The following is a 144,179-nucleotide window of genomic DNA, read 5'->3' as shown; positions in this document are numbered from 1 at the left end:
GGGCCATTATACTGTATCTAGGCCCATTATACCGCATGGAAGGCTGTGTGGAGGTCACAGTTGGGGGATCATACTGTGTTGGAGTCACCATACTTTGCCATGGGAGTTGAGGGAGGGTACAATATGGTCATGATATTGTGCATGTGGACGGTACTAAGGAGAACTTCACTGTGGGGTTATCATACTGTGTTTGGGGGAACTTTTATTGGCATCAAACCATATGGGTGCAATGAAAGGGGAAGCTAGGACTTCAGTAGGAGGAAAATTACTTAAAACTTAAGCTGTGGAGCCTCATCATTTCTGTGTACGACCCTGGTAATAAACCATCTCTATCTTTGTTATGGGGAGTCTGGCTGTGTCTGGCTGTACGATGTCTTGCAACACTGCTCTACTATGCAATGATATTTTAGAACATCATTGAAAAGTAGGACTCAGACGTCTATAGTCTGCGCGTGATACGGAAGTAGTTAACATTGCTATTTAAAAGGTGCTGATTTGTAGCCACAAAAGATACCTGCAATCACTATAATATTGTTTTAGAAACATTCTTTAGAATCTAATAGAGCCTATTTTTTTTTATTAATGCTGCAATTTTTATCACATTTATTATAGTCTTTCTGTGCATGACAGTTATAACTAGAAATCAATAAGAAGGTTCAAGTTACACATTATGTCTTATAGTTTAAAAAGTCATAAGTTACTAGGTGACCGGTCACATTAATTGCACCGTTCAACACTTACAGTGGGTACGGAAAGTATTCAGACCCCTTTAAATTTTTGACTCTTTTTGTTTCATTGCATTGTTTCATTGCAGCCATTTGGTAAATTCAAAAAACTTCTTTTTTTTTTCTCATTAATGTGAACTCTGCACCCCATCTTGACTGAAAAAAAACCCTGAAATCTAGAAATATTTGCAAATTTATGAAAAAGAAAAACTGAAATATCACATTGTCATAAGTATTCAGACCCTTGGCTCAGACACTGATATTTAAGTCGCATGCTGTCCATTTCCCTGTGATCCTCCTTGAGATGGTTCTACTCCTTTATTGAAGTCCAGCTGTGTTAAATTAAACTGATAGGACTTGATTTGGAAAGGCACACACCTGTCTATATAAGACCTCACAGCTCACAGTACATGTCAGACCAAATGAGGATCATTCTGTCTCTGAGCTCCTTGGCCAGTTCCTTTGGCCTCAAAGGAACTGGCCAAGGAGCTCAGAGACAGAATTGTGGCAAGGCACACATCTGGCCAAGGTCAGGCCAAAGCACATACATTCACTATTCCTCCCAATATTTCATACATACACCATTGGTTCTTTCATAAATAGTGACACTAAATACGTTGTATATTGTATTGCTTGCTTGACATGTAAAGTTCATTATGTAGGACAAATCATCGGGAAACTGAAACAGAGGATTACAGAGCACATAGCTAACATTAGCAGCAAAAACAGTGCTTATTCTGGGGCATGCAAACATTTTGTCCCTGCTCACAACAGTGATTTGTCCCATTTTGCTTTTTTTGGGGTGGAAAGGGTGTCAAGTCCCAAACGTGGCGGTAATTGGAAGAGAGAACTTGCTCTCGGAAAAGCATATTGGATCTTACGTTTGAATACTAAGTTTCTGCTGGTTGTCTGTCACTGCCATCCGTATGTTCTAGTCTCACCTGTGTGCATTTGTAATTATTACCTGGGTTTCCAGGATTGGTTAATGTTTTCTATCAGTGGCGTAACTACAAAGTTATGGGCCCCGATGCACACTTTCAAATGAGGCCCCCCCCCCCCCCACCATGTCAAAATATTTTCCACCCAAATTCACATTTTCCCTATTCATTTTGCACACTATAGCTTTATTGCAAAGTTATATAGTGTGACCTCAGTTGCATAACTATCCAGTGCGTCATCCTGGCATATATTTGTCCCCGTACTGCCATTGTTATGTAATGTATAAAAGAAAATAAACCATTATACTCATCAGGGGCTAACATAGAAGTCATGGGGATCCATATAAGAAGCATAATGCACCCCCATAGTCCTCCTTATAGTATAATACACTCCCCATAGTCCTCCATATAGTATTGTACACTCCTCAGTCCTCCATATAGTATAATACACTCCTCATAGTCCTCCATATATTAAAATACACTCCTCATAGTGCTCCACATAGCATAATACACTCCTCATAGTGCTCCATATAGTATAATACACTGCTCAGTCCTCCATATAGTATAATACACTCCTCAGTCCTCCATATAGTATAATACACTCCTCAGTCCTCCATATAGTATAATACACTGCTCATAGTGCTCCATATAGTATAATGCACCCCTCATAGTCCTCCGTATAGTATAATACACTCCTCAGTCCTCCATTTAGTATTATACACTCCACATAGTCCTCAATATATTAACCCCTTCATGACCGTGGGATTTTTTTTCCATGTTCGTTTTTCACTCCCCTCCTTCCCAGAGCCATAACTTTTTTATTTTTCCGTCAATTTGGCCATGTGAGGGCTTATTTTTTGCAGGACGAGTTGTACTTTTGAACGACATCATTGGTTTTACCATGTCGTGTACTAGAAAATGGGAAAAAAGTTCCAAGTGCGGTGAAATTGCAAAAAAAGTGCAATCCCACACTTGTTTTCTGCTTGGCTTTTTTGCTAGGTTCACTAAATGCTAAAACTCACCTGCGATTATGATTCTCCAGGTCATTACGAGTTCATAGACACCTAACATGACTAGGTTATTTTTTACCTAAGTGGTGAAAAAAAATTCCAAACTTTTGCTAAAAAAAAAAAAAATTGCGCCATTTTCCGATACTCGTAGCGTCTCCATTTTTCATGATCTGGGGTCGGTTGAGGGCTTATTTTTTGCATGCCGAGCTGGCGTTTTTAATGATTCCAATTCGGTGCAGATACGTGCTTTTGATCGCCCGTTATTGCATTTTAATGCAATGTCGCGGCGAACAAAAAACCGTAATTCTGGCGTTTCGATTTTTTTCTCATTACGCCGTTTAGCGATCAGGTTAATGCTTTTTTTTATTGATAGATCGGGCGATTCTGAACGTGGCGATACCAAATATGTGTAGATTTGTGTTTTTTTTTATTGATTTATTTTGATTGGGGCGAAAGGGGGGTGATTTAAACTTTTATATTTTTTTTATTTTTTTCACATTTTTTTTAAGTTTTTTTTTTACTTTTGCCATGCTTCAATAGCCTCCATGGGAGGCTAGAAGCAGGCACAACTCGATCGCCTCTGCTACATAGCAGCGATCTGCTGATCGCTGCTATGTAGCAGAAATGGAGGTGTGCTGTGAGCGCCAACCACAGGGTGGCGCTCACAGCCACCGGTGATCAGTAACCATAGAGGTCTCTAGGACCTCTATGGTTACAATGGAGACGCATCGCCAACCCCCGATCATGTGACGGGGGTCAGCGATGACGTCATTTCCGGCCGCCCGGCCGGATGCGGTAGTTAAATGCCGCTGTCTGCGTTTGACAGCGGCATTTAACTAGTTAATAGCGGTGGGTGAATCGCGATTTCACCCGTCGCTATTGCGGGCACATGTCAGCTGTTCAAAACAGCTGACATGTCCCGGCTTTGATGCGGGCTCACCGCGGAGCCCTGCATCAAAGCAGGGGAGCTGACATCGGACATACTATACCGTCCGATGTCAGTAAGGGGTTAAAATACACTGCTCAGTCCTCCATATAGTATCATACACTCCTCATAGTGCTCCATATAGTATAATGCACCGCCATCGTCATCCATGTCGTACAATTCACTTCCCATAGTATAATGCACCCTAGTTCTTCATATAGTATAATGTATTCCCCATGGTCCTCGATTCAGTATAATGCAGCCCACATATAGTATAATGCAGCCACCCCACAGAGTATACTGCAGCCCTGCGATACAATACAATGTAAACCCCATAGATAATGCAGCCCCCCTTATAGTATAATGCAGCCCCTCCATACAGGGGCAGTGAGAAAGACATGAGCAAATGGTGACTAGGGGGCAGGGGAGAAGGACACAAGGGGGCTAGGGGAGACAGGCACAAGGGTAATATAGGGGGGCTCGGGAGCAAGGAAGACAGGCACAAGGGGACACATGGGGGCTAGGAGGCAGGGGAGGTTACAAGGGGACTAGTGGGCAAGGGAGACTGACACAAGGGGACAAGGGAGACTGACACAAGGGGACAAGGGAGACTGACATAAGGGGACACACGGGGACTAGCTGGCCAGGGAGACTGACAAGGGGACACACGGGGACTAGTGGGCAAGGGAGACTGACAAGGGGACACACAGGGACTAATGGGCAAGGGAGACTGGCACACGGGGACAAGGGACACAAGCATAAGGGGACAAGGGAGACAGGCACAAGGGGACACACAGGGATTAGTGAGCAAGGGAGACTGACACAAAGGAGACTAATGTTATTAAATATTACTGGGCGGCTTACTTACGTAGGATTCCCTCGTGCGCTTCATTATGGGCTTATAATAAATGGACAAAAATAGAAAAACTAGGGTTGGCCCCAATCCAACCGAATTTGTTATTGTGGACAAATAAGCCCATTAAAATTCCAATATCTTTGTTTGGCCCTATGCAGTTTACGAGGGAGGTCTGGCTTTCATGTATGAAGAGGTTTAGTCTGGCTTCCCCTGTCACCAATGATTTCCTTAATATATCAACCCAGACACCAAATTGTATGGATTCTGCAGTGGTTCACCAGTGGAAATCTTCAGGATTATTCAGATTTGCAGACCTAGTAGATGTGGACACGTTGGAGCTTTTTCCGCTTGATGATATCAAATCCAAATTTGCCATTTCTAACAAAGAGTTCTTCCAGTATCTGCAGATTAGGTATTTTGCTTTTTCGCTCTATGTTATACCGAACGTGTCTTTGCCGACTGAATTTAAGAGGATTTGCAAAAGGGGTCTGTCGATCCAAAGAATTAATTTCGGAAATACAGTGCCTTGCGAAAGTGTTCGGCCCCCTTGAACTTTTCAACCTTTTCCCACATATCATGCTTCAAACATAAAGATACCAAATGTAAATTTTTGGTGAAGAATCAACAACAAGTGGAACACAATTGTGAAGTTGAACGAAATTTATTGCTTATTTTAAATTTTTGTGGAAATTCAAAAACAAAAGTGGGGAGTGCAATATTATTCGGCCCCTTTAACTTAATACTTTGATGCGCCACCTTTTGCTGCGAGTCCAGCTGCAAGTCGCTTGGGGTATGTCTATCAGTTTTGTGCATCGAGAGACTGAAATTCTTTTCCATTCTTCCTTGGAAAACAGCTCGAGCTCAGTGAGGTTTAATGGAGATTGTTTGTGAACAGCAGTTTTCAGCTCTTTCCACAGATTCTCGATTGGATTGAGGTCTGGACTTTGACTTGGCCATTCTAACACCTGGATATGTTTATTTGTGAACCATTCCATTGCAGATTTTGCTTTATGTTTGGGATCATTGTCTTGTTGGAAGACAAATCTCCGCCCCAGTCTCAGGTATTTTGCAGACTCCAACAGGTTTTCTTCAAGAACGGTTCTGTATTTGGCTCCATCCATCTTCCCCTCAATTTTAACCATCTTCCCTGTCCCTGCTGAAGAAAAGCAAGCCCAAACCACGATGCTGCCACCACCATTTTTGACAGTGGGGATAGTGTGTTCAGGGTGATGAGCTGTGTTGCCTTTACGCCAAACACATTGTTTGGCATTGTTGTCAAAAAGTTCGATTTTGGTTTCATCTGACCAGAGGACCTTCTTCCACATGTTTGGTGTGTCTCCCAGGTGGCTTGATCCAAACTTTAAACAACACTGTTTATGGATATCTTTGAGAAATGGCTTTCTTCTTCCCACTCTTCCATGAAGGCCAGATTTGTGTAGTGTACAACTGATTGTTGTCCTATGGACAGACTGTCCCACCTCAGCTGTAGATCTCTACAGTCTATCCAGAGTGATCATGGGCCTCTTGGCTGCATCTCTGATCAGTCTTCTCCTTGTTTGAGATGAAAGTTTAGAGGGACGGCCAGGTCTTGGTAGATTTGCAGTGGTATGATACTCCCTCCATTTCTATATGAACACTTGCACTGTGCTCCAGGGATGTTTAAAGTTTTGGAAATAATTTTGTATCCAAATCTGGCTTTAAACTTCTCCACAATATTATCACACACCTGCCTGTTGTGTTCCTTGGTCTTCATGATGCTCTCTGTTGTGAATTCTGTGGCAGAGCTCCCTCCTGTGGTCACAAGTGGTACTTCGGCTGATTCTCTCTGTGAGCTTCCGTTGGTGGAGGAAAGTGGTACTGCGGCTTCTGAGTTTCCTTCCTCAGGTAATGTGGTGAAGTCGTTAGGTGCTGCTCTATTTAACTCCACCTAGTGCTTTGATCCTGGCCTCCAGTAAATGTTCTAGTATTGGACCTGTTTCCTCCTGGATCGTTCCTGTGGCCTGCTGCTCTGCATAGCTAAGTTCTGCTTTGCTATTTTGTTTGCTGTTTTTTCTGTCCAGCTTGTCTATTTGTTTTTTCTTGCTTGCTGGAAGCTCTGGGACGCAGAGGGTGTACCTCCGTGCCGTTAGTTCGGTACGGAGGGTCTTTTTGCCCCCTTTGCGTGGTTTTTGTAGGGTTTTGTGTTGACCGCAAAGTTACCTTTCCTATCCACGCTCTGTTCAGAAAGTCGGGCCTCACTTTGCTAAATCTATTTCATCTCTACGTTTGTCTTTTCATCTTAACTCACAGTCATTATATGTGGGGGCTGCCTTTTCCTTTGGGGTATTTCTCTGAGGCAAGGTAGGCTTATTTTCTATCTTCAGGTTAGCTAGTTTCTCAGGCTGTGCCGAGTTGCATAGGGAGCGTTAGGCGCAATCCACGGCTGCCTCTAGTGTGTTTGGAGAGGATTAGGGATTGCGGTCAGCAGAGTTCCCACGTCTCAGAGCTCTTCTATGTTTTTGGGTTATTGTCAGGTCACTGTATGTGTTCTGACCTCTATGTCCATTGTGGTACTGAATTACCTTTCACAACAGTACTGGACGCCAAAAGTACTAATGATTCTCAATAGAGGGAAAAAAGATGTTCTGAGACCATTTTTTTTTCTCTGCACTGTGTTTTGCCTTTTTTTTCCCCTAGACATTTGGCTGGTTCAGGTCACAGGTGTAGCGATGGACATTAAAGGTCTGTCTTCATGTGTGGATCAGCTCACGGCAAGAGTACAAAATATTCAAGACTTTGTGGTTCAGAATTCTATGTTAGAACCGAGAATTCCTATTCCTGATTTGTTTTTTTGGAGATAGAACTAAATTTCTGAGTTTCAAAAATAATTGTAAACTATTTCTGGCTTTGAAACCTCGCTCCTCTGGTGACCCAGTGCAACAGGTTAGGATCGTCATTTCTTTTTTGCGTGGCGACCCTCAGGACTGGGCATTTTCTCTTGCGTCAGGAGATCCTGCATTAAGTAATATCGATGCGTTTTTCCTGGCGCTCGGATTGCTGTACGATGAACCTAATTCAGTGGATCAGGCAGAGAAAAATTTGCTGGCTCTGTGTCAGGGTCAGGATGAGATAGAGGTATATTGTCAGAAATTTAGGAAGTGGTCCGTACTCACTCAATGGAATGAAGGTGCGCTCGCAGCTATTTTCAGAAAAGGTCTCTCTGAAGCCCTTAAGGATGTCATGGTGGGATTTCCTATGCCTGCTGGTCTGAATGAGTCTATGCCTTTAGCCATTCAGATCGGTCGACGCTTGCGTGAGCGTAAATCTGTGCACCATTTGGCGGTATTACCTGAGCTTAAACCTGAGCCTATGCAGTGCGATAGGACTTTAACCAGAGTTGAACGGCAAGAACACAGATGTCTGAATGGGCTGTGTTTCTACTGTGGTGATTCCACTCATGCTATCTCTGATTGTCCTAAGCGGTTCGCTAGGTCTGCCACCATTGGTACGGTACAGTCAAAATTTCTTCTGTCCGTTACCTTGATCTGCTCTTTGTCATCGTATTCTGTCATGGCATTTGTGGATTCAGGCGCTGCCCTGAATTTGATGGACTTGGAGTATGCTAGGCGTTGTGGGTTTTTCTTGGAGCCCTTGCAGTGTCCTATTCCATTGAGAGGAATTGATGCTACGCCTTTGGCCAAGAATAAGCCTCAGTACTGGACCCAGCTGACCATGCGCATGGCTCCTGCACATCAGGAGGTTATTCGCTTTCTGGTGTTGCATAATCTGCATGATGTGGTCGTGTTGGGGTTGCCATGGCTACAAGTCCATAATCCAGTATTAGATTGGAAATCCATGTCTGTGTTCACCTGGGGTTGTCAGGGAGTACATGGTGATGTCCCATTTCTGACTATTTCGTCATCCAGCCCTTCTGAGGTCCCAGAGTTCTTGTCTGATTACCGGGATGTATTTGATGAGCCCAAGTCCGATACCCTACCTCCGCATAGGGATTGTGATTGTGCTATCGATTTGATTCCTGGTAGTAAATTCCCAAAAGGTCGACTGTTTAATTTATCTGTGCCTGAGCACGCCGCTATGCGGAGTTATGTGAAGGAGTCCTTGGAGAAGGGGCATATTCGCCCGTCATCGTCGCCATTAGGAGCAGGGTTCTTTTTTGTAGCCAAGAAGGATGGTTCACTGAGACCTTGTATAGATTACCGCCTTCTAAATAAGATCACGGTTAAATTTCAGTACCCCTTGCCGTTGTTATCTCATTTGTTTGCTCGGATTAAGGGGGCTAGTTGGTTCACCAAGATAGATCTTCGTGGTGAGTATAATCTTGTGCGTTTTAAGCAAGGCGATGAGTGGAAAACTGCATTTAATACGCCCGAGGGCCATTTTGAGTATCTAGTAAAGCCATTCGGACTTGCCAATGCTCCATCAGTGTTTCAGTCCTTTATGCATGACATCTTCCGAGAGTACCTGGATAAATTCCTGATTGTGTACTTGGATGACATTTTGATCTTCTCGGATGATTGGGAGTCTCATGTGAAGCAGGTCAGAACGGTGCTTCAGGTCCTGCGTGCTAATTCTTTGTTTGTGAAGGGATCAAAGTGTCTCTTTGGTGTTCAGAAGGTTTCATTTTTGGGGTTCATCTTTTCCCCTTCTACTATCGAGATGGACCCTGTTAAGGTCCAAGCCATCCATGATTGGACTCAGCCGACATCTCTGAAAAGTCTGCAAAAGTTCCTGGGCTTTGCTAATTTTTATCGTCGCTTCATCTGCAATTTTTCTAGCATTGCTAAACCATTGACCGATTTGACCAAGAAGGGTGCTGATGTGGTCAATTGGTCTTCTGCTGCTGTGGAAGCTTTTCAAGAGTTGAAGCGTTGTTTTTCTTCTGCCCCTGTGTTGTGTCAACCAGATGTTTCACTTCCGTTCCAGGTCGAGGTTGATGCTTCTGAGATTGGAGCAGGGGCTGTTTTGTCGCAGAGAAGTTCTGATTGCTCAGTGATGAAACCATGCGCCTTCTTTTCCAGGAAGTTTTCGCCTGCTGAGCGAAATTATGATGTGGGCAATCGAGAGTTGCTGGCCATGAAGTGGGCATTCGAGGAGTGGCGTCATTGGCTTGAAGGAGCTAAGCATCGCGTGGTGGTCTTGACTGATCATAAGAACTTGACTTATCTCGAGTCTGCCAAGCGGTTGAATCCTAGACAGGCTCGTTGGTCGCTGTTTTTTGCCCGTTTTGACTTTGTGATTTCGTACCTTCCGGGCTCTAAAAATGTGAAGGCGGATGCTCTGTCTAGGAGTTTTGTGCCCGACTCTCCGGGTTTATCTGAGCCGGCGGGTATCCTCAAAGAGGGAGTAATTGTGTCTGCCATCTCCCCTGATTTGCGGCGGGTGCTGCAAAAATTTCAGGCTAATAAACCTGATCGTTGCCCAGCGGAGAAACTGTTTGTCCCTGATAGGTGGACGAATAAAGTTATCTCTGAGGTTCATTGTTCGGTGTTGGCTGGTCATCCTGGAATCTTTGGTACCAGAGAGTTAGTGGCTAGATCCTTTTGGTGGCCATCTCTGTCGCGGGATGTGCGTACTTTTGTGCAGTCCTGTGGGATTTGTGCTCGGGCTAAGCCCTGCTGTTCTCGTGCCAGTGGGTTGCTTTTGCCCTTGCCGGTCCCGAAGAGGCCTTGGACACATATCTCTATGGATTTTATTTCAGATCTTCCCGTCTCTCAAAAGATGTCAGTCATTTGGGTGGTCTGTGATCGCTTCTCTAAGATGGTCCATTTGGTACCCTTGTCTAAATTACCTTCCTCCTCTGATTTGGTGCCATTGTTCTTCCAGCATGTGGTTCGTTTACATGGCATTCCAGAGAATATCGTTTCTGACAGAGGTTCCCAGTTTGTTTCGAGGTTTTGGCGAGCCTTTTGTGGTAGGATGGGCATTGACTTGTCTTTTTCCTCGGCTTTCCATCCTCAGACTAATGGCCAGACCGAACGAACCAATCAGACCTTGGAAACATATCTGAGATGCTTTGTTTCTGCTGATCAGGATGACTGGGTGTCCTTTTTGCCTTTGGCTGAGTTCGCCCTTAATAATCGGGCCAGCTCGGCTACCTTGGTTTCGCCGTTTTTCTGCAACTCTGGGTTCCATCCTCGTTTCTCTTCAGGGCAGGTTGAGTCTTCGGACTGTCCTGGTGTGGATACTGTGGTGGACAGGTTGCAGCAGATTTGGACTCATGTAGTGGACAATTTGACCTTGTCCCAGGAGAAGGCTCAACGTTTCGCTAATCGCAGACACTGTGTGGGTCCCCGACTTCGTGTTGGGGATTTGGTTTGGTTTTCTTCTCGTCATATTCCTATGAAGGTTTCCTCTCCTAAGTTTAAACCTCGTTTCATTGGTCCGTATAGGATTTCTGAGGTTCTTAATCCTGTGTCTTTTCGTCTGACCCTTCCAGATTCTTTTTCCATACATAACGTATTCCATAGGTCATTGTTGCGGAGATACGTGGCACCTATGGTTCCATCTGTTGATCCTCCTGCCCCGGTTTTGGTGGAGGGGGAGTTGGAGTATATTGTGGAGAAGATTTTGGATTCTCGTATTTCAAGACGGAAACTCCAGTATTTGGTTAAGTGGAAGGGATATGCTCAGGAAGATAATTCCTGGGTCTTTGCCTCTGATGTCCATGCTCCCGATCTTGTTCGTGCCTTTCATACGGCTCATCCTGGTCGTCCTGGGGGCTCTGGTGAGGGTTCGGTGACCCCTCCTCAAGGGGGGGGTACTGTTGTGAATTCTGTGGCAGAGCTCCCTCCTGTGGTCACAAGTGGTACTTCGGCTGATTCTCTCTGTGAGCTTCCGTTGGTGGAGGAAAGTGGTGCTGCGGCTTCTGAGTTTCCTTCCTCAGGTGATGTGGTGAAGTCGTTAGGTGCTGCTCTATTTAACTCCACCTAGTGTTTTGATCCTGGCCTCCAGTCAATGTTCTAGTATTGGACCTGTTTCTTCCTGGATCGTTCCTGTGGCCTGCTGCTCTGCATAGCTAAGTTCTGCTTTGCTATTTTGTTTGCTGTTTTTTCTGTCCAGCTTGTCTATTTGTTTTTTCCTGCTTGCTGGAAGCTCTGGGACGCAGAGGGTGTACCTCCGTGCCGTTAGTTCGGTACGGAGGGTCTTTTTGCCCCCTTTGCGTGGTTTTTGTAGGGTTTTGTGTTGACCGCAAAGTTACCTTTCCTATCCTCGCTCTGTTCAGAAAGTCGGGCCTCACTTTGCTAAATCTATTTCATCTCTACGTTTGTCTTTTCATCTTAACTCACAGTCATTATATGTGGGGGCTGCCTTTTCCTTTGGGGTATTTCTCTGAGGCAAGGTAGGCTTATTTTCTATCTTCAGGTTAGCTAGTTTCTCAGGCTGTGCCGAGTTGCATAGGGAGCGTTAGGCGCAATCCACGGCTGCCTCTAGTGTGTTTGGAGAGGATTAGGGATTGCGGTCAGCAGAGTTCCCACGTCTCAGAGCTCGTTCTATGTTTTTGGGTTATTGTCAGGTCACTGTATGTGTTCTGACCTCTATGTCCATTGTGGTACTGAATTACCTTTCACAACAGCTCTCTGTGCTTCAAACAGAACCCTGAGACTATGACAGAGCAGGTGCATTTATACGGAGACTTGATTATGGAGCGCCCCCAAGGGCAGTGGGGTACTCGGTACCGGGTCCTTCGGTTCTCAAGGGGGATGTCACGGTGGCTGACCCAGTCCGTGGCCCTCTGGACGTCCGTGTAAAAGGGGGAAAGGTTTTTAAAGGGAAAATGTTCGTGATGCCACCTGTGGTATTCGGTCAGGGTGACCGACGCTGCTTTAAGGGGTCCTGTTGTGAATTCCGCTCTTGGGCTCCCTCCGGTGGTTGTAAGTGGCACTTTTGTGAGTTCTGCTCTTGGGCTCCCTCTTGTGGTTTCAAGTGGTATGGCTGCTCCTTGGAGTTAGCTGTCATCAGCTGCCTCCACTTCTCTTCTGCTCGGCGATTTAGGTCTGGCTGTTCCTTCAGCCAGTGCCACTTGTAAATGGTTTCTGGTTGGATTCACATCTCTTTGGATTTCCCTGTTTTCCTGACCAGTTCAGCAAAGCTAAGTTCTTACTTGCTCTGTTCTGTTCACAGATTGTGGACTTATCCGTTCAGTGCTTTCTATGTTTGTCCAGCTTATCAGTATGAATTAATTCTGTCTTGCTGGAAGCTCTGGGAAGCAGATTTACCCTCCACACCTTTAGTCAGGTGTGGAGATTTTTTGTAAACTCTGCGTGGATTTTTGTAGTGTTTTATACTGACTGCACAGTATTCCATCCTGTCCTATCTATCAAGCTAGACTGGCCTCCTGTGCTCATCCTGGTTTCATTCTGTGTATGTCTTTTCCCTCTCCACTCACAGTCATTATTTGTGGGGGGCTAATCTATCCTTTGGGGATTTTCTCTGAGGCAAGATAGTTTTCCTGCTTCTGTCTTTAGGGGTAGTTAGCTCTTAGGCTGTGACGAGATGCATAGGGAGAGTTAGGAGCATTCCACGGCTGCTTCTAGTGTTGTGTTGAGCTTAGGGACTGTGGTCAGTACAGTTACCACTTCCTTCAGAGCTCGTTCCATGTTGCTCCTAAACCACCGCGTCATAACAGGGTCCGCTGGGATGATGTTATGGCAGCTAGATGGTACGCGCAGCTCCATGTCCTTCTGTCTCAGCCTCTGACAGGATCCCACCCCTGTCAGGGACCAACTGGCTGCCGACGGACGTCTGGTGAGGCTCCCGATGAAGGTCTTCTTCCACCCAGCCACAGTGCTCAGCTGCGTCCGCAGGAGTTGGTCAGTGAGTTCTTCCACCTCGGCTTTCAGGAACTCCAGGACCTCTGGGGTCGGCTCGCTGTGGCTTCCATCCCGGTAGCTGGGGAAGTCCTTAGCTTCCACCCCACACTCCGGGTCCTGGCTGCTCGCCATCTTGTTCTCCATGTTCCTTCTTGCTGGGTCCTCATCCCTTTCCCGCTCTCTCCTTTGGGGGCGGAGTTTCTTCTTTCTCTTTTTTCCGCTACTCAGGATCAGGAGGCGGATCTCTGTTGCTGATGGACAAGTCCGCATGGTACAGTAGTACTTGGAGTGGGCGGCCATTATTTTTCAATTAGTTCATGCCCACGATGGCACACCCCTTCTTCTTCTCCTGCGCTCCTTGTGGCGCTGTAATGGCGGCGGTTTTGGCAGGAATTTTGGCGATCTTTTGCAATACACAGTCCATTAATCTCAGTCTTTCAGCATAAATCACGGTTCGAGCACAATTCTGGCACAGTCTCTAGGCACACATGACCCAATTTTCAGGCTTAAGTAGATCCCGTTCGTGACACCAAAAGGTTGGAGCGTCCCCAAGGGCAAGGGGTACTCGGTTCCGGGTCCTTCGGTTCTCAAGGGGAATGTCACAGTGGCTGACCCGGTCTGTGGCCGTCGGGACATCCGTATTAAAGGGAAAGGTCTTTAAAGGGGAAATGTTCGTGACGCCACCTGTGGTATTCGGTCAGGGTGACCGACGCTGCTTAGGGGTCCGCTGGGGTGATGTTATGGCAGCTAGATGGTATACCTTCCCACAGGGGAAGTATGTCCGCAGAGCTTCCCAGTGTGTAGATGGTGGATGGTGAGAGGCACAATAAAGAATGAGGACACAAGGTTGCAGTCTCTTTACCTTTTACTGAAGGTTCAGCATCCGCAGTCCGGAGAACCAGATCACAGGGCAGGCAGACTCCGGCTGGTTTGGAGGCAAATCCAGAGTCCCCTTATCCAGGTAGAAATCAGTAGCCTTCCTCTAGCGTCTGGGTGTTGTAGTACTTACTGCTAAGCGTCTCATAAGGTCCTCACAACTGTTGAAGATGTTATGTCTCTCTCTGTCCCTCAGAAGGATAGGACAAACTCATATGACCGGTGGCTTGAGGCGTTTTACAGGAACTCTATCATGCCCCAGCCTCTAAGCGGTACCACCTTGCCTCCTGGGTATAGGGCGGGCAGGTAACGTGAAATTAGCTGTCCTGCCGGTCTCCAGAGCAAGGCATAAAGGACTGTTGCTCCCTCAGTGTTCCGGCTACCGGGATCTTGCGCCTCAGAAGGAGGCAACCTGTGCAGGGCAGAACTCCTTCTGGTTTCCACTCCTTTGCTATGACTTCTTCACCCTCTCTACAATACAGTTCACTTTCCGTGTCTCTTTCTGGGAAGCTGCCGCACTTAGGGCAGGTGCAGCTCCATGTCCTTCTGTCTCAGCCTCTGACAGGATCCCACCCCTGTCAGGGACCAACTAACTGAGCGAAGCTCAGCCAGCAACTGCCTAACTTCCTCCCCAGGCCACCAGTTTTACCTAAGTTTGAAGAGTGCCCTAATAAATAGGAGCATAACTCACCCTGGTGGCCTGGAGTGCGAAATGTGTTTTATGTTTGTGTTACCTGGATTCGGTTGTCCTTCTTTGCCTCCAAACGTAACATCACTCCCCCCTAGAGGAGAATGATATTACTGCAATGACCAGGTCCCTAGGGCGCTGCAATTACACACAGGTGGATTATATTTATCATCATTAGGTATTTAGGACAACATTGGATTATTCAGAGATCCACAATGAACTTCTGGAGTGAGTTTGCTGCACTGAAGGTAAAGGGGCCGAATAATATAATGCATGCCGCACGTCTCAGTTTTTGAATTTCCACAAACATTTAAAATAACCAATAAATTTTGTTCAACTTCACAATTGTGTTCCACTTGTTGTTGATTCTTCACCAAAAATTTACATTTGGTATCTTTATGTTTGAAGAATGATATGTAGGAAAATGTTGAAAAGTTCCAGGGGGCAGATTACTTTCGCAAGGCACTGTATATAGGATTCTGAGTTTCCCCCACGGAGGCTAACAACTAAAACATCCCTATATGAGCAGATGGGAGTCTATACTAGGGAGGGGGTTGTCACCCCAGTGTTGGCAGACTATCTGGGAAAAAGAGGCCAAGTCCTCCATTTGCACTCTATACAAGGAAAATCAGTATAAAATATTGATGTTTTGGTACCATACCCCTGATCTCCTCCACAGGTTGAACCCTCAACTTTCAAACTTGTGCTGGCGCTGTGGCTCTGAGGTGGGCACTCAATACCATATCTTTTGGTCTCTTGTTCTGGGATCATGGGATTTTAGCATGAGAGTGTTAATTAGCAGGAGGAGTTGTTGTTGTTACATATCCTTACAGCGGCAATGTGGCTGGTAGCTCTCCACTGGAAGCAGACCTTTCTTCCTTCTCATCAGCACTTACTGAATAGAATAGCTGGCATTCATAGGGTGGAGTATATGATAGCTTTGTTGGGGGTTAGGGTGGATAGATTTAAGCCTGTTTGGGCCCCCTGTGATTATTACTGGTCTCGGAGAAACAGTTAGGGTACCGTCACACTATAACATTTCGATCGCTACGACGGTACGATTCGTGACGTTCCAGCGATATCGTTACGATATCGCTGTGTCTGACACGCAGCAGCGATCAGGGATCCTGCTGAGAATCGTACGTCGTAGCAGATCGTTTAGAACTTTCTTTCATCGCTGGATCTCCCGCTGTCATCGCTAGATCGGTGTGTGTGACACCGATCTAGCGATGCGATCCAGCGATGCGTTCGCTTGTAACCAGGGTAAACATCGGGTAACTAAGCGCAGGACCGCGCTTAGTTACCCGATGTTTACCCTGGTTACAAGCGTTAAACTAAAAAAAAACAAACAGCACATACTTACATCTGGTGTCCGTCAGGTCCCTTGCAGTCTCTGCTTCCCGCACTGTGACTGCCGGCCGTAAAGTGAAAGCAGAGCACAGCGGCTGTGCTTTCACTTTCACTTTACGGCCGGCAGTCACTGAGTGCGGGAAGCAGAGACTGCAAGGGACCTGACGGACACCAGAATGTAAGTATGTGCTGTTTGTTTTTTTTTAGTTTAACACTTGTAACCAGGGTAAACATCGGGTAACTAAGCGCGGTCCTGCGCTTAGTTACCCGATGTTTACCCTGGTTACCCAGGGACCTCGGCATCGTTGGTCGCTGGAGAGCTGTCTGTGTGACAGCTCCCCAGCGACCACACTACGATTTACCTACGATCACGGCTAGGTCATATCGCTGGTCGTGATCGTAGGTAAATCGTATAGTGTGACGGTACCCTTAGGCTTATCTTATCTCCTCCTGCCTACTTTGAAACCTGTATCTTCCACTCCCCAACCCTTTATGTGTGAGTCTTGATTATTTGTATTTATATGCAAGGTACATTCTTATTAAATCAAATATAATTTTCTTCTGTTACATATATGGAATAAGAGAGCTAGCTAATAGTGATGCTAAAAGTAATGGTTCTTATGTATACTGAAAACTAGTAGTTACAGTTTCATTCTACAATTTGGTATTCCACCACTAGAGGGAGTATTTTCCTATATTTCACCACATTTTATCTTGTCCTTGAAACTTCTTTATTCCTTTTTGTATCGCTTTCTGTGTGATGCTACTAAATGTAATTGTTTGTTTGGATTTGTGTCCAATTGTTAAAATATACCATTTCAATACAGATTTACATTTAAAACACAGCTATCGAGGTGCCTGAACTATCAACAACATTTACGGCCCCTCTGTGGTGACCACCTCTTAGTCTCCAGGGTGGATACACAAAGTACTGCAGCTTTCAGTGTGAGTGGGTCACTCTTGCAATAGAATATCACTACAATAGGAGAGACTGACCTCTCCGACATTTACTTCAGCCAGAGAGTAAAAATGTCCTGCATCCAACACTTGTTGAGCCGCATAAGATTTTGTTACCATCATTGAATATCAAGTCGGGCCTAATGAAGAACTTTGTAAAGGCAATGGATAAAAATGCAAATGCATTCAAGTATCTCATTGATACATTTCCCAGGTTCAGAGAAGCAAAGATAAAGGAAGGAGTCTGTATTAGACCTCAGATTAACAAGCTACTTCAAGATGAGGAGTTTCTCCATTTGGTGCATGGCAAGGAAAAGGCTGCATAGGTAGCATTCTAATTAGTGGTAACTACCATACTTTTCAGGTTATAAGATGCACCGGACCATAAGACGCAGTAGTCCAGTAATCCCGCTCAAAAGCCGCCGCCCCCTAGACTCCTTGTAAGCTACATTTGGATTATAAGATGCACCCGCATTTTCCTCCCAAATTTGATGGGAATAAAGTACTCATTACAATCTGAAAAATACAGTAATTTTGGGGGCAGTCAAGAGCAGATAACTATGAAGAGTTGATGAAAAATCTCCTCAAAACATATAAGGATCTTGGCTGTAACACGTCTTTAAAGATTCATTTCTTACATTGACATCTAGACTTTTTTCCACCAAACTGGTGGAGCGAAGAGCACAATGGGAGATTTCACCAAGACATTGCAGCTGTGCAGAAAAAAAATCAAGGAAAATGGAATCCATGGATGCTTGCAGGTTCCTGTAGGACAATTGTAAGAGATGATCCGATGTAGGAGTACAAGAGACAAGCAAAAAAGATTTGTCACTGAATGAGGACCAAATTTTGAAGTACAATTTCTGTAACTTTTAATAATACGCATAGTGTTTAGTTATATGAATTCCTGCAGTTTCCTCTATATAAATATAAGTTAAACTGACATAACAAAAATTTTTGCATCTTTATATTTGCAAAAATAATAATGTTTCAAAGTACTGAAACTTTTATTCATTAATTATATGTAGCAGTAAAAGGAAAACTCTTTGATATCATCGAAACACATTTAATTGTCACATTTGAATTCAGGGGGTCAAAATCGTTAAGAAATGGCTCTGAATCTGACAACTTTTGAAAATATGTAGAACAATTTAATATAAATAACTGTCAAAAATATACCGTATTTTGCGGATTATAAGACGCTTCGGATTAGAAGACGCACCCTAAATTTTCAGAAGAAAATAATAAAAAAAACTTTTTGTTAATAAAATGGTGGTGCTTCTTATAATCCATGCGTCTTATTGCTTACCGGGGGTGGTGGCTGCAGTGAAGCATGGTCTCGGGGTGGCTGCTGAAGGAGGCAAAAGTGGAGCATTGCTGCAGGCTGGGTTGAGGGGGTGTTCGGATGTGTGGCCCACCGCTGCAGGTGTCTGGTACTGATGTGGGTGTCCAGTGCTGCTGCGGGTGTCTCTGGTGCTATTGCAGGTGTCTCTGATGCTGCGGGGGCCCTGCCGACATTTTGTGAAAAGCCAGAGCGCCCGCAGTTCCATGGTTTCCTGTGAAGTGGACTCCGGGTAAGTGGCGCCAGGGGGCGGCGCATGCAGATTGAAATCTCGGTGCCAAGATCTCGGGAGATGAGATCTCAGTGCTGATGTCGGCAGAGCCCCCGCAGCAATGGAGACACCAGCAGCAGCACTGGAGACACACGAAACAGCACCAGAGACACCTGAAGCAGCACCGGACACACCCGCAGCAGCATCGGAGACGCACACAACAGCACCAGAGACACCTGAAGCAGCATCGGAGACACCCGCAGCAGCACCGGAGACGCACGCAACAGCACCAGAGACACCTGAAGCAGCATCGGAGACGCACGCAACAGCACCAGAGACACCTGAAGCAGCACCGGAGACACCCGCAACAGCACCAGAGATACCCGCAGCAGCACTGTAGACACCTGAAGCAGCACCAGAGACGCATATAACAGCACCGGAGATGCACACAACAGCACCAGAGATAGCCGCAGCAGCACTGTAGACACCCGCAGCAGCACTGTAGACACCCGCAGTGGCGCGCCGCACATCCAAACACCCCCTCATCCCAACCTGCGGCCTGCAGCAACGCTCCACTCTTTCATCCTCCAGCTGCGACCCTGGGACCCTGCTCCACCGCGGCCAGTAAGGTATATCCACATAATAAGACTTCCCCCCAAAATTTGGGGGGGAAAAAGTGTGCCTTATAATCCGAAAAATATGGTACATAGCCTAGGTCACAGTATTAAAACTGCAGTAGAAAATAATAATTAGAAGGTTAACGGTTGGAGTAGCGGTGGACCTTTTGCCTTCATTTTTAATTGCGGCCCTCACAGCGCTCCCCAGTGATTTCTTTTCCCTTGGATTTTAACAGTATTAAAACTGACACAGGAGGGCAGCAATACATCAAAGGTGAACAGCGTTATAGACTCAATGATCAAAACACTAGAATATGCTGTGTATATACTGTATATATACTGTACACACACACCACATAAACAGGGTGATATATATTAAAAATACCTAAATTAAGAGATGTATAAAGTCTACACACCTCTGTCTGTTAAATTGCCAGGTTTTTGTCATGTAATAAAGTGATACCGAGACGAATACTTCTTGTCTGTATAATTCAATTGAAAAATAAATTGAATTATTTTTGAGTGGAAAACTAAAAATACAGAGCTTAAATAACACTGTGTTACGAAGGTGTTGTCCCCTGGACAATTTTGAATGTTCCTGATAGATTTTTCATGTTGATTTCAGAAATGACTTCAGATTTTTCCTATCAGGTAAGGTTTTTGAGAAGTCTGTATCACGTAAGGTTTTTAACCCCTTCATGATCTGAGCTTTTTTCGAGTTTTCACTTTTCGCTCCTCTTCTTTCCAGAACCATAACTTTTTTATTTTTCCATCAATATGGCCGCGTGAGGGCTTATTTTTTGCGGGACAAGCTGATGTTTTGAATAATACCACTTTTGTGCAGATACGTTCTTTTGATTGCATTTTAATTTGGCAACCAAAAAAAGTAATTCTGGCGTTTTGATTTTTTTTATCGCTACGCCATTTAGCAATCATGTTAAATCTTTTTTTTTATTGATTGATCGGGTGATTCTGAATGCTGCAATACCAAATATGTGTAGGTTTGATTTTTTTTTATTGTTTTATTTTGATTGGGGCAAAAGGGGGGTGATTTGAACTTTTAATTTTTTTTTTGTTTTTTTATATTTTTAAACACTTTTTTTCTTACCTTTGGCATGCTTCAATACCCTCCATAGGAGGCTAGAAGCTGCCATAGCGTGATCACCTCTGCTACATAGAGGTGATGCTCAGATCACCTCTATGCAGCAGAATTACAGGCTTGCTATGAGCGCCGATCACAGGGTGGCGCTCATAGCAATCTGCCATCAACAACCATAGAGGTCTTGAGGAGACCTCAGGTTGTTATGGCAATGCACCGATGACCCCCGATCATGTGACGGGGGTCGTCACTGTGTGTATTTCCGGACCGGCGCCCGAAAGTGCATTTAAATGCCCGCTGTCAGAGTTTGACAGCAGTATTTAACTACTTAATAGGCGCAGGCAGATCGCGATTCCACTTGTGCCTATTGCGGGCACATGTCAGCAGTTAAAAACAGCTGACATGTCGCGGCTTTGAGGTGGGCTCACCGCCGGAGCCCACCTCAAAGCGGGGGATACTGCCAGCTGACTTACTATCCCGTCAGATTGCAGAAAGGGGTTAAGAAACAAGTTTATACTCTACACTAGATGGTGGCCCGATTCTAACGCATCGGGTATTCTAGAATATGTATGTAGTTTATTTATGAAGTTTTCAGAATAATGCAATTTATACACAGGATTCGGCCGGCCATGACCAATTAGCGAAGCGTGGTTCAAATTCTGCACCATTTCGCATGGCGGACTGCGGCTGTCGCTGATTGTTCGAGGTTGGCCGGGCGTGACCAATCATTGAAGCCAGGGCCGGCTCCAGGTTTTTTAGGGCCCCGGGCGAAAGAGTCTCAGTGGGCCCCCCTTTTTAACACATATCATGATTCATGATGCACAGATACAGCAGAGAAATATAGCACAGCCAAGTAGCGTATAACACAGCCCACATAGTATATAACACAGCCACGTAGTATATAACACAGCCCACGTATTATATAACACAGCCCACGTAGTATATAGCACAGCCCACGTAGTATATAGCACAGCCACGTAGTATATAACACAGCCCACGTATTATATAACACAGCCCACGTAGTATATAGCACAGCCCACGTAGTATATAGCACAGCACACGTAGTATATAACACAGCCACGTAGTATATAGCAGAGCCACGTAGTATATAACACAGCCACATAGTATATTGCCAAGCCCCATAGTATATAGCACAGCACCCGTAGTATATAGCACCGACACGTAGTATGTTGCCTAGCCACATAGTAAATAGCACAGCCCATGTAGTGTATTGCCCAGCCATATAGTGTATAGCACAGCCACGTAGTATATAGCACAGCCACGTAGTATATAGCACAGGCCATGTAGTATATAGCACAGCCACGTAGTATATTGCCCAGCCACATAGTATATAGCACAGCGCCCGTAGAATATAGCACAGACATGTAGTATATTGCCCAGCCACATAGGAAATAGCACAGCCCACGTAGTATATTGCCCAGCCACATAGTATATAGCACAGCCACATAGTAAATAGCACAGCCCATGTAGTATAGTGCCCAGCCACGTAGTATATAGCAGAACCACATAGTATATAACACAGCCCATGTAGTATATAGCATAGCCACGTAGTATATAGCACAGCCCACGTAATATATAGCACAGCCACGTAGTATATAGCACAGTCACGTAGTATATAACACAGCCCACGTAGTATATAGCACAGCGACGTAGTATATAGCACAGCCACGTAGTATATAGCACAGCCCACATAGTATATAGCACAGGCCACGTAGTATATAGCACAGACACTTAGTATATTGCCCAGACACATAATATATTGCTCAGCCACGTAGTATATTGCCCAGCCATGTAGTATATTGCTCAGCCACATATTATATAGCACAGGCCACGTAGTAAATAGACCGCAATGCATGGACCGGTCACCGGAGCGTCGCAAGGAGCGGGAAAGGCCTGGGCTGGATCGGAAGGTGAGTATATAATGATTTTTTATTTTTTTATTATTTTTAACATTAGATCCTGCGCCAATGTTGCTGATTGGTCGTGCCGACTGGTCGCGACCAATCAGCGAAGCAGTGGGACCGGAGCATCGCGAGCTGCAGGAAAAGCTACTGCGGAGGTGACGGAAGGTGAGAATATCACGATTTTTTATATTTTTATTATTTTTAACATTATATATTTTTACTATTGATGCTGCATAGGCAGCATCAATAGTAAAAAGTTTGTTACATATTATATTATCCACCAATTATCCACCAATATTATCCACCAATCGCCTGATCATCTGTATAGTACCTGTATGAAAAGGGTTCAGAGAGAAAATATCCATGGATATTTTCTCTCTGAACCCTTCTCATACAGGTACTGTACAGATGATAAGGTTTTTAAATACATCAGATAGGGATTATATACATTAGATAGGACTGCTCTATTATGGGTATACCTTGGCGATTGGTGGAGCAGCTTAACATACTTTTTTTGCAAAAAAACATATTAACTAAATGCCCTGTATTTTTTCATTTTTTTGACTAGCACTTGCTTATTTACTGTGACTTTTTTACAACAGAGTATTTTTTGACCTCTCTGTGTGCTTTTGTGTCTTCAAGTTCTTTGGTGGTGTGAACGGGTTTCTACAGACTTGTTCACTGTGCAAGTAGCCCATGCGTTTTTGGAAGGTGAGAATAGCAGATTTGTTGTTTTTTTTAATTATTTGTAACATTAGCTCTTTTTACTATTGATGCTGCATAGGCAGCATCAATAGTAAAAACTTGGTCACACAGGGTTAATAGCGGCGGTAACGGAGTGAGTTACCCGCGGCATAACGCGGTCCGTTACCGCTGGCATTAACCCTGTGTGAGCGGTGACTGGAGGGGAGTATGGAGCAGGCGCCGGGCACCTGACTGCGGGGAGCATGGAGCGGGCGCTGACTGCAGGGAGTATGGAGCGGGCGCTGACTGCGGGGAGTATAGTATGGAGCGGGCGCTGACTGCGGGGAGTATGGAGCGGGCGCTGACTGCAGGGAGTATGGAGCGGGCGCTGACTGCGGGGAGTATGGAGTGGGCGCTGACTGCGGGGAGTATGGAGCGAGTGCCGGGCACTGACTGCAGGGAAGTAGTGAGGGACTAATCAGACTGTGGCCGTCGCTGATTGGTCGCGGCAGCCATGACAGGCAGCTGGCGAGACCAATCAGCGACTTGCATTACCATGACAGACAGAGACCGCGACCAATGAATATCCGTGACAGACAGACAGACAGAAAGACAGACAGAAGTGACCCTTAGACAATTATATAGTAGACTAGATTGTGGCCCGATTCTAACGCATCGGGTATTCTAGAATATGCATGTCCCCGTAGTAGATTCCAGAATTCGCGGCAGACTGTGCCCGTCGCTGATTGGTCGAGGCAACCTTTATGACATCATCGTCGCCATGGCAACCATTATGATATCTACTTCGATACTGTGCCCGTCGCTGAATCAGAAACGTGGGATGTCTACGTCCTTTATGACATCATCGTCGCTGTGCCCATCCCTGATTGGTCGAGGCCTGGCGGCCTCGACCAATCAGAGAGGCGGGATTTCCAGGACAGACAGACAGACAGAAAGACAGACAGACAGACAGACAGAAAGACAGACAGACGGAAAAACCCTTAGACAATTATATATATAGATTATGATGTCCGAGACACTACATACATGTGCATCGATGTCAGTAGCAAAAGCAATTGTTCACAAGTGTTTTGCAGATGACTTTCGTAATGTGCACACCTTTAATTAAAACTTTGTTGATGTACCCTTTGAATTTATGAAATAATTCATTTTAGGGTTTGAGTCTATCAGAATGACACTTCTAGAATTGGAAATCTTTGCCCACTCTTCCGTACAGTAACTCTATATCTGCCAGACTGCACAGGAGGGGCATCTCCTGTGTACAGCGCCCTCTTCCGATCAACCCACAAATTTTCAAATGGATTCAAGTCTGGGTTCTTGCCAAGCCATTCCAAAACTTTGATCTTCTGCTGAAGCCATTCTTTTGTTGATGGTAGTTGTTGTGCTGAAAAGTAAAATTCCTCTTCATCTTTACCTTTTTAACAAAGGCCTGAAGGTTTAGTTGCAAAATGTACTGATATTTAAAAATGTTCATAATTTTCTCCACCAGTAGCGTAACTAGGGTCTAAAAGGGCCAGTGCAATATTTGGACTGGGCCCTTCCTGCCGCACGTTGGTAAGATATATGGGCCCTTGTAGCGTTTTAAATCCTATAAGGACATACAAGTTGCACCTCTTCATCCATTATGTAGTAATGTCCCCTATCTTGGACTCCTTCATGGCATATATGTCCCCCATCCTGGGCAAATCCTAGTATACATGTCCCCCATCCTGGTATACCTGGTATACATGTCCCTTATCCTGGTATATATGTCGTTTATCCTGGTACATACAGTACAGACCAAACGTTTGGACACACCTTCTCATTTACAGATTTTTCTGTATTTTCATGACTATGAAAATTGTACATTCACACTGAAGGCATCAAAACTATGAATTAACACATGTGGAATTATATACTTAACAAAAAAGTGTGAAACAACTGAAATTATGTCTTATATTCTAGGTTCTTCAAAGTAGCCACCTTTTGCTTTGATGACTGCTTTGCACACTCTTGGCATTCTCTTGATGAGCTTCAAGAGGTAGTCACCCGGAATGGTTTTCACTTCACAGGTGTGCCCTGTCAGGTTTAATAAGTGGGATTTCTTGCCTTATAACGGGGGTTGGGACCATCAGTTGTGTTGTGCAGAAGTCTGGTGGATACACAGCTGATAGTCCTACTGAATAGACTGTTAGAATTTGTATTATGGCAATAAAGAAGCAGCTAAGTAAAGAGAAACGAGTGAAAAACGAGTGGCCATCATTACTTTAAAAAATGAAGATCAGTCAGTCCAAAAAAATTGGGAAAACTTTGAAAGTGTCCTCAAGTGCAGTGGCAAAAACCATCAAGCGCTACTAAGAAACTGGCTCACATGAGGCCGCAGGAAAGGAAAACCAAGAGTCACCTCTGCTTCTGAGGATAAGTTTATCCGAGTCACCAGCCTCAGAAATCGCAGGTTAACAGCAACTTAGATTAGAGACCAGGTCAATGCCACACAGAGTTCTAGCAGCAGACACATCTCTACAGCAACTGTTAAGAGGAGACTTTGTGCAGCAGACCTTCATGGTAAAATAGCTGCTAGGAAACCACTGCTAAGGACAGGCAACAAGCAGAAGAGACTTGTTTGGGCTAAAGAACACAAGGAATGGACATTAGACCAGTGGAAATCTGTGCTTTGGTCTGATGAGTCCAAATTTGAGATCTTTGGTTTCAACCACCGCATCTTTGTGCGATGCAGAAAAGGTGAATGGATGGACTCTACATGCCTGGTTCCCACCGTGAAGCATGGAGAAGAAGGTGTGATGGTGTGGGGGTGCTTTGCTGGTGACAATGTTGGGGATTTCTTCAAAATTGAAGGCATACTGAACCAGCATGGCTACCACAACATCTTGCAGCAGCATGCTATTCTATCCGGTTTGCGTTTAATTGGACCATCATTTATTTTTCAACAGGACAATGACCCCAAACACACCTCCAGGCTGTGTAAGGGCTATTTGACCAAGAAAGCGAGTGATGGGGTGCTACACCAGATGACCTGGCCTCCACAGTCACCAGACCTGAACCGGCAGCTAATTCCCATGTTCAGCGGTCACGTGGTACCGCTCATTAAAGTAATTAATATGGACTCCACTCCCATAGGGGTGGAGCCGCATATTCATTACTGTAATGAGCGGTACCAGTGACCGCCGAACAGAGGAAGAAGCTGCCGCTCCCAGATACCATCTGTCTGGGAGAAGCTGCCAGGGACCGCGCGGGGAGCAGGTGAGTATTTCATATTCAATTTTCCTCATTCCACTGCCGCCCCGTCTTCCGCGTCCTCTGCAGTGACTGTTCAGGTCAGAGGGCGCGATGACATATTAGTGTGCGCGCCGCCCTCTGCCTGAACAGTGACTGCGGAGAGACGGGACCCTGTTTACCAGCGGGCAGCAACGAGAGGTATGTCATTTTTTTTATTTTAGCAGCAGCATTATATGTGGCACATTGTTATATGGAACATCTATGGGGCCATAATGAACTGTATGGAGCATTACATGTGGCACATTGTTATATAGAGCACCTTATGGGGCGATAATCAGCATTTATGCAGCATTATATGGGCCAAATATCCGTATGGAGCATCTTATGGGGCCCATCATAAATTGTATGGAGCATTATATGGGGCGTATTTTGTATGGAGCATCTTATGGGGCCCATCATGAACTGTATGGAGCATTATATGGGGCTCCTGATTCAATATGGATATTCAAAAACATTTAACCTACTGATGTCTCAATTAATTTTACTTTTATTGGTATCTATTTTTATTTTTGACATTTACCGGTACCTGCTGCATTTTCCACCCTAGGCTTATACTCGAGTCAATAAGTTTTCCCAGTTGTTTGTTGCAAAATTAGGGGGGTCGGCTTATACTCGGGTTGGCTTATACTCGAGTATATACGGTAATTCCACATGTGTTAATTCATAGTTTTGATGCCTTCAGTGTGAATTTACAATTTTCATAGTCATGAAAATACAGAAAAATGTTTAAATGAGAAGGTGTGTCCAAATTTTTCATCTGTACTGTAGATTTTCGTAAGACAATGCCAGGCAATCATGTTGATATTTTCCTATATGTAATAAAGATTTGGAATATCTGCTATTTGTGCAGTTATATTTATATGGCGCTGTATTTCAATGTAGGCCTCCAAAGCTGTGTATAGGGGGCCTCAGCATCAAAACTAATGGAAGGCAATTATGTTTTTTTATTGTATGGAAAGAGACCCTGATTCAAGCAATGTATCACTAGGTTTACTGGGTGCAGCAGTTGTGATACACCCAGAGTTTTCTCTGCTGTAGATGTAGCAGAGCTCTGAAAGCTAATGCCACCCACACCACTGAGTAACAGCTTTCTATGCACACTGTATATTGAAAGTAAGCTGCTTATTAGTGCTGGGGGGATGGTTGGAGCAAGAGGCACGTGGGCAGCTATTGCGGTAGTGATGATCTCCTGCAGAAAAAGCACTGTTTGTATTGAAACAACAGCACACAGCCTAATACGTGACACATCACTGGAATCAGGGTCTCAACCCCAACCTTATGCTGTCTTCATTTTACATAGCAAAAAACTGATGACAGATTCCCATTAAAGGGTTTGAATTAGAAAAAAGGTGAGTAGACACCTGCTGACCATTGCTGTTAAATGACCGCCAATTGGAAATATACATGTTAATCAGCAGTTGTTTATTTACCTGTTTAGGCAAGCAGACCAGACCTCTATTCTCACACGATTTTTATGATTGTTCTGTGCACATTGGATGTCATTGTTTTTGGTAACATATGTGATGTTCATACAGAGGAGCAATGTGTTACCGAGAATGATGTTTTTAATGCAAACATTAATGATCCAATCATCAGACAAACTTGAGTTTTACTCATATGTTTGGCAATTGCCAACATGTAGATTGGAGTTACTGGGTAGTTACTTTAACCTCTTCATGGCATATGACATATATTTACATCATATTTTCGCGTTCCCAAGTTTGATGACAGTCATGGGTCTGCTGATGAGCCCTGTGCCTGTCATTGTGAATCTCCTGTGAACATCGGCGGTTGGCCGTTGGCTGACGTTCATAGAAGACCGTGATTTTTGTTATACATAGCAGTGCTGAAGCCCTTCTATGTAACACAAGTGATCAGATGAATGCAGCTTCAAGTCTCCTAAGGGGACTATTGAAGACAGTAAGAAGTGAAAAAAAATAAAAAAAATTGAAAAATATAAAAAAAAACACAAAAGTTCAAATCACAGTACAGTACTTGCCCAATTGAAAGTAAAACAATTTTAAAAAAAATACACTTATTTGGTATCACTGTGTTCAGAAATGTCCTTTCAAAATCTAAAAATAATTAATCCGGTCATTAAACTGTGTAACAAGAAGCAAATCGAAACACCAGAATAACTTTTTTGGACATCAGAACACTGCACTAAAATCCAATAAAAGGCGATCCAAACATTGTTTCTACCCCAAAATGGTATGAGTAAAAACGTCAGCTCAGGGATCAAAAAATAAGCTGAAAACTGAAAACACTATGGGTCTCTGAAAATGCCAACAAACACACACACACACAAAATTTCATACAAATTTTGGACTTTTTTTCACTACTAAAATAATAAACTATACAAGTTTGGTGTCATTCAAAAGTACATCTCGTCCCGCAAAAAAATAAGTGCTCTTATGGCTATATTGATGGAAAATGTTATGGCTCTTAGAAGAAAGGGAGGAAAAAACAAATAAGGAAAAAAAAAGGAAAATGACAATGGGGGAAGTGGTTAAATAGGTGGCCCCAGCTAGGTAGTTATTCCTTTTTCCATGAGAAAACTAGTTTCCGTGTCATTCTTTCCTCGAAACATTATTTTTACTACACAGCCTTAGAAATTCTTTACATACGATGAAATGTGTACTCAATGAAAGGCAGCTGTGCGTGAACGCTCTTCATCTGGGAATATGCCGCATGATCAGAGATTTCCAAAGTGAAGCAATGGAACTACAATTAGAAGAGCTGTGCTGCCAACTACTTTACGTCGATATGAGGTTATCTCTAAATATTTAAAACATTGAAATGAATGTAGCTATTTTTTAATATTTTAATCTTTTTTTGTATATTTTTTTCTGTTCTTTTGTTTAATTTTAATTTCTAACTCAATATTTTAATTACAAATTTATTTAATAACGCTGCCTTCAAGGTATACAATTACAAGCCAATGCTGCAACAGTTATGCTGTATATGAGCTAAGATAGGCCGGTTTCACACGTCCGTTTTTTCTGGTACTGGAAAAAAACGAAGATGACTTTGTCCGTGTCTCCGTGTGTGTAATACTTGCGGAACACATGTGGCAACCGTGTGCTGCATCAGTACCATACGGACGGGGGCCAGGGAAGAAGTGGTACAGTAAATGCTGTTCCCCAATACCGAGTGCTGAAGAAGGCTCTCATTATTCTCCCCTGCTCTGCGAGCGATCAGAGCAAGCAGGGGAGAATGATGAGAGTTATATTCAAGTAATAACAATGACAGCAAGCGGCGGCTGATGGGACTATTACTACCATCAGCCTACTCCTGCTGCCGCTAATAACAGTGACAGAAGGAGCGGCTGAAGGGAGTATTCCTCACCCGCCACTTATGCTATAACTAAATAAATAAGAAAAAAAACTGTTATTTTCTATAACCAGCCAGGCAAAACTCCCGGCTGGGGACTGCAACCCTCAGCTGTCAGCTTCAGCAAGGCTGGTGATCAACAATAGAGGGATCCCCATGCTGTTTTTTTAATTATTTCAATAAATAATTTTAAACAAAATGACATGGGGTTCCCCCACACTTTTGACAATCAGCCTTGCTAAAGCTGACAGCTGGGGGCCCTCATCATATATAACTCTCATCATTCTCTCCTGCTCGTGCTGACTGCCAGCCTTTAGCACCCGGTGTCAGAGAACAGCACTTTCTGTAGCTCTGCTTGTCAGGCGCTGGGATGTGTCACATGGATGACATCCCAGTGTGTCATCCGTATGCACGTGTACGGGACTTTTTGCAGCCCGTACTGCCGGTAAAAAACTGATATGTCTACATGTGGGTTACACGGACACAGGATCCGTGGAAAACACACGGACATGTGCACAGCAATGTTGATTTCAATGTGTCTATGTGTGTTACGTGTGAAAACTGTGACCACATGTACAGGAGACACAGATGTGTGAAAGAGGCCTTATACTGACTTCTGTTGGCCATAATTAATAAGTGATCAATAATAAAATGCTACTTGTCCTTTCACGTATTCAGGGAAACTCCACTTCTCACCAAGAAAAGATTAGGACAGAAGGTGATTTTCCTAGATTGGCTAGCAGGGATATTACCAGCTTCACACATGGGGATTGTCAGCTAGTGATTATAAATACAAGCAATTTTGAAATATGCTGCCTATTAAAATTTTCAGCCATTCTGAGATATTCATACTTATTTTCTTTTGTTTACAGCAAATCAGCAAGTAATTGTCATAGTAAACCTGAGAGAGGATCAGATTAAAGGGTCACAAGGTCATGGTACAGAATACTAGAAATAGGAGCTGTCAGTAGTAGATTACCATATCGCAGTCCAAATTATTATGCAAATTGAATTTAAGTGTCATAAAGATATAATTTTGAGTTTTAAAAAACCCTCATGGATGGTATTATGTCTTAGGGCTCTTTGGATCACTGAAATCAATCTCAAATACCTGTGATAATTAGTTTGCCAAGTGAACCCAATTAAAGGAAAATACTGAAGAAGTACATTCCACATTATTAAGCAGGATACAGGTTTCAAGCAATATGAGATGAAAAAGGATCTCTCTCTGCTGCTGAAAAGTGTCAAATAGTGGATATCTTGAATAATGTATGAAAACATTAGAAATTTCATAAAAACTTAACAGCAATCATCGTACTGTGAAGAGTTTTGTGACTGTTACATAACACAGATGGGTTTGTGCAGATAAGGGTATAATGAGGAAGGTTTCTGCAAGACAAATTCATTGCAGTAAGATAATTTGTCTGCTAAAATATCATTAAAAAGTAGCAAATTATCACACTGCATTCGGATGGTATCTGTGTAGATTCCGATTTCTGAGCACTGACACAATGGAGAAGATCAAGAAATTTTGTTCTCCATCTTTTCCTTACCTGCTCTATGATTTTGTTATCCAATAGAATTAGATCACACTATGCAGACACGCTGATGAAAACCCAAATCAGAGTTTGATCAGAGTGTCATTTACATAATTGGCCCTATTCTTTTGGATGAATCAACGGCTGTGTGCTCCTAGCGTTAATAATAATAATAACAATAAATCATTCTGAGTTTCATCCAGAGAGAAACATTAATAATTAAATCATACAAAGAACAAATAAATACATTATGCATATTATATTTCACATTACCATATTAACAATACTTATACTACACCGTATCATATTGCACACTAGACGCATAGAGACACATGACACTATTCACATTACGCAATTGTTGTCTTCAGGGACAGGAACAGTGCAATACACTCCACACCGTCACAAGTTCAGACATTAATGTTAGGTGAAAGGGTGTGGATGGCAAGCTCCGCTCTAGTTGATCCCAAAGGTGTTCACTTGGGTTTTGGGTAAGGGCTTCTTCAACACCAAACTCATCCAAACATGTCTTCTTTATGGTGTTTTACATTAAAACAATCAAATTAGCCTTATCTGAAAATGTATGTAGTAATTTAGTAATAGAAGTAGACACAATTATGGAAGCGAGTGTTACTGATAAATTGATAAACCTAATATGATTATTATCATACAATCAGAACAACCAGCCCTTGCATGTTGTAACAACTCTGCTGGCATCACAGCATGGCATCTCATCTCTCACACTATATTACCCACTGCTCCAGGTCATGTTGCGGTTTCTGTTTCTTGCCAGCGCCATATTCTGTGCCTCTGCTCTCTGCATACTTCCTGGCCGTGTGTATATGGGGGCGGCGCCTGAACTCTCTGGTTCTTATAGGGATCAGGTGCACCTGTCTAATCTGTTCCTGACCAATTACCAAGAGGCCTCCAGTATTTAGTGCAGCTCCACCCAGTGGACTGGGCCTGTGCAATGTGTTAGCTCAGTTTGTGCTTAGCTTCTGGGTTTGCCAGGCCTTGCTCTGTGTTTCTCCCTCTCTAGAGGCTTTTCTCCTAGCCTTGCCTTGATCTTGTTTTCCGCCCTCCAGGAGGCAGAATATCCTGGTCCCTGTGTCTTTGTTCTTGTTTCTTGTCTTGTTCCATTTCCTTGTCTGAACTTAGTCTTATCTCGGTCTCCTTGTCTGTGGCTTCCTTCCCTGTTGTATCTTTCCTTGTGTTCTCAGTCTGCTTATGCTCCGCACTCTTGCGGCTCTGCCTGCTCTGTACCTTTGTGGCTTTATCTCTGCTCCGCACTCCTGAGGTTCTGCTCCGTTCTACTCTGCTTAGCTTCTGCTGCTGCAGTAATCTCTTGCTGCAGCTCCTCTCCGCATTCCTTGCGGTTCTGCTCTGCTTTGCTGCTGCATAAATCTCTTGCTGCAGCTCCTCTCCACATTCCTTGTTGCTCCGCTCTGCTTAGCTTCTGCAGAAATCTCTTGCTGCAGCTCCTCTCCGCATTCCTTGCGGTTCTGCTCTACTTAGCTTTTGTTGCTATGCTATCTCTTGCTGCTCTTCCGCTCCTATCTGCAGCCTTGCACTTCTCTTCCTGTGTGAACAAGTCCTAACTTGTTCCTTCATTCTCCTTTCCTTCTGGCTTGTTTCCGTACCTGCATCTCATGTGTGAACAGGTCCCAACCTGTTCCTTCATACTTCTTTCCTTTCTGCCTCTTTCCTTACCTGCACCTCCGGTGTGAACAGGACCCTACCTGTTCCTTCATACACCACACCAACCAGCCTTGTGTCTCTGTTGTGCCTGCCAGCCCTGTGTTCTCTGCCGTGCCTGCCAGCCCTGTGTTCTCTGCTGTGCCTGCCAGCCCTGTGTCTGCTGTGCCTGCCAGCCCTGTGTTCTCAGCCGTGCCTGCCAGCCCTGTGTTCTCTGCCGTGCCTGCCAGCCCTGTGTTCTCTGCCGTGCCTGTGAGACCTGTGTTCTCTGCCATGCCTGCCAGCCCTGTGTTCTCTGCCGTGCCTGCCAGCCCTGTGTTCTCTGCTGTGCCTGCCAGCCCTGTGTCTCTGCTGTGCCTGCCAGCCCTGTGTTCTCAGCCATGCCTGGCAGCCCTGTGTTCTCTGCCGTGCCTGCCAGCCCTGTGTTCTCTGCCGTGCCTGAGAGACCTGTGTTCTCTGCCATGCCTGCCAGCCCTGTGTTCTCTGCCGTGCCTGCCAGCCCTGTGTTCTCTGCCGTGCCTGCCAGCCCTGTGTTCTCAGCCATGCCTGCCAGCCCTGTGTTCTCTGCCATGTCTCTGCCAGCCCTGTGTTCTCTGCCGTGTCTCTGCCAGCCCTGTGTCTCAGCCGTGCCAGCCTACTCATCTGAGTTTCAGCCGTGCTCTTCTGCCAGTCCTGCCTGATGCCCGCACCTGTCCTAGTGTTCCTGTTCTCCAAGTGGGATCAGCAGCCACAGCCAGACACCACCCTGGAGTAGCACCTGGCAGCTGCCTGCTGCACAAGCCTGACCTCACTATCAGAGGCTCCAGTGAAAACCCAGGCAGCTGTCATAGTCACGCCCTTTCCAGGGTAGTCAGTGGGGCCACAAATCCCCCGAGCTCATGCCCACCAGTCAGGGCGTGAGCGTGACACATGTTCCTTTCTATAAATAGTAACCTGGGTATCATAAGTCTGGACTGCTGGTAGACTGACACTGATATCATTTATGGACAAAAAGGAGTTATCCTTAAATAAATAGGTGTGTGTTCGGCCCCATGACCAAACATCAACAAGCTCCATCAGCAAAGGGCAAGTACCATAGAGATAAGAGAGACTACAATTAAATGAGTTCATCCAAGCAGCAATACCAGTAAAAGATCATTTAAAGGATGATATAACCAGTAAGGCATTAGTATTTATTTGGTGTAGGAATGCAGTAAGGCCAAGGCCACGTTCACACTAGCAGTATTTGGTCAGTATTTTACCTCAGTATTTGTAAGACAAAACCAGGAGTGGGTGATAAATACAGAAGTGGTGACATGTTTCTATTATACTTTTCTCCTAATTGTTCCACTCCTGGTTTTGGCTTACAAATACTGAGGTAAAAAACTGACCAAATACTGAACGTGTGACCGGGTTCTAAAGGAGATAATGTTGTTGGTCAGTAACAGTTGTTCCTGAGAGACTAGCCGAATTGGCTGGTCCCTGCGGCTTCCCCCCGCCCGCTGCTTTGCACTGACAGGTCTCTCCCTAAGTAGTGTATATAAAGAGACTTGTCAGTGATTGACAGCGGGTTGAGAGAACTGCTAGGGACCTGCCTTTTCATCTAGTCACCTATGTGGTTTGGCCCCAGGGGGGTTTTAATGTATATTTTTTTCTGAAACATGCATGGCTGAAATTATACAGCCAGTGCCTCATACATGTGGCCCCTGGATCATCAGCAAATGCTGACACTTTTCTTTCAATCCCTCCACAAGGTCATTAATGAAGAGCTTACAGGGGTTTCCCACAAACATTAGTTCATTTTAATCAATAGATCTTGGAATAAAAAGAATTTCTACAATTATATGTGTTTAAATAAAATGTCCCTGTGCTGAGGTAATCTTATGAATGTGCCCCTGCCGTGTACTGTGTAATGGCCGTGTCTGACCATACAGGAACATGGTCTGATCATACTACAGCTCCTGGGCAGGGGAGGAAGAAAAAGAGTATACAGACAGGACAGCAGGAGATCACAGCTGATTCTTTTTGTGAGGTAAAACATTTCCCTGCCTGTTTTTAAACAATGTTTTACTTTAAAGAAAGTATCATTTGTGATCTCCTGCTGAAATGCCTTACACACTTTTTTCTCCTTCTCTTCCCATGAGCTGTGGTATGATAAAATAAGAAAATAAGGCTTACCCGAACAGGGAAAGGAAAACAAATTCAGTCTCTCTCCTCTTGTACATAACGCTGCCTTATGGATTTTATCTTCTTCCATCTACATTAGTATAGCTGCCTGGGTGGTTTTTCATCATTAGCTGGTTCTAGCAGAGCTCAAATGTCCTGAAATCCTCCAAAATGGCAGAACAGAGCTGTGTTTCTTTCCTGCTGAAACAGATGCATATGACAGATAATTTTCTCTTATATGTATCAATAGACCACCATTTGAAGTTTCACATCACTGTTCTCCTAGCAGCAGGTAACAAACACAGTTCAACTAATCTCAGCCCCTGTATACAGAGCCCCATATTGCAGTATCTAAATCTCTTGTTATCCTCTCTATACACAGCCCTATCCTCCATTCAGCCTCCCTAAACATAGCCTCCTCCTGCAGTACAGACTATCTCTTCTCTCTGCCCCCAATATGTAGTCCCTGCTCTGAAATTTTAGTACAAGGCTAGTCTAGATACATCACATCTGTTGCATGACCAAAATATAAATGTAAACTTAATTTCTCATAGAAACCCAGCATGTGGCATAGACACAACTTGTTTTTCATGAATCCATGCTGGTTGTCAGTTATTATATTATTTTGTGTAATATATTTTTGACAGTAATTTCTTATAATGTCTTCAAATATTTTGAAACCACTGATATCAAACTGGTCACTCACACAGAACAACCTTCCTACCCTTCTTGAATATCGGTACCACATCATCCATCCTGCAGTATTCTGGCATCATCAAACCTGAAGGTCGATGGACTCCAGCAAGCGGAGCCCCTCCAACATTCTTTCGGCCTTGTTACTGTCCAATGGGCATGCAGGTGGGGTGAGGAAGGTTCTAAGTCACAGCTAAGTTTTTATTGGTGCCTTTGCAAATGTGGACCTCTAGATTTCACAGCTACCAAGACATCTCCTAGGTTTTCCCCACCCCAACACACACAGACAAGCAGTCTGTTTACATCCATTGGCTTTTCCCTTTAACGAATGATCATTTAAGAACGTCTGGTTGCCTTTGTCATGCATTCACTTGTGCTCCAACATTTTTAAGTATAATAAAAATGCAATAATACATTTTGAATATGAGGGCAGGGCACAGTATATGAGGAAAAATGCAAAAAAAAATCAAATAAAAAATAAGTAACCACTAGCTATAAATAGAAAATCAATCCAGAATCAATCAGCGCCCTCTTGATGAATACGTATAAATTAACAGGTTAATTTAACTGGAAAAAGTACAGGTGTCATATGCAAACATAGCTGTAATCTGATGCACGTTCATTATCAAGTAGTGGACCAAAGTTCATCTTGGTGAGTTTAATGGAACGTGTTCAATAGAATACTCAGAATTACTATTTGTAATGGGCATGAGTTATTTTTTATTATTTATATAATTTATAAACAGACTGTACTAAAATTCAAATATTAATTTCCTTCAGTATTTTATTATTAAAGGTTTAACCTCAAACAAACCGATTAAAGCGCCGCATTGAGCATGAGACGCTGTGCATGGTACCTCAGCTTAGCCTTACTAAATTAAAGAGGACCTGTCACTAGTTCAAAAGTTGGCCATTTTTGTTCTTATTTTATGACTGCTACTCTATTTTTATTTGTATTTTAACCCCTTTAACCCCAAGGTTATTTGCACGTTAATGACCAGTACAGTTTTTACAATTCTGACCAGTGAGGTAATAACTCTGGAACACTTCAACGGATCCCACTGATTCTGAGACTGTTTTTTCTTTGTGACGTATTGCACTTTATCAAAGTGGTAACATTTCTTTGAAATTTTGAACATTTTGCAATTTCGAAACTTCAAACTTTTATGCTTTTAAATCAGTGTTATGTCACACAAAATGGACAATAAATAACATTTTCCACGTCATCTTTACATCAGCACAATTTTTGAAACATACCGTATATACTCGAATATAAGCTGAGATTTTTAGCCCATTTTTTAGGCTGAAGGTGCCCCTCTCGGCTTATACTCGAGTCATTGTCCCACGGGGTCGGCAGGGGAGGGGTAGCGGCAGCTGTCACATCATACTCACCTGCTCCTGGCGCGTCTCTGCACGTCCCTGCTTCTCCAGCGCCCCCAGCTCTTCTGCTGTACTCAGCGGTCACTTGGTACCGCTCATTAAAGTAATGAATATGGACACGACTCCACTTCCATAGGGGTGGAACCGCATATTCATTACTTTAATGAGCAGTACCAGTGACCGCTGAACACAGAAACAAGCTGCCGGCCCGGGACGACAGAAGCAGGGACCGCGCCGGGAGGGTGAGTATAACAGGGGAGGGTGAGCATTGCGATATTCACCTGTCCCATTCCACCACCGCGCTGTGTCTGCCGTCTCCTCTGGCTGTGACGTTCAGGTCAGAGGACGCGATGACGTAGTTAGTGCGCGCCGTCCTCTGCCTGAACAGTCAGAGAGCTGGAAGACGGAGTGGCGCACGGCGGTGGAACGGGGACAGGTGAATATCGCAAGTGCCGGGGGCCTGAGCGACGAGAGATGAGTATGTGATTTTTTTTTCTTCATTGCAGCAGCAACAGCATACAGTATGGGGCATAATCTATGGAGCATTTTCTGGGGCCATCAACCTTTATGTAGGATTGTATGGGACATAATCTATGAAGCATCTTATGTGGCCATCAACCTTTATGCAGGATTGTATGGGGCATAATTTATGGAGCATCTTATGGGGCCATCAACCTTTGTACAGCATTATATGGGGCATAATCTATGGAGCATCTTATGGGGCCATCAACCTTTATGCAGGATTGTATGGGGCATAATCTATGGAGCATCTTATGGGACCATCAACCTTTGTACAGCATTATATGGGGCATAATCTATGGAGCATCTTATGGGGCCATCAACCTTTGTGCAGCATTATATGGGGCATAATATTATATAGAGCATCTTAAGGGGCCATCATTAACCTTTGTGCAGCATTATATGGGGCATATTTTAATATGGAGCATCTTATGGGGCCCATCATGAACTTTATGGAGCATTATATGGGGCTCCTGATTCAATATGGATATTCAAAAACACTTAATCTACTGATGTGTCAATCAATTTTACTTTTATTGGTATAGTAACATAGTTAGTAACATAGTTAGTAAGGCCGAAAAAAGACATTTGTCCATCCAGTTCAGCCTATATTCCATCATAATAATTCCCCAGATCTACGTCCTTCTACAGAACCTAATAATTGTATGTTACAATATTGTTCTGCTCCAGGAAGACATCCAGGCCTCTCTTGAACCCCTCGACTGAGTTCGCCATCACCACCTCCTCAGGCAAGCAATTCCAGATTCTCACTGCCCTAACAGTAAAGAATCCTCTTCTATGTTGGTGGAAAAACCTTCTCTCCTCCAGACGCAAAGAATGCCCCCTTGTGCCCGTCACCTTCCTTGGTATAAACAGATCCTCAGCGAGATATTTGTATTGTCCCCTTATATACTTATACATGTTTATTAGATCGCCCCTATTAAATCGTTATTAGATGGTTAGATGGTTATTAGATCGCCCTATTTTTATTTTTGAAATTTACCAGTAGCTGCTGCATTTCCTACCCTAGGCTTATACTTGAGTCTTCCCAGTTTTTTGTGGCAAAATTAGGGGTCTCGGCTTATACTCAGGTCGGTTTATACTTGAGTATATACGGTAATATTTTTTGTCAAGAAGTTATAAGGGCTAAAAGTTTACCAGTAATTTCTCGTTTTTCCAACAAAATTTACAAAACTATTTTTTAGGGACCACAGTGAACTTGAAGGGCCTGTATGATAGAAAATACCCAAAAGTGAAATCATTCTAAAAACTACACCCATGAAGGAGCATAAAACCTCATTCAAGAAGTTTATGTGAAAGGAAAAAATGAAAATTGTACTTTTGTCACAAAAAATTTTTTTTATTTTTTTTATTTTTGCAGGGGTAACAGGAAAAATGGAATTTTAAATTTGTTGTAAAATTTCTCCTGAGCATATCGATAGCCCATATGTGGGGGAAAACCACTGTTTGGGCACACTGCAGGGCTCGGAAGGGAAGGAGAACCATTTGACTTTTTGAATGTAACATTTGCTGGAATAATTAGCGGATGCCGTGTCATGTTTGGAGAGCCCCTGGTTTGCCTAAAAAGTTAAAATCCCACACAAGTGACACCATTTTGTAAACTAGACCCCTGAGGGAACTTATCTAGATGTGTGGTGAGCACCTTGAACCACCAGGTGCTTCACAGAAGTTTATAACATTGAGCCATGAAAATAAAAAAATCACTTTTTCCTCACAAAAATGTTTTTTTTAGCCCAAAATTTAACATTTTCACAAGGGTAACAGGATAAATTCTACCATAGAATTTGTTGTGCAATTTTTCCCAAGTATGCCAATATCCCATATGTGAGGGAAAACTACTGTTTGTGCACACAACAGTGCTTGGAAGCGAAGGAGCGCCATTTGACATCTTGATTGCAAAATTTGCTGGGATAATTAGCAGATACCATTTTTGGGCTCACAGCAGGGCTCAGAAAAGAAGGAGTGATGTTTTCGAACACAGAGTTTGATGGAATGGTCTGCCAGTGTCATGTCTCGTTTGGAGAGCACCTGATGTGCCTAAAGAGTAAAAAAAACAAACAAGTGACACCATTTTGGAAGCTAGACCCCTCAAGGAATGTATCTAGATGTGTGGTGAACACCTTGAACCCCCAGCGGCTTCATAGAAGTTTACGACGTAGAGCCATGAAAATAAAAAAAATAAAAAAACTGTTATTTTATGTTAAAAACTGTTGTTTTATCCCCATTGTTTTTATTTTCACAAGGATAGCAGGTGAATATGGACCCTAAAATTTGTAGTGTAGTGTTGTGAGCCTGTCCTCTTCATCTAAGGATCTAGGCTATCATCATTTCCAGCTATCTGCATGAAGTTCCACACTATGTCAGATGAGAATTATGTATTTTGGGGTTGTATTTCTTTGTGCCCCTATTTGTCATTTTGTAAACTGGAATATTTTGGGGTTGAAGCATGTGTGTGGTAACATCTATGCATTTATATTATGCTGACTGTTATTTTGCATATTTGCTGGAATATTTATCGGGGTCATTGTGTGTCAGCACTGGTCTAATCCTTTTTCATATGAGGGGATTGTTATTGCAGCTATGATATATCTTTTGGTATTCTAAGGCCTCTTTCACACTTCCGTCTTTCAGCTCCCGTCGAGATACGTCGATTTTTGAGAATACAGGATCCTGCAAAAAAATTTGCAGGATCCTGCATTTTCTCATAGACTTGTATTAGCGACGGATTGTGACGGATGGCCATCCGTTTCATTCGTCGTGCACTGGATCCTGCGTAAAAAAAAGGTCCGTCAGCGAGAGAAAACTTTCAGAGGAACGTTTTTTCTGCATGCCGAAAAATCGGTCAGCGACGCATCCTGCGCTGCCCGTCACTGGCTACAATGGAAACCTATGGGTGCAGGATGCGTCACTGACTGTGAAAAGCAGGAATCCAGCGACTGGTCCCGTCTTTTCAAACTGAGCATACGTGGAAGAATTTCCGGTCAGGGAAATTCTCTCTCGCTCGCTCTCTTTCTCTTTTTACTATTGATGCTGCCTATGTAACAAGATATGTTAAAAATAATAAAAAAAATAAAAAATTGCAATATTCTCACCTATCGGCGTCCCGCGCAGCGTTACCGATGCTGCCGGTAGCTGCAAAGACGCATACACAACAGGTGCACATAGCCTCGACGGGTTCGTCAGAAAGACGGGCCCAGTGCACCCGGGCCGTCACATACGTTTTGAAACTATTTTGTTAACTTCCGTCGCTACGTCTCGGTGATGCAGCAGGACGGGAGCATCCCACCGGAAATGTGAAAGAGGCCTAGCATACTTGTTTTGAGTGACTTAAGTTGATTGTAATCTCTCCTTTGTATACATTCACACCTTATTTTAGCCTATTTTTGGCCTGTGTTATCATACACTGACACCACCTCATCTTGATATCATACAATGATTACAGGCCATCTGGCCCTCGGTTTCTGTCAGCCTTATAGGGTCTTTATAGGAGTTAAGGTACAGCCATCGTATGAGCGGGGGCGCCAATTTCGCTTTTTCTTAGGGTGCCAACCTCCGCATCTAGGTAGGTGCTCAGATAGAAGTGGTGTCCAGGGAGAGGTCACTCATTTCTTCACATTGGTTTAGTGAGTTTGTTATGACATAGTTGCACTAATATTATCACCTTGTAGTTGTTAACCATTTAGGTGCTGACAGTTCTGCTTGTTGAGATTTTTTGAGATACTTCTATCATGTTAGAGGGGTCTTTTTCCTAACATTTTTTTAGTCTTTTCCGGTATATCATTATTTACATTGACAAGTCAGGTAGAGAGCCTCTATTTTTTGGTCTGCTCTCTTCTATTTTTACAAGCCCGGTTTTTCCTAGGCAATTTAATTATAAGGAGCAAATCCCGCTGTTGGGATTCTTTTATCATGTTCACTTAATAAAGGTTATATTTTAATAGGGGTAGTTTTTATTTAGTAAGTCGTTAATTATTTACCCTTGCATATACTGAGTTGTAAGATGAGCACGTCAATACCCCATATGTGGTTGAAAATTACTTTTGAGGCATAGTGCAAAGCTCAGAAGGGAAGAAACGCCATATTGGAGTTCACATTTTGCTGGACTGGTTGCAGGGTGCCATGTCACATTGGCAGAGTCTCCATGGAGCCAGAACAGCAGAACCCCCCTTCCCCATAAGAGACCCCATTTTACAAACTACACCTCTCAATGAATTCACTTAGGGGTGCAGTGATCATGTTGACACCACAGGTGGGTCACAGAATTTTATACCATTGGTAAATGAAGAAAAAAATAATTATATTTTTTCCACCAAAATTTAGTTTTAGCCCCAGATTTTAAATTTACACACTGTGAAATGGGTAAAAATGACATCATAATTTGTGCTACAATTTCTGCCGAACATAGAAATATCACATATGTGGCTGTACAGTACTGCTTGGCCATATGACGAGACTCGAGCGGGACAGAGCACTATTGGCAAATAGCGATCCATCCTTCCCAAGTCTCGCCATATGGCCAAGCAGTACTGGAACACAGGAGGCATCCTAGAGCGCAGAATTTTCTATAATAGTTTGCGGACTCCATATTCAGAGCCCCTAAGTGCTAGAAGAGCAGAATCCACCCTCAAGTGACCCCATTTGGAAATTATACCCCTTTGGGAATTTATCTACAGGTGTACTGACGATTTTGACTCCGTGGGTGTGTACACAAACAAGTAGCAGTGGATACTACTGAGTGAAAAGTGCAAACTGTGGTTGTAGTGACGAGCATGTTGTAGTGACGAGCCTGTACATTGTGCCCAGCTCATGCACCCGTAAATTTGTGGCAGAGCTGGAGTGTGACGAGGCGTCGCAACCCCGGTCGTCAAATTCATGATGAGTAGCAGAGTTCACTATGACATAAATCTTACTTCAGCCGGGGCTTGAGTAAGATTTCTGATGAGGTGCACATAGCATATGTGTCTTGCCTGATTCAATAATCTTTATGCCCTAACCACTTTCGTAACTTGCTTTATTACACAACACCCAACACATCTCCTTATATCGCTAATCGCTTAGGCTATGTGCCCACGTTGCGTTTTTTAAGCATTTTTGCCGCGTTTTTCCACTGTGGAAAATCTTAAAAAACGCTTACAAAATGCATCCCGTTATTTTTAATGGCATTCTGCAATTGTTGTGTCCATGCTGCGTTTTTTCCACAGCGGAAACACATCGCGGAAAAAAACGCAGCATGTTCATTAATTTTGCAGAATCGCGGCAAATTTTCCACTATAGAATTGCATTGGGAGGCATGTAAAAAAACTCATGAAAACGTGACAAAAACGCAAGCGGATTTCCTGGCAAGGATGTCCGGTTTTGATGAGGAAAATTCTGCTTATATTCTGCAAAGGGTGCACATAGCCTAAATGTGTTTTTTTTAACTGTACTTCCTGTGGCATTTTGTTTGAGAGGAATCACTAATGTGATGTCACAGTAGGCTGGGGCTGCACTCACTCTCTGCAGTGTCCATCACCCCTCATGTAACAAGATGTCATCAGGAGGCAGCACTGCAGTTACTTGCACACGTACTAGGGTGCACTGTGGATTTTTCTGCAGCGGATTTGATAAATCTGCAGTGGAAAACCGCTGCGGATTTATCGCGGATTTACCACGTTTTTTCTGCGGTTTTCACTGCGGTTTTCTACTGGAGCAGTTGTAAAACCGCTGCGGAATCCGCAGATAGAAGTGACATGCTGCGGAATGTAAAGCGATGTGTTTCCGCGTGTTTTTTTCCGCAGCATGTGCACAGCGTTTTTGGTTTCCCATAGGTTTACATTGTACTGTAAACTCATGGGAAACTGCTGCGGACCTGCAGCTGCGGAAACGCTGCAGATCCGCAGCAAAATCCGCATCGTGTGCACATACCCTAAGGCTGCCGTCACACTATCAGTATTTGGTCAGTATTTTACATCAGTATTTGTAAGCCAAAATCAGGAGTAGAACAAGAGGAAAAGTATAATAGAAACATATGCACCACTTCTGCATTTATCACCCATTCCTGGTTTTGGCTTACAAAGGGCTCCTTTCCACTTGCGAGGAAAACGGACGGGTGCAATCCGATAAAAAATCGGATTGCACTCGGACCAATGTTAGTCAATAGGTGTCTTTTCATTTGCGATTTTTTTCTCAGCCGAAATCGGACTGAGAAAAAAATCGCAGCATGCTGCGTATTGCTGCGATTCTCGGACGAGACTCGCCAATGCAAGTCAATGGGTGCGACAAAAAAAAGGCACAGCACTCGCACCATGCGAGTGCTGTCCGATTTTTACGCACGGGTCTCCTTTGAAAAGCCGGTAATTCAGTGCAGTGTACAGTAAAATCACACTGACAGGTTAGATTAGAGTAGATATATACACATAGAATAGGTATATATACATATATATATGTCAGGGAGACACCTATATATATTTATATTTAATGCAGCGCTAGATAGTTTAAAAGCCGGTAATTCAATTGCCAGCTTTTGCTATCTCCTTTCCAAACCCGACATGATATGAGACATGGTTTACATACAGTAAACCATCTCATATCCCCTTTTTTTTTGCATATTCCCCACTACTAATGTTAGTAGTGTGTATGTGCAAAATTTGGGCGCTTTAGCTATTATATTTAAGGGTTAAATCGCGGAAAAAATTGGTGTGGGCTCCCGCGCAATTTTCTACGCCAGAGTGGTAAAGCCAGTGACTGAGGGCAGATATTAATAGCCTGGAGAGGGTCCATGGTTATTGGCCCCCCCTGGCTAAAAACATCTGCCCCCAGCCACCCCAGAAAAGGCACATCTGGAAGATGCGCCTATTCTGGCACTTGGCCACTCTCTTCCCATTCCCCTGTAGCGGTGGGATATGGGGTAATGAAGGGTTAATGTCACCTTGCTATTCTAAGGTGACATTAAGCCAGATTAATAATGGAGAGGCGTCAATTATGACACCTATCCATTATTAATCCAATTGTATGAAATTGTTAAAAAAACACACACACACACACATTATTACAAAGTATTTTAATGAAATAAAGACACAGGCTTTTGTAATATTTTATTATACTGGTAATCCACCTCAAGACCCTTGTTCTGTAAAAAAGGTAAAATAAAAAAACAACAATATCCCATACCTTCCGATGATCAGTCTCGTCCCACGCTGTAAATCCATCTGAAGGGGTTAACTAATTTTACAAGCAGAAGCTCTGCTAATGTAGCTGTGCTCCTGCCTGTAAAACACTGTGGAATGAATGGAATGTAGGTCAATGACCTTTAGTTACCTTCAGTCGCGGTGATGCGCCCTCTGCTGGATGTCCCCATATGAACTCGAGCGTGGGAAAATATTCTAAAAAGTTTCCAGGCTCGAGTTCATATGAGGACATCCAGCAGAGGGCGCATCACCACGACTGAAGGTAACTACAGGTCATTGACCTACATTCCCTTAATTCCATGGGGTTTTATAGGCAGGAGCACAGCTGCATTAGCAGAGCTTCTGCTTGTAAAATTAGTTAACCCCTTCAGATGGATTTACAGCGTGGGACGAGACTGATCATCGGAAGGTATGGGATATTGTTGTTTTTTATTTTACCTTTTTTACAGAACGAGGGTCTTCAGGTGGATTACCAGTATAATAAAATATTACAAAAACCTGTGTATTATTTAATTAAAATACTTTGTAATAATGTGTGTGTGTGTGTGTGTGTGTGTGTGTGTGTGTGTGTGTGTGTGTGTGTTTTAACCACTTCATACAATTGGGTTAATAATGGATAGGTGTCATAATTGACGCCTCTCCATTATTAATCTGGCTTAATGTCAGCTTACAATAGCAAGGTGACATTAACCCTTCATTACTCCATATCCCACCGCTACACGGGAATGGGAAGAGAGTGGCCAAGTGCCAGAATAGGCACATCTTCCAGATGTGCCTTTTCTGGGGTGGCTGGGGCAGATGTTTTTAGCCAGGGGGGGGCAGAAACCATGGACCCTCTCCAGGCTATTAATATCTGCCCTCAGTCACTGGCTTTACCACTCTGGCGGAGTAAATTGCGCAGGAGCCCACGCCAATTTTTTCCGCGATTTAACCCTTAAATATAATAGCTAGAGGGCCCAAATTTTGCACATACACACTACTAACATTAGTAGTGTGGAATATGCAAAAAAAGGGGATATGAGATGGTTTACTGTATGTAAACCATGTCTCATATCATGTCGGGTTTGTGAAGGAGATAGGAAAAGCCGGCAATTGAATTACCGGCTTTTAAGCTATCTAGCACTGCATTAAATATAAATATATATATATAGGTGTCTCCCTGACCTATATATATGTATATATACCTATTCATATGTATATATCTACTCTAATCTAAGCTGTCAGTGTGATTTTACTGTACACTGCGCTGAATTACCGGCTTTTCAAAGAACACCGGTGCGTTAAAATCGGACAGCAATACGGATGTCATACGGATGTTGCGATAAAAAAATCGCATGACACTCGCATGACACTCGCATAACAATCTCATACGTTACATCCATTTTTTTGGTCCAGATTACGGACCGTTTTTTTTCTGCCAAGTGGAAAGGAGCCCTAATACTGATGTAAAATACTGACAAAATACTGCTAGTGTGATGGCAGCCTAACAGTCGAACATAGCTCTGCCTATGACTGTCAACCTGTTAAATGTCCCTGTCTATGTGTGACAGGGGCATTTAATGCGCGCTGACACAGGAGGCCCAACATTCTATCTGCCCATTGGTGTGCCCGTGATGTGATCGCAGTGAGCTGATGGGTTGCCATGATGGCCTACGGTCTGCTGCAGTCCCCTGTGCCTGTCATGACAGTACTCCTGTGAAAGCCAGCTTCTGGCTGGCGTTCATAGTAGACCATGTCTTTTGCTATATACAGCAATACTGTGGCATTGCTGTATATAGAACTAGGGATCAGATGTTCGCAGGTTCAAGTCCCCTAAGGGGACTAACAGATATAGAGAAAAGTAAAAAGAAGAAAAAAAAACACATGAATTAAATAAAAAATGTATAATAGTTCACATCACCCCCTTTTCCTCATTAAAAACTAAACTAATACAATTTTAAAAATACAAATATTTGGTTTTGATCTATCAAAATATAAAATGTATTAATCTGATCAGTAAACTAATGATTAAAAAAAAGTCAAGACAGCAGAATTGTGTTTTTTGGACACTTCAACAATATAAAAAATATAATAAGAGGTGATCAAAACATTTTACATACATCTACCACAAAATGATATCCCGAAAATTGAAAACATTACAGCTCTCAGGAAAATGGCGACACAAGCAACATTTTTAACTTTTTTTAAAATGTCTGATTTTTTTTTCACCACATAAATAAAACAAAAACTATACATGTTTGGTATCTGCGTAATCGTACTGACCTGGGGAATCAAATTACTGGGTAATTTTTACCGTAAAATGACTGATGTAAAAAAAAATTGCAAAATTGCTCTTTTTTTTGGCAATTTTTACACGCTTGGAATTTTTCTCCCGCTTTTCAGTACATCACATGATAAAATGAGTGGTGTCATTAAAAAGTAAAAACTTGTCCTGCAAAAAAAAAAAAAACCTTCACATGACTATGGCTATGGAAAAATTAAAACGTCACGGCTCTTGAAATAAGGGGAGGAAAAAGTAAGCACAAAAACGGAAAGTCTTTAAGGGGTTAATTTTATTCTGCTGTTGATGATGATGATGAGGATGATAATAATAATTCAATATTTCAGATTCTTCTCTTTTATTTGCTTTTTCTTATGAAGTGATAGAGCATATTCACTGTTTCTTTCCATGCCATCGCATTAACTATTTGCAGTCCAGACCATGTGACGTTTACTGGTACACCAGATACCTGCTTCATTACACTCCTTGTATTCCAAGTGCAGTAGTTGGCTGCTGAGATTTTGGGTGTGGTAACTGTTCACATTACTTTCTAAACGCTCTTCATCATGACTGTAGTTGGATGACATGAATAAAAGGCTGACTGCACACACAGAGGATCATCGACCTGCTGCACCTACTGAAGCTCATCTGCTCTGTATGTTCAGACACCGGCGCCTTGTGTTTCTAATAACCATATTTCATCAAGACTGAGAAGTTATCTTCATAAACAAGGTGAGTGGCCTCTATGAAATGACTAGAGAATGAGATTAAAATGATTTAGATTCGATACTGCGCAAAAAAAACACAGCGTTTTATATAGTTCCCGAACAGTAGTGGGTGGAATTTTAAAAAATCTCATGCCCACTGTGCTTTTTAAAAAAAATTAAAACTGCATATACTGACCTATGGAGCGTGTTCAAAATCCAGTTTCTCTTGTGGGAATGCTGAATTTTCCGTGTGGATTTTCCCCATAGAATTGCATTACAAGCAAAAAATAAAATAAGTTTGCAAAATAAATGCATGTAATCCACAGCTGAGTATATCAATTAATAATAATAATCTTTATTTATAAAGCGCCAATATATTTTGCAGCGCTTTACAATTCAATAGTTCATACAAGTCATAAGTAAAAACGTTAAAGATAATACAATAATTAAAGGAAAAACAATTGCAACCCTGCCCGTAAGAGCATACAATCTACAATTAGGTTTTAAATACCAGAAAGTATAAAAAACAAAGCAACTTAATTTAAAACACGACACAGCAACAAGAGACTAAAACCGCAGTGTCAAAAACACAATGAAAAACTTACTTTACCTAATAGGCTTATTCAGGTAAAAAAAAAAAAGACTCTTGGAGTAAAAGTCCAAACGAATACTTTGTATGAATGTTCATGTACTGTATAGTCTGCAACAAGATGTAATATAATGTCATGTGAACTTCCAAGATCGTTTTCATTTTAGACTCGTTATTTGGTCATAATGATGGTAAAATGTTCTGGACTTTACTTATGAGCAGGAAACTTGTACAGGTCATTGGACTACAGAAAAAACAAAAAAGTACTTCTATGTTCATTTCTACTGTTCTGTACTCATTGAACCAAGTTCTCCGCTGTTGGCACATAAACCGTCCAGCAAAATGCATTTGAAGATGAAAGCATACATTATGTGCATTGTCTGAGGATTCATTTGCAAATTCAAGGTTTTAGGTCCTGTAATGTTAAAGCATCACTTATTAATGCTCTGACAATCCTGTGCACTGAGGTTTTATTTAAGTGTCACTGAATGTTTTTTTCTTTTTATTTCCTAAGGCATCCCTCAAAAAAAGTCCTATTTTCAAAAGTGATTTAAAAAAAAAAAGATTGCACCACTTCTACTATCTATTGTAAGGTGAAAAACAAACATCATGTTGATTGCATATGACCGGCATTCGTGTGCTGTCTATGATTTCTCAAGGATCCATAGACTTGTATGGGTAGTTTTAATTTGTGATTGTAACCAAAATTGGACATTTCTCCATGATATCTGCTTGGTCAATTTGTTTTTTTATGGACACAAAAGAACACAGATATGTGAACTGCCACATTGACTTTAATGGGTATGTGTTCTAGGGTTGAAAAACATGGCTAGAATACATGACTGCATATTGCCAAGATTGGTCCTTCTCTCTCATGACATCATAATCCCACCATACCAAATTCTCCATAAAACCAAAACTTATTACTGAACAAATTAACACATGACCATTTTTTCTTTGGATAAATTGCCCACAGCGGCCGTTTATTAACAAAACAAACATAATAACACTATTTATACAATTGTGTAAAAAACTTGAGGGAAGGGTTCTAGGGTTCTTGGAGCTAACAAAACTGGCACACCATGGGCAAAAGCCCCCCAAAAAAACTTTTTTAACCTAACCTTCTTTACCCTCAGCTGTAACCATCAGCTCGAGGGCACCATGTAACCCGTTTCCGGGCAAACCAACTCCAAAAGCTCCCGAGGTAAACACCCCCTCCAGAGACCGTAAGGCCGGTTTCACACGTCAGTGGCTCTGTGCAGATGTCATTGATTTTTTGCGGACCGTGTCTCCGTGTGCCAAACACGGAGGCATGTCAGTGTTCGTGGGAGTGCACGGATTACACGGACCCATTAAAGTCAATGGGTCCGTGTAAAACACGTACCGCACACGGACGTTGTCCGTGTGCAGTCCGTGTGCCGTGCAGGAGACAGCGCTACAGTAAGCGCTGTCCCCCCCACTGGTGCTGAAGCCGCCATTCATATCTTCTCTGCAGCAGCGTTTGCTGTAGAGAAGATATGAATATTCCTTTTTTTTTGTTTCTCGTGTTTAAAATAAAGATCCCTGTCCCCACCCCCCTCCCACCCCCTGTGCGCCCGCCCGCTGTTCTTAAAATACTCACCCGGCTCCCTCGCTGGCGCTGCTTCCTGTCCTGGCTGCATCTTCTACTGTATGAGCGGTCACGTGGGGCCGCCGATTACAGTCATGAATATGCGGCTCCACCTCCCATAGGGGTGGAGCCGCATATTCATAACTGTAAATGAGCGGCCCCACGTGACCGCTCAATACAGGAAGAAGATGCTACAGAGAAGATATGAATGGCAGCTTCAGCACCAGTGAGGGGGACAGCGCTTACTGTAGCGCTGTCTCCTGCACGGAGACATGGATCTTCACTGGTAACCAGGGTAAACATCGGGTTACTAAGCGCAGGGTTACCAATGTAAAAGTAAAAAAAAAACACTACATACTAACATTCCTGTCACGTTCCTCAGCGTCAGCTTGCCTGCGTCCCCCAGTGTCAGCGCCGGCCGGCCGTAAAGCAAAGCACGTCACCGCTCTGCTTTCCGGCAAGCGCGCTTACACAGAGCAGGGAAGCTGAGGCTGGGGGACGCGACAGGAATGTAAGTATGTAGTGTTTTTTTTTTACTTTTACAATGGTAACCAGGGTAAACATCGGGTTACTAAGCGCGGCCCTGCGCTTAGTAACCCGATGTTTACCTCGGTTACCCGGGGACTTTGGGATCGTTGGTCGCAGGAGAGCTGACGTGAAAGTTCATTTACTCTTCTCAATCATGAGCATTCCTCGGAACCATCGTTTCCTGATATTTGTGCAGTGTAAACAGGCTTTCGATCACCCAAAAAATAAGCTAAATGCTCATTCATCAGATAAAATATTTTTTTAGCTTGTTTAAAAGATCTTTGGTAGCACATCGACATGCATAAACTTAACTGAATGCTTCTTATTAATAACTTTTTATTAATAACTAGATGATGGCCCGATTCTAACGCATCGGGTATTCTACAATATGTATGTAGGTTATTTATAAAGTTTTCAGAATAATGCAATTTATACACAGGATTCGGCCGTCCGCGACCAATTAGCGAAGCGTGGTTCAAATTCCGCGCCAATTCACGGGCGGACAGCGCCTGTCGCTGACTGTTCACGGCCGGGCGTGACCAATCAGTGAAGCCAGGGCCAGCTCCAGGTTTCTGAGGGCTCGGAGCGAAAGAGTCTCAGTGGGCCCCCCTCTTTAACACATACCACGATTCATGATGCACAGATACAGCAGAGAAATATAGCACAGCCAAGTAGCATATAACACAGCCCACATAGTATATAACACAGCCCATGTAGTATATAGCACAGCCACATAGTATATAACACAGCCATGTAGTATATTGCCCAACCACGTAGTATATAGCACAGCCAGATTTTTGAGGGCCCCAGGCTAAAGAGTCTCAGTGGGCCTTCCTCTTTAACCACCACATACCACGATTCATGATGCACAGATACAGCAAAAAAATATAGCACAGCCAAGTAGCGTATAACACAGCCATCGTAGTATATAACACAGCCCACGTAGTATATTACACAGCCCACATAGTATATAGCACAGCCACGTAGTATATAGCACAGCCACGTAGTATATAACACAATCATGTAGTATAATGCCCTGCCACATAGAATATAGAACAGCCCGGGTTTTTGAGGGCCCCGGGCGAAAAAGTCTCAGTGGGCCCTCCTCTTTAACACATACCACGATTCATGATGCAGATACAGCAGAGAAATATAGCACAGCCAAGTAGCGTATAACACAGCCCACGTAGTATATAACACAGCCCACGTAGTATATAGCACAGCCCACGTAGTATATAGCACAGCCACGTAGTATATAGAACAGCCACGTAGTATATAGCACAGCCACGTAGTATATAGCACAGCCACGTAGTATATACCACAGCCACGTAGTATATTGCCCAGCCACGTAGTATATTGCACAGCCACGTAGTATACAGCACAGACACATAGTGTATTGCCCAGCCCCGGAGTATATTGCCCAGCCATGTAGTATATTGCCCAGCCACATAGTATATAGCACAGACACGTAGTATATTGCCCAGCCACGGAGTATATTGCCCAGCCATGTAGTATATTGCCCAGCCACATAGTATATAGCACAGACACGTAGTATATTGCCCAGCCACATAGTATATTGCTCAGCCACGTAGTATATTGCTCAGCCACGTAGTATATTGCCCAGCCACGTAGTATATAGCACAGACATGTAGTATATAGCACAGACACGTAGTATATTGCCCAGCCATGTAATATATTTCACAGCCACGTAGTATATTGCCCAGCCATGTAATATATTGCACAGCCACGTAGCATATTGCCCAGCCATGTAATAGATTGCACAGCCACATAGTATATAGCACAGCCACGTAGTATATAGCACAGAGACGTAGTATATAACACTGCCCATGCAGTATATAACACAGGCCACGTAGTATAGAGCACAGCGATATAGTATATTGCCCAGCCACGTAATATATACCACAGCCACGTAGTATATAGCATAGCCCACATAGTATATAGCACAGAGATGTAGTATATAACACAGCCCACGCAGTATCTAACACAGCCCACGTAGTATATAGCAATGTGGGCACCATATCCCTGTTAAAAAAAGAATTAAAATAAAAAATAGTTATACACTCACCCTCTGTCGGCCCCCCGGATCCAGCCCAGGCATTTACCAATGCTCCTCGCGATGCTCCAGTCCCAAGAGTGCATTGCAGTCTCGCGAAATGATGACGTACGGTCTTGCAAGACCGCTACGTCATCATCTCGCGAGACCGCAATGCATGGACCGGTCACCGGAGCGTCGCGAGGAGCGGGAAAGGCCTAGGCTGGATCCGAGGGGCTGACAGAGGGTGAGCATATAATGATTTTTAATTTTTTTTTTTTTTTTTTAACATTAGATCTTTTTACTATTGATGCTGCATAGGCAGCATCAATAGTAAAAAGTTGGTCACACAGGGTTAATAGCAGCGTTAACAGAGTGCGTTACACCGTGGCATAACGCGGTCCATTAACGCTGTCATTAACCCTGTGTGAGCGCTGACTGGAGGGGAGTATGGAGCAGGCACTGACTGCAGGGGAGTAGGGAGCGGCCATTTCGCCGCCGGACTGTGCCCATCGCTGATTGGTCGTGGCCGTTTTGCTGCGACCAATCAGCGACTTGGGATTTCCGTGACAGACAGAAAGAAAGACGGAAGTGACCCTTAGACAATTATATAGTAGATAATGCTCAGCTGTCCACATCCTGCTGACCGGTCGTCTGCTACTCTTCTCTTCCCTTTCCCCAGTTGTGCGCATGTTCTTCTGCTGGTTTCATTATGAGGAGGAGCTTCTGGCTGAATTAGGTCTCTGACTTCATTGCTCGCCATGCATGTTGTGACATCATGACATTAGGGGTATCTCCCAAAGCCTATTCAGCTTTGTGGCATCAAAAGTCCCAGCTCAAAGTGAAGCAGGCCAAAGACGATGCGTGCAACTGGGGAAGTTGATAAGAAACGTTAAGCTAGACTGGACAGGGTTGGTGGAGCAGATGAATGTACAATTGTGGAGACATGACTGATTTTGATCCAAGGGTCAGATCAAAACTGACAAAGTAAGTCTATGGGTCCATGAAAAAAATCGGATCTCGTTTGGACCACTCCCTGACCAAAATAAATCGGTCCACTTTCCTCGTAAGGCTGGAGACACACTAGCGATTTAAAAATTGGTCCGATTTTGATGCAGGAGAGTCGGATGAGTGCAATGCAATTGTTATGCAAGTGTCATGCATTTTTTCTGCGACTATAATCCAAGTTTTCACACCTAGCATCCGATTTACATCAGAGTGCAGTGCGATTGCTGTCTGATTGCAATGCGATTTTAACATGAGCTTTTTACATACAGCGATTCTCTATGTCATTTACACATCGTTTTCAAACGAAATATTCTTCAAAACATATATCTATATGTACCGTATATATAATAGATAGATTAAAAGCCGGCAAATGATCTGCCGCGTACAGTATAGAATAGAATAGGTTAGAATAGAATAGAATAGATAAAATAGATATATACATTGCTCAAAAAAATAAAGGGAACACTTCAACAACAGAATATAACTCCAAGTAAATCAAACTTCTGTGAAATCAAACTGTCCACTTAGGAAGCAACACTGTCTGACAATCAATTTCACATGCTGTTGTGCAAATGGAACAGACCACAGATGGAAATAATTGGCAATTATCAAGACACCCTCAATAAAGGAGTGGTTCTGCAGGTGGGGACCACAGACCACATCTCAGTACCAATGCTTTCTGGCTGATGCTTTGGTCACTTTTGAATGTTGGATGTGCTTTCACACTTGTGGTAGCATGAGGCGGAGTCTACAACCCACACAAGTGGCTCAGGTAGTGCAGCTCATCCAGGATGGCACATCAATGCGAGCTGTGGCTAGAAGGTTTGCTGTGTCTGTCAGCGTAGTGTCCAGAGGCTGGAGGCACTACCAGGAGACAGGCCAGTACACCAGGAGACATGAAGGGGGCTGTAGGAGGGCATCAACCCAGAAGCAGGACCGCTACCTCAGCCTTTGTGCAAGGAGAAACAGGAGGAGCACTGCCAGAGCCCTGCAAAATGACCTCCAGCAGGCCACAAATGTGCATGTGTCTGCACAAACGGTTAGAAACTAACTCCACGAGGATGGTCTGAGTGCCCGACGTCCACAGATGGGGTTGTGCTCACAGCCCAACACCGTGCAGGGCACTTGGCATTTGCCACAGAACACCAGGATTGGCAAATTTGCCACTGGCGCCCTGTGCTCTTCACAGATGAAAGCAGGTTCACACTGAGCACATGTGACAGACGTGACAGAGTCTGGACACACAGTGGAGAGCGATCTGCTACCTGCAACTCCTTCAGCATGACCGTTAGCAGTGGGTCAGTAATGGTGTGGGGTGGCATTTCTTTGGAGGGCTGCACAGCCCTCCATGTGCTCACCAGAGGTAGCCTGACTGTCATTAGGTACCGAGATGAGATCCTCAGACCCCTTGTGAGACCATATGCTGGTGCGGTTGGCCCTGGGTTCCTCATAATGCAGGACAATGCCAGACCTCATGTGGCTGGAGTGTGTCAGCAGTTCCTGCAAGATGAAGTCATTGAAGCAATGGACTGGCCTGCCCATTCCCCAGACCTGAATCCAACTGAGCACATCTGGGACATCATGTCTCGCTCCATCCACCAACGTCACGTTGCACCACAGACTGTCCAGGAGTTCGCAGATGCTTTAGTCCTGGTCTGGGAGGAGACCCTCAGGAGACCATCTGCTGCCTCATCAGAAGCATGCCCAGGCGTTGTACAGTAGGGAGGTCATACAGGCACGTAGAGGCCAGACACAATATTGAGCATCTTTTCCTTGTCATGAGGCATTTCCACTGAAGTTGGATCAGCCTGTAATTTGATTTTCCACTTTCATTTTGAGTATCATTCCATATCCAGACCTCCATGAGATATTCATTTTGATTTACATTGATAATTGCTATGTCTTATTGTTCTGAACACATTCCACTATGTAATGAATAAAAATTTGCAACTGAAATATTTCATTCAGAGATATCCAGAATGTGGTATTTTAGTGTTCCCTTTATTTTTTTGAGCAGTGTATATATACGGTATGTATGTGGTCAAAATTGTTGGTACCCCTCGTTTAATGACAGAAAAACCCACAATGGTCACAGAAATAGCTTGAATCTGACAAAAGTAATAATAAATAAAAGATTTGTGAAAATGAACAAATGAAAGTCAGACAGATTTTCAACCATGTTTCCACAGAATTAAAAAAAGAATAAAACTCATGAAATAGGTCTGGACAGAAATGATGGTACCCCTGAAAATAATGTGACAAAAGGGACATGTTAAATCAAGGTGTGTCCACTAACTAGCATCGCAAGTGTCTACAATTTTGGAATCAGTCAGTGGGCCCGTTTATAGGGCTACAGATACTTATTGTGCTGTTTGGTGACATGGTGTGTATCACACTCAACATGGACCTGTGGAAGCAAAGGAAAGAGTTGTCTCAGGAGATTAGAAAGTGATGGACAAACATGTTAAAAGATAAAAGTTATAAGACCATCTCCAAGCAGCTTGATGTTCCTGTGACTACAGTTGCACATATTATTCACAAATTTAAGATCCATGGGACTGTAGCCAACCTCCCTGGACGTGGCCGTAGGAGGAAAATTGATGACAAATCAAAGAGACGGATAGTATGAATGGTAACAAAAGAGCCCAGAAAAACTTCTAAACAGATTAACTTGAAGCTCAAGGAACATCAGTGTCAGATCGCACCATCCGTCGTTGTGAGCCAAAGTGCACTTCATGGGAGATGACCAAGGAGTAGTGTTAAGCCACCCCCCTAGTGTTCGAGTTCGGTTCGTCGAATTGGGGCGTGTCCGACAAATGTTCGTCTAACATTCGAAGAACACCGTTGAACCCCATTGAAACCAATGGCAGGCAAACCCAAACACATACAAGCACATAGAAAACACCTTAAAAGGTATCCAAAAGCTGTCAAACTGCTCAGAAGACACAACAAACACATGGAAAAGTCACAAGTACATATAGTCATGCGAAAAGAAAAGAGGAGGAGGAGTAAAAGGAGGAGGAGACACAGATATAGGCATGCCATGCCCTTCTAAGGCTACGTTCAGACTAGCGTTGCGCGCCGCTGCGTCGGCGACGCAACGCACGACGCACACAAAAACGCGGCAAAACGCACGCAAAAACGCTGCGTTTTGCGACGCGTGCGTCGTTTTTTGCCGAAAATCGGACGCAAGAAAAATGCAACTTGTTGCGTTTTCTTGGTCCGACGCTAGCGGCAAAAAAGACGCAAGTGTTGCAAAACGCAACACACAAAAACGCATGCGTCCCCCATGTTAAACATAGGGGCGCATGACGCGTGCGTCGCCGCTGCGTCGCCCGACGCTAAGGCGACGCACACTAGCAGAACGCTAGTGTGAACGTAGCCTTAATTCAAGAAAGGCTACAGTAAAAATCTAAAATCATCCTACCAACACCCAGACGTTGTGACAAAAAACATTTAAAAAAGAAATATCTTTAGGTAGAATGGCGGGTCCATTCAGAACACTTTCCTTAGAAGATGTAGTGGTAGCCCCGTTGGGAGTTGTGCCAAAAAAGGAACCCAATACATTCAGATTAATCCACCATTTGTCATATCCAAGGTGTAGGTCAGTAAACGACAACATCGACGCGGAACCAAGTACAGTACTATATACTGTACCTCCTTTGACGAGGCAATCAGGCGGCTCAAGAAGTTGGGAAGGGGCACTCTAATGGCCAAAACAGTCATTGAGGGGACGTTCCGGTTACTACCTGTGCCTCCGAATAGTGTGCGCCTATTGGGCTGCTTCTGTGAAGGAGCATACTACATAGATCGCTGTTTGTCCATGGGGTGCTCCATATCCTGCTCACTATTTGAGGCATTTAGTTGCTTCCTCGAATGGGTTGTCATGGACGTTTCTAAGGGGGCACATATTATCCATTACCTCGACGACTTCTTATGCCTGGGCCCAAAAGATTTGCCACAGTGTGAATACACGCGGTAGTCCACCTGTGAGAAGGAGAGAGCTGGAGGGAGAGCGGACAACACAGAGACGAGGGGTTAGATTGAGGAAGGAAGAAGGCGGTGTAGCTTGCTTCATGGGTGGGGTACTCTGCTGAGAAGCACAAAATGCAACTAGGCCCAAAAGGATTTTCTGGGCTTGATGCAGTTAAAAATTAGTAATTAGATAAACAGGCGGTGTAGCTTGCTTCATGGGTGGGCTACTCTGCTGAGTAGCAGAAACTGCTACTAGGCCCAAAGTATTGCCTGGGCTGGATGCAGTTAAAAATTAGTACTAAGATAAACAGCCTCCTGCTCCTCTTGTCCCACCACCTGACTCCGAATACTGTTTAAGGTGTGCTCCAGCATGTAAATGACTGGAATAGTCATGCTGATAATAGCATCGTCAGCACTAAACGTCTTTGTCGCTATTTCAAAACTGTGCAGAAGGGTGCATAGGTCCCTGATCTGAGACCACTCCTGCAGCGTGGTTTGGCCCACTTCTGGATCTCGTTGGCCCATGCTATACGTCATAACGTATTGCACCAGGGCTCGTCGGTGCTGCCACAGTCGCTGCAACATGTGCAGAGTTGAATTCCACCGTGTGGGCACATCGCATTTCAGCCGGCGAACTGGCAGGCCCAACAACTTCTGTAGAGATGTAGGTTGTTGAGCTGCAGGATGCGAATGGCGGAAGTGAGCACACAGCGACCGTGCACTCTGCAGAAGCCCATCTAGTCCGGGATAGTTGGATAAAAATTGCTGGACAACCAGGTTCAAAACGTGCGCCATACAATGCATGTGTGTGACATTGCCCCGGTGAAGGGCAGCACCCAGGTTTGCAGCATTGTCGCACATGGCCTTCCCTGGCTGCAGGTTCAATGGAGACAACCATTGATGGAACTCGGTCTCCAGAGCTGACCACAACTCCTCAGCTGTGTGACTCACTTTTCTCAGACATTTCAAGGTAAACACCACCTGAAGTCGTTGAGCCCTGGTGACAGCATAGTAAGGAGGTGTGCAGGATTCCTTCTGCGCAGTTAAAACGCGGGTGGCATTACCAGACAGGCTTTGGGTGAAGGTGGAGGACTGAGAGGAGGTTGAGGAGGCAGAAGCAGTGGAGGAACTTAGAGATACAGAGGATCGATGTGCAACTCGTGGGAACGGCAAGACTTGGACAGCAGCCCCTTCTCCTCATGTCACCATAGTTACCCAGTGCCCAGTCACCGACATGTAACGCCCCTGTCCATGTCTTCTCGTCCAAGTGTCTGTGGTGAAATGCACCCTGTCACACACAGAGTTTCTCAAGAAAGAGGTGATGTTGTGTGCGACATGCTGGGGTAGTGCAGGCACAGCTTTCTTTGAGAAGTAGTGGCGACTGGGCATCTGGTACTGGGGCACTGCGACGGACATAAGGTCTCGAAAATCCTCTTTGTCCATCAGGCAGAAAGGCAGCATTTCTGTAGCCAACAGCTTGCAGATGGTGAAATTCAACCTCTTAGCTTTGTCATGGCTAGGAGGAAATGATCTTTTACCTGTCCACATCTGACGGACCGAGGGCTGGCTGCCGTGCTTAGACGGGGTTGAGTAGGGTGTCCCCGGCAAACTGCTGGTCTGGGAGAAAGGTGCAGGTGGAGATATTATGTTGCCTTGATCAAAATGTGGTGGTCTCGATGTCGGAGAGCGCTCAATACCAGCAGTTTTTTCCACTTGCAAATGTCCTGACGACCTGTCAATCACACTGGCTGTTTTCTGGTAAAGAGGTGGAAGGTCTGCGTCCAAAACCATGTGCAGCTGCTGTCCCCAGTCACAAAGGATGAAGAGGCCGCGGATGAACTTGATGGGGCAGACGGTGGTTGGCCCGGCCCACTAAGCCACATTGTAGCACAGTGTGTCAAACAGAAATCAGTCCCAGGAGCGCTGAAGGAAACTCAGACAACATATTTCGTTTACCACAACGCGTTTCAACGGTAAACACCGTCTTCTTCAGGTGGGAGTCACCTGAAGAAGACGGTGTTTACCGTTGAAACGCGTTGTGGCAAACGACATATGTTGTCTGAGTTTCCTTCAGCGCTCCTGGGACTGATTTCTGTTTGACACACATTCTTATCCTCCTTTGGAGGTATTCAGCTGGAGCTGCTGTGGTGCTCGACAACTCCCTTTCATCTCCCCTTCCCTGGGTCAATTCCTCTGCGCTCCCCTCTGACTGCTTTCACTTATCTTGCATTGTAGCACAGTGACCTTCCCACTGCGACTTATGCCTCATATCCATGTGATGGTTCATGCATGACGTACTCAAACTATTCATTTTTTGGCCTCTTCTGAGATTTTGGTGACAAATCTTACAGACAACGTGAGTTGGATCTTCCTTTGCGATCTCAAAAAATGACCAGGCTATGCAAGGATTAGAGCCCATGAGACCTGAAGAGCCACCACGACTTGTGCTCAGAGGCACAGTTGTGGTTGAGGATGGAGATCTTGACGTGCTTCCAGTACTCCATCTCTGTCCAGGAAGGCGCAACCTAACCTCGTCGTCAGACTCGTCACTAGCATCCTCCTCCACCTCCTCTGCTGACCTCATGGACTAGCGGACTGTGGGTTGACAGTAAGTGGGGTCTCCAACCTCGTCATCATCACCCTGTGTGTTCTCTCACCCGTCGTCCTCAGAGCCAACCTCTTCCTGCCCTGACTGAAAAGTCAAGTTTTCGTTCCAATCAGGTGTCTCAGTCTCATCATCATCTTCCTAATTATCTCCACCAACAGGAGTTACAATTTGGGAACGAAGGTCTACATTATGCTCAGAACCTTCTTCATCTGGGCCTGGATCCGACTCACAAAGATTCTGGGCATCAGTGCAGATCATTTCCTCGTCTGGATTCACAGAAGCTCTGGAGCAGACCTCTGATTCCCAGGCTATAGTAACATAGTAACATAGTAACATAGTTAGTAAGGCCGAAAAAAGACATTTGTCCATCCAGTTCAGCCTATATTCCATAATAATAAATCCCCAGATCTACGTCCTTCTACAGAACCTAATAATTGTATGATACAATATTGTTCTGCTCCAGGAAGACATCCAGGCCTCTCTTGAACCCCTCGACTGAGTTCGCCATCACCACCTCCTCAGGCAAGCAATTCCAGATTCTCACTGCCCTAACAGTAAAGAATCCTCTTCTATGTTGGTGGAAAAACCTTCTCTCCTCCAGACGCAAAGAATGCCCCCTTGTGCCCGTCACCTTCCTTGGTATAAACAGATCCTCAGCGAGATATTTGTATTGTCCCCTTATATACTTATACATGGTTATTAGATCGCCCCTCAGTCGTCTTTTTTCTAGACTAAATAATCCTAATTTCGCTAATCTATCTGGGTATTGTAGTTCTCCCATCCCCTTTATTAATTTTGTTGCCCTCCTTTGTACTCTCTCTAGTTCCATTATATCCTTCCTGAGCACCGGTGCCCAAAACTGGGCACAGTACTCCATGTGCGGTCTAACTAGGGATTTGTACAGAGGCAGTATAATGCTCTCATCATGTGTATCCAGACCTCTTTTAATGCACCCCGTGATCCTGTTTGCCTTGGCAGCTGCTGCCTGGCACTGGCTGCTCCAGGTAAGTTTATCATTAACTAGGATCCCCAAGTCCTTCTCCCTGTCAGATTTACCCAGTGGTTTCCCATTCAGTGTGTAATGGTGATATTGATTCCTTCTTCCCATGTGTATAACCTTACATTTATCATTGTTAAACCTCATCTGCCACCTTTCAGCCCAAGTTTCCAACTTATCCAGATCCATCTGTAGCAGAATACTATCTTCTCTTGTATTAACTGCTTTACATAGTTTTGTATCATCTGCAAATATCGATATTTTACTGTGTAAACCTTCTACCAGATCATTAATGAATATGTTGAAGAGAACAGGTCCCAATACTGACCCCTGCGGTACCCCACTGGTCACAGCGACCCAGTTAGAGACTATACCATTTATAACCACCCTCTGCTTTCTATCACTAAGCCAGTTACTAACCCATTTACACACATTTTCCCCCAGACCAAGCATTCTCATTTTGTGTACCAACCTCTTGTGCGGCACGGTATCAAACGCTTTGGAAAAATCGAGATATACCACGTCCAATGACTCACCGTGGTCCAGTCTATAGCTTACCTCTTCATAAAAACTGATTAGATTGGTTTGACAGGAGCGATTTCTCATAAACCCATGCTGATATGGAGTTAAAGAGTTATTCTCATTGAGATAATCCAGAATAACATCCCTCAGAAACCCTTCAAATATTTTACCAACAATAGAGGTTAGACTTACTGGCCTATAATTTCCAGGTTCACTTTTAGAGCCCTTTTTGAATATTGGCACCACATTTGCTATGCGCCAGTCCTGCGGAACAGACCCTGTCGCTATAGAGTCCCTAAAAATAAGAAATAATGGTTTATCTATTACATTACTTAGTTCTCTTAGTACTCGTGGGTGTATGCCATCCGGACCTGGAGATTTATCTATTTTAATCTTATTTAGCCGGTTTCGCACATCTTCTTGGGTTAGATTGGTGACCATTAATATAGGGTTTTCATTGTTTCTTGGGATTTCACCTAGCATTTCATTTTCCACCGTGAATACCGTGGAGAAGAAGGTGTTTAATATGTTAGCTTTTTCCTCGTCATCTACAACCATTCTTTCCTCACTATTTTTTAAGGGGCCTACATTTTCAGTTTTTATTCTTTTACTATTGATATAGTTGAAGAACAGTTTGGGATTAGTTTTACTCTCCTTAGCAATGTGCTTCTCTGTTTCCTTTTTGGTAGCTTTAATTAATTTTTTAGATAAAGTATTTTTCTCCCTATAGTTTTTTAGAGCTTCAATGGTGCCATCCTGCTTTAGTAGTGCAAATGCTTTCTTTTTACTGTTAATTGCCTGTCTTACTTCTTTGTTTAGCCACATTGGGTTTTTCTTATTTCTAGTCCTTTTATTCCCACAAGGTATAAACCGCTTACACTGCCTATTTAGGATGTTCTTAATCATTTCCCATTTATTATCTGTATTCTTATTTCTGAGGATATTGTCCCAGTCTACCAGATTAAGGGCATCTCTAAGCTGGTCAAACTTTGCCTTCCTAAAGTTCAGTATTTTTGTGACTCCCTGACAAGTCCCCCTAGTGAAAGACAGGTGAAACTGCACAATATTGTGGTCGCTATTTCCTAGATGCCCAACCACCTGCAGATTTGTTATTCTGTCAGGTCTATTAGATAGAATTAGGTCTAAAAGTGCTGCTCCTCTGGTTGGATTCTGCACCAATTGTGAAAGATAATTTTTCTTGGTTATTAGCAGAAACCTGTTGCCTTTATGGGTTTCACAGGTTTCTGTTTCCCAGTTAATATCCGGGTAGTTAAAGTCCCCCATAACCAGGACCTCATTATGGGTTGCAGCTTCATCTATCTGCTTTAGAAGTAGACTTTCCATGGTTTCTGTTATATTTGGGGGTTTGTAACAGACCCCAATGAGAATTTTGTTACCATTTTTCCCTCCATGAATTTCGACCCATATGGACTCGACATCCTCATTTCCTTCGCTAATATCCTCCCTTAAAATGGACTTTAGACAAGACTTTACATAGAGACAAACCCCTCCTCCTCTCCGATTTTTACGATCCTTTCTAAACAGACTGTAACCCTGTAAGTTAACTGCCCAGTCATAGCTTTCATCTAACCATGTCTCGGTTATTCCCACTATGTCAAAGTTACCTGTAGATATTTCTGCTTCTAGTTCTTCCATCTTGTTTGTCAGGCTTCTGGCGTTTGCGAGCATGCAGTTTAGAGGATTTTGTTTTGTTCCAATCTCCTCGCTGTGGATTGTTTTAGAAATGTTCTTACCTCCCATCTGAGTATGTTTTCCTGGGTCTTCTTTGTTCAAGTCTAATGTTTTTCTTCCCGTCCCCTCTTCTTCTAGTTTAACGCCCTCCTGATGAGTGTAGCGAGTCTTCTGGCGAATGTGTGTTTCCCAGGTTTGTTGAGGTGTAGTCCGTCTCTGGCGAGGAGTCCATCGTACCAGTAATTCACACCGTGGTCCAGGAATCTGAATCCTTGTTGTCTGCACCATCGTCTTAGCCAGTTGTTTGCATCAAGGATCCTGTTCCATCTCCTGGTGCCATGCCCGTCTACTGGAAGGATAGAAGACAAAACTACCTGTGCATCCAGTTCCTTTACTATCTTCCCCAACTCTTCAAAGTATTTGCAGATTGTCGGTAGGTCCTTCCTTGCCGTGTCATTGGTGCCAACATGTATCAGAAGAAATGGGTGGACGTCCTTGGAGCTGAAGAGCTTTGGTATCCTATCGGTCACATCCTTGATCATCGCACCTGGAAGGCAGCATACTTCTCTTGCAGTTATGTCCGGTCTGCAGATGGCTGCTTCTGTGCCTCTCAGTAGTGAGTCTCCCACCACCACCACTCTTCGTTGCTTCTTGGCTGTACTTTTTGCTGTCACTTGTTGCTGTGTGCCCTTTTCTTTTTTGCTTGCTGGTATTGCTTCATCCTTAGGTGTGCCATCTTCATCCTCTACAAAGATTTGATATCGGTTCTTCAGTTGTGTGGTTGGTGATTTCTCCATGGTCTTCTTGCTTCTTTTGGTCACATGCTTCCACTCATCTGCTTTTGGAGGTTCTCTGACACTTTTTTCACCTTCTGTGACCAGTAGAGATGCTTTTGTTCTGTCTAGAAAGTCTTCATTCTCTTTGATGAGTTTCAAAGTTGCTATTCTTTCTTCCAGACCCCGCACCTTTTCTTCTAAAAGGGCCACTAGTCTACACTTCTGACAGGTGAAATTTGATTCTTCTTCTGGTCGATCTGTGAACATGTAGCACATGCTGCAGCTCACCATGTAGGTTGTCACATCTGCCATGTTGCTCCTAGATCCTGCTGACTTGCTGTGTGTAGTGTTGAGCGATACCTTCCGATATCGGAAAGTATCGGTATCGGATAGGATCGGCCGATATTCAAAAAATATCCGATATCGCCGATACCGATACCAGATCCCAATGCAAGTCAATGGGACCAAAATATTGGAATTAAAATAAACCCTTTCTTTCCTTGTAGGTTCATTCTACATGAAGGAAAACAACTAAGAATAATGCAGGATGTATTTGGGGAGGTGGCGGAGACATTAAAGTCATAGAGGTTTAGCCCAATCAAATAGAATAGCATGTTTTTTTTTGTTTTTTTTAAAGACGTTCGGAATGACAAAGATATTGACTATGTAAATATTTTTTTTATTTTGTCAGATATTGATGTTTCACTATTCCACGACCTTACCCTTCTTTTTTTTTTTACTTTTCCCACACTTTCATCTTCATCATCATCAGCATCTTTGACATCAACTTCTTCTTCACCTTATTCATCTTCTTCATCCTTTACCTTTTGTTTTTTGTTTTTTATTACATTCTTCATATTCATTTTATTCAACTATTATTATTCTTTCTATTCTACATATTCATTTTATTCAACTGTATTATTCTTCCTATTCTACTTCTTCATCATATTCTCATTTGTGACAGGCATTCCCGTAGTTGTTATCTATAAAAGTTGGAAGATTACACCTTCCGTTCTGCCAGTCACAAAAGTTACATTTGTCCGCGTTCAGTTTGGCCTGCAGCATCAGGCTTTATCCAGGGGCACCACGAGGAGGAACGGACTCACCCCCATACACTGCTTAGTCTTCTTCTGCATATAATTGAGATAATATCTTTTGCTCTGATATTAAGTGTTATGCTTAATGTTCTTCTGCTCTTTGTTCTGCAGCCTCTTGTTCTTCTGCTTCTCGGTCTTCCATGTCGTCGTCTCCAGTGTCGTCATCTCCGCCGTCGTCGTCTCCGCCGTCGTCGTCTCCGCCGTCGTCGTCTCCGCCGTCGTAGTCTCCGCCGTCGTCGTCATCGGGGTGGTCTTTCGGGTTGTCGTCGTCATCGGGGTGGTCTTCCGGGTCGTCGACTTTAGGGTCTTCAACTTGGTAATGTAGCAGAAGGTACAAGAAGGCTGAGAAAATGCCAAGAACCTGATGATGGAACTGGAACTCCGATGGCTACCCGAAGGTTCAAGAGCCTATGGAACTACCGAGGACCAGCTGACGTTACTGGAACCCGGTTACTAAGCAGGAGGTACCCGTGCTAAAAAGCACTACCAAGGACCGCCTGACGTTGGCGGAACTCGGATACCCAGAAGGAGGCACCTAAGCCAAAGGCTCTGCCCGGAACCAGCTGACGGTACTGGAACCAGGATGGGGAGCAGAAGGTACAAGAGCAAAAGACACTGCCGAGAACCAGATGACGGTACTGGAACCCGGATGGGTAGCCGAAGGTCCAAGAGCCAATGGAACTACCGAGGACCAGCTGACGTTAATGGAACCCGGTTACTAAGCAGGAGGTACCCGTGCCTGAAAGCACTACCAAGGACCACCTGACGTTGGTGGAACTTGGATACCCAGAAGGAGGCACCTAAGCCAAAGGCTCTGCCCGGAACCAGCTGACGGTACTGGAACTAGGATGGGGAGCAGAAGGTACAAGAGCAAAAGACACTGCCGAGAACCAGCTGACGGTGCTGGAACCAGGTGGTGGACCCGAAGGCCCACAGGAGAGGAGAGAACAGCTAGGCCGCGAGGCAGCCGCAGTTACCGAACCCCAACAGTCCTACAGGGGGAGCTGGGCCTACTGGCACTACAGAACCAGCCTTGACTACCAGTTCACGCAGCCCACATAGGAAGCTCCTAAACTGGAGGCACCCTGGAGTTGGCTAACCAGACCGCACCACGACGGGGCAAGCATAGGCGTCTCAGTGAGCTTGACACGACCCGGAAACAGCTGACGGTGCTGAAACCAGGTTTGGCACGAGGGAGTACCTGTGACAAAACCACTGCCGAGAACCAGCTGGCGGTGCTGGAACCCAGATGCGTTGCCCCAGTGTGCAAGAGCCAATGGCACGACCGAGGACCAGCTGACGGTGCTGGAACCCGGTTACTAAGCTGTAGGTGCCCGCGCTTAAAAGCACTACCAAGGACCGCCTGACATTGGCGGAACTCGGATACCGAGGAGGAGGCACCTAAGCCAAAGGCTCGGCCCGGAACCAGCTGACGGTGCTGGAACCAGGTGGTGGACCCCAAGGCCCACAGGAGAGGAGAGAACAGCTAGGCCGCGAGGCAGCCGCAGTTACCGAACCCCAACAGTCCTACAGGGGGAGCTGGGCCTACTGGCACTACAGAACCAGCCTTGACTACCAGTTCACGCAGCCCACATAGGAAGCTCCTAAACTGGAGGCACCCTGGAGTTGGCTAACCAGACCGCACCACGACGGGGCAAGCATAGGCGTCTCAGTGAGCTTGACACGACCCGGAAACAGCTGACGGTGCTGAAACCAGGTTTGGCACGAGGGAGTACCTGTGACAAAACCACTGCCGAGAACCAGCTGGCGGTGCTGGAACCCAGATGCGTTGCCCCAGTGTGCAAGAGCCAATGGCACGACAGAGGACCAGCTGACGGTGGTGGAACCCGGTTACTAAGCTGTAGGTGCCCGCGCTTAAAAGCACTACTAAGGACTGCCTGACGTTGGCGGAACTCGGATACCCAGGAGGAGGCACCTAAGCCAAAGGCTCGGCCCGGAACCAGCTGACGGTGCTGGAACCAGGTGGTGGACTGTTGTGAATTCTGTGGCTGAATTCACTCCTGTGGTCACAAGTGGTACTGCAGCTTCTGAGCTTCCTCCCTCAGGTGTTCTGGTGAGCTCGTTAACTGCTTCATTACTTAACTCCGCCTGATGCTGCTATCCTTGCTCCTTGTCAATGTTTCAGTGTTGGATCTGAGCTTCTCCTGATTGTTCCTGTGACCTGCTGCTCTGTATAGCTAAGTGCTTTTTGCTTTTTTGTTGCTTTTTTTCTGTCCAGCTTGTCTTTTGTTTTGCTGGAAGCTTTGAGACGCAAAGGGTGTACCGCCGTGCCGTTAGTTCGGCACGGTGGGTTTTTTTTGCCCCCTTTGCGTGGTTTTGCTTTAGGGTTTTTTGTAGACTGCAAAGTTCGCTTTACTGTCCTCGCTCTGTCCTAGAATATCGGGCCCCACTTTGCTGAATCTATTTCATCCCTACGTTTTGTCTTTTCATCTTACTCACAGTCATTATATGTGGGGGGCTGCCTTTTCCTTTGGGGAATTTCTCTGGGGCAAGTCAGGCCTATTTTTCTATCTTCAGGCTAGCTAGTGTCTTAGGCTGTGCCGAGTTGCCTAGGTAGTTGTTAGGCGCAATCCACAGCCGCTTTTAGTTGTGTTTAGGATAGGATCAGGTGTGCAGTCTACAGAGTTTCCACGTCTCAGAGCTCGTTCTTGTATTTTTGGGTATTTGTCAGATCACTGTGTGCGCTCTGATCGCTAAGCACACTGTGTTTCTGGATTGCCTTCATAACACCTGTCATTAGCAAACATAACAGTACAAGGAGCCAAACTAATGATTCTCAATAGAGGGAAAGAAAAAGTTCTGACATCATTTTTTTTTTTTTTTCTGCTCTGTGTTCACTTTTTTTTTTTCCCCTAGACATTTGGGTGATTCTGGACACAGGTGTGGACATGGATATTCAGGGTCTGTGCTCTTCAATGGATAATCTCGTTATAAATGTACAAAAAATTCAAGATACTATTGATCAGAAATCTATGTTAGAACCAAGAATTCCTATTCCTGATTTGTTTTTTGGAGATAGAACTAAGTTTCTAAGTTTCAAAAATAATTGTAAGCTATTTCTGGCCTTGAAACCTCATTCTTCGGGTAATCCTATTCAACAGGTTTTGATTATTATTTCTTTTTTGCGCGGCGACCCTCAAGACTGGGCATTTTCTCTTGCGCCAGGAGACCCTGCATTGAGTAGTGTCGATGCGTTTTTCCTGGCGCTCGGATTGCTGTACGATGAGCCTAATTCAGTGGATCAGGCTGAGAAAAATTTGCTGGCTTTGTGCCAGGGTCAGGATGATATAGAAGTATATTGTCAGAAATTTAGGAAATGGTCAGTACTCACTCAGTGGAATGAATCTGCGCTGGCAGCTTTGTTCAGAAAGGGTCTCTCTGAGGCTCTTAAGGATGTTATGGTGGGATTTCCTATGCCTGCTGGTTTGAATGAGTCTTTGTCTTTGGCCATTCAGATCGGTCGACGCTTGCGTGAGCGTAAATCTGTGCACCATTTGGCGGTACTGCCTGAGGTTAAACCTGAGCCTATGCAGTGCGATAGGACTATGACTAGAGTTGAACGGCAGGAATACAGACGTCTGAATGGTCTGTGTTTCTACTGTGGTGATTCCACTCATGCTATTTCTGATTGTCCTAAGCGCACTAAGCGGTCCGCTAGGTCTGCCGTCATTGGTACTGTACAGTCCAAATTCCTTCTGTCCATTACCTTGATATGCTCTTTGTCGTCGTTTTCTGTCATGGCGTTTGTGGATTCGGGCGCTGCCCTGAATCTGATGGATTTGGATTATGCTAAACGTTGTGGGTTTTTCTTGGAGCCTTTGCGGTGTCCTATTCCATTGAGAGGAATTGATGCTACACCTTTGGCCAAGAATAAACCTCAATACTGGGCCCAGCTGACCATGTGCATGGCTCCTGCACATCAGGAAGTTATTCGCTTTCTGGTGTTGCATAATCTGCATGATGTGGTCGTGTTGGGGTTGCCATGGCTACAAACCCATAATCCAGTATTGGATTGGAATTCCATGTCGGTATCCAGCTGGGGTTGTCAGGGGGTACATGGTGATGTTCCATTTTTGTCGATTTCGTCATCCACCCCTTCTGAGGTCCCAGAGTTCTTGTCTGATTATCAGGATGTATTTGAAGAGCCCAAGTCCGATGCTCTACCTCCACATAGGGATTGTGATTGTGCTATCAATTTGATTCCTGGTAGTAAATTCCCTAAAGGTCGATTATTTAATTTATCCGTGCCCGAACACGCCGCTATGCGCAGTTATGTGAAGGAATCCCTGGAGAAGGGACATATTCGCCCATCGTCATCACCACTGGGAGCAGGGTTCTTCTTTGTAGCCAAGAAGGATGGTTCGCTGAGACCGTGTATTGATTACCGCCTTCTTAATAAGATCACTGTTAAATTTCAGTATCCCTTGCCATTGTTATCTGACTTGTTTGCTCGGATTAAGGGGGCTAGTTGGTTCACTAAGATAGATCTTCGTGGTGCGTATAATCTGGTGAGAATCAGGCAAGGAGATGAATGGAAAACTGCATTCAATACGCCCGAGGGTCATTTTGAGTATCTAGTGATGCCGTTCGGACTTGCCAATGCTCCATCTGTGTTTCAGTCTTTTATGCATGACATCTTCCGTGAGTATCTGGATAAATTCCTGATTGTTTACTTGGATGACATTTTGATCTTCTCAGATGATTGGGAGTCTCATGTGAAGCAGGTCAGAATGGTTTTTCAGGTCCTGCGTGCTAACTCTTTGTTTGTGAAGGGATCAAAGTGTCTCTTCGGTGTGCAGAAAGTTTCATTTTTGGGGTTCATCTTTACCCCTTCTACTATCGAGATGGATCCAGTTAAGGTCCAAGCCATCCAGGATTGGATTCAGCCGACATCTCTGAAAAGTCTGCAAAAGTTCCTGGGCTTTGCTAATTTTTATCGTCGCTTCATCTGTAATTTTTCTAGCATTGCCAAACCATTGACCGATTTGACCAAGAAGGGTGCTGATTTGGTTAATTGGTCTTCTGCTGCTGTGGAAGCTTTTCAGGAGTTGAAGCGTCGTTTTTGTTCTGCCCCTGTGTTGTGTCAGCCAGATGTTTCTCTTCCGTTCCAGGTCAAGGTTGATGCTTCTGAGATTGGAGCAGGGGCGGTTTTGTCACAGAGAGGTTCTGATTGCTCAGTGATGAAACCATGTGCTTTCTTTTCCAGGAAGTTTTCGCCCGCTGAGCGTAATTATGATGTGGGCAATCGAGAGTTGCTGGCCATGAAGTGGGCATTCGAGGAGTGGCGTCATTGGCTTGAAGGAGCTAAGCATCGCGTGGTGGTATTGACTGATCATAAGAACTTGACTTATCTCGAGTCTGCCAAGCGCTTGAATCCTAGACAGGCCCGTTGGTCGTTATTTTTTGCCCGCTTCGACTTTGTGATTTTGTACCTTTCGGGCTCTAAAAATGTGAAGGCGGATGCTCTGTCTAGGAGTTTTGTGCCCGACTCTCCGGGTTTATCTGAGCCAGCGGGTATCCTCAAGGAAGGAGTCATTGTGTCTGCCATCTCCCCTGATTTGCGGCGGGTGCTGCAAAAATTTCAGGCGAATAAACCTGATCGTTGTCCAGCAGAGAAACTGTTCGTCCCTGATAGGTGGACTAATAAACTTATCTCTGAACTTCATTGTTCGGTGTTGGCTGGTCATCCTGGAATCTTTGGTACCAGAGAGTTAGTGGCTAGATCCTTCTGGTGGCCATCTCTGTCACGGGATGTACGTACTTTTGTGCAGTCCTGTGGGATTTGTGCTAGGGCTAAGCCCTGCTGTTCTCGTGCCAGTGGGTTGCTTTTGCCCTTGCCGGTCCCAAAGAGGCCTTGGACACATATTTTGATGGATTTCATTTCTGACCTTCCCGTTTCTCAAAAGATGTCAGTCATTTGTGTGGTCTGTGATCGCTTTTCTAAAATGGTCCATCTGGTGCCCTTGGCTAAATTGCCTTCCTCCTCTGATTTGGTACCTTTGTTCTTTCAGCATGTGGTTCGGTTGCATGGCATTCCTGAGAATATTGTTTCTGACAGAGGTTCCCAGTTTGTTTCAAGGTTTTGGCGAGCCTTTTGTGGTAGGATGGGCATTGACCTATCCTTTTCCTCGGCTTTCCATCCTCAGACTAATGGCCAGACCGAACGAACCAATCAGACCTTGGAAACATATCTGAGATGTTTTGTTTCTGCAGACCAGGATGATTGGGTGTCCTTTTTGCCGTTGGCTGAGTTCGCCCTTAATAATCGGGCCAGCTCGGCTACCTTGGTTTCTCCATTTTTTTGCAATTCTGGGTTCCATCCTCGTTTCTCTTCAGGACAGGTTGAGTCTTCGGACTGTCCTGGTGTGGATTCTGTGGTGGATAGGTTGCAGCAGATCTGGACTCAGGTAGTGGACAATTTGATCTTGTCCCAGGAGAAAGCTCAACTTTTCGCTAATCGCAGACGCCGTGTGGGTCCCCGACTTCGTGTTGGGGATCTGGTTTGGTTATCTTCTCGTCATATTCCTATGAAGGTTTCCTCTCCTAAATTTAAACCTCGTTTTATTGGTCCGTATAGGATTTCTGAGGTTCTCAATCCTGTGTCTTTTCGTTTGACCATCCCAGACTCCTTTTCCATACATAATGTATTCCATAGGTCGTTGTTGCGGAGATACGTGGCACCTATGGTTCCATCTGTTGAGCCTCCTGCCCCGGTTTTGGTGGGGGGGGAATTGGAGTATATTGTGGAGAAGATTTTGGATTCTCGTGTTTCTAGACGGAAACTCCAGTATCTGGTTAAATGGAAGGGTTATGCTCAGAAAGATAATTCCTGGGTTTTTGCCTCTGATGTTCATGCTTCCGATCTTGTTCGTGCCTTTCATGCGGCTCATCTTGGTCGGCCTGGGGGCTCTGGTGAGGGTTCGGTGACCCCTCCTCAAGGGGGGGGTACTGTTGTGAATTCTGTGGCTGAATTCATTCCTGTGGTCACAAGTGGTACTGCAGCTTCTGAGCTTCCTCCCTCAGGTGTTCTGGTGAGCTCGTTAACTGCTTCATTACTTAACTCCGCCTGATGCTGCTATCCTTGCTCCTTGTCAATGTTTCAGTGTTGGATCTGAGCTTCTCCTGATTGTTCCTGTGACCTGCTGCTCTGTATAGCTAAGTGCTTTTTGCTTTTTTGTTGCTTTTTTTCTGTCCAGCTTGTCTTTTGTTTTGCTGGAAGCTCTGAGACGCAAAGGGTGTACCGCCGTGCCGTTAGTTCGGCACGGTGGGTTTTTTTTGCCCCCTTTGCGTGGTTTTGCTTTAGGGTTTTTTGTAGACTGCAAAGTTCGCTTTACTGTCCTCGCTCTGTCCTAGAATATCGGGCCCCACTTTGCTGAATCTATTTCATCCCTACGTTTTGTCTTTTCATCTTACTCACAGTTATTATATCTGGGGGGCTGCCTTTTCCTTTGGGGAATTTCTCTGGGGCAAGTCAGGCCTATTTTTCTATCTTCAGGCTAGCTAGTTTCTTAGGCTGTGCCGAGTTGCCTAGGTAGTTGTTAGGCGCAATCCACAGCCGCTTTTAGTTGTGTTTAGGATAGGATCAGGTGTGCAGTCTACAGAGTTTCCACGTCTCAGAGCTCGTTCTTGTATTTTTGGGTATTTGTCAGATCACTGTGTGCGCTCTGATCGCTAAGCACACTGTGTTTCTGGATTGCCTTCATAACACCTGTCATTAGCAAACATAACAGTGGACCCGAAGGCCCACAGGAGAGGAGAGAACAGCTAGGCCGCGAGGCAGCCGCAGTTACCGAACCCCAACAGTCCTACAGGGGGAGCTGGGCCTACTGGCACTACAGAACCAGCCTTGACTACCAGTTCACACAGCCCACATAGGAAGCTCCTAAACTGGAGGCACCCTGGAGTTGGCTAACCCGACCGCACCACGACGGGGCAAGCATAGGCGTCTCAGTGAGCTTGACACGACCCGGAAACAGCTGACGGTGCTGAAACCAGGTTTGGCACGAGGGAGTACCTGTGACAAAACCACTGCCGAGAACCAGCTGGCGGTGCTGGAACCCAGATGCGTTGCCCCAGTGTGCAAGAGCCAATGGCACGACCGAGGACCAGCTGACGGTGGTGGAACCCGGTTACTAAGCTGTAGGTGCCCGCGCTTAAAAGCACTACTAAGGACCGCCTGACGTTGGCGGAACTCGGATACCCAGGAGGAGGCACCTAAGCCAAAGGCTCGGCCCGGAACCAGCTGACGGTGCTGGAACCAGGTGGTGGACCCCAAGGCCCACAGGAGAGGAGAGAACAGCTAGGCCGCGAGGCAGCCGCAGTTACCGAACCCCAACAGTCCTACAGGGGGAGCTGGGCCTACTGGCACTACAGAACCAGCCTTGACTACCAGTTCACGCAGCCCACATAGGAAGCTCCTAAACTGGAGGCACCCTGGAGTTGGCTAACCCGACCGCACCACGACGGGGCAAGCATAGGCGTCTCAGTGAGCTTGAAACGACCCGGAAACAGCTGACGGTGCTGAAACCAGGTTTGGCACGAGGGAGTACCTGTGACAAAAACACTGCCGAGAACCAGCTGGCGGTGCTGGAACCCAGATGCGTTGCCCAAGTGTGCAAGAGCCAATGGCACGACCGAGGACCAGCTGACGGTGCTGGAACCCGGTTACTAAGCTGTAGGTGCCCGCGCTTAAAAGCACTACCAAGGACCGCCTGACGTTGGCGGAACTCGGATACCCAGGAGGAGGCACCTAAGCCAAAGGCTCGGCCCGGAACCAGCTGACGGTGCTGGAACCAGGTGGTGGACCCGAAGGCCCACAGGAGAGGAGAGAACAGCTAGGCCGCGAGGCAGCCACAGTTACCGAACCCCAACAGTCCTACAGGGGGAGCTGGGCCTACTGGCACTACAGAACCAGCCTTCACTACCAGTTCACGCAGCCCACATAGGAAGCTCCTAAACTGGAGGCACCCTGGAGTTGGCTAACCCGACCGCACCACGACGGGGCAAGCATAGGCGTCTCAGTGAGCTTGACACGACCCGGAAACAGCTGACGGTGCTGAAACCAGGTTTGGCACGAGGGAGTACCTGTGACAAAACCACTGCCGAGAACCAGCTGGCGGTGCTGGAACCCAGATGCGTTGCCCCAGTGTGCAAGAGCCAATGGCACGACCGAGGACCAGCTGACGGTGCTGGAACCCGGTTACTAAGCTGTAGGTGCCCGCGCTTAAAAGCACTACCAAGGACCGCCTGACATTGGCGGAACTCGGATACCCAGGAGGAGGCACCTAAGCCAAAGGCTCGGCCCGGAACCAGCTGACGGTGCTGGAACCAGGTGGTGGACCCGAAGGCCCACAGGAGAGGAGAGAACAGCTAGGCCGCGAGGCAGCCGCAGTTACCGAACCCCAACAGTCCTACAGGGGGAGCTGGGCCTACTGGCACTACAGAACCAGCCTTGACTACCAGTTCACGCAGCCCACATAGGAAGCTCCTAAACTGGAGGCACCCTGGAGTTGGCTAACCCGACCGCACCACGACGGGGCAAGCATAGGCGTCTCAGTGAGCTTGACACGACCCGGAAACAGCTGACGGTGCTGAAACCAGGTTTGGCACGAGGGAGTACCTGTGACAAAACCACTGCCGAGAACCAGCTGGCGGTGCTGGAACCCAGATGCGTTGCCCCAGTGTGCAAGAGCCAATGGCACGACCGAGGACCAGCTGACGGTGCTGGAACCCGGTTATTAAGCTGTAGGTGCCCGCGCTTAAAAGCACTACCAAGGACCGCCTGACATTGGCAGAACTCGGATACCCAGGAGGAGGCACCTAAGCCAAAGGCTCGGCCCGGAACCAGCTGACGGTGCTGGAACTAGGTGGTGGACCCGAAGGCCCACAGGAGAGGAGAGAACAGCTAGGCCGCGAGGCAGCCGCAGTTACCGAACCCCAACAGTCCTACATGGGAAGCTGGGCCTACTGGCACTACAGAACCAGCCTTGACTACCAGTTCACGCAGCCCACATAGGAAGCTCCTAAACTGGAGGCACCCTGGAGTTGGCTAACCCGACCGCACCACGACGGGGCAAGCATAGGCGTCTCAGTGAGCTTGACACGACCCGGAAACAGCTGACGGTGCTGAAACCAGGTTTGGCACGAGGGAGTACCTGTGACAAAACCACTGCCGAGAACCAGCTGGCGGTGCTGGAACCAAGATGCGTTGCCCCAGTGTGCAAGAGCCAATGGCACGACCGAGGACCAGCTGACGGTGCTGGAACCCGGTTACTAAGCTGTAGGTGCCCGCGCTTAAAAGCACTACCAAGGACCGCCTGACGTTGGCGGAACTCGGATACCCAGGAGGAGGCACCTAAGCCAAAGGCTCGGCCCGGAACCAGCTGACGGTGCTGGAACTAGGTGGTGGACCCGAAGGCCCACAGGAGAGGAGAGAACAGCTAGGCCGCGAGGCAGCCGCAGTTACCGAACCCCAACAGTCGTACAGGGGGAGCTGGGCCTACTGGCACTACAGAACCAGCCTTGACTACCAGTTCACGCAGCCCACATAGGAAGCTCCTAAACTGGAGGCACCCTGGAGTTGGCTAACCCGACCGCACCACGACGGGGCAAGCATAGGCGTCTCAGTGAGCTTGACACGACCCGGAAACAGCTGACGGTGCTGAAACCAGGTTTGGCACGAGGGAGTACCTGTGACAAATACACTGCCGAGAACTAGCTGGCGGTGCTGGAACCCAGATGCGTTGCCCCAGTGTGTAAGAGCCAATGGCACGACCGAGGACCAGCTGACGGTGCTGGAACCCGGTTACTAAGCTGTGCCCGCGCTTAAAAGCCCTACCAAGGACCGCCTGACGTTGGCGGAACTCGGATACCCAGGAGGAGGCACCTAAGCCAAAGGCTCGGCCCGGAACCAGCTGACGGTGCTGGAACCAGGTGGTGGACCCGAAGGCCCACAGGAGAGGAGAGAACAGCTAGGCCGCGAGGCAGCCGCAGTTACCGAACCCCAACAGTCCTACAGGGGGAGCTGGGCCTACTGGCACTACAGAACCAGCCTTGACTACCAGTTCACGCAGCCCACATAGGAAGCTCCTAAACTGGAGGCACCCTGGAGTTGGCTAACCCGACCGCACCACGACGGGGCAAGCATAGGCGTCTCAGTGAGCTTGACACGACCCGGAAACAGCTGACGGTGCTGAATCCAGGTTTGGCACGAGGGAGTACCTGTGACAAAACCACTGCCGAGAACCAGCTGGCGGTGCTGGAACCCAGATGCGTTGCCCCAGTGTGCAAGAGCCAATGGCACGACCGAGGACCAGCTGACGGTTCTGGAACCCGGTTACTAAGCTCTAGGTGCCCGCGCTTAAAAGCACTACCAAGGACCGCCTGACGTTGGCGGAACTCGGATACCCAGGAGGAGGCACCTAAGCCAAAGGCTCGGCCCGGAACCAGCTGACGGTGCTGGAACCAGGTGGTGGACCCCAAGGCCCACAGGAGAGGAGAGAACAGCTAGGCCGCGAGGCAGCCGCAGTTACCGAACCCCAACAGTCCTACAGGGGGAGCTGGGCCTACTGGCACTACAGAACCAGCCTTGACTACCAGTTCACGCAGCCCACATAGGAAGCTCCTAAACTGGAGGCACCCTGGAGTTGGCTAACCCGACCGCACCACGACGGGGCAAGCATAGGCGTCTCAGTGAGCTTGACACAACCCGGAAACAGCTGACGGTGCTGAAACCAGGTTTGGCACGAGGGAGTACCTGTGACAAAAACACTGCCGAGAACCAGCTGGCGGTGCTGGAACCCGGATGCGTTGCCTATCAAAGATTGTCTTCCTACAGCCCCAACTAGCGGTGTTGGAGCAAAGGGTAAGCAGGGGGAGCAGAGTGTAGGCCGAAGCCTGCACTGGAGTCAGCTTTGTGTCTGCGTTGCGTTTGCAGGACACTTTGCTGGCTACACAGCGGGGGAACAGCTGGCGGTGCTGAACCCCACTAACACATTGGCTGGTGTTTTTCTCTGTGCAGCTAGCACTTCCGGGCAAAAACTAGCGGTGTTATAGCCCAGGGGCAGCAGGAGGAGGAGAGGAGCAGAGTGTAGGCCGAAGCCTAGTTGAACCAATTTCAAAGGTAACCTTTAACCCCCCCTCAGGTGTTACAAAGTACAAGAGCCACACCTTGTGCAGCATTAATGCTGCACAAGTAAAAGGTTGCTCTATTAATTTTTCTACTTGCACACGCTGAATGCAACACGTACACAATTTAGCCCATTCTACAGTCAAACTGTAGTTGAGGCGTGACTTGTATTTTTAAGGAGACGCAGCATAGGTGTCCCAAATAACGCCTTTGTGCTTGGCGCAGCTTCCTGAGCGTTGTTTTTTGCTGTACAGGAGTCTGCGCTCTTGTGTTATCCCTTGGCAATGCCCTGTTAGCGCTGCCCGTCTTATGACCTCATTTCATGTTGGCCGCTGCGGTTAACGATGGCCATAAATCCCAGAACCGCAGTGCCTTTTCATAAAGTCACACTGCGGTGCTGGGATTCGTGGCCTTGAGCAGTAAATATTTTCGACGCTCACACACGTCCTTACACCTGCTTCAGACTGGGCGGACTCTGCTGATCCCTTTTCGCATGCCACGGCCATGAGGCCGCACAGTCTGAAGAAGGCGGAAGGAGATGAGTGACGACAGGCGAACATATGCACTGCTCGTGCCCATAAACCACACCCTCGCTGACAAAATAAATAAGACAACGAGGGGCGTTGTTTCACGCAGGGCGGATGCACAGGCGCAGCCAGCTAACCATGATGTCAAAAGACGGGAAGCGCTACCAAGGGGGGTGCTGCGTATCATTAGAAAGGAAAGTCACACCTCAGGGACAGTGGAATGGTCTCAATGAGACACATTTTGTACGTGTTGAGTTCCACGTGGGCAAGGAGAAAAAGTCAGCCACCTTGTACAAATGCAGCAGTACTGCTGAACAAGGTGGCTGTTATACATAGAAACACCTGGGGGTGGGGGGCAGGCTCCCTTCAATTTCAGTTCATGTGCCTGCATGGCGTTTGCTGGTCACGTTGCCGGCTACACAGCTGGGGAACAGCTGGCGGTGCTGAACCCCACTGACACATTGGCTGGTGTTTTTCTCTGTGCAGCTAGCACTTCCAGGCTAAAACTGGCGGTGTTATGAGCCCAGGGTCAGCAGGAGGAGGAGAGGAGCAGAGTGTAGGCCGAAGCCTGCACTGGTGGCAGCTTTTGTTCTGTTGTGCCTGCGTGGCGTTTGCAGGTCACGTTGCCGGCTACACAGCTGGGGAACAGCTGGCGGTGCTGAACCCCACTAACACATTGGCTGGTGTTTTTCTCTGTGCAGCTAGCACGTCCGGGCAAAAACTGGCGGTGTTAGAGCCCAGGGTCAGCAGGAGGAGGAGAGGAGCAGAGTGTAGGCCGAAGCCTAGTTGAACCAATTTCAAAGGTAACCTTTAACCCCCCTCAGGTGTTGCAAGGTACAAGAGCCACACCTCGTGCAGCATTAATGCTGCACAAGTAAAAGGTTGCTCTCTTCATTTTTCTCCTTGCACACGCTGAATAAAACACGTACACTATTTAGCCCATTCTACTGTAAAACAGTAGTGGAGGCGTGACTTGTCTTTTTAAAGAAAAGCAGCCCAGGTGTCGAAAATAACACCTTGGTGCATGGGCGCAGCTTCCTGAGCGTTGTTATTTGCTGTACAGGAGTCTGCGCTCTTGTTATCCCTTGGCCATGCGCTGTGAGTGCTTCCTGTCTTCTGACCTCATTTCATGTCGGCCGTTGCGGTTAGCGATGGACATGAATCCCAGACCCACAGTGTGTTTTCAAAAAATCACACTGCGTGGCTGGGATTCGTGGCCTTGTGCAGTAAATATGTTTGCCACTCACACATGTCCTTACACCTGCTTCAGACTGGGCGGCCTCATCTGATCCCTTATTGCATGCCGCGGCCATGAGGCCGCACAGTCTGAAGAAGGCGGAAGGAGATGAGTTAAGACAGGCGAACATATGCAATGCACATGCCCATCAATAACACCCTCACAGCCAAAATATATGAGCCAACGAGGGGCGTTGTGTTGGGCAGGGCGGACGCACAGGCACAGGCAGCCAACCAATGATGTCAGAAGACGGGCAGCGCTACCAAGGGTGGTGCTGCGTATCATTAGAAAGGAAAGTCACACCTCAGGGACAGTTGAATGGTCTCAATGAGACACATTTTGTACGTGTTGAGTTCCACGTGGGCAAGGAGAAAAAGTCAGCTACCTTGTAGAAATGCAGCAGTACTGCTGTACAAGGTGGCTATTAAACATAGAAACACCTGGGGGTGGGGGGCAAGCTCCCTTCAATTTCAGTTCATGTGCCTGCGTGGCGTTTGCAGGTCACGTTGCAAGCTACACAGCAGGGGAACAGCTGGCGGTGCTGAACCCCACTAACACATTGGCTGGTGTTTTTCTCTGTGCAGCTCGCATTTCCGGGCAAAAACTAGCGGTGTTTGAGCCCAGGGGCAGCAGGAGGAGCAGAGGAGCAGAGTGTAGGCCAAAGCCTGCACTGGTGGCAGCTTTTGGTCAGTTGTGCCAGCGTGGCTTGTGCTGGACACGATGCCGGCTACACAGCAGGGGAACAGCTGGCGGTGCTGAACCCCCCTAACACATTGGCGGGTGTTTTTCTCTGTGCACCTAACACGCTGAATAAAACACGTACACTATTTAGCCCATTCTACTGTAAAACAGTAGTGGAGGCGTGACTTTTCTTTTTAAAGAAAAGCAGCACAGGTGTCGAAAATAACACCTTGGTGCATGGGCGCAGCTTCCTGAGCGTTGTTATTTGCTGTACAGGAGTCTGCGCTCTTGTTATCCCTTGGCCATGCGCTGTGAGCGCTTCCTGTCTTCTGACCTCATTTCATGTCGGCCGTTGCGGTTAGCGATGGACATGAATCCCAGACCCACAGTGTGTTTTCAAAAAATCACACTGCGTGGCTGGGATTCGTGGCCTTGTGCAGTAAATATGTTTGCCGCTCACACATGTCCTTACACCTGCTTCAGACTGGGCGGCCTCATCTGATCCCTTATCGCATGCCGCGGCCATGAGGCCACCCAGTCTGAAGAAGGCGGAAGGAGATGAGTGAACACAGGCAAACATATGCACTGCACATGCCCATCAATCACACCCTCGCTGTCCAAAAAAATAAGACACCGAGGGGCGTTGTTTCGAGCAGGGCAGACGCACAGGCGCAGCCAGCTAACCAATGATGTCAGAAGACGGGCAGCGCTACCAAGGGTGGTGCTGCGTATCATTAGAAAGGAAAGTCACACCTCAGGGACAGTGGAATGGTCTCAATGAGACACATTTAGTACGTGTTTAATTAAACGTGGGCAAGGAGAAAAAGTCAGCCACCTTGTACAAATGCAGCAGTACTGCTGTACAAGGTGGCTGTTATACATAGAAACACCTGGGGGTGGGGGGCAGCCTTCCTTCAATTTCAGTTCATGTGCCTGCGTGGCGTTTGCAGGACACGTTGCCAGCTACACAGCAGGGGAACAGCTGGCGTTGCTGAACCCCACTGACACATTGACTGGTGTTTTTCTCTGTGCAGCTCGCATGTCCGGGCAAAAACTGGCGTTGTTAGAGCCCAGGGTCAGCAGGAGAAGGAGAGGAGCAAAGTGTAGGCCGAAGCCTGCACTGGTGGCAGCTTTTGGTCGGTTGTGCCAGCGTGGCTTGTGCTGGACACGATGCCGGCTACACAGCAGGGGAACAGCTGGCGGTGCTGAACCCCACTAACACATTGGCTGTTGTTTTTCTCTGTGAAGCTCGCATTTCCGGGCAAAAACTGGCGGTGATAGAGCCCAGGGTCAGCAGGAGAAGGAGAGGAGCAAAGTGTAGGCCGAAGCCTGCACTGGTGGCAGCTTTTGGTCGGTTGTGCCAGCGTGGCTTGTGCTGGACACGATGCCGGCTACACAGCAGGGGAACAGCTGGCGGTGCTGAACCCCACTAACACATTGGCTGTTGTTTTTCTCTGTGAAGCTCGCATTTCCGGGCAAAAACTAGCGGTGTTAGAGCCCAGGGTCAGCAGGAGGAGGAGAGGAGCAGAGTGTAGGCCGAAGCCTAGTTGAACCAATTTCAAAGGTAACCTTTAACCCCCCCTCAGGTGTTGCAAGGTACAAGAGCCACACCTTGTGCAGCATTAATGCTGCACAAGTAAAAGGTTGCTCTATTTAGTTTGCTCCTTGCACACGCTGAATAAAACACGTACACTATTTAGCCCATTATACTGTCTAACAGTAGTGGAGGCGTGACTTGTCTTTTTAAGGAGACGCAGCACAGGTGTCAAAATTTACACCTAGGTGCTGGGCGCAGATTCCTGAGCGTTGTTATTAGCTGTACAGGAGTCTGCGCTATTGTGATCCCTTGGCCATGCGCTGTGAGCGCTGCCTGTCTTCTCACCTCATTTCATGTTGGCCGTTGCGGTTAGCAATGGATATGAATCCCAGGCCCGCAGTGTGTTTTCAAAAAATCACACTGCGTGGCTGGGATTCGTGGCCTTGTGCAGTAAATATGTTTGCCGCTCACACATGTCCTTACACCTGCTTCAGACTGGGCGGCCTCAGCTGATCCCTTATCGCCTACCACGGCCAGGAGGCCGCACAGTCTGAAGAAGGCGGAAGGAGATGGGTTAAGACAGGCGAACATATGCACTGCACATGCCCATCAATCACACCCTCGCAGCCAAAATATATGAAACGAGGGGGGTTGTGTCGGGCAGGGCGGACGCACAGGCACAGTCAGCCAACCAATGATGTCAGAAGACGGGCAGCGCTACAAAGGGGGGTGGTGCGTGTCATTAAAAAGGAAAGTCACACCTCAGGGACATTGTAATGGTCTGTAATGAGACACATATTTTACGTGTTTAATTCTACGTGGGCAAGGATAAAAAATCAGCCACCTTGTACAAATGCAGCAGTACTGCAGTACTAGGTGGCTGTTATACATAGAAACACCTGGGGGGGTGGGGCCAGGTTCCCTTTAATTTCAGTTCATGTGCCTGCGTGGCGTTTGCAGGTCACGTTGCCAGCTACACAGCAGGGGAACAGCTGGCATTGCTGAACCCCACTAACACATTGGCTGGTGTTTTTCTCTGTGCAGCTAGCACTTCCGGGCAAAAACTAGCGGTGTTTAAGCCCAGGGTCAGCAGGAGGAGGAGAGGAGCAGAGTGTAGGCCGAAGCCTGCACTGGTGGCAGCTTTTGTTCTGTTGTGCCAGCGTGGCTTGTGCTGGACACGTTGCCGACTACACAGCAGGGGAACAGCTGGCGGTGCTGAACCCCACTGACACATCACCTAGTGTCTTTTCTGTGTAGACAACACTTCCAGGTGGCAACTGACAGTGTTGAAACCCAGGGAATCAAAGAGGAGCAGAGTGTAGGCCGAAGCCTGCAGTGGAGCAAGTTGAAAGGGAACCTTTAACCCCCCCCCCCCCAGGCATTTGTTGCTGAAAGAGCCATCTTGTACAGCAGTAATACTGCACATGGAAAATGGTGGCTCCGAAAATTATGCTCCTTGCATACGCTGAAGTACACACTCATATAATGTGTCCCCTCACACTGTCAAACCGTCCCGGAAGTGGGACTTTCCTTTGTAATGTGACACAGCAAAGCCGTCATTCCAACCCCCTAGGTGCTGTGCGCCACCTCCTCAACGTTGTTTGGTTCTGTCACGGAGCCCGCGCTGTAATGTTATCCCTTGGCCATGCACAGTTAGCGGTGCCCGTCTTCTGACATCATGTAGGTGTCAGGCTGGCAGTGCCTGTGCGTCCAAGCTGCCCGAGATCCAACCTTGCAGTGTCATCTAATGTAGTCCCACTGCGGCCCAGGGATCCATGGGCATGCGCAGTGCATATCATCGTCTCTCACTCACCTCCTTCCTGCTTCTTCAGACTGTGCGGCGTCACGGTCGTGGCATGCTATTAGGGATCAGCTGACGCCGCCGAGTCTGAAGAAGCGTGAAGAAGGGGAGTGAGAGGCTAGTATATGCACTGCGCATGGCCATGGATACCAGGCCCACTGTGGGATCACATTAGACGACACTGCGAGGTGGGATTTCGGGCAGCGTGGACGCACAGGCGCAGCCAGGACGACAACAAATGATGTCAGATGACGGGCAGCGCAAACTGTGCATGGCCAAGGGATAACATAACAGCGGTCCATGACGGAATCAAACAACGCTAAGGAGCCAGCGCACGGTGGCAAGGGGGTAGCAATGACAGCTGTGCTGCGTCACATTACAAAGGTAAGTCCCACCTCCGGGACGGTTGGACGGTGTGAGGGGACACATTACATGAGTGTGTAGTTCAGCGTTTGCAAGGAGCATAATTTCCAGAGCGACCCTTCTCTTGTGCAGTATTAGTGCTGCACATGGTGGCTCTTTCAGTAACAAACGCCTAGGGGGGGGGGGACAGGTCCCCTTACATTTTAGTTGTGCCAGCGTGGCGGTCGCATGACACGTTGCCGGATACACAGCTGGGGATCAGCTGACGTTACTGAACCCCAATAACAGAGGAGCGACTGTTGACTGTGCAGACAGCACTTCCAGGCACCAACTGGCGGTGTTAGAGCCCAGGGACAGCAGGAGGAGCAGATTGGAGGTATTGCCGCACACACAGCTGGGGATCAGCTGACGTTACTGAACCCCAATAACAGAGGAGCGACTGTTAACTGTGCACACAGCACTTCCAGGCACCAACTGGCGGTGTTAGAGCCCAGGGACAGCAGGAGGAGCAGATTGGAGGTATTGCCGCACACACAGCTGGGGATCAGCTGACGTTACTGAACCCCAATAACAGAGGAGCGACTGTTAACTGTGCACACAGCACTTCCAGGCACCAACTGGCGGTGTTAGAGCCCAGGGACAGCAGGAGGAGCAGATTGGAGGTATTGCCGCACACACAGCTGGGGATCAGCTGACGTTACTGAACCCCAATAACAGAGGAGCGACTGTTAACTGTGCACACAGCACTTCCAGGCACCAACTGGCGGTGTTAGAGCCCAGGGTCAGCAGGAGGAGCAGAGGAACAGAGTGTAGGCCGAAGCCTGATTGGAGCAAGTTGAAAGGGAACCTTTAACCCCCCCCCCCAAGACGTTTGTAGCTGAAAGAGCCATCTTGTGCAGCACTAAGGATGCAAAAGGAAAAGGTTGCTCTTTTAATTATGCTCCTTGCAAACACTGAAGTAAACACTAAAAATGTGTCCCCTTATACCGTTCAACCGTCCCGGAGGTGCGAATTTCCTTCGTAATGGGACACAGCACAGCTGTCATTCCTATCCCCTTGGTGCCGTGCGCTGCCTCCTCAGCGTTGTTTTAAGCTGTCACGGAGCCTGCGCTGTTCTGTTAGCCCTTGGCCATGCCCAATTAGCGCTGCCTGTCTTCTGACATAATTTGGTGTCAGGCTGTCAGTGCCTGTGCGTCCACGCTGCTCCAGATCTCACCTCGCAGTCTCGTCTAACGTAATCCCACTGCGGGCCTTGGATCCATGGGCATGCACAGTGCATATACTCGACTCTCACTCCCCTCCTTCCCTCTTCTTCAGACTGTGCGGTGTCACGGCCGTGGCATGCTATTAGGGATCAGCTGACGGCGCACAGTCTAAAGAAGGCGGAGGGAAATGAGCGAGAGCCCGAGGGGAAGATATGCACTGCGCATGCCCATGGATCCCAGGCCCGCAGTGTGACTCAATCAGAAGACACTGATTACTTTGGCTGGAAGATGGTCATTCTTCTGCAGATGTTACTTTTGCTTTACCACCTACCCCACGGACACAACCTTTTTTTCCCTTTCCAACACGCCTATTCCCCTTTCCACCAGCAGCAAGCCTTTTGCCACTCATTTTGGTTTTGTCTAAGTGGCAACTCTGTATCTGTAGTTGTTGGCACAAAAAACTATGGATGGAAACCGAGCAGAGCTGAGTGGCCAAACTGTGGTACTAGGCCCAAAACGATTTACTTGGTTAGATGCAGTAAAAAGTTAGATACACAGGCGGTGTAGCTAGCTTCACAGGCGGGCTATTCCGCTGACGTGCAGACACTGCCCCTAGGCCCAAAACGATTTACTGGGTTAGATGCAGAAAAAATTTAGATACACAGGTGGTGTAGTTAGCTTCACAGGCGGGCTACTCCGCTGACGTGCAGACACTGCTCCTAGGCCCAAAACGAATTACTGGCTTAGATGCAGTAAAAATTTAGATACACAGGCGGTGTAGTTAGCTTCACAGGCGGGCTACTCCGCTGATGTGCAGACACTGCTCCTAGGCCCAAAACGAATTACTGGGTTAGATGCAGTAAAAATTTAGATACACAGGCGGTGTAGTTAGTTTCACAGGCGGGCTACTCCGCTGACGTGCAGACACTGCTCCTAGGCCCAAAACGATTTACTGGGTTAGATGCAGTAAAAATTTAGATACACAGGCGGTGTAGCTAGCTTCACAGGCGGGCTACTCCGCTGACGTGCAGACACTGCTCCTAGGCCCAAAACGATTTACTGGGTTAGATGCAGTAAAACTTTAGATACACAGGCGGTGTAGCTAGCTTCACAGGCGGGCTACTCAGATGACTACCAGACAATGCTACTAGCCCAAAAGGATTGGCTGAGCTAGATTACACCAAATGCTGTGACAAACACTTGCACAGCACTGGCGCAGACCTGCCTGGCAAAAAGTGCTATGAACTGCTGTAACCTACCCTGAAAAGGACTGATATTACAACTAGTCCCGACTCCCGACTCCCTAAACCTATCTCTCAGAAAATTCACTCGCAAAAAAGACTCTTAGACTGTATAGCGCCCACAGCAGCAGCGGTGCCGTCTAACACTAAGCTGCAGCAGTGAGGAAATGGTGGCGATGGGGAAAATGGTTGGTTCTTATAGGGCAAAGACATGTGACATACACAGCCAATGACACGTGCCCTTGCTTGTGTGCATCACATGCACATTGCTGTGTGTGTGTGCCCAACTGTAAATGCGGGAAAGAAAAAAAAAAGGAGATCGGCATTATTTCAGCAAAGATCTATCCCCCACCCCCTATACACTGAAACAGTCTATTAACAATGATAAACAGTTTTAATATGCAAATCAAGTTAGACTTTTGGTGAACGAACAGTTAGAACACCGCCCAAAACAGCTCGAATTTGAAACTGGCGAACAGTTCGACTCTAACACCGCTCATCTCTACAAAGGAGTACATAATTGTTGGAAAAAAAATCATAAATCATAAAATAGCCAGACTGGACTTTGCCAAACTACATGTTGACAAGCCACAAAGCTTCTGGGAGAATGTCCTATGGACAGATGAGACAAAATTAGAACTTTTTGGCAAGGCACATCAGCTCTATGTTCACAGATGGAAAAATGAAGTGTATAAAGAAAAGAACACTGTCCCTACTGTGAAACATGTAGGAGGCTCTGTTATGTTCTGGGGCTGCTTTGCTGCATCTGGCACAGGGTGTCTAGAATCTGTAAAGGGTACAATGAAATCTCAACACTATCAAGGGATTCTAGAGAGAAATGTGCTGCCCAATATCAGAAAGCTTGGCCTCAGTCGCAGGTCATGGATCTTGCAACAGGATAATGAACCAAAACACACAGCTAAAAACACCCAAGAATGGCTAAGAGGAAAACATTGGACTATTCTAAAGTGGCCTTCTAAGAGCCTTGACCTAAATCCTATTGAGCATCTTTGGAAAGAGTTGAAACATGCCGTCTGGAAAAGGCAACCTTCAAACACGAGACCACTGGAGCAGTTTGCTCTTGAGAAGTGGGCCAAAATACCTGTCGAGAGGTGCAGAAGTCTCATTGACAGTTACAGGAATCGTTAGGTTGCAGTGGAGAACATTCTGAAACCCTTGGTGAGGCGCACACCCAGCTATACCCAGGACACCACAGATATTCTTTGCAAATTATCAGCGCTGGGCCCACTTCCAGAGGACATTCTACTAGCCACCATGGATGTAGAGTCTCTCTATTCCAACATTCCTCATGAGGATGGAATTGCAGCATGTAAATATTTCCTTCAAAAGAACAATCTAGCCACAGAACCAACACTGCAATTTATCAGGTTTATGCTCCATCACAATTATTTTTCTTTTGGGAACAATTTATACCAACAGTGTATGGGCAGCGCCATGGGAAGCAAAATGTCCCCACAATATGCTAACTTATTTATGGCGAAACTAGAGGAAGAATTTTTGTCATCTTGTTAATAATAATAATCTTTATTTTTATATAGCGCTAACATATTCCGCAGCGCTTTACAGTTTTTTGCACACATTATCATTACTGTCCCCGATGGGGCTCACAATCTAAATTCCCTATCAGTATGTCTTTGGAATGTGGGAGGAAACCGGAGTACCCGGAGGAAACTCACGCAAACACGGAGAGAACATACAAACTCTTTGCAGATGTTGTCCTGAGTGGGATTAGAACCCAGGACTCCAGCGCTGCAAGGCTAGAGTGCTAACCACTGCGCCACCGTGCTGTTGTTCTGTTAAACCTTTTGCATACTTCTGCTACATTGATGATCTGCTAATAATATGGACAGGCTCAATAGATGATCTACTCACCTTCCACAATAACTTCAACAAGTACCACCCAACCATCAAGCTCTCCCTCAACGTTTCAAAGACCCAAATACATTTTCTGGACATGACCATATACATCAAGGACAATGCCATACAGACATCCATTTACCACAAGCCCACCAGACGTCAGGCTTATCTTAGATGGAACAGCTTTCATCCAAGACACACAAAAAAATCCATCATCTACTGTCAAGCTCTGAGGTATATTCGGATCTGTTCAGACAGCAAAGACAGGGAACTACAGCTGCGATCACTGAGGAATACATTCCTACAACAAGGATACCATCCACTGATAATAGATGAGCAGATCCACAGGGCAACAAGGATCCCAAGAAACAGCCTCCTGGATTACAAACTGAGAGAGGATAAGAACAGGGTACCTCTTGTGGTCACATACAACCCCCACATGAGCATCCAAAGGAAAATTGGTGCTGATCTCCAACCCATGTTCCATAGAGATCACAAATTGAAAGACATATTCCCTGAACTACCACTTCTCTCCTACAAACATCCCCCTAACTTAAGGAATCTCCTTGTCAGAAGTGTCCTCTCATCACCATCAGTGACTGGCACATTCCCCTGTAACAATAAAAAATGCAAAACGTGTACCCACATATTACTAACAAATATAGTCCGTGTACCAAACACAAATCAGGACTATAAGGTCAAGGGTTCCTTTTCTTGTAAGAAGGAATATAAACCAGCTCACCCGCGATGCAAGAACCAAACCTCGGGAGCACGGACCCGCTGTGTCCAGGTGTACAAAGTCCAAAAAAGAAGAAAGGAATGTCCAGCTTCACCGAGTCCGTAAAAAAAGAGTTTTCTTTATGATCATGATTAAGGGAGCTTAGTGTCCAGAAACGCGTTGAGATTCTTACCCATATGGTTGTGCTGAAGTCTGTATCCTCCATGTTTAAAGTTTGTGAATAAAGAAAACTCTTTTTTACGGACTCGGTGAAGCTGGACATTCCTTTCCTTTTCTTGTACATCCTCCAACGTGGTGTACATGATACAATGTACGAGGTGCCCTGGAAGTATTTATATTGGGGAAACTATGCAAAGACTACAAATTAGGATGAACCTACACAGACACACAATCAGGAATGAAATGGACACACTGGTGGGAAAACATTTCTCTGGACCTGGACACAGTATGACAGATTTAAAAGTCTTAAGGTACCTTAACACTGAACAACATTACAATGATAACGATAGCGATCCGTGACGTTGCAGCGTCCTGGATAGCGATATCGTTGTGTTTGACATGCAGAAGCGATCTGGATCCTGCTGTGACATCGCTGGTCGAAGCTAGAAGTCCAGAACTTTATTTCGTCGCTGGATCACCCGCTGACATCGCTGAATCGGCGTGTGTGACGCCGATCCAGCGATGTGTTCACTGGTAACCTGGGTAAACATCGGGTTACTAAGCGCAGGGCCGGCCGTAAAGCAGAGCACAGCGGTGACGTCACCGCTCTGCTTTACGGCCGGCGCTTACACAGGATGCAGGAGGAGTGCAGGGAAGCTGACGCCGGGGGACGCGACAGACACCGGAATGTAGTGCGGCCCTGCGCTTAGTAACCCGATGTTTACCCTGGTTACCCGGGGACTTCGGCATCGTTGGTCGCTGAAGAGCTGTCTGTGTGACAGCTCTCCAGCGACCACACAAAGACTTTCCAACGATCACGACCAGGTCGTTTCGCTGGTCGTGATCATTGGAAAGTTGCTGAGTGTGACGGTACCTTTAATACTAAAAGGTAATTTTAAGGACCACAGGGAAAGAAAAAATTGGGAATACAAACTAATGAATATGTTTAATTCGTTGACACTAGGACTCAATTTAACACCTGGATTTATGAGTCACTACACGGATACAATTCACACATCCACCAGATGGACTCCAGATAACTAAGAACATTATTCCCATTGCCTCTCCATTTGTAAGAAAATGCCTAATTTGATTACCTTGGCTTATCTATGGACTCATCACACTTCCCACCCCCTAACAAATGTCCTACTGTAGTATTCTTTAAATGTAGTGCTTGTTTCTTATTAATCTATTTGTAATCTTGCCTGAAGAAGGAGCCTCTGTGCTCTGAGAGCTTGCAAACATATTATTTTCTGGTTAGCCAATAAAGGTATCACTCCCAGAATACTTCTGTCATCATTGGGCAGAAAAGTATTCCTTACTTTTAGTGCTTTTTTAATATAAATGATATGGATGCTTTTTTTTATTGTACTTATTAATGAATTTTAGGTGTCAACAATCTGTTTGTAAATTAATAATGTGTCCCTTTTTTGTGTTCTTGGTTTACATTGGGTGGTCCTTGTCTTTTATGATAGAGCATAGTATGAGTAAATCAAGGTCAATATGTATAAAAGCCATGATGCGCAAAGCTGTTAGATATGATAATGTGCTAATAATAACCTGATGTGTTTGAGGTTATTATTAAGCAAATTTACATTACTGTAAAACTAACCTGGTCAGGAGGTTTCACACCCTAGATATGGCTCATCTACTGTAACTGTAATTTTATATGACTCATTTATTAAAGAGTAAGCACAGCTACTTTATGACGTATGTCTGGATTTCCTACAATACCTGACATTAATCCAATTTCTAAGTCATTGTTTGCTGACATGCAAATTATGGATTCAGTTTTAGTGATCACATATATATTATAAAACAAAGTTAAAGTTATATGTTAATGATTATCTTTAGTTAATAAGATTGCACTAAGTTTCATTCTGCAATCTTTATTCATTTTCAGAACCCTGATATGGATTTTGCCAAATCCAAATTTCAAATCTCTCACTTGTGGAAGTGTTTTTCTCACTATTATAAGCTGTATGTATCCAGGGTGCTACTGTGTTTACCAGCTCTTATACCAACCTCGCTTCTATATATCACTTATTTCTTCATGTGCTTTCCTACTGTAGCAGATTTTCTCTGCCCTTTCTGAGACTGTTGATGCTTTCTCCCCTGCCCACAGTGATAGACCTGACAATCACCTGCAGCAGCGCTGGGAGAATCCGGCCGGGGCCTATGCTGGACTAGTCTCATCTACTGCATCTGCATCTTTTAGCTATACTTTCTCTGAAACACAAGTGCTTCAAGGAAAATATATCTGACTTCAATCATGCAACCAGGCTCAGATTTATGCTTCCTGTGGTTTGAGCATCATGAGTCAGGTGATATGTTTTCTTTAAACAACCTCTGTTTGGCTTCTATTTAATGAAGCAAGTTGGCCTGAGCTACCCTACAACAGTTTATAGTGCTGGTTAGTTAAAATCAATCAGCACTCCAAAAAGTGTAGCCCAGGCCTTAGAGTAAGGCTCACATCACACATGTGCTGCAGTTTTCATTTGTATTGGAAACCTAATTCACTGCCTGGTCTATAGCACAATCAATAGAATCATAGAATGTTAGAGTTGGAAGGGACCTTCAGGATACAACCCCCCTGCTCAATGCAGGATTCACTAAACCATCTCAGACAGATGTCTGTCCAGCCTCTGTTTGAAGACTTCCATTGAAGGAGAACTCACCACCTCTGGTGACAGCCTGTCCCACTCATTGATCACCCTCACTATCAAATAGTTTTTCTAATTTCTAATCTGTATTTTCTCCCTTTCAGTTTTATTCCATTGCTTCTCGCGTTTCCATGTGGAAATGAGAATAATGATGATCCCTCTACACTGTGACATCCCTTCAGATATTTGTAGACAGCTATTAAGTCTCCTCTTAGCCTTCTTTTTTGCAAACTAAGCATTCCCAGATACTTTAACCATTCCTCGTAGGACATACTCTGCAGCTGCTCACCATTGTGGTACCTCTTCTTGAACTTGCTCCAGTTTTCAATGCCTTTTTTGTAAATGTGGTGCCCAGAACTGGACACAGTATTCCAGATGAGGCCTGACCAAGGAGGAGTAGAGGGGAATAATTACTACATGTAATCTATACTCTGTTTCTCTTAATACATCCTAGAACCGTGTTTGCCTTTTTTGCTGCTGCATCACACTGTTGACTCATGTGCAGTCTGTGATCTATTAGTGTACCCAAGTCATTTTCACACGTGCTGTTGCTTAGTTCTATTCCTCCCTTTCTGTAGATAAATACCACCAGCATCCAACAGATTTCATTGACTATTACGGGTTGCATTATTGACAAATACCAGGTTTCACCAGAATAAGCTAATGTTACAATGCTCAAGATGTTGAGTAGAATATGGTTCAGCAAACAAGCAGTGACAAGCTTCACCTAGATAGAAAAATTGTAATCTTTTGTACAGCAGCTGTGTAGAGTGTGACTTGAAAGCCATGCCCACCTATTCTCATAATCTGCTGAAATGGTTCTGTAGCTCCTGCTCTTCTTATTCTTTATCCTTAACTGTTTTATATTGATGTCATGGATGCTTAAAACCTTTGTGGCTCCTATGCAGCATTGCGCTATAATGCAATCTTTAGAATATTAGGGTTATATCATGCAGCACCTTCTGCAACCTTCCTATGGTTTCCTGCAGCGGGGACATCACATTGACATTGCAAATCCCCACTGCAGGCAATCCTTGAGCTCAGTGGTCTGTGCTATCTGGATCAGCAGAGCCACTAAGTTTAGTGATTTCTAGTGGTGATGTGTGATGTCGACGTGAATTCACCGCTGCAGCCAAAGCAGATACCATAGCAGCGGCGGAGGGCATGATCTGGACCCAGGGAACGTGAATACTTGCACTGTTTATTTTATAAGTATAAACACTTTTGACGACCACTTTTTTAAAGTGAAAAAACCCTTTCACTAATATAGTTAATATTAATGTTTTAGCTAATAGTATTATTTATCACCGTACTGTATTTCTGCACTGACAATAAATGTGGTACCAATATTTTAACCCCTTCCCGACCTTTGACGCATACGCTGCGTCATGAAAGTCGGTGCCATTCCGACCCATGACGCAGCATATGCGTCATGGAAAGATCGCGTCCCTGCAGGCCGGGTGAAAGGGTTAACTCCCATTTCACCTGATCTGCAGGGACAGGGGGAGTGGTAGTTTAGCCCAGGGGGGGTGGCTTCACCCCCTCGTGGCTACGATCGCTCTGATTGGCTGTTGAAAGTGAAACTGCCAATCAGAGCGATTTGTAATATTTCACCTAAAAAACTGGTGAAATATTACAATCCAGCCATGGCCGATGCTGCAATATCATCGGCCATGGCTGGAAACACTTATGTGCACCCACCCCACCCCACCCATCGCCCCCCCCAGCCCCCCGATCTGTGGTCCGCTCCCCTCCGTCCTGTGCTCCGCTCCCCCGTCCTCCTGTCCGCTTCCCCCGTGCACCAATCACACCCCCCGCGCTCCAATCAAACCCCCCCGCACTCCGATCCCCCCCCGCACACAGCGACCCCCCCCCATGCTCCGATCCACCCCCCCCGCACAGCGATCCCTCACCCCGTGCTCCAATCCTCCCCCGTGCTCCAATCCTCCCTCCCGTGTTCCGATCCACCCCCCCCATGCTCCGATCCACCCCCCCGTGCTCCGACGCCCCCCCCCGTGCCCTGATCTCCCCCCCCTTATACTTACCTGGCCGCCCGAGGTCCGTCCGTCTTCTTTCCTGGGCGCCGCCATCTTCCAAAATGGCGGGCGCATGTGCAGTGCGCCCGCCGAATCTGCCGGCCGGCAGATTCGTTCCAGAGTGAATTTTGATCACTGAGATATATCCTATCTCAGTGATCAAAATAAAAAAAATAGTAAATGACCCCCCCCCCTTTGTCACCCCCATAGATAGGGACAATAAAAAAATAAAGAATTTTTTTTTTTTTCACTAAGGTTGGGGTAAGAACTAGGGTTAGGGTTAGGGGTAGGGTTAGGGGTAGGGTTAGGGTTAGGGGTAGGGTTAGGGTTAGGGTTAGGGGTAGGGTTAGGGATAGGGTTAGGGGTAGGGTTAGGGGTAGGGTTAGGGTTAGGGTTTCGGTATGTGCACACATTCTGGTCCTATGCGGATTTTTCCGCAGCGGATTTGAAAAATCCACAGTGCTAAACCGCTGCCGATTTATCGTGGATTTACCGCGGTTTTTCTGCGCATTACACTGCGGTTTTACAACTGCGATTTTCTATTGGAGCAGTTGTAAAACCGCTGCGGAATCCGCAGAAAGAAGTGACACAGCGATTTTTGGTTCCCATAGGTTCACATTGAACTGTAAACTCATGGGAAACTGCTGCGGATCCGCAGCATTTTCTGCAGCGTGTGCACATACCTTTAGAATTAGGCTATGTGCACACGATGCAGATTTGGCTGAGGATCCGCAGCAGTGTTCCATCAGGTTTACAGTACCATGTAAACATATGGAAAACCAAATCCGCTGTGCCCATGGTGCGGAAAATACCGCGCGGGAACGCTGCGTTGTATTTTCCGCAGCATGCCAATTCTTTGTGCGGATTCCGCGGCGTTTTACACCTGTTCCTCAATAGGAATCCGCAGGTGAAATCCGCACAAAAAACACTGGAAATCCGCGGAAAATCCGCAGGTAAAACGTAGTGCCTTTTACCCGCGGATTTTTCAAAAATGGTGCTGAAAAATCTCATACGAATCCGCAACGTTGGCACATAGCCTTAGGGTTGGGTTGGAATTAGGGTTGTGGTTAGGGGTGTGTTGGGGTTAGGGTTGTGGTTAGGGGTGTGTTGGGGTTAGGGTTGTGATTAGGGTTATGGCTACAGTTGGGATTAGGGTTAGGGGTGTGTTGGGGTTAGTGTTGGAGGTAGAATTGAGGGGTTTCCACTGTTTAGGCACTTCAGGGGGTCTCCAAACGCAACATGGCGCCACCATTGATTCCAGCCAATCTTGTATTCAAAAATTCAAATGGTGCTCCCTCACTTCCGAACCCCGACGTGTGCCCAAACAGTGGTTTACCCCCACATATGGGGTACCAGCATACTCAGGACAAACTGCGCAACAATTACTGGGGTCCAATTTCTCCTGTTACCCTTGAGAAAATAAAAAATTGCTTGCTAAAACATCATTTTTGAGGAAAGAAAAATGATTTTTTATTTTCACGGCTCTGCGTTGTAAACGTCTGTGAAGCACTTGGGGGTTCAAAGTGCTCACCACATATCTAGATAAGTTCCTTGGGGGTCTAGTTTCCAAAATGGGGTCACTTGTGGGGGGTTTCTACTGTTTAGGCACACCAGGGGCTCTGCAAACGCAACATGACGCCCGCAGACCATTCCATCAAAGTCTGCATTTCAAAAGTCACTACTTCCCTTCTGAGCCCCCACGTGTGCCCAAACAGTGGTTTACCCCCACACATGGGGTATCAGCGTACTCAGGAGAAACTGGACAACAACTTTTGTGGTCCAATTTCTCCTGTAACCCTTGGGAAAATAAAAAATTCTGGGCTAAAAATTATTTTTGAGGAAAGAAAACGTATTTATTATTTTCACGGCTCTGCGTTATAAACTTCTGTAAAGCACTTGGGGGTTGAAAGTGCTCACCACACATCTAGATAAGTTCCTTTGGGGGTCTAGTTTCCAAAATGGGGTCACTTGTGGGGGGTTTCTACTGTTTAGGCACACCAGGGGCTCTGCAAACGCAACGTGACGCCCGCAGACCATTCCATCAAAGTCTGCATTTCAAAAGTTACTACTTCCCTTCTGAGCCCCCACGTGTGCCCAAACAGTGGTTTACCCCCACACATGGGGTATCAGCGTACTCAGGAGAAACTGGACAACAACTTTTGTGGTCCAATTTCTCCTGTAACCCTTGGGAAAATAAAAAATTCTGGGCTAAAAATTATTTTTGAGGAAAGAAAACGTAATTATTATTTTCACTGCTCTGTGTTATGAACTTCTGTGAAGCACTTGGGGGTTCAAAGTGCTCACCTCACATCTAGATAAGTTCCTTTCGGGGTCTAGTTTCCAAAATGGGGACACTTGTGGGGGGTTTCTACTGTTTAGCCACATCAGGGGCTCTGCAAACGCAACGTGACGCCCACAGAGCATTCCATCAAAGTCTGCATTTCAAAACGTCACTACTTCACTTCCGAGCCCCAGCATGTGCCTAAACAGTGGTTTACCCCCACATATGGGGTATCAGCGTACTCAGGAGAAACTGGACAACAACTTTTGGGGTCAAATTTCTCCTGTTACCCTTGGGAAAATAAAAAATTGCGGGCTAAAATTCATTTTTGAGAAAATAATTTTTTTATTTTATTTTCATGGCTCTGCGTTATAAACTTCTGTGAAGCACTTGAGGGTTCAAAGTGCTCACTACACATCTAGATTAGTTCCTTTGGGGGTCTAGTTTCCAAAATGGGGTAATTTGTGGGGGATCTCCAATGTTTAGGCACACAGGGGCTCTCCAAACGCGACATGGTGTCCGCTAATGATTGGAGATAATTTTCCATTTAAAAAGCCAAATGGCGTGCCTTCCCTTCTGAGCCCTGCCGTGCGCCCAAACAGTGGTTTACCCCCACATATGGGGTATCTGCATACTCAGGACAAACTGGACAACAACATTTGTGGTCCAATTTCTCCTACTACCATTGGCAAAATAGGAAATTCCAGGCTAAAAAATCATTTTTGAGAAAAGAAAAATTATTTTTTATTTTCATGGCTCTGCATTATAAACTTCTGTGAAGCACCTGGGGGTTTAAAGTGCTCAGTATGCATCTAGGTAAGTTCCTTGGGGGGTCTAGTTTCCAAAATGGGGTCACTTGTGGGGGAGCTCCATTGCATAGGCACACAGGGGCTCTCCAAATGCGACATGGTGTCCGCTAACAATTGGAGCTAATTTTCCATTCAAAAAGTTAAAAGGCGCGCCTTCCCTTCCGAGCCCTGCCGTGTGCCCAAACAGTGGTTTACCCCCACATATGAGGTATCGGCGTACTCGGGAGAAATTGCTCAACAAATTTTAGGATCCATTTTATCCTGTTGCCCATGTGAAAATGAAAAAATTGAGGCGAAAATAAATTTTTTGTGAAAAAAAAGTACTTTTTCATTTTTACGGATCAATTTGTGAAGCACCTGAGGGTTTAAAGTGCTCACTAGGCATCTAGATAAGTTCCTTGGGGGGTCCAGTTTCCAAAATGGGGTCACTTGTGGGGGAGCTCCAATGTTTAAGCACACAGGGTCTCTCCAAACGCGACATGGTGTCCGCTAACGATGGAGATAATTTTTCATTCAAAAAGTCAAATGGCGCTCCTTCCCTTCCGAGCCTTACCATGTGCCCAAACAGTGGTTTACCCCCACATGTGAAGTATCGGTGTACTCAGGAGAAATTACCAAACAAATTTTAGGATCCATTTTATCCTGTTGTCCATCTGAAAATGAAAAAATTGAGGCTAAAAAACTTTTTTTGTGAAAAAAAAGTACTTTTTCATTTTTACGGATCAATTTGTGAAGAATCTGGGGGTTTAAAGGGCTCACTATGCATCTAGATAAGTTCCTTGGGGCGTCTAGTTTCCAAAATGGGGTCACTTGTGGGGGAGCTCCAATTTTTAGGCACACGGGGGCTCTCCAAATGTGACATGGTGTCCGCTAAAGAGTGCAGCCAATTTTTCATTCAAAAAGTCAAATGGCGCTCCTTCCCTTCCAAGCCCTGCCGTGCGCCCAAACAGTGGTTTACCCCCACATATGAGGTATCAGCGTACTCAGGACAAATTGGACAACAACTTACGTGGTTCAGTTTCTCCTTTTACCATTGGGAAAATAAAAAAATTGTTGCTGAAAAATCATTTTTGTGACTAAAAAGTTAAATGTTCATTTTTTCCTTCCATGTTGCTTCTGCTGCTGTGAAGCACCTGAAGGGTTAATAAACTTCTTGAATGTGGTTTTGTGCACCTTGAGGGGTGCAGTTTTTAGAATGGTGTCACTTTTGGGTATTTTCAGCCATATAGACCCCTCAAACTGACTTCAAATGTGAGGTGGTCCCTAAAAAAAATGGTTTTGTAAATTTCGTTGTAAAAATGAGAAATCGCTGGTCAAATTTTAACCCTTATAACTTCCTAGCAAAAAAAAATTTTGTTTCCAAAATTGTGCTGATGTAAAGTAGACGTGTGGGAAATGTTATTTATTAACTATTTTGTGTCACATAACTCTCTGGTTTAACAGAATACAAATTCAAAATGTGAAAATTGCGAAATTTTCAAAATTTTCGCCAAATTTCCGTTTTTATCACAAATAAACACAGAATTTATTGACCTAAATTTACCACTAACATGAAGCCCAATATGTCACGAAAAAACAATCTCAGAACCGCTAGGATCCATTGAAGCGTTCCTGAGTTATTACCTCATGAAGGGACACTGGTCAGAATTGCAAAAAACGGCAAGGTCTTTAAGGTCAAAATAGGCTGGGTCATGAAGGGGTTAATTTGCATTTTTCTTTCAGAAGAAAATGTACTTGTTTGGATTCCTGATTCTTGGATTTTTGGCTTCACATGTGTCCACATTTAGCAATGGTCTGGTCTATAAAGCATGTAACACAATGAAGCCAGAACATGGCACAACAGTACCACAGACAACAGAGCCGCCATATATTGTCTCTGCTTCCAGCTACTCATATAGACCAGCAGATGAAATCACAGGTAAGTCAATATATGGTTTTCCTGATTTAATCTACAGTATATCCAGGTAAGCTTTCTAACGGATTCATAGATGGTTCACATTTTTGTCTTCTCTTTTCTTGCAAATCTCAGAATCAAGAAACAATTTCATAGTTGATAATAAAATATTATTACTGAAATTGTAATAATGTTCACCTACAACATCTTTATCCCTCCTTCTAATTCAATATTTTAGTAGGAGGGTAGCTGGAAGTAGGTGAAGAGAAGAAAGCAAAACATGTCTTCTGGATGTATCATAGACTATCCTTGATAGATTTCTAATGAAGCAATCACAGAGTGTGTGAGATAGATATGCATCCAAAGATTAGGATTAGATGGTATTAAACCTGAATTAATTGTCTTATATCATTTATATTTGGAGGAAATTGCTGCCTGTCCTTTATAGGACAACAAGAAATATGGGAATAGTGTCTTATAATTCTAGATGTTCGCCTTAGATTAACATAATATTAAAGAGGGTGTTCACTGCTCGGACAAACCTTCTTAAATAATTAAATCCACAATGCAAAATAAAAATACCTTCTACTCACCTCCTGTACTGACGCTGTTCCAGAAATGTTAGAGGCAGGTATGGAGGCTTGCATGACTCTGTTATGCCGCGTGAGTCCTTTGTCATGGTTCCACCCCTCAGTATGTCTGGGATACAGTTATTGACAGCTCAGCCATCCAATCTCTTACAGGGGTGTGCTGAGCTGTCAGTGTGTTGATTGACAGCTCGACTGTCCAATCTGAGACTGGGAGGCACTGGCTGTCTCCAAGTGTTCATTATCTCAGGTGATTGCCATGCTACTTAACTGAGCTGTTTCTCCCGGACCTCTGCCAAACGTAAGTGTGGTTTGTTTCCTCTGTGCCTTGCACTCTGTATTTTGATCTTTTGTTGCCTGACCTTGGACCTCACTATGACCATCCGTCTGTTTAACCCCTTATGTTCTAATCCACTATCCTCCTGGTATTCTGACCTTGGAATGTTACCTGACTACGCTTTTGTCTCTTCCTTCTGTTTATGATGTACCCTCCTGGCTTCTGACCTTGGACTCCCTGACTATCGTGACTCACGGCTTGGCCGTGAGAAGTAACTAGCATCACACCCTGCAGTCGCTAATGTGCTATTGCTCTCACACATCTTTCAGACATCCTATGTTCATCCAAAGTGAGAGCACAACAGCTGAATAGTGGTCACTGATTGGCTGCAGGGTTCATATAGCATAACAATATCATGTAAGCCTTGGGAGACCCAATGCCAACATCGCTGGAACAGTACCAGTATAGGTGACAATAGGTTGCTTTTGGTTTTTCATTGGGAAGTGTAGTATTTTAGAAGGGGTTGTCTGAGTAGTGGACAACCCCTTTAACGTAAGAAAAATGAGGGATGATACGAAAAGTTAGGGGATAGAAGACATGGAATTCCGTAATTTGCTAATAATATTATTTCAAGGAATCTCTCTACAACTAGAATATACATCTTTTTTCGAACCTGTCCATATGAATAGCAGTGAACTAATGATTTTTGGGGGATTTCAGAAAACATGTATAAAGGTGTATGGTTATTTCTTCTTATAGTAAAAAAAAATGTCCCTGTAAATCATGAGAAAGTGATTTTTTTTTTACCTACTGTTATGAATGAGTATATGGTGTATGTATATATAAAAATCTTAGACTTTAAACTATTGGACAAGGCATATAAAAGTAATAACTGTTCCAACTACTGGAAGTCACCCTACAGGCAAATCCAGGAACGCATTTCGAAGGATTTCTTCTGCAAGCTCGTACTATACCTGGAAATGAAATTGTTGGCCATTTCATTGTGACAGCTCCAAATTCACAAAATCTCAATTGTGGCAATGCTGTGAGTATATGTGGCTTTGTCTAACTAGATGTATGTAATCTGGATGACATAATATTATCTTCCGACTTCCATTTTTTTTTTTTATTTAGGCTCAATGGCTTAGAGATTAGAGAGGTACTAAAATCTGTAAATGGTGAGAAACCATTACAAATTTTAATGACAAAATGCTCAGACAGGTTTGATGGTCCCTCTTTGCAACACTGTAAATTCAAAAGTATTTCAATGAATCAAAATGTCAATTCATCCAAACTATTGTACTATCAAAGACCCTTCTAATTAACTGATTGTCCCAAGTGCATGCAAGTCAATGACAGTGTCACGATCAGCTGCGGCCGCAGATGCAGCCCAGCCCATAGACGCCCCCAAGCCGACCAACCTCAGAAGGCGTGGGGCGTGCGTCCCCCGGGGGTGAAATACGGACCCTTTAAAGCGCAGAGGGGGACCGGGGCCTACCCGAACTAGGGGAGGGCAGCGACCAGGGTTCTGTGGCAGCTGAGCATGTGGACAAGGAAAGAGACACGTAGGACTTGATTACACCGATACTTCAGGTATAAAGAAAGTAAAGTTTACTAAAGTAAAGTCACACAGTACATAAACAAAACATGACGATGTCAGGCTCCCAATTCCACACCTCAGAAGGGTACCACCCAGTGGACCCCAAGGCACCAACGGATCACCGAGGCACAGATAGGCGGGACATCAGGACCTAGGCAGGACATCAGGGTACACGAGGACATCAGGGTACAGGCAAGACATCAGGATACAAACAGGACATCTGGACTCAGGAAAGACCTCAGGACATCAGGACACAGGCAGGGCAACAGGACATCAGGGAACAGACAGGATATCAGGACACAGACAGGACATCAGGACATCTGGACCCAAGGTCACCGGCAGACATCAAACAGGAGTCAATCGGTTCCGGACATCCGACACGACCTACAGGCACCACCAGAGTCATCAGGCTCCAAGCTCCAGACAGTGGTCATCAGGTTCCAGACTGCGGTCGTCAGGCTCTGGGCATCGGACTTAGGAAGGAACTCAAGCGTGATGGTGCAGACACCGCCGTACTGGACATGAGCCAGATGCGGTTAACACCGCATGGTAGTCAGAGCACAGAGTAGTAGATGCTCAGCAGAAACACCGGTTTCAAGAGACTCAAAGTCACTGGGAGTGAGGCTCCAGATGCAGAGGGATTCCAGGAACATAATCACAGCAGACACAGTTCAGACAGGTTCAGGTACAGGACAGGTACAGGATCAAGGATTCAGGCCTGGATATACCGCCTCCAGGACAGGCACCAGAACAGGACAAAACAGGAATCAAGGTAAGGACTTTGGTACCAAAACATAGACAGGAGAGGTGCAGGAACACAAACACACATAGCAAAGTTCAAGAGCTTTATGAGTGTAGCTCAGGCCCCGCCCATAGGGCAGGGGAACTTTATATATGAGCAATTGGCTGGGGACAGCATTTGAAGTACACACCCTAACCCTGATAAAAGTGGGGGAGGTGTGGCCGCGCACGCCATAAGCACACACAGTAACCATTACAGCACCAACAGTGCAGGTTCTAAGGCTCAGGGCACCTGACTGAAACTGCATGCACTGAGCCATGTGGAAAGTCATGCACCAGCCGCAAATTACCTCACAACCCGCCGACAGCTTCACAGCAGCAATCAGGGACCGCACATGAGGAAGGTATGCAGCAGGGTAAATACCTAAATGCCCATGTACGACTGCACAGCAGAGCAGGAAACTGAGAAGGCTCCATTCAGGTAAAAGCCAACAGTATCCTAGCTCAAATTAGGGGAAAAGAGTAAAGGGTTAAAGCAAACATATGCATTGTCATGCCAAAAACCAGAAACAGACAGAATGGCATGACAGACAGTTTATGTATTCCTTCAGAGGGAGCAGAATCAAACTCCTTCCCTCTGGTTCGTAGAGAGGGACTCCCGTTTGTGACCATCTTATGATGTTCATATGCACTTTAAGAAAGTCCAATAGCAGCCATTGTTTCTCATAGTCCTATCATAGGAAAAACTTAATTTTCAAGTGCAGAGGTCTAAAGATTGCAAGATTGTGAAAAACTCTAATTTCCTGTCATTTCTCTGCCAATCCCAGAATTTGGGGTCTATACAGATGTTTTTTTTAATAGTCTTGCATTTACAGGGAATTATTCTAATAACAATAGATAATATAGAATTTCTTTCTATCCAGTTATGCACCATGAGACAGACAGACACTGATCTTATTCCATCATTAAAGAAATCCTCCTCCTCCCATTAAAATTGTTATCCTCTTAATATATTGCAGTCATCATATTATACAGCACTCTGTACTTACAATTGCTAATTTTGCCTTTCTACCCAGCAAATTCTTCTCTGTTCTCTGCTCTATATAGAAACAGGAAGTCTATTTTCCTTCCATCAGTCATCCCCCTCTTCAACTCTGGACTCAGCTGTTCCACCCCTCCCCCTGACAGGGACTTTTACAGTGATGACTCATGCAGGGAAAATTGACCACCTGTTTCTACATAGAGCTTAGAAGGATTCAGCAGGTCTACTTGTGACTCCTAGTTTTCTGCGCTATAGATAGTACCTGTTGTTTGGTATACCTGTTATGTCTTTCCCAGGATTCCACTGTTACCCATAAAGATTCAAGCAGCAAATCCAGCATCTCCACTCGGTGGGTGGCACCAGCATCGGTCAGCAGTGTGATATTTAAGTGAGTATTCTTTTAGCTGGGGTCAATTAAATGTAATAAAATGCAGATTCGATTTGGCTGATACATCAAAGGTGTTGTCCACCACTCAGTCAACCCTTTCTCAATTGCTATATTTCCCAGTGTAAATGAAAAACAACATGGACTCAGCACCATTTCGGTGAGGTTAACGATGGGTTTCCTGGGGTTCGTGTGACATTGGCTGCATGGGCAGCTTCAGTCTCCCCTCCTTAGTATGTACAGTAACTGACATCTGGGGGGATCCTGACGGCAGGGTCACATGGACCCTGCAGCCACTGTGCAAGACCTAGGAGATCCGGCACCAACATGGCTAGAACAGCACCAGAGGGGAGTGCCGTATGTTTTTTTTTAAATTTTACATGAGGGAATCTAGTCATTGAGAAGGTATTGTCCGAGTAATGGACAACCTCGATAAGATGTGATGAAAAGCCTTTCTTTGATTGGCATTAATAGACTTTCTTTTATTTCTGCTTTATATGTCATTTGTAAATGTAATGTTCCATGGTTTGGGATGGAAATCTTTACATAGACTGCACGCCTTAAAGGCATCGTGAAAGCTAGCACATGCTGCCTATGGTTCGGGATGCAAGTATCAGATACTGGCATTGTCATTTCATACAGGTGTGTTGCACTTTGAAACGCTGCTCTATTTAAAAGAAAACATACACTTACAACCGTCCAGGACCATGCCACCCAGGTGACTAGTTCAAGAGGCAGGTCCATGGTGGGCAGGGTAGAAACCTGTCAATCAAGTGGAGAAACCACCAGGGAACGTCCTCCTGAACTAGCCACCTGGGTAGCATTGTCCCAGACATATTCAAATGTATGTTTGTTTTTTTTCTGAAATGCTGCAGTGATTCAGAGAAAAACTTAATTAACTGAAATTATAGTGTATGTCTAATACATGTATCAGCTGTAGCTGTAGAATTCAATTTAAAGTCCTGGGTTGCATCAACTAGTGGGTTGCTATGTGTGCTGGCTTTGCCAAGCCCGATCACAATAGTTGGAAGCTTGAAGGTTAGGTAATTCGTTCTCAGGAGGAGAAGATGCCATTACCGGCATAGTCCAGAAAGGGCCTGGTGTGGATGTAGATGACTACATTGTATGCATTATGCAGCGCCCCAGAGACCTGGTCGTTGCAGTATGGCACTCTGCCGCTAAGGAGAGTGGCGGTACGTCTGATGGCACTAAGGAGTTCTCCTGACCAGGTATCACCAGAACACATTACACTTCACACTCCGGCCACTAGGGGGAGAAAAAGGCTTTATTTATTGGGCCACTCCTCACACTGGTAAAACTAGGGGCTGGGGAAGAAGTTAGTCAGAAGCTGACTGGGTTGGAACCAGGCAACATCCCGTGGCAGGGGGTGTTGCAGGGAGAAGGCACAGGGGGGTCCCTGTCAGGCGTGGGAACCTGGCAGGTGCCTAGCGAACAGAACAGAACAGAACGTAAAGGAACTGCACCTGCACACCCTGCGGAGGGATCCAGGAAAGAGACACGAAGGGAAGGATATTCTGGAACAGTGTAAATGAGATCAAGCACAAAGGAGAGTCAGTAAGAGTCGTGCTGAGAGAGAGAGGCAACATCTTACTGAGGCGCGTAGTCGGTGGCCGGATCACCGTAGGAGTAACTGACTTCAAGCCTTACTTCAAACTCCGCCGGACAGTCAATTATAGGTTGGCTGTCTACCTTAAATTTCCTAAGCAGACATAGGGGGCAACATTGGGAGAGGGGCGTCTCTAGGGTCCCAGAAGACCTCCAAGCCTTCCCGTCATACGGGTGCGTCCTAGCCAAAACATACTGGGGGACGAGAAACTAGTAACATATGGAACTGAAGAGAGAGAGAGCTGTAGAGAACGACTGAACGAGAACAGCAGTTGTGAGGACTATTCCGAATGCTCAGCAGGGTAGGACTACAACACACAGGCGCTAGTGGTAGGCAACGATTTCCATCTGTGAAGGAAACTCTGGTTGTGCCCATCGGACCGGCCGGTCTCTGATAGCCCTGTTAAACGTGCTCTGGATTGAGGATACTGAAGTCTTCAGTAAAGAGGTAAAGAGACTGCAACCCTGTGTCCTCGTTATTGACTGCACCTCACACCATCACCATCCACCTTATTGGGAAACCCTGGGGACACACTTCACCTGTGGGATGTTGTACCATCCAGCTGCCATTCCATCACCCCAGCGGACCCCACAGCAGCGTCGGTCACCCTGACCGAACACCACAGGTGGCGTCACGAACCCCTGACAGACTCCTATCACCCTTTATTGGACGCCCCTTAGCAGGGTCGCGGACCGGGCCTAGCCACCGTGACAGCCTCAGAACCGAACCAGGGAGGCCCGGTACCGAGAACCCGTGGCCCTGTGTCTGGGGGTGATCCAACTACAGTGCTGATAGCAAGGCAGATAAAAAGGAGTGGTTTGGCACTAATGACCATACCACAACTACCCATAAGTATACAATTGGTTCACGTTTAGTTTCTGGCGAACCTATGATTGGCTTATTTTAATGGTCGTCTTAAGGTACCTTCACACTAAACGACGCTGCAGCGATATCGACAACGATCCGGATCGCTGCAGCGTCGCTGTTTGGTCGCTGGAGAGCTGTCACACAGACAGCTCTCCAGCGACCAACTATGCCGGTAACCAGGGTAAACATCGGGTTACTAAGCGCAGGGCCGCGCTTAGTAACCCGATGTTTACCCTGGTTACCATCCTAAAAGTAAAAGAAACAAACGCTTCATACTTACCTTCTGCTGTCTGTCCCCGGCGCTGTGCTTCTCTGTACTGGCTGTGAGCACAGCGGCCGGAAAGCAGAGCGGTGACGTCACCGCTCTGCTTTCCAGCCGCTGTGCTCACAGTGAGTGCAGGAAAGCACAGCGCCGGGGACAGACAGCTGAAGGTAAGTATGAAGCGTTTGTTTCTTTTACTTTTAGGATGGTAACCAGGGTAAACATCGGGTTACTAAGTGCGGGCCTGCGCTTAGTAACCCGATGTTTACCCTGGTTACCAGCGAAGACATCGCTGAATCGGTGTCACACACGCCGATTCAGCGATGTCAGCGGGAGAGCCAGCGACCAAATAAAGTTCTGGCCTTCTAGCCCCGACCAACGACATCACAGTAGGATTCTGATCGCTGCTGCGTGTCAAACTGAACGATATCGCTAGCGAGGACGCTGCAATGTCACGGATCGCTAGCGATATCGTTTAGTGTGAAGGTACCTTTAGATCTGTTCCTCATGAGAGTTTTGATAGATCGAAGGGGGTTGTCCATTGTCGCAATATCGATTGGCTGGAGGCTGGAAAAAATGTGAAAAAGACGGTTATCTACAGTATTGTTGGGAATCCATAGGCAAGATGCTGACAAGCCTGCCTTATTGGTGCCTTAAAGAGTGGGCTGTGAGTTAGGATCACAGAATGTTAGAGTTGGAAGGGATCTCCAGGGTCACCGTCTCCAACCCCCTGCTCAGTGCAGGATTCACTAAACCATCTCAAGATCCAGTTCTTACAACCTACATAGATAAAAATCTTTGGAAGATGTCTACAGGCTGTAGCTATGGGGGTGCTGTTCTAAGAGGTGCCAGCTTTGATATACAGTATCTGTGCGATACATAAGCCACGAGGGGAGCTAAGACAGGTTGGGCTCAAAATGGTTTTAGCCCTGGGCAAGCTTTACAGTAGCTGGGCCTAGGATGAGTTCAGTAAAACGTGGGCTTGGACAAACTGGTGATCCGGAAATCATGGATGATTTCGTCCTGCTGTGTAGTGGAGCAGAGTGTGCAATTGATTCAAGGGAGGCTCTCAGTAAAAAGTGACCTTTCTGCAAAAGAGTAAGTGAATACGTACCTGTGCCATGCAAGCTATGTTTCAGGCAATCATTTACCTGGTATTGGTTTTCCTGGCAGCTGGTCAGGGTTGGTGAGAACACTCATGGTGGCACAATGGGGCTAACAGCTCCTGAGTTACAGATAGTTGTGTTGCTTTTCTTGTTGAATGATGTGTGAAGGCATCAGCCAATCGGAGGCCTCTGATGCCCCTTCCAGATGTCGATGCCCTGAAATCCGCAATGTTTGACTGTTGTCCAGCAGGCAATACAGTAGCCAGTGAGATGCAGCAGTGTCAGTCCGTAGGTGAGTATAGGATATTTTTTATTACAACAGCATGTGCCCATTGAAAATATATTTTAAAGTAGGGGAAAACCCCTTTAAAATAATGTTTCCATAACCATAAAGCATGTAATTTACATGTGTGTGTGTGTTACTTGTATCTTACTGTATACCCACAAACAGTTTACATTCCTTAAGAAATTTAGAGATTTATACTCCTGTCCTTGTAAGACAGCAACCTTGGAGACCTTTGTATATTATTATTATTTATTATGATAGCGCCATTTATTCCATGGCGCTTTACATGTGAGGAGGGGTATACATAATAAAAACAGGTACAGTAATCTTGAACAATACAAGTCACAGCTGGTACAGGAGGAGAGAGGACCCTGCCTGCAAGGGCTCACAATCTACAAGGGATGGGTGAGGATACAGTAGGTGAGGATAGAGCTGGTCGTGCAGCAGTTTGGTCGATCGGTGGTTACTGCAGGATGTAGGCTTGCCGGAAGAGGTAGGTCTTGAGGTTCTTTTTGAATGTTTCGATAGTAGGTGAGAGTCTGATATGTTGTGGTAGAGAGTTCCAGAGTAGGGGTGATACGCGAGAGAAATCTTGTATGCAATTGTGGGAAGAGGAGATATGAGGGGAGTAGGGAAGGAAGTATATGTCCACATACCTATTGTTATCACATTATTGATTATTTTAAGACATATATTAACCATGTTACACTATTATGTGAGATAACCAAATTAGTATATGACATTCCAAACAAATTAACTTTTTCATTTTTTTTTGCAAGTCATACAAAGTTAATTACTGGTAAAAAACATTAGCATCAATAACCTCTTTGACATTGATAACAATAGTTATATCTTCAATTCTATGGAAAGCATCTCCACTTCTTAGTAAATATACCGTAGTGTAAAGTGACCTTGTAGAGTTGAAAAATTAGTCGAGTTTTCAGGCACAGCAATAGATATTTTTATAAATGGAACTTGACACCTAACAAAAATAAATAAATGAATTTACCTGCAGATATAAGGGTAATCTTCTGGTAAATGGCATTTAAGTAGTGATTGGTAGATTTAAAGGAGCAGCAGCTACAAGGAGAAAATTAGCTTTATTCTCCCTGCAGCCAGTCCTTTTCAGTCATCAGGGACGTGTTAGTCACTGCTCATTACACAGTGAGTGTGCTGTAATTAGTCCTCAGTGCTCTGACAGTCTGCAATGCAGCTTGTGTGCAGCTTGTGTATGTAGAGCAGACTGTCGGTCAATGTGCAAGGGTAAATGATTACAGCTCATGAAAAAAAAACACAGCAAAGGCACCAGGTGTCAACAGGCCTTAACAGTACATAGATGTCATTATTTTCATTGTGTAACTAACTGTCTCTTTGAAACCCATGCAGGATACGTGTGCACATGTTACATTTTTTCCCAATAACTTATATATTTATTTTTGTTTAGAGCAACAATTCTTCAATCTAAGCCTATATACTGGGTGGGAATTGAAAGTCCTGAGCTCACTGTAAGTGGTTATATAGCAGACGTAATGACAGACTTGGAGGTCAACTCTATCCAGCCTGTGCTTCTTTTCTCTTTCCACTTGAAAGCATACAGTATTTGTCACCGAAGACTCTAGTAGTGGAGACTTTTCTTAAAGAGTCCATTTCCATTTATCCGGGTTGTCCACTGCTTTTTGAATGCTTGAGCACTTCTTGAGTGTTCTCCTCCGGCACCGTTCCGGTAATGTTGGCCCTGCACCTACCGGCACTCATGTGACAATGGCTGCATCATTTACATGACATTTCAGTCGTCAGACACTAATGGGCTAGAGAGCTCAAACCACCCCTTCCCCAGAAGATTACGTTTCGACCAAGGAAAGTGTGAGTGAATCAGCGCTCACATGACATAACTTTGTCAAGTGAGTTCTGGAAGACGCAGGGCAGACATTACTGGAATGGTGCCAGTGCGAGAGGTGAATATAAGCTGCTTTTATATCAATGGGGCCTTGTTTAATTTTAGGAGGAGTTTAAACTAAGTCTAAATCAAAACACGACATAAGGGCTAGCATTACTATGGATTTCAATACTTTGCTAACAAATGATGTGCAGCTGAAAATAGTTTTCTACAAATATTCTATTTTTCCTTATAAAATTTCCATTATTATGAGACCCTCTACAGTTTTTGAGGACCACTTAGAAATAGAAATTTTCAGCAAGATTCGATAGGTCAACATAGTTTATTAGTATTTTTAATACAAAATTAACTAAAAACTTCAGGCCCAGGTGCTGGTACCGGTCTTGGCATAAAGGACTGAAGAATCATCTTGGTCCCATCAAGCTCCAAGGCCCAAGTAAATTTGCCTCCTATGACCCCTTATCAATTCTATTACTGCCAATGTGGTCATGTTTTGTTGTTTAGCTTTTCACTGTTCCTTTATACTATTAGGCCACCTTTGTCCCAATTCTACAGTAAACACTTAATACCAGTGTACAGTATTTTGTACACTTCAATTTTAGATCTAAGGTGTTATCTGCTGTTTGATTTATCAATATTAATTGCTAGTCTTTTGGAAGTGTGTCTAATAAAAAAAAACAATATTGTACCTATGCGGTACAAAAATCGCATAAGTGCAAAGTAACATCTGTTCTTCTTGACGCTCTTACCTACTTTGCTTTGGACATTAAGGTTTTGAATTTTTTGCTGACATTTTTATAATGTTTAATCAGCAAGCAATAAAAAGTAAAAATTTACTAACAGACTTCAGCTTCTACATGCCTAATGATGTACCATCCAAAAAATCACTTACCATAAAATATCTTAGTAATGTTACAACCTGGAGCTATTAAAGATTTCCTGTATAAATTAAAGATTCTGAACTATCAGGCTATGTTTCCACAGTTAATGATGAGATTTTTGTGTCTCATGTTTTTGAATAAAATGCAAGTAACCTACCATATTTTGGGGATGATAAGACACACTTTTTTCTTCCAAATTTGGGGGGAAATAGAGGAGCATCCTATAATATAAGCTATTGTAAAAACGGACTATAAGATGCACCTCCATTTTATTTTTTAAAAATCATATTTTCCTCCCCCAAATTTTGGGTGCGTTTTATGGTCTTTTGAGTGATCTAGCCTATTAATTTGGGGTTACAGGTTATAGACTGCTGAAAAAAGTCCTACATCTATGCCTCATATCAGATTGCCTTGCTGTTGAGAAATCCGATTTTATGTGATTATGCAAATTAGTTCTTCCAGGCTCTGGGGAGGACACTGTACGGAGTATAACTGTCTCCTCGCTTCATTATCCCATGCATTGCCTCCTACAGCGTCACTCTGTCCCTGCGACATTGGGTGCTTGGCCGCAAATCTCGTGCCTGGGCACTCCATCTCTCGGTGTTCCTCTTCAGTGTCCTGCCCTTCTATGGGCATTGGCTTCAAGTTCCTTCTGCGCTGGCGCCTGTGAGTCACTGGTACTGTGTAGTGCAAGGTTTCTGCTCGCCGGAGAACAATGGGGGCAGAAGATACCAGTGACTCGCCGGTGCCTGCTCAGAAGGAACATGAAGCCAAAGCCCATAGAAGGGAGGAAAACTGAAAAGGAACACAGGGAGATGGAATGTGCGGGCACCAGAATTCTGGCCGAGCACCGGACGTCAGCTGTGGAGGATGAAACATAGCAAGTGAAGAAAGACTCATCTTCCAGGCAGTGTCCTCCTCATAGCCTGGAAGTATTCATTTACATAATCGGATAAAAGTTGATTTCTTAACAAGTCCTCTGATATGATATTAGACACACAGGTTTTTTCCCATTTTTTTCCTCCCCTTCGTCTTAGAGCCATAACTTTTTTTTATTTTTCCAGCCATATAACAGCATGAGGGTTTGTTTTTTGCGGGACGAGTTGTACTTTTGAATTATATTATGCCACATAGTGTACTGGAAAATGAGAAAAACAAAGTGTGGTGAAATTGCAAAAAAAAGTGTCTGTGGTTTATTATTATTATTATTATTTAGGTGTTGGAAAAAAAACAACTGAGATTTGTTAAAAAAAATTATCATTTTTTGTCACCATATTTGCAGGTTAATAGCATTTTTTCAGGTGACCAGTTGCCTATAAGATTCTGTAATTTATACAGTAAATTGTTTATAGCTCCAAGTTGGAACATTAGGCCGGTGTCACACTTGCACGAGTCTCTCGCATCATACTCGCAAGTGTGACACCAGCCTTACTAAGGGTACCGTCACACAGTGCAATTTTCATCGCTACGACGGCACGATCCGTGACGCTCCAGCGTCGTAACAATATCGCTCCAGCGTCGTAGACTGCTGTCACACTTTGCAATCTACGACGCTGGAGCGATAATTTCATGACGTATGTGCGATGTAGAAGCCGTTGGTTACTATGCACACATCGTATACGATATATGTTACACCATGCAATCATGCCGCCACAGCGGGACACTAGACGACGAAAGAAAGTTTCAAACGATCTGCTACGACGTACGATTCTCAGCGGGGTCCCTGATCGCAGGAGCGTGTCAGACATTGCGATATCGCTCGAACGTCACAGATATATCGCTCGAACGTCACGAATCGTGCCGTCGTAGCGATCAAAATTTCACTGTGTGACGGTACCCTAAGATATTGTTCTGATGACTATAAGTTGATCACAAAGTAGATCTCTGCTGGTAATCCCACTGATCAGCTGTAATATGTGGTTTACAAGTGTATCAAGCACCAAAGCAGTGGAGCTTTAGTATTACAAGGAGTTTTTTTTCAAATCACAGGATTTATGTAAATCCAGGGCTGGTCCTCCTTTGCTACCAGGGGTCTTGGTTAATGTTCTCCACTCTAACTGATAAAAAGCGGAATGTACAGTCCGTGTGCCATCCTATTTAACATTGCGGTGAATAGGAGAAGCTTTGTAATTTTATCCATCCATGAAAATAGTTTTTGTTACTATAGTTCTTTGCCAATTTAATACTCAAATATAGGCTTAATATTGAGATATCATCCTGAATTTAATCAAGTAAGTTTTATTTTCCTTTCCATAGGTTTTTGCCAACTTCAGCGGGACAAACAGTCCAATAGTGTCTTCTACTGCAGCCTCAAACATTCCAAGCCCACCAAGTTCACTTACCAGTAGTTTGGAAACCACGACTCCTGTTTCCTCCAAACCGCCTCCTACTTATATTTCCAGTGAGACTTGTGGAACACAGAAGATTTGCCTTAGCAATCCTTCGGAATGTGACCCCTCCAAAACTACTAACTGTTTATTCATGTCTTCGGCTATGACGGACAATGGTGCATATAATTTTGAGATAAGTGGTCCTTCTGGAGGATATGTGTCAATTGGCTTTTCAGATGACCAGTTCATGGTAAGAAAACTAAAACTTCCTACATTGAAACATATGTGATTTGGTAGTGTAAAACCTGCTCTTCTGTGTTCCAGGGAGCGGATGACATTTATATATGTGTAATAAATTCAATTGGACAAGTAGAAATCCAGCATGCCTATTCAGAAGGACGAAAGCCACCTCTCATTCTGCCATTGGTAAGTTCTTACTGTTAAGAAAGATGAAAGGTGTTCCAAAGCCTGGCATATTTCATTTTGGACATGCTATCATAAAGTACAACATACACGTAATGGCCACTTGACTATAAACACCTTTCTGGTAGTGTGTTGGACCAGTACTGAACCTCATCATTTCATCATGGCGTAAATGCAGGAAATATTGGTCAATGCAGACAAGATAGTGTTTTAGGCTGCCATCACACTAGCAGTATTTGGTCAGTATTTTACATCAGTATTTGTAAGCCAAAACCAGCAGTGGAACAATCAGAGGAAAAGTATAATAGAAACATATGCAGCACTTCTGTATTTATCACCCACTCCTGGTTTTGGCTTACAAATACTGATGTAAAATACTGACCAAATACTGCAAGTGTGACGGCAGCCTTATATTTGCCACATATTAGATGGAAATTTTCCTGGACGCTATTCCTTGTTTTCACCCTTCCCAACATGCTCTCCACACTGTTGCACAAGAAAACCCTGCAAGGTTGGCATTTTTTGATTAGTCCTGGTTAGCTTGGTGACGATGACCAAGCAATGTTCAAAGTTACTCCGATTACTTGATTTTCTTATTCTAATTTGGATACAGACTGAACTGTTCCAAAGAAAACGTGTTCACTTGATTTTATGCTGCGCTCCAGGGTTTCTGTTATGTCTGCTAATGAAAGGTGTAATGAAGGCAATCCAGAGACACAGTGTGCCTAGCGATCAGAGCGCACACAGTGATCTGACAAATACCCAAAAACAAAAGAACGAGCTCTGAGACGTGGAAACTCTGTAGACTGCACACCTGATCCTATCCTAAACACAACTAAAAGTGGCTGTGGATTGCGCCTAACCACTACCTATGCAACTCGGCACAGCCTAAGAAACTAGCTAGCCTGAAGATAGAAAAATAGGCCTGACTTGCCCCCAGAGAAATACCCCAAAGGAAAAGGCAGCCCCCCACATATAATGACTGTGAGTAAGATGAAAAGACAAAACGTAGGGATGAAATAGATTCAGCAAAGTGGGGCCCGATATTCTTAGACAGAGCGAGGACAGTAAAGCGAACTTTGCAGTCTACAAAAAACCCTAAAGCAAAACCCACGCAAAGGGGGCAAAAAAAGACCCACCGTGCCGGACTAACGGCACGGCGGTACACCCTTTGCGTCTCAGAGCTTCCAGCAAAACAAAAGACAAGCTGGACAGAAAAAAGGCAACAAAATAGCAAAAAAGCACTTAGCTATACAGAGCAGCAGGTCACAGGAACAATCAGGAGAAGCTCAGATCCAACACTGGAACATTGACTAGGAGCAAGGATAGCAGCATCAGGTGGAGTTAAGTAACGAAGCAGCTAATGAGCTCACCAGAACACCTGAGGAAGGAAGCTCAGAAGCTGCAGTACCACTTGTGACCACAGGAGTGAATTCAGCCACAGAATTCACAACAGTACCCCCCCCCTTGAGGAGGGGTCACCGAACCCTCACCAGAGCCCCCAGGCCTACCAGGATGAGCCGCATGAAAGGCACGAACAAGATCGGGAGCATGAACATCAGAGGCAAAAACCCAGGAATTATCTTCCTGAGCATAACCCTTCCATTTAACCAGATACTGGAGTTTCCGTCTAGAAACACGAGAATCCAAAATCTTCTCCACAATATACTCCAATTCCCCCTCCACCAAAACCGGGGCAGGAGGCTCAACAGATGGAACCATAGGTGCCACGTATCTCCGCAACAATGACCTATGGAATACATTATGTATGGAAAAGGAGTCTGGGAGGGTCAGACGAAAAGACACAGGATTGAGAACCTCAGAAATCCTATACGGACCAATAAAACGAGGTTTAAATTTAGGAGAGGAAACCTTCATAGGAATATGACGAGAAGATAACCAAACCAGATCCCCAACACGAAGTCGGGGACCCACACGGCGTCTGCGATTAGCGAAAAGTTGAGCCTTCTCCTGGGACAAGGTAAAATTGTCCACTACCTGAGTCCAGATCTGCTGCAACCTGTCCACCACAGAATCCACACCAGGACAGTCCGAAGACTCAACCTGTCCTGAAGAGAAACGAGGATGGAACCCAGAATTGCAGAAAAATGGAGGAACCAAGGTAGCCGAGCTGGCCCGATTATTAAGGGCGAACTCAGCCAACGGCAAAAAGGACACCCAATCATCCTGGTCTGCAGAAACAAAACATCTCAGATATGTTTCCAAGGTCTGATTGGTTCGTTCGGTCTGGCCATTAGTCTGAGGATGGAAAGCCGAGGAAAAGGATAGGTCAATGCCCATCCTACCACAAAAGGCTCGCCAGAACCTTGAAACAAACTGGGAACCTCTGTCAGAAACAATATTCTCAGGAATGCCATGCAACCGAACCACATGCTGAAAGAACAAAGGTACCAAATCAGAGGAGGAAGGCAATTTAGCCAAGGGCACCAGATGGACCATTTTAGAAAAGCGATCACAGACCACCCAAATGACTGACATCTTTTGAGAAACGGGAAGGTCAGAAATGAAATCCATCGAAATATGTGTCCAAGGCCTCTTTGGGACCGGCAAGGGCAAAAGCAACCCACTGGCACGAGAACAGGAGGGCTTAGCCCTAGCACAAATCCCACAGGACTGCACAAAAGTACGTACATCCCGTGACAGAGATGGCCACCAGAAGGATCTAGCCACTAACTCTCTGGTACCAAAGATTCCAGGATGACCAGCCAACACCGAACAATGAAGTTCAGAGATAAGTTTATTAGTCCACCTATCAGGGACGAACAGTTTCTCCGCTGGACAACGATCAGGTTTATTCGCCTGAAATTTTTGCAGCACCCGCCGCAAATCAGGGGAGATGGCAGACACAATGACTCCTTCCTTGAGGATACCCGCTGGCTCAGATAAACCCGGAGAGTCGTGCACAAAACTCCTAGACAGAGCATCCGCCTTCACATTTTTAGAGCCCGGAAGGTACGAAATCACAAAGTCGAAGCGGGCAAAAAATAACGACCAACGGGCCTGTCTAGGATTCAAGCGCTTGGCAGACTCGAGATAAGTCAAGTTCTTATGATCAGTCAATACCACCACGCGATGCTTAGCTCCTTCAAGCCAATGACGCCACTCCTCGAATGCCCACTTCATGGCCAGCAACTCTCGGTTGCCCACATCATAATTACGCTCAGCGGGCGAAAACTTCCTGGAAAAGAAAGCACATGGTTTCATCACTGAGCAATCAGAACCTCTCTGTGACAAAACCGCCCCTGCTCCAATCTCAGAAGCATCAACCTCGACCTGGAACGGAAGAGAAACATCTGGCTGACACAACACAGGGGCAGAACAAAAACGACGCTTCAACTCCTGAAAAGCTTCCACAGCAGCAGAAGACCAATTGACCAAATCAGCACCCTTCTTGGTCAAATCGGTCAATGGTTTGGCAATGCTAGAAAAATTACAGATGAAGCGACGATAAAAATTAGCAAAGCCCAGGAACTTTTGCAGACTTTTCAGAGATGTCGGCTGAATCCAATCCTGGATGGCTTGGACCTTAACTGGATCCATCTCGATAGTAGAAGGGGAAAAGATGAATCCCAAAAATGAAACTTTCTGCACACCGAAGAGACACTTTGATCCCTTCACAAACAAAGAGTTAGCACGCAGGACCTGAAAAACCATTCTGACCTGCTTCACATGAGACTCCCAATCATCTGAGAAGATCAAAATGTCATCCAAGTAAACAATCAGGAATTTATCCAGGTACTCACGGAAGATGTCATGCATAAAGGATTGAAACACTGATGGAGCATTGGCAAGTCCGAACGGCATCACTAGATACTCAAAATGACCCTCGGGCGTATTGAATGCAGTTTTCCATTCATCTCCTTGCCTGATTCTCACCAGATTATACGCACCACGAAGATCTATCTTAGTGAACCAACTAGCCCCCTTAATCCGAGCAAACAAGTCAGATAACAATGGCAAGGGATACTGAAATTTAACAGTGATCTTATTAAGAAGGCGGTAATCAATACACGGTCTCAGCGAACCATCCTTCTTAGCTACAAAGAAGAACCCTGCTCCCAGTGGTGATGACGATGGGCGAATATGTCCCTTCTCTAGGGATTCCTTCACATAACTGCGCATAGCGGCGTGTTCGGGCACGGATAAATTAAATAATCGACCTTTAGGGAATTTACTACCAGGAATCAAATTGATAGCACAATCACAATCCCTATGCGGAGGTAGGGCATCGGACTTGGGCTCTTCAAATACATCCTGATAATCAGACAAGAACTCTGGGACCTCAGAAGGGGTGGATGACGAAATCGACAAAAATGGAACATCACCATGTACCCCCTGACAACCCCAGCTGGATACCGACATGGAATTCCAATCCAATACTGGATTATGGGTTTGTAGCCATGGCAACCCCAACACGACCACATCATGCAGATTATGCAACACCAGAAAGCGAATAACTTCCTGATGTGCAGGAGCCATGCACATGGTCAGCTGGGCCCAGTACTGAGGTTTATTCTTGGCCAAAGGTGTAGCATCAATTCCTCTCAATGGAATAGGACACCGCAAAGGCTCCAAGAAAAACCCACAACGTTTAGCATAATCCAAATCCATCAGATTTAGGGCAGCGCCTGAATCCACAAACGCCATGACAGAAAACGACGACAAAGAGCATATCAAGGTAATGGACAGAAGGAATTTGGACTGTACAGTACCAATGACGGCAGACCTAGCGGACCGCTTAGTGCGCTTAGGACAATCAGAAATAGCATGAGTGGAATCACCACAGTAGAAACATAGCCCATTCAGACGTCTGTATTCCTGCCGTTCCACTCTGGTCATAGTCCTATCGCACTGCATAGGCTCAGGTTTAACCTCAGGCAATACCGCCAAATGGTGCACAGATTTACGCTCGCGCAAGCGTCTACCGATCTGAATGGCTAAAGACAAAGACTCATTCAAACCAGCAGGCATAGGAAATCCCACCATGACATCCTTAAGAGCCTCAGAGAGACCCTTTCTGAACAAAGCTGCCAGCGCAGATTCATTCCACTGAGTGAGTACTGACCATTTCCTAAATTTCTGACAATATACTTCTATATCATCCTGACCCTGGCACAAAGCCAGCAAATTTTTCTCAGCCTGATCCACTGAATTAGGCTCATCGTACAGTAATCCGAGTGCCAGGAAAAACGCATCGACACTACTCAATGCAGGGTCTCCTGGCGCAAGAGAAAATGCCCAGTCTTGAGGGTCGCCGCGCAAAAAAGAAATAATAATCAAAACCTGTTGAATAGGATTACCAGAAGAATGAGGTTTCAAGGCCAGAAATAGCTTACAATTATTTTTGAAACTTGGAAACTTAGTTCTATCTCCAAAAAACAAATCAGGAATAGGAATTCTTGGTTCTAACATAGATTTCTGATCAATAGTATCTTGAATCTTTTGTACATTTATAACGAGATTATCCATTGAAGAGCACAGACCCTGAAAATCCATGTCCACACCTGTGTCCAGAAACACCCAAATGTCTAGGGGAAAAAAAAAAAAAAAAGTGAACACAGAGCAGAGAAGAAAAAAAAAAAATGATGTCAGAACTTTTTCTTTCCCTCTATTGAGAATCATTAGTTGGCTCCTAGTACTGTTATGTCTGCTAATGAAAGGTGTAATGAAGGCAATCCAGAGACACAGTGTGCCTAGCGATCAGAGCGCACACAGTGATCTGACAAATACCCAAAAACAAAAGAACGAGCTCTGAGACGTGGAAACTCTGTAGACTGCACACCTGATCCTATCCTAAACACAACTAAAAGTGGCTGTGGATTGCGCCTAACCACTACCTATGCAACTCGGCACAGCCTAAGAAACTAGCTAGCCTGAAGATAGAAAAATAGGCCTGACTTGCCCCCAGAGAAATACCCCAAAGGAAAAGGCAGCCCCCCACATATAATGACTGTGAGTAAGATGAAAAGACAAAACGTAGGGATGAAATAGATTCAGCAAAGTGGGGCCCGATATTCTTAGACAGAGCGAGGACAGTAAAGCGAACTTTGCAGTCTACAAAAAACCCTAAAGCAAAACCCACGCAAAGGGGGCAAAAAAAGACCCACCGTGCCGGACTAACGGCACGGCGGTACACCCTTTGCGTCTCAGAGCTTCCAGCAAAACAAAAAACAAGCTGGACAGAAAAAAGGCAACAAAATAGCAAAAAAGCACTTAGCTATACAGAGCAGCAGGTCACAGGAACAATCAGGAGAAGCTCAGATCCAACACTGGAACATTGACTAGGAGCAAGGATAGCAGCATCAGGTGGAGTTAAGTAACGAAGCAGCTAATGAGCTCACCAGAACACCTGAGGGAGGAAGCTCAGAAGCTGCAGTACCACTTGTGACCACAGGAGTGAATTCAGCCACAGAATTCACAACAGGTTTCATGTCTACTTTTCATACAGAGGAAACTCCAATCGTCAAAGAGTAACCTTCTCTAATAAAGTGGCCACTCAATGAATGTATGATGTAATATCAATGTCACCCATATGACTGCCTATCATTGTCTCACTCGATCTAATCTTCTCCATATGGCACATTTGTCTTCTTATCCATATTATTTCTAAGTACTGTATATACAGTTGGATCCTCAGTATGGTTGATTAAGACTAGAATAGATCCTGCAGCTCAGCTCTATCTATGAGCGAGCCGCTGCCAGACATCTGATGGCAGTGAGAACAGATGTGCAGCCCGAAAAATGACATGCCGGATCCTTATCTTTCCTGACAATCTTTTGTTTGGGGCACCTATATGCATTAGACTGTCTGCTGAACCTGTCGATATCTGCGGCTTTGGCCAACATTAGTCTAAGTATGGTGGCTTTTAGCCAAAATAATTGTCTGCATCTGTGGTCCTCAATGATTTATCTCAGATTTCTTTGCATATTGCATGCAGCTTACTAAGGTTTTCTTTATCCTATTTGACAGAGTAATGTAGATGTCAGGATTTCCTCATACATCAACGGTGTGATACAATGTTCTTTCACTTCAAAAAATCAAATTTCAACACAACTTCCCATCTACCAATCCCGATCCAGTAATGGTTCTGATTTGTACTACATCTTTATGGCTTATGGATCCTCTGTTAATGGTGAGTAAAGTCTAGGTGACAGTATATACTAGTTTCTTATGTACAACAGGTTTATCTGTATAGAAGGGGAATTCATAATTCAAGGAGCTACAATGGTAAGTTAAAAAATAGAAGTTTATTTTGTTATCAGGTATACAAGGAGTAATGTGAAGACCGATGGCCGTCATGTGATATTCAAGTCCTTGTTAATACTTTGTTATTGGAAATGTGCCAGTCTTTGCATTTGTTGCCCATCCACTACAGAATCCAATATAAATTAATCATTCTTGCCCACAAAACTCTCCACAGTTCTGCACCACCTATATCTCACCCCCCATCTCTGTCTACCAGCCTACCTACCTCTCTGTTCCGCTAATGTCCTAAAACTAACATCTTCTATAACCCAAACGTCCCACTCTCATCTCCAGGTCTTCTCTCGTGCTGCACCAGTTTTCTGAAATACACTAAAGCAGACAATCTGGTTTATTGGATAGCTGTGGGCAAGGTATTCATCTCTTACACCCCAGCACGTTATATGAATGTGGGGGTCCTGACTGGGTGTGTGGACTTATGCTGTGGGGGCGATACACCCTTGCATGCCCTATGTAACAAATGGCTTGGGTTGGCCTGAACCAGGTGTTTGACAGTTTAATGAGGGAGACCACAATCAAAAATAAACTTTTTGCTCAACGATAACTGGGGAGGGATTTCATACAGGACATAGCGGACATATATGTTGATGAATATTTCCGTTTACAATACAGAGCATTTGCCACACGCGGTATCAATTCTTTCTTCTTTTCTGTCTAATCCTTAATCTTCAATGTTCCTTTACACTTCATGACGCTTCAATACTACAGTCCAGTTTGTAAAAGCCTATTCTACGTCTTTTTCCATTTTAAGGGAGCTACTTTTCCAGTATGGCCTGTACATAGCTTCTCTGTCTCTGAGGTTCTTCAACTTCTGCCAGGGGCACTCTTTGTCTTACATACTCTATCCCGCTTAGGCCCATGACCTTTGTGAGTTAGAACTCTGGGCCATAATGCTAGGCATCCTGTCCCCAGACCCAGCTCTGTACGATCACTGTTCTTTCGATTACTTCACTCTTTCTCTTCACTAGGATCTTGCCATCCACTGTCTCCTCTCTCATTAGGGACACCCACGTCATGTGGCACTGCTCACACTAGACTTTAGGTCGGCTTTCTACGCTTACTGGGCCCTTTCCGATGGTGTGACAGGAACTCTCTCTTGTCTCTTCAACTTGACCCCTCCCACTCTGGGTTAATCCCAACCATTAACTCTAACTGCCCCTGTTAACTACCTGTTGCTGGGCATAACACAACACCAGCACCATAACGCATTTGACAGTTCACATTGCACATCAAAATACTTTTGCAACAATACACATTTTCTTCAAGGGGGAATGTGGGAAATATATCCATCTCCTTACAAATTCCCTGCTGTCGTTTCTTCCGCTTCCCCTTTCCGTCGACTTCTTTAGGCAGTAACTGTCACTTGATCCTTCAGTGAGCTGAAAACCTGTAGACAGATTTAAGCAATAAATTCGGAGAAGTTTCTTATGTGGGGAAATAAGCAATTTTCTATAAGATATATTACAAAGTTTCTTATCTTCATATACCTTAATTGGAAAGCTCTGCCCACAAAATGGTGGTCAGTGACAGCAGACTGAAACTTTTTCTTCTTAAAATGCATTTCTGAAGGATCCCCACAGCCTCTCCTCCCATGAGCACCTGCGCTGACTGCACAGGCTGCCCAGTGTTGTTAAATAAAGCCACAGGCTCTGACTGCAGTAATGACAAGCAGATGCCCCAGGTAGAGGAAGTCAGGAGATTGGAGAAGCCTTAAGGTACCTTCACACTAAACGATATCGCTAGCGATCCGTGACGTTGCAGTGTCCTGGCTAGCGATATTGTTCAGTTTGACATGCAGCAGCGATCAGGATCCTGCTGTGATGTCGTTGGTCGGGGCTAGAAGGCCAGAACTTTATTTGGTCGCTGGATCTCCCGCTGACATCGCTGAATCGGCGTGTGTGACACCGATTCAGCGATGTCTTCGCTGGTAACCAGGGTAAACATCGGGTTACTAAGCGCAGGGCCGTGCTTAGTAACCCGATGTTTACCCTGGATACCATCCTAAAAGCAAAAAAAACAAACGCTTCATACTTACCTACCGCTGTCTGTCCTCCGGCGCTCTGCTTTCCTGCACTCACTGTGAGCACAGCGGCCGGAAAGCAGAGCACAGCGGTGACGTCACCGCTCTGCTTTGCGGCCGCTGTGCTCACAGCCAGTACAGAGAAGCACAGCGCCGGGGACAGACAGCGGAAGGTAAGTATGAAGCGTTTGTTTTTTTTACTTTTAGGATGGTATCCAGGGTAAACATTGGGTTACTAAGCGCGGCCCTGCGCTTAGTAACCCGATGTTTACCCTGGTTACCGGCATCGTTGGTCGCTGGAGAGCTGTCTGTGTGACAGCTCTCCAGCGACCAAACAGCGACCCTGCAGTGATCCGGATCGTTGTCTGGATTGCTGCAGCGTTGTTTAGTGTGAAGGTACCTTTAGCTGTGCCCCCACTGAGCGTCTTAATGGCCTGTATTGGACTACACAGCAGGGCTTTGTGTGCTCTGCACTTGCTGTCTATTGTATCCAAAGCCATTGGAAGTGGGAGACCAACTGTGGGTTTCCGCAGAGTGGCCCACCAGGAATCTGCACAATTCCCTACACTGTGGGTGGCAGAAGCAATGCTCGGGTTTAGAAAGCAATGTAGGGGACACAAGTCTACACCAGAGATAGAGATGCATCTTCTTCATTCTCAGAATCATTAGTGGACACAAAGGTTGGATCAGAGAGTGATGACAAAGTTTAGCAATATGGCATCACTTTATAAGATGGGAGTAGCCTATTATAATGTTTTTGCCTGTACCTTTAAGCATTTAATAGCTATATAGAATTTTGTTAACTACATAAGTACTTAGAGGAGGGTGTGCCTGGAACTTAATATTTTTCCCTATACAGAGTGCCATCTCTTTGAATGCAATGTCACAGCACCCTAAAAGTTTGGTCACCCATTGTTTGACCTCTTCGGCTCTTGCATCTGAACCCCCCCACCCCCACCCAGTAGATCAGGATTCGGGCTTATGCACCAACAGGGCCATAGACTAGAATAACGCTCTGCCATGCATCATTTTTAGGAGTGTATTCCTACTTAGTCTATGCATATGCCCGAATCCTGTTTTGTGGGGGGATTCGGATGCAAGCCCTGATGGGGCCAACATACTGGTGCCTGAATGCAATGTGACAGAACCCTTCTTCAGTAAAACTTGTTTTACCTGTTCTCTATTCTCCAGGACAGATCAGATTTCATGGACCAGGTGTATTCCTGAGTGACACCAAAGTTGACCTCTCAGCAACTTCCAATGTGACTCACAGAGAAAAAAGCGCACACATAATGGTAAAGACACATGGTAAGTATGAAAACAGTGCTTCCATCATTCTGAGAAAAACATGTTAAACTACTGTATTTGTAGAAGCTACAGCTGCACCCGGTCTGTAATATCTGACCGCACTGTTACATAAGAAGGGCACACTGCTGATCCCAGTGATTGGCTCCAGAAGTCCAGTGTATAGACGGGATGTCATTGCTGCAACTAGATAAACAAAAATTGAAGGGCTAGATCGTGTCTGGTAAAAGTTGTTCTTTTTCCAATAACGTTTTGTTAGGAGGGTGTGCTGATCGCAGGTGTTTCCACCACTGATATCCCCAGTCCCAAAAAGGTTGACATGAGCATTAGATGATGTCCACTGAAATCAATGGTCCAACAGTGTAATGCACAGAACATGCTAGATCACCACAGAGAGGAATATGGCTCTTCACCTCCAAGAAGAAGCATTCTCTATTAACTTAGCTCTAAGGCTTTGTTTCCACAATGAGTATATGGTAAGTTTTTTTGCACTGTGCATTTTCGAAAAAATTCAAGTAACTTATTTTATAAAAGTGGTGCAGAAATTCTGCAACATCAAAAGCTCACCAAAAACTCGGGAAAGTAGCCTGACGGGGAACCTGTCACGTTATTTTTTTCAACTTAACTGTCCCCAGTGTGTTATTAGTGATGCAACGTGCATCACTAACATGTTCTTTTCAATCAAAGTGGAACTGTACTCATTTCCAAAAATCACTTTGTATCAATATATAGTACCTTCACTTTCAGTCATAGGGATGGCGCTTCATTCTCTTTCAGTCATGGGCTCGTCATTTTGTCGACGTCTATGCACCTTGATGTTCCAGGGTGTGCCAACGTCACGAGAATCTGCGCTAAAATCCCACGCATGCGCAGCAAAGAGGGGCTCCCTGCGCCATGAATCTGGGTGTATGTGCTCAGCTTCATTATATTCATATAAGAAAAGAAAGATATAGAAAAACCACAATAGAAATGCATAGTACAAAATGTTATTGAAAATAAGAAGAAATAATTAAAAAATGACAAAAACAGTCAGCCAATAATTGGCATCAACAAAACAGCCAAGGTAAAGTATGAGAAATAATAAATATATATATTCTGGTTGTTACAAGATAATCCAATCAAAGAGGTCACCATAATCAATCAATAATAAATGTATATGTATAATGAAAATTAGAATGCCACTGCAATGATCAAAAAATAAATTCAACATCTAAATTCAGGAATGTGATGAAACATATAGAGTAATTTGCTCAATAAATAAGCTAGAAAGGTCAAGGCATAAAATCGATGAGAATTAAACACGGGAATATATAAATAGTCAGCAAAAATAATGTTCACCAGAGCACAGATTGTGGTGCCAGCGATCTGATACATGCTACTGCGCCGCCGGCGCCATCTTTGTGGAGGCAATTTTTTTCCCTCTAGCAAAATGGCGCCAGCACCTGTGCAGTAGCATCTATCATGTACCAAGTTATGCTGCTGTGCAAGCACGGCCGGTGCCATTTTGAGGAAGAATTGTTTTTGTTTGTTTCAAAAGAAATTTATATGACCATATAAAATAAAAATATGGATATTATAGATCCAATCATGCTACAGCGCTGGCGGCACCTGCATTATGAATGTATTTTTTTTCCAAAACAATAAGATATACATTATGTAAAATAGGGGGAAGGTCATTGAGGGATCACTGAGGGGTTAGTGACCTGTTATAAGCCATACAGATGAATATGTAAGCAGAGCACCACATAAAGACCCCACAGAACGCACTGAAGCATGTGAATCTCATTACCTGAAAACTACAAATAAAGATTAAAGGGACTCTGTCACCTGAATTTGGCGGGACTGGTTTTGGGTCATATGGGCGGAGTTTTCAGGTGTTTGATTCACCCTTTCCTTACCCGCTGGCTGCATGCTGGCTGCAATATTGGATTGAAGTTCATTCTCTGTCCTCCATAGTACACGCCTGCGCAAAGCAAGATTGCCTTGTGCAGGCGTGTACTATGGAGGACAGAGAATGAACTTCAATCCAATATTGCAGCTAGCATGCAGCCAGCAGGTAAGGAAAGGGTGAATCAAACACCTGAAAACTCCGCCCATATGACCCAAAACCAGTCCCGCCAAATTCAGGTGACAGGTTCCCTTTAAATAACCACAAGACAGATTTGATCAACCAAGGTAACATTTTAATCTGTATAACGTCGTCAACCTGACCCTGTCTGTATGTTACACAAAGGGTGTGATCAAGAAATAACAAAATGATCCCCACGATGGTACTATATAAAATATCAATTTATTAAATATTTATTAATAACAATAAAAAACATGTGAGTTACTACATAAAGGGAAAGGTGCAAATCCTCAACAAAAGAGGGACTATTAGCCTGAGTTAGGCACAACAATACCAGGCCAGACAAACTAGCTGAACAATAAACCGCATAATGTCACTAGATGTTAGCGGGAGGACAAACTAATGAGATCCAACGTGTCCTAGCTCTATCGGACTCACAGGGAGTCTCCATATAGGTGCCAATAGGTGGTTAGTACCCCCAATAGGGAGATGCATAAAGTTATGCCATAGTTTTCACCCCCTATCACATGCAGCAAAACATGGCGGTATGATAAAAAGGTATATTACCTATAGCTGGACCTGTTGTGTGCTCCTCGGCGTCCCTCTGCCCCGACGCGCGTTTCGCAGTAGCTTCTTCAACCTGACCCTGTCTGTATGTTAGTCAACACAATGCTGCTGACAGGTTCCCTTTAAAGTCATGACCTAGATGAAATCTAACAGTAATTAGGATGCAATACTGCCACATAGTGAAAAATATCACCTGGTTTAACTAATGGCCTATAAAAAAGGTGTCTCATTACCAAGGTGCCACACAAGAAACAACTACTGATGGGTAACACCAGTGAGCTGTTTCAAGACCATCGCAACCTTATTGTTACAAAATATACTGATGACATTGGTTATAGAAGAATATCTAAACTACTAAAGTTCCAGTGAGCATTGTTGGTGCCATAATCCGAAAAAGAAAAGAACAGCATTTCACCATCAACCGGCCATGACGAGGTGTTCCCCAAAAGATTTCAAACAGAGGGGTGAAAGGAATTATCAGAAGAGTTGTCCAAGAGCCAATAACCACCGGTGGAGAGCTACTGAAAGAAAATAATAAGTAAACATCCATGGCCTGTATGCATGTTCGCCACACAAGACTCCACTGCTGATCAAAAAGCATGTTCAAGCGTACTAAAAATTTGCACAATAACATTTAGATAAGCCTGTGAAATCCTGGGAGAATATATTCTGGTCAGATGAGAACAAAATCAAACTCTTTGGATGCCATATTACACACTATGTTTGGAGGCCAAAAGGCACCGCTTATCAGTCCAAAAACACCATGCCAACAGTGAAGTTTGAATGTGGGAACATCCTGGTGTGAGGCTGTTTTTCAGCATATGGTACTAACAGATTTCATGTGTTTGAAGGAAGGATTAATGGACAAAAGTACTGAGGCATTCTTGATAAAAATCTGCTGCCATCTACCAGGATGAACATTTCAGCAAGGCAATTATCCCATACACACAGCTAAGGAATCTCAATTGGATTCAGAGAAATAAAATAAAGCTGCTAGAATGGCCCAGCCAGTCACCTGACTTGAATACAATAGAAAATTCATGAAAGGAACAAAAAGCTCAGATTTCATAGAATGAGCACACAGGACCCTCAGGATTAAAGAGTGTTTGTGTGGAACACTGGGCCAAAATTGCACCTGAGCAATGCATGCGACTAGTTTCTCCATACAGGAGGTGTCTTGAAGCCGTCATCACCAACAAAGGCTTTTGTACTAAGTATTAATTAAATTTCAGTAAGTGTTCAATACTTTTCCCATGTGTCATTTCTCATTGTTATATATAATAAAACTTAATTTATCGACATCTATGGTTTGATTACTTTGCCTGTGTGAATTGGATGGGTTGCTACCAATATCTGAGAATTTCATGTCAATAGCACCTTTAAAAATATATTTACTTAGAGAATTGGTGATGTGTTAAATACTTACTTCATCCACGGTCTTTCTCCAGCTACAGTACAACACATACTGCTGAGGTAACCCAGCTGCCTGCTATTAGTCTTGTAAGACCTGGACTGGAGCACGAGAACGACATTTCTCACCCGGGCTCTTTTGGTCGCACCCAAATCCTGGACCCAAAATCCAGTCAAAATAAAAATCATCACAGTAACCTATTGTTACTGGTGCACTTTCTCCCAGGACTTGCATCACCGAGGTCATCCACCTTGGTGACATATGACTGCCATCCAGGACCTTACCTCCTATTTTCTTACAAAACGTATTTATGTTTGAGTGTGTATATAAATTTTTTTAATTTATTTTTTTAAAGGTTTTTATTTTCAATTGAGGAACTGTAGACATTACCTGCGGGGGTGACTCTGGAAGTAGCGCAAGAAGAAGAAAAAAGACAAGCAGTTATATAGACTAGTTAGGGAAGGATAGAGAATTTTTAATTCAAATATATAGATTAGATTATTGAATTAAATAGCTAGGGATTTAGTATGAAAATTACTTTTGTATTTCGGATTACCCTTTAAAGGCGAGTGCTGCACATAAGAGGCCACTTTTTTCCCCCTGATATGGCACAGAGGGTAAGGGGATGATGATATGTGGGCTGGGGGGGTCTGTGTGCTAGGACTTCTCTTTAATCCTTGTCTGGCCATGGCCAGCCCCCTTTTAAAAAAAAGATGCCCGCTCTCCATCAACTTGAAGCATCAAGCTATACAGTAGGGACCACCACTACAAATATATACATTTTATTATGTCAACCAAAGAACACAACACAATTAAAATCACTTAAAACCTAACTTGATAATGGGTTCCAAAATGGAAACCACCCCCCTGGACATGAATGTGATAGGAAATGATGTTAGATGAATACATTGCAGTAAGTGGTAAACTGGAACAACAAATCAGGAAATGTATCCGTCACATACATAAACACATAGAGAAAATAATATCCAAAATAATGTGTAACAAAAAATCCTCAAACCATAATACACCTAACAAAATACCACTACTGCATTGATCATATATGAATATAATAGTATGGTACAGCTCGCAGCATGATTAAGAATATAAAAAATATTTGACATAATATGCAAATAGAATATTGCTGCTAATTAACACCTGAATCTTTACATGACAGAAAAATGACTTGTAAAAAGATTAATGGATGATAATTTAGCTGAATAAGCCCAGATCATGAGGTCGATAGTCCCTGGGAATGTGAAAAGAATATTTATTGTTGGCCAAATCACTCACCAAAATCCTATACCCAATCTCGATCACATATACTGTATATATGTTGGTATGGCACAAATAGCGGTAAGGTTAGGAATGGACAAAGTATCTTATATAATAGATGAACCACATAACGCTGCAAATTACCACCTGGATCATTGCATGACAAAGGCGTGACCCGTAGAGAGATTTAATGAATGATGGTTTACCTCAGTGTACCCGATTGAAAAGGGGACAGATAGTCTCTACAAAAATCCCATACGAGTATAGATGTTATTTATGGGCGACAACATCCACCCAGATCACATGCGCGGTGTGGTTAAAGAAGGATAAATTGCCTTACATAATAGATAACCCACATGACACTGCTAATTACCACCTAGATCATTACATGACAAAAATGTGACCCATAGGGAGATTAATGAATTACGATTTACCCAGGAGTGCCCAAAACAGAAGGGACAATAGTCCCTAAAAGAGTCACCTACAAATAAAGATGTTATTTGTGGGCGACATTCATCCACCCAGAACACATATACAATCTGTCTCAAGGGGCTACTGTGGGCAAAACCCCCCAACAGGTAACAAATACACTCTGTCCCAAGGGACTACCAGGCTCTGTACATGAAAAGGAAAATTTAGCGATGCAGGTGGGCCGGGACACCGCACAATAGTGCCGTGTCCGGGAATGCTGGAATTAACACAACCCAGAGAGCATGACCATGATACCTATCACCCAGAGGTCCAGGGAACATGTAGCTCAACGCGTATCGCCACCGGAGTGGCTTTGTCAGGAGCGAGTGCCGCAATGTCCGGCTGACTACTTTATATACACAAATATCACCTACCCAATGAGCAGAATCCATATCAGCTGTGGGGAAACGGCAAGATATGATGGCGGAAGGTACCGTACCAGCATTCTAGGCGCCGGAAGTGAGGTAGACGGGCAGGGTTTTCCTAAAGGGAGTACCAAGATGTCCACAAGGATGGTAAATGCGCATGCGCAAACATCGTGCATAGCAATGAGCACAAGAAAACCACAAAGGGAAATTACAGAGGAGTGCCAAAATGGCCGAAATTAGTCTTATTGCGCACGCGCTGATTCAATGCTCCACCCCTCAAAAGAAGGATTACTAGTAGAGATACCTGAATAATTAAATTTTTTAGTTCAGTGATCGCTCTCCATCAACTGTATCACATGCATCAGCCTTTGCAGGGAAAATATAGCATTACTAGTTGTTAGTTTGAATACAGAGTGGTTTTCTCAATGTGCCACATGGACATCATAGTAGCATTTTCACTCTTTGAGACCTCGTCTATATGTTTTAAAGTGTTAAGACTAGTTATCCCCTATCCATATGAGGACTTACTGATCACTGGAGGTCGGCCAAGTACAGCACTCGGCTTTTCCTGCAGATCCACAGATGCTTCAATTCATAGGTGAACTTTGGTGCCAGAGAATTATACATAAAAGAGAACAAGACTTAATTATGTGATATTTATTCCTTTCACTTCTGCAGGGGCCCTTATGCTTATTGCTTGGATGACTACAGGAAGTTTAGGGGCGATTATTGCTCGATATTTTAAAACTGCTGCAAAGACTCCTATTTTGGGAAAAGCCCTTTGGTTCCAGGTAATCAGAAGCCACAAAAAGAATTTACTATTTGATTTTTTGTAAAGTTCTTCGGTACTACATAATTATATACAGCAGCTGACGTAAGATAATTATTTATTTTTTAAAGCACATTTAATTCCAGGATGCTGTACCTGTGAAATAGTGGTTACAGACACATATATAAGAGACTGTCAGACCGGTACAGAGAGTGAAAGGGCTCTGTTCTCACAAGAAACAATATCCCAGGGAAGGGTTTCAGCAGTTGTGGTAGTAGTGAGCTGGCAGTGACGAGGGCGTAACGATCTCAAATGCAGAGGTTGCGAACACAATCGGGTCTGTGCGGAAAGGGAGCTCGCAGACACCAATTTCACCTGGATGAGTGTCCTCGGCTGCATATAGACATGAAATATATAGTGGCACAGAGAACCGCCGGCTCCCTGCGCTTCCATATATGCCACCAACCAATCAGAGGCCCGCAGTGGAAGTTGGCTGTTGGTTGATGAACCAGCTCCAGAAGAGGCCGCCACTTGGCGTGGGAGCTTGGGAAGTTGAGTAAATTAATTTTGTTTCTTTTTAAAACGTGAAGAAGAATGGAATGGGGCCCAGGATGGGGGATATTATACCAGCATGGGGGACATTATCCCAGAATGTGGGACATTATACCAGGATGAAGGACATTCCACCAGCATGGGAGATATTGCACCAGCATGGGGAACATTACACCAAATTGGAGGACATTAGGCCAGGAAGGTACCTGGGAAGGAAATGTTATAAGATGGAAGAGATTATAACAAGAAGAAGCCAGGATAGAGGGACAATATCAGATTGGGGGCAAACACACATGTCTTTATGGCTGTTGGCATTTTTGCATAGATGAGTTTTTAGGTTCTTTTTGACCGTTCCAAATGTGGGAGGCATTGCCATCCAGAGGATAGTGAAGCCTGGGAGAAGTCTTGAAGGCGATTAAGTGAGGAACGTAGAAGAGCAGAGGTCACAAGGAGGTCTTGTGAAAACTGATTACTTGTGGAAAGGTACAGCCTTTTAAGTAATTTTTAGTAGTTTAACTGAGTTGTCCAACCTTAGGGTTCTAGTCTACAATCACTCTATGTGAATTGAAGACTTGTTAATCTTCACCCCACATTCTCCTTTGGCTAGCGCATGACTTCCTTGGTGTATGGTGTTACCTAAGCCGAACAGCTTGGCAATTTTGGAATAAGCGCAAAAGAGGGAGTAGAGTTCAGGATGAACTGGGAAAAAGATGACCGCTGGGTTGAGAAGCAATAGTGGAGCAGGAGAGGGGATCACTCTGACTTGTTTAAAGGTGTGGTCCCATGAACAAAGTACATTTTAACCAATAGATCTTTGAATAACATTAAATTTCCCAATTGGATGTCTTTTAAAAAATGCTCCTGTGCTGAGATCTTATAAATGTGCCCCTGCTGTGTACTGTGTAATGGCTGTGCCTGACCATGCAGGAACATGGTCCGATCATACCACAGCTCCTGGGAAAGGGAGGACGCAAGAGAGTATACAGAGAAAACCGCACGGGATCACAGCTGATTGTTTCTGTGAGGTAAAAATGTTCCTTTCCTGTTTATAAGATCATGTCTTACCTCACAGAAAGAATAAGCTGTGATCTCGTGTTGTAATGTACGTATAGTCTTTTGCTTCCTCTCTTGCCCAGGAGCCGTAGTAAGATCAGACCATGTCCCTGTACGGTCAGACACAGTCATTACACAGTACACAGCAGGGGAACATTTATAAGATTAGCTCAGCACAGGAACATTTTTTTAGTACATCCAATTGTGGAAATTATCATTATTCAAAGATCTATTGATTAAAATGTACTTTGTTCTTGGGACAACTCCTATAACTATTCAGTGATCATCAAAACTAATGCATCACAAGCCTGGTTACCAAGCCAATTAGCTTGGTTTATGATAGGCAGTTACACGCAGAGGAGGTAAATCTGTACTGCACCTGATGCAGGGAGCCCTGATACTGCTAGTCTGGGAATAGGCATTCCAGTGACTGGAAGAGCTTAAAGTCCGACCTGCTTCATTTATTTTCATTTATTTCAGACAGAGATTGTGAACAATAATTTAGAGTCTTCAGTACTTGCTGTTATTGATATCAAAGAATGACTGACTCCTGCTTAAATTACTGACATTGTCCCTTACTGACACTGTTTCTAATTGTACCATATTCCAAATGTTAAATTGCAGATTCACCTGGTTTTGATGGTTTTGACTGTGGCTGCAACAATAGTGTCATTTGTATTATCATTTGTGCAGGCTAAAGGATGGGCATACGTAAGTAGCAACAATATTTTGACTTTCCCCACAGCAAAAATTCACCATATGTATGTTATCTGTTAAAGACACAGCCTCGTTTAGGCTTCATGTAAAATTTTTCTTTTCCCTGCTGCTTCACGTGTCCTTTGATGATCTCTAATTCTTAATAACTGTCAACACACAAAAAGTGACCACTCAGCCAATCACTGACTGCACAAGTGACTAGCTTCAGGTAGTGATTGGCTGCAGCCTGCAGGTGGTCACAAGTCCCTGGGTTGGGATGTGATTGCTGCTGCTCAGAGTAGATACAATCAGGGGCAGGGTAGCTTTGGGATGAGATTGGAGAGGTAAGTATGACTTTTTAATGCAATTCTGCAACGCCAAGTGACTGCAGTGCAATAAAGGGCTGTATGCCTATTAGGTGAAGCCTTTACCAAGGGCTGCTTGTCTGATAATTTAGTAGTATACAGAAGCACTTATGGACATTATTCAAAAGGTATTACAATGCTCTGTAGTGCACTGCTGTTACTTAGCGTATTCAGTAAAACAGGTTCCCTGATAGATGAACTGTCAATTAAAGGGGTTGTTTAGTCTTAAACTACCAGTCTGCAGTCACTCTATGTGACTTCAGACTTGTGAATCCTCTCATTGCACGCTTTGTGGATTTTCTGATGCCAGGAGAAGAGGTGAGTACTAGTGTACCATAATACACCAACCAGACTAACAATTTATATGAAAGTGAAGTGCTTCTAATCAGTGCAGGAGTAGGAGAAATCAGACGCTGTGGTCTTCTGGCTCCTCTGTCGCGGTAAACTCGTGACACAACCTGTCCCAAACCTCCCTCTAACGCCCTATGTGGGTCCTTCCCCCACCCTGACGCTGTCACGTGGCTAGTCCCTGGCCGTCACCTTTACTAACTCTGGCTAGTGCACTGGCCGGTAAGGACGCTAGCCTTGCCACTGCAGGTAATATAACACAGGTATAGAGACAAACAAGGGACTGACAGAAAGAATACATTTTAGCTCAGAATCTGCTGCTAAGCTCCACAGCAGCAGAGTAAACGGCACCAGGTAAAGTCAAAGAACTCCACACTCCTAGCTGGTCTGCAGAGAAGTAACTCTATAACTGATGATCAGCTGATGGGTCATGTGACTATATTTAAAGGGAGGTGAGAGTGGTTACCAACTTATATCAGCTGACCAGCCTAAAAGAAGCCACCAGCAAGAGACTGACATTAACTCTTGCTGGACCAAAGGAAAAAAAACTACATTTAAATTGCAGGGGAGTCAGAGCTGCCAATAATCCCTTAATGATTTGTGACAGTGTCAGGCAAGTTCACAATGCTATTAACCTGCAGATTAACTCCATATCTGCAGGTTAATAGCATTTTTTCAGGTAACAGGTTCCCTTTAAGGTTTGTACTATAATACATGAATCAGTGCAAGATCAGTGATCCAAAGTACATCCAAATATATTAAACTAGTTTGTGTAGATGGAGTCAATAATGAGTACAAAATAAAGAATAGAACACAAATCTACAGCAAAAAGAACAACTACATCTACAACATGCAAACACACAGCAGTAGTGATTAAATAGATTTTTAATGTCTAGAACTGTGGTCGGCCTCTAATTTTTAATAATTTTCTTTCTTGCATGTCTCAGGATGTTGGCACCCATGCTATACTTGGGTGCATTGTGATGATCTTGGCCTTTTTTCAACCCCTAATTGCCTTTTTTCGACCGTCACCAGAGAACAGTCAGTAAGTTATCATCACTGGGAGTCTTTTTTTTTTTTTATGAATACTTAACAATCTTTCTTCTTTCATTAGGAGATACATTTTTAATTGGTCTCATGGTATCAATGCCTTGGTGATGAAGGTCTTGGCAGGTGTGTGTGACATCTTTTCGTACAGCAAAGAATTAAAGATGACCATTGAAATTTGGCTTAGTACCAATAAAAGGCTGTGAATCTGCCGGGCAACTTTATTAATATCACTCATCTCTTACAGTGGCAAACCTTTTCCTGGGCCTTCAGTTCATAGATCATAGACTTGGATGGATGGTAAAAGTCATGAGTGGCTTTTGTGGTTGGGAGGGTTTGATTATAATTTGCTTGGAGATCAATGCTGCCAAGGCAAAAAAAGGTAATAAAATTGCTTCCAACGTGTCTATTAATTTCTACTGTAACAATTAACATTTTTTACTACATATCCACAGGTCACATAGAGTTCCACTAACAATAATTTTGAAATATTTTTTCTCTTTTCTTTATCTATAGAAATGAAGGAATTAGCAGACCTGGAAAAAAACGTCTCGGTAATAAGTATGAATTATTTTAGTTATATTGCAATTTGATAACAGATCTGCTTTAGTAGAAGCGGTTATAATGTGGAGACAGGTCTGATCTCCCATTAGTTGAAATACACAAGCAATTAGAAAAAAATACAGCAAAATGTAGAAGTTTTTGTTTGACAGCTCCTACGGCTAATATTATTACGCCATTTGGGCTAATACAAGAAGAGTTTTGTCCCCTACTTGGAGGCAGTACTGATATATACATGACCTAGATTAGAAAAAAAATCTTGTATTTTCAAAGGCAATAACATTTTATTCAACATAATCACCTTTCAACTCTAAACATTTAACGCACGCTCGCGGCCAGCATTCATAGGAGATTGTAATTTCTGCTATACATAGCAGTGCTGAAGCCCTCCTATGTATAGCACAGGTGAATAGATGATCGCAGCTTCAAGTCTCCTAAGGGGAATATTAAATAAAGTAAAATAAAAAACAAGGTCAAATACATCCACCTTTTGCCCCATTGAAAGTAAAACAATAAAAAAATAAAATAAAACACTTTTTAGGTATCCCTGGGTTTAGAAATGTCTGATCTATCAATATATATATATATATATATATATATATAAATTCAATCTGTGTTGTCGTCATGTAATGTGGAACGTTGTGCCTGCTGCTAAATAAATTGTAAAATTCAAATACATGCACGGAATTGCCACACTAACACACTGAGCATCAAGGCAGAACTCTATTACGCCATAGGTCAGTGTTTACATAGGCATTTTCTGCCCCAGACCGGACCGCAGCGGGACCGCCCCTGGGTGAGTATAATATAACCTCTTTTTCTCATCTTTCAGGATACATCAGGGGCTTATCTACAGCATTCCAGAATGCTGATGGGCTTAGCTCATCGTCGATTTTGGGGGGTGACAGGTTCCCTTTAACCCCTTCATGACCCAGCCTATTTTGACCTTAAAGACCTTGCCGTTTTTTGCAATTCTGACCAGTGTCCCTTTATGAGGTAATAACTCAGGAACGCTTCAACGGATCCTAGCGGTTCTGAGATTGTTTTTTCGTGACATATTGGGCTTCATGTTAGTGGTAAATTTAGGTCAATAAATTCTGCGTTTATTTGTGATAAAAACGGAAATTTGGCGAAAATTTTGAAAATTTCGCAATTTTCACATTTTGAATTTTTATTCTGTTAAACCAGAGAGATATGTGACACAAAATAGTTAATAAATAACATTTCCCACATGTTTACTTTACATCAGCACAATTTTGGAAACAAAATTTTTTTTTGTTAGGAAGTTATAAGGGTTAAAATTTGACCAGCGATTTGTCATTTTTACAACGAAATTTACAAAACCATTTTTTTTAGGGACCACCTCACATTTGAAGTCAGTTTGAGGGGTCTATATGGCTGAAAATACCAAAAAGTGACACCATTCTAAAAACTGCACCCCTCAAGGTACTCAAAACCACATTCAAGAAGTTTATTAACCCTTCAGGTGTTTCACAGCAGCAGAAGCAACATGGAAGGAAAAAATGAACATTTAACTTTTTAGTCACAAAAATTATCTTTTAGCAACAATTTTTTTATTTTCCCAATGGTAAAAGGAGAAACTGAACCACGAAAGTTGTTGTCCAATTTGTCCTGAGTACGCTGATACCTCATATGTGGGGGTAAACCACTGTTTGGGCGCACGGCAGGGCTTGGAAGGGAAGGAGCGCCATTTGACTTTTTGAATCAAAAATTGGCTCCACTCTTTAGCGGACACCATGTCACGTTTGGAGAGCCCCCGTGTGCCTAAAAATTGGAGCTCCCCCACAAGTGACCCCATTTTGGAAACTAGACGCCCCAAGGAACTTATCTAGATGCATAGTGAGCACTTTGAACCCCCAGGTGCTTCACAAATTAATCCGTAAAAATGAAAAAGTACTTTTTTCACAAAAAAATTCTTTTAGCCTCAATTTTTTCATTTTCACATGGGCAACAGGATAAAATGGATCCTAAAATGTGTTGGGCAATTTCTCCTGAGTACACCAATACCTCACATGTGGGGGTAAACCACTGTTTGGGCACATGGTAAGGCTCGGAAGGGAAGAAGCGCCATTTGACTTTTTGAATGAAAAATTATTTCCATCGTTAGCGGACACCATGTCGCGTTTGGAGAGCTCCTGTGTGCCTAAACATTGGCGCTCCCCCACAAGTGACCCCATTTTGGAAACTAGACCCCCCAAGGAACTTATTTAGATGCCTAGTGAGCACTTTAAACCCTCAGGTGCTTCACAAATTGATCTGTAAAAATGAAAAAGTACTTTTTTTTCACAAAAAAATTCTTTGTTGGGCAATTTCTCCCGAGTACGTCGATACCTCATATGTGGGGGTAAACCACTGTTTGGGCACTCGGCAGGGCTCGGAAGGGAAGGCGCGCCATTTGACTTTTTGAATGGAAAATTAGCTCCAATTGTTAGCGGACACCATGTCGCGTTTGGAGAGCCCCTGTGTGCCTAAACATTGGAGCTCCCCCACAAGTGACCCCATTTTGGAAACTAGACCCCCCAAGGAACTTATCTAGATGCATATTGAGCACTTTAAACCCCCAGGTGCTTCACAGAAGTTTATAACGCAGAGCCATGAAAATAAAAAATAATTTTTCTTTCCTCAAAAATGATTTTTTAGCCTGGAATTTCCTATTTTGCCAAGGATAATAGGAGAAATTGGACCCCAAATATTGTTGTCCTGTTTGTCCTGAGTACGCAGATACCCAATATGTGGGGGTAAACCACTGTTTGGGCGCACGGCAGGGCTCGGAAGGGATGGCACGCCATTTGGCTTTTTAAATGGAAAATTAGCTCCAATCATTAGCGGACACCATGTCACGTTTGGAAAGCCCCTGTGTGCCTAAACATTGGAGATCCCCCAGAAATGACACCATTTTGGAAACTAGACCCCCAAAGGAACTAATCTAGATGTGTGGTGAGGACTTTGAACCCCCAAGTGCTTCACAGAAGTTTATAACGCAGAGCCATGAAAAAAAAAAAAAAATTATTTTCTCAAAAATGATCTTTTAGCCTGCAATTTTTTATTTTCCCAAGGGTAACAGGAGAAATTTGACCCCAAAAGTTGTTGTCCAGTTTCTCCTGAGTACGCTGATACCCCATATGTGGGGGTAAATCACTGTTTGGGCACATGCCGGGGCTCGGAAGTGAAGTAGTGACGTTTTGAAATGCAGACTTTGATGGAATGCTCTGTGGGCGTCACGTTGCGTTTGCAGAGCCCCTGATGTGGCTTAACAGTAGAAACCCCCCACAAGTGACCCCATTTTGGAAACTAGACCCCCAAAGGAACTTATCTAGATGTGTGGTGAGCACTTTGAACCCCCAAGTGCTTCATAGAAGTTTATAATGCAGAGCCGTGAAAATAATAAATACGTTTTCTTTCCTCAAAAATAATTATTTAGCCCAGAATTTTTTATTTTCCCAAGGGTTACAGAAGAAACTGGACCCCAAAAGTTGTTGTCCAGTTTCTCCTGAGTACGCTGATACCCCATATGTGGGGGTAAACCACTGTTTGGGCACATGCCGAGGCTCGGAAGTGAAGTAGTGACGTTTTGAAATGCAGACTTTGATGGAATGCTCTGTGGGCGTCACGTTGCGTTTGCAGAGCCCCTGATGTGGCTTACCAGTAGAAACCCCCCACAAGTGACCGCATTTTGGAAACTAGACCCCGAAAGGAACTTATCTAGATGTGTGGTGAGCACTTTGAACCCCCAAGCGCTTCATAGAAGTTTATAATGCAGAGTCGTGAAAATAATAAATACGTTTTCTTTCCTCAAAAATAATTATTTAGCCCAGAATTTTTTAATTTTCCCAAGGGTAACAGGAGAAATTTGACCCCAATATTTGTTGTCCAGTTTCTCCTGAGTACGGTGATACCCCATATGTGGGGGTAAACTACTGTTTGGGCACATGCCGGGGCTTGGAATTGAAGTAGTGACGTTTTGAAATGCAGACTTTGATGGAATGCTCTGCGGGCGTCACGTTGCGTTTGCAGAGCCCCTGATGTGCCTTAACAGTAGAAACCCCCCACAAGTGACCCCATTTTGGAAACTAGACCCCGAAAGGAACTTATCTAGATGTGTGGTGAGCACTTTGAACCCCCAAGCGCTTCATAGAAGTTTATAATGCAGAGTCGTGAAAATAATAAATACGTTTTCTTTCCTCAAAAATAATTATTTAGCCCAGAATTTTTTATTTTCCCAAGGGTTACAGGAGAAATTGGACCCCAAAAGTTGTTGTCCAGTTTCTCCTGAGTACGCTGATACCCCATGAGTAGGGGTAAACCACTGTTTGGGCACACGTCGGGGCTCAGAAGGGAAGTAGTGACTTTTGAAATGCAGACTTTGATGGAATGGTCTGCAGGTGTCACGTTGCGTTTGCAGAGCCCCTGGTGTGCCTAAACAGTAGAAACCCCCACAAGTGACCCCATTTTAGTAATTAGACCCCCCAAGGAACTTATCTAGATATGTGGTGAGCACTTTGAACCCCCAAGTGCTTCACAGACGTTTACAACGCAGAGCCGTGAAAATAAAAAATCATTTTTCTTTCCTCAAAAATTATGTTTTAGCAAGCATTTTTTTTGATTCACAAGGGTAACAGGAGAAATTGGACCCCAGTAATTGTTGCGCAGTTTGTCCTGAGTATGCTGGTACCCCATATGTGGGGGTAAACCACTGTTTGGGCACACGTCAGGGCTCGGAAGTGAGGGAGCACCATTTGACTTTTTGAATACGAGATTGGCTGGAATCAATGGTGGCGCCATGTTGCGTTTGGAGACCCCTGATGTGCCTAAACAGTGGAAACCCCTCAATTCTACCTCCAACACTAGCCCCAACACACCCCTAACCCTAATCCCAACTGTAGCCATAACCCTAAACACAACCCTAACCGCAACACACCCCTAACCACAACCCTAACCCCAACACACCCCTAACCATAACCACAACCCTAATTCCAACCCTAACCCTAAGGCTATGTGCCCACGTTGCGGATTCGTGTGAGATATTTTCGCACCATTTTTGAAAAATCCGCGGGTAAAAGGCACTGCGTTTTACCTGCGGATTTTCTGCGGATTTCCAGTGTTTTTTGTGCGGATTTCACCTGCGGATTCCTATTGAGGAACAGGTGTAAAACGCTGCGGAATCCGCACAAAGAATTGACATGCTGCGGAAAATACAACGCAGCGTTTCCGCGTGGTATTTTCTGCACCATGGGCACAGCGGATTTGGTTTCCATATGTTTACATGGTACTGTAAACCTGATGGAACACTGCTGCGAATCCGCAGCCAAATCCGCACCGTGTGCACATAGCCTAATTCTAAAGGTATGTGCACACGCTGAGGAAAACGCTGCGGATCCGCAGCAGTTTCCCATGAGTTTACAGTTCAATGTAAACCTACGGGAAACAAAAATCGCTGTGCCCATGCTGCGGAAAAACTGCACGGAAACGCAGCGGTTTACATTCCGCAGCATGTCACTTCTTTGTGCGGATTCCGCAGCGGTTTTACAACTGCTCAAATAGAAAATCGCAGTTGTAAAACCGCAGTGAAATGCGCAGAAAAACCGCGGTAAAGCCGCCATAAATCCGCAGTGGTTTAGCACTGCGGATTTATCAAATCCGCAGCGGAAAAATCCGCAGAGGACCAGAATACATGTGCACATACCGAAACCCTAACCCTAACCCTACCCCTACCCCTACCCCTAACCCTAACCCTACCCCTACCCCTACCCCTAGCCCTAACCCTAACCCTACCCCTAACCCTAACCCTAGCCCTAACCCTACCCCTAACCCTAACCCTACCCCTAACCCTACCCCTAACCCTACCCCTAACCCTAACTCTAACCCTATTCTAACATTAGTGGAAAAAAAAAATTTCTTTATTTTTTTATTGTCCCTACCTATGGGGGTGACAAAGGGGGGGGGTCATTTATTATTTTTTTTATTTTGATCACTGAGATAGATTATATCTCAGTGATCAAAATGCACTTTGGAACGAATCTGCCGGCCGGCAGATTCGGCGGGCGCACTGCGCATGCGCCCGCCATTTTGGAAGATGGCGGCGCCCAGGGAGAAGACGGACGGGACCCCGGCTGGATCGGTAAGTATGATGGGGTGGGGGGGGACCACGGGGGGGGGGATCGGAGCACGGGGGAGGGAATCGGAGTGTGGGAGGGGTGGAACGGAGCACGGGGGGCGTGGAACGGAGCACGGGGGGGCTGGAACGGAGCACGGGGGGGTGGAACGGAGCACCGGGGGGGGGTGGATCGGAGTGCAGGGGGGGTGATTGGAGCACGGGGGGGTGATTGGAGCACGGGGGGAGCGGACAAGAGCACGGGGGGAGCGGAGCACTGGACGGAGGGGAGCCGGAGCAGTGTACCGGCCAGATCGGAGGGCTGGGGGGGCGATCGGAGGGGTGGGGTGGGGGCACACTAGTATTTCCAGCCATGGCCGATGATATTTCAGCATCGGCCATGGCTGGATTGTAATATTTCACCCGTTATAATGGGTGAAATATTACAAATCGCTCTGATTGGCAGTTTCACTTTCAACAGCCAATCAGAGCGATCGTAGCCACGAGGGGGTGAAGCCACCCCCCCTGGGCTAAACTACCACTCCCCCTGTCCCTGCAGATCGGGTGAAATGGGAGTTAACCCTTTCACCCGATCTGCAGGGACGCGATCTTTCCATGACGCCGCATAGGCGTCATGGGTCGGAATGGCACCGACTTTCATGACGCCTACGTGGCGTCATGGGTCGGGAAGGGGTTAATATCAGCTCAAGCCGCAAAAATAAGCCATCACCCAGCTCCATATCCTGAAAAATGAATATGTTAAGGGTTTTGCAAAATGGCAACAAAAGCTAATTTTTTATTTTCATGCAAATTTCCATTTTTTTTTTTCTTTTTTTAGCATCTTAAATAAAAAAAAACAAACAAAACTGTATATGTTTGGTATTTGCATATTCTTACTCACCTGGAGAATCATATTGCCAGGTCAGTTTTACCATATAGTCAACATGGCAAATAAAAACCCCAAAAACAATTGTGGAATTGAGCTTTGTTTGCAAGTTCACCGCACTTGGTACTTGACAGAAAAATAAAAAAAAAAGTTATGGCTCTTGGAAGAGGGGGAGGAATAAACAAAAACGAAAAAATGGAAAATGGCCCAGGTGCGAAGGGGTTTAAGAGATTGTCTCCTACTTTAAAAGTTCATGCTAACTGACCCTGGTTGGGCAAGTATTTTAAAAAAAAAACCTCACCTCCCGGTCTAAGCATCAACACCCAGCAAAGAACATCACCTGACTGCGGGAGCCTTCACATTCCGTCTGGACGGAAGACACTGACTTTAATGGAATCTGAACGCTGCAGCCAATCGGTAGTTGGATATTGAAGGCAGGATATTGGCTAGGACACTGTACTGAGTGCAGAGATTTGGGAATGGTCCGGGATGTGAAAATAAACATGTCTTATTTTTGTTTACTATGTACTAACCCAACCAGGGCTGATAAACTTTAAGTAAGAAACATACCTTTTACCTATAAAATAGATGTATCATTTTTTTTTTCAAGCATAAGTAGAAGTGAGTGGCCATGTTAAATTGTAAAGATAAAAAAACAGCAGTTTTATGCCGTAAGACTTGGTACACTATAATATTGTGTCTTCATTAGATACAAATAGGAGGGTAAAAAAAATAAAAGAACAGCAAACGCTAAAGTATTTTAGAATTAACCAATCTGTCCATTTCATTAGCGTAATCTAGTTGAGTTGGTATCACAAATTATTAAAAAATTGCACATCGAATAGGCATTATACATGATTACATTTCCTCTGCTTCAGGGGGCTTCCATTTGATAGGGGACTGTCAATATCCACAATAAGCATGGAGTACATAACTTAGGGGAGGTGGGGTTCTGGAAAATAGCTATGTTTTAAGGGTTATTATTATCCTTTAATTTAAATTCTTGTTTTTTTTTTCAGGTGAAAGCAGAGGTTTACCTGCTCCTTATCTACCTATGTGGGAACCTAGCATTTCTGATTGCACTGCTTGTGGGAATTGTAAAATCATAGCAGAGAAAATCGGATGCAGCAAGTGTGCGTCTAGTACACATTTCACAACTGTTATATATTATGCCTTGAACGGCTTGAAGAGGAAGGAAAACCATGACACTTTTAAGGGTGGTGTCACCTTTCATTTTTTTTTTATCAATCATCCATGAATTATGTAGACTAAACTGTTCTATTTTTACCTTCAGCAAAAAAACTTCAGATAATGAATTCACAAAATGGAGAAGCAGAATACAACTTTCCATAAATGTCTCATAACTTTTTTGAAAACAATAAATACTGATTAAACATAACAGATCAAGAGGAACCCAAAATAAAACTGTCTGTATAGTTCTGCTCTACCATTATCTTCAACTAGATGGCAGCCCGATTCTAAAGAATCGGGAGTCTAGAATCCATATATACTTTATTTATTCAAATGTAAGAATAATACAATTAATAAATAATCGTAAGAAAGAACAAAAAATGGCTGCACTCACCAGCTCTTGACAATTCTTGTTATTTAAGGTACAGTTACACAGGATCCATGAACATGCTTATGAGGGGAGGGATGAAAGACATCAGACGACAACTTTGCGTGTTGTGGCAAATGCCACAACAACGGTTCTTTGCTTAAGAACAATGTCAGGTAGTAGGAAAATACCCAGTTAATAATAGGCAATAGTTCTTTGCAGGAATGCAGATATTAATAAATAGGCAGTTTATATTGCAGAGAAATTGCTGGGCAATAATGGACAATGTCCTTATGTGGCAAATAATAGAGCAATATACCCAATGTGGCAAAGAAGAGGTTAATAAACGGCAGTCTCTCAGTATAACAGTCAGTGAATAATAGGCAGCATATGGAGAAAACACCAAACAAAAGTTCAAAATTGGTGTGAAAATGTCACTGAACCACTTCACAACTATATATAGTTTTGGTAAATGGTATTATCATTTTTTTGACGAAATTCGGCAGGAGCTTGAAGAGCAACGTCACTGGGCCCGCCTCCACGCAGTAGAAACTAGCTGTGAGGTAAAAATTCAAAAATCACACCAAAATGGCGGGCGGAGTGTGTCACAGTACGGCACGTTTCTGATTGGTCGCTCGCAGCAGGTGGCAACCAATCAGACACTGGACACTGTTGACGTCACTTATCTCCGGACATTAGCTCCGGACATTATCTCCGGACATTATCTCCGGACAGGA

General features: G+C 44.8%; 1 protein-coding gene across 2 annotated transcripts; it reads left to right on the top strand.

Annotated features, from left to right (window-relative positions):
* Nucleotides 1–47,626: 47,626 nt before the first annotated feature.
* Nucleotides 47,627–143,440, top strand: LOC138647989 (putative ferric-chelate reductase 1). 2 transcript variants are annotated; one of them, XM_069737423.1, is made up of 16 exons: nt 47,627–47,789; nt 98,246–98,441; nt 100,193–100,326; nt 102,961–103,052; nt 108,642–108,702; nt 112,232–112,555; nt 112,630–112,731; nt 119,720–119,882; nt 123,225–123,341; nt 130,174–130,286; nt 132,494–132,580; nt 134,226–134,323; nt 134,393–134,451; nt 134,573–134,707; nt 134,842–134,879; nt 142,904–143,440. In XM_069737423.1, exons 2-16 carry the CDS (start codon nt 98,252–98,254, stop codon nt 142,991–142,993), a joined length of 1,803 nt encoding a protein of 600 aa, XP_069593524.1. In that variant the 5' UTR covers nt 47,627–47,789; nt 98,246–98,251; the 3' UTR covers nt 142,994–143,440. The 2 variants fall into 2 exon arrangements, with proteins under 2 accessions (XP_069593524.1, XP_069593523.1); XM_069737422.1 differs by having other exon boundaries at nt 47,666–47,789; nt 98,249–98,441; nt 134,573–134,706; nt 134,840–134,879; nt 142,904–143,273.
* The last annotated feature ends 739 nt before the right edge of the window (nt 143,441–144,179 follow it).

This window comes from Ranitomeya imitator, chromosome 8, assembly GCF_032444005.1.
Source record: "Ranitomeya imitator isolate aRanImi1 chromosome 8, aRanImi1.pri, whole genome shotgun sequence".
NCBI lineage: Eukaryota > Metazoa > Chordata > Amphibia > Anura > Dendrobatidae > Ranitomeya > Ranitomeya imitator.
This window is presented reverse-complemented; position numbering and strand designations above follow the sequence as displayed.

What these genes read in the sequence shown, in the direction of transcription:
- LOC138647989 (XM_069737422.1), top strand. Translation starts at nt 98,252, where the DNA reads ATGTACTTGTTTGGATTCCTGATTCTTGGATTTTTGGCTTCACATGTG. An exon ending in AGGCTAAAGGATGGGCATAC is followed by an intron (nt 132,581 to 134,225) that starts GTAAGTAGCAAC and finishes TGCATGTCTCAG; the next exon opens with GATGTTGGCACCCATGCTAT. An exon ending in ATGCTGCCAAGGCAAAAAAA is followed by an intron (nt 134,707 to 134,839) that starts GGTAATAAAATT and finishes TTCTTTATCTAT; the next exon opens with AGAAATGAAGGAATTAGCAG.